Source organism: Sinohyriopsis cumingii, unplaced genomic scaffold (genome assembly GCF_028554795.1).
Source record: "Sinohyriopsis cumingii isolate HCF-2022 unplaced genomic scaffold, ASM2855479v2 utg000646l, whole genome shotgun sequence".
Lineage (NCBI taxonomy): Eukaryota > Metazoa > Mollusca > Bivalvia > Unionida > Unionidae > Sinohyriopsis > Sinohyriopsis cumingii.
This window is the reverse complement of record NW_028315921.1, coordinates 1217908-1352364: the sequence shown is the minus strand read 5'-3', so window position 1 is coordinate 1352364 and position 134457 is coordinate 1217908. Positions and strand designations below refer to the sequence as shown.

General features: G+C 36.2%; 33 non-coding genes across 33 annotated transcripts; 16 read left to right on the top strand and 17 right to left on the bottom strand.

Annotated features, from left to right (window-relative positions):
* The first annotated feature begins 25152 nt into the window (after positions 1 to 25152).
* Positions 25153 to 25224, top strand: Trnam-cau (transfer RNA methionine (anticodon CAU)). Its single transcript has one exon. It is a non-coding gene; the product is annotated as a tRNA-Met (tRNA).
* Positions 25225 to 31215: 5991 nt separating this feature from the next.
* On the bottom strand, positions 31216 to 31297 carry Trnas-gcu (transfer RNA serine (anticodon GCU)). The gene has a single exon. It is a non-coding gene; the product is annotated as a tRNA-Ser (tRNA).
* Positions 31298 to 33146: 1849 nt separating this feature from the next.
* Trnam-cau (transfer RNA methionine (anticodon CAU)) lies at positions 33147 to 33218 on the top strand. The gene has a single exon. It is a non-coding gene; the product is annotated as a tRNA-Met (tRNA).
* Positions 33219 to 33910: 692 nt separating this feature from the next.
* On the bottom strand, positions 33911 to 33992 carry Trnas-gcu (transfer RNA serine (anticodon GCU)). Its single transcript has one exon. It is a non-coding gene; the product is annotated as a tRNA-Ser (tRNA).
* Positions 33993 to 35744: 1752 nt separating this feature from the next.
* On the bottom strand, positions 35745 to 35826 carry Trnas-gcu (transfer RNA serine (anticodon GCU)). The gene has a single exon. It is a non-coding gene; the product is annotated as a tRNA-Ser (tRNA).
* A 1849-nt stretch (positions 35827 to 37675) lies between these two features.
* On the top strand, positions 37676 to 37747 carry Trnam-cau (transfer RNA methionine (anticodon CAU)). Its single transcript has one exon. It is a non-coding gene; the product is annotated as a tRNA-Met (tRNA).
* Positions 37748 to 38439: 692 nt separating this feature from the next.
* Trnas-gcu (transfer RNA serine (anticodon GCU)) lies at positions 38440 to 38521 on the bottom strand. Its single transcript has one exon. It is a non-coding gene; the product is annotated as a tRNA-Ser (tRNA).
* Positions 38522 to 40273: 1752 nt separating this feature from the next.
* Trnas-gcu (transfer RNA serine (anticodon GCU)) lies at positions 40274 to 40355 on the bottom strand. The gene has a single exon. It is a non-coding gene; the product is annotated as a tRNA-Ser (tRNA).
* A 1846-nt stretch (positions 40356 to 42201) lies between these two features.
* Trnam-cau (transfer RNA methionine (anticodon CAU)) lies at positions 42202 to 42273 on the top strand. Its single transcript has one exon. It is a non-coding gene; the product is annotated as a tRNA-Met (tRNA).
* A 694-nt stretch (positions 42274 to 42967) lies between these two features.
* Positions 42968 to 43049, bottom strand: Trnas-gcu (transfer RNA serine (anticodon GCU)). The gene has a single exon. It is a non-coding gene; the product is annotated as a tRNA-Ser (tRNA).
* Positions 43050 to 44804: 1755 nt separating this feature from the next.
* On the bottom strand, positions 44805 to 44886 carry Trnas-gcu (transfer RNA serine (anticodon GCU)). The gene has a single exon. It is a non-coding gene; the product is annotated as a tRNA-Ser (tRNA).
* Positions 44887 to 46732: 1846 nt separating this feature from the next.
* Positions 46733 to 46804, top strand: Trnam-cau (transfer RNA methionine (anticodon CAU)). The gene has a single exon. It is a non-coding gene; the product is annotated as a tRNA-Met (tRNA).
* An 8246-nt stretch (positions 46805 to 55050) lies between these two features.
* Positions 55051 to 55122, bottom strand: Trnam-cau (transfer RNA methionine (anticodon CAU)). The gene has a single exon. It is a non-coding gene; the product is annotated as a tRNA-Met (tRNA).
* A 1865-nt stretch (positions 55123 to 56987) lies between these two features.
* Trnas-gcu (transfer RNA serine (anticodon GCU)) lies at positions 56988 to 57069 on the top strand. Its single transcript has one exon. It is a non-coding gene; the product is annotated as a tRNA-Ser (tRNA).
* A 1756-nt stretch (positions 57070 to 58825) lies between these two features.
* On the top strand, positions 58826 to 58907 carry Trnas-gcu (transfer RNA serine (anticodon GCU)). The gene has a single exon. It is a non-coding gene; the product is annotated as a tRNA-Ser (tRNA).
* Positions 58908 to 59609: 702 nt separating this feature from the next.
* Positions 59610 to 59681, bottom strand: Trnam-cau (transfer RNA methionine (anticodon CAU)). Its single transcript has one exon. It is a non-coding gene; the product is annotated as a tRNA-Met (tRNA).
* An 11176-nt stretch (positions 59682 to 70857) lies between these two features.
* Positions 70858 to 70929, bottom strand: Trnam-cau (transfer RNA methionine (anticodon CAU)). Its single transcript has one exon. It is a non-coding gene; the product is annotated as a tRNA-Met (tRNA).
* A 722-nt stretch (positions 70930 to 71651) lies between these two features.
* Trnas-gcu (transfer RNA serine (anticodon GCU)) lies at positions 71652 to 71733 on the top strand. Its single transcript has one exon. It is a non-coding gene; the product is annotated as a tRNA-Ser (tRNA).
* A 6659-nt stretch (positions 71734 to 78392) lies between these two features.
* Trnam-cau (transfer RNA methionine (anticodon CAU)) lies at positions 78393 to 78464 on the bottom strand. The gene has a single exon. It is a non-coding gene; the product is annotated as a tRNA-Met (tRNA).
* A 722-nt stretch (positions 78465 to 79186) lies between these two features.
* On the top strand, positions 79187 to 79268 carry Trnas-gcu (transfer RNA serine (anticodon GCU)). Its single transcript has one exon. It is a non-coding gene; the product is annotated as a tRNA-Ser (tRNA).
* Positions 79269 to 86717: 7449 nt separating this feature from the next.
* Trnas-gcu (transfer RNA serine (anticodon GCU)) lies at positions 86718 to 86799 on the top strand. The gene has a single exon. It is a non-coding gene; the product is annotated as a tRNA-Ser (tRNA).
* A 6668-nt stretch (positions 86800 to 93467) lies between these two features.
* Positions 93468 to 93539, bottom strand: Trnam-cau (transfer RNA methionine (anticodon CAU)). The gene has a single exon. It is a non-coding gene; the product is annotated as a tRNA-Met (tRNA).
* Positions 93540 to 94257: 718 nt separating this feature from the next.
* Positions 94258 to 94339, top strand: Trnas-gcu (transfer RNA serine (anticodon GCU)). Its single transcript has one exon. It is a non-coding gene; the product is annotated as a tRNA-Ser (tRNA).
* Positions 94340 to 100991: 6652 nt separating this feature from the next.
* Trnam-cau (transfer RNA methionine (anticodon CAU)) lies at positions 100992 to 101063 on the bottom strand. Its single transcript has one exon. It is a non-coding gene; the product is annotated as a tRNA-Met (tRNA).
* A 718-nt stretch (positions 101064 to 101781) lies between these two features.
* On the top strand, positions 101782 to 101863 carry Trnas-gcu (transfer RNA serine (anticodon GCU)). Its single transcript has one exon. It is a non-coding gene; the product is annotated as a tRNA-Ser (tRNA).
* A 6652-nt stretch (positions 101864 to 108515) lies between these two features.
* On the bottom strand, positions 108516 to 108587 carry Trnam-cau (transfer RNA methionine (anticodon CAU)). The gene has a single exon. It is a non-coding gene; the product is annotated as a tRNA-Met (tRNA).
* A 718-nt stretch (positions 108588 to 109305) lies between these two features.
* Trnas-gcu (transfer RNA serine (anticodon GCU)) lies at positions 109306 to 109387 on the top strand. Its single transcript has one exon. It is a non-coding gene; the product is annotated as a tRNA-Ser (tRNA).
* Positions 109388 to 116039: 6652 nt separating this feature from the next.
* Positions 116040 to 116111, bottom strand: Trnam-cau (transfer RNA methionine (anticodon CAU)). Its single transcript has one exon. It is a non-coding gene; the product is annotated as a tRNA-Met (tRNA).
* Positions 116112 to 116829: 718 nt separating this feature from the next.
* Positions 116830 to 116911, top strand: Trnas-gcu (transfer RNA serine (anticodon GCU)). Its single transcript has one exon. It is a non-coding gene; the product is annotated as a tRNA-Ser (tRNA).
* A 6648-nt stretch (positions 116912 to 123559) lies between these two features.
* Positions 123560 to 123631, bottom strand: Trnam-cau (transfer RNA methionine (anticodon CAU)). Its single transcript has one exon. It is a non-coding gene; the product is annotated as a tRNA-Met (tRNA).
* Positions 123632 to 124349: 718 nt separating this feature from the next.
* Positions 124350 to 124431, top strand: Trnas-gcu (transfer RNA serine (anticodon GCU)). Its single transcript has one exon. It is a non-coding gene; the product is annotated as a tRNA-Ser (tRNA).
* A 6655-nt stretch (positions 124432 to 131086) lies between these two features.
* On the bottom strand, positions 131087 to 131158 carry Trnam-cau (transfer RNA methionine (anticodon CAU)). Its single transcript has one exon. It is a non-coding gene; the product is annotated as a tRNA-Met (tRNA).
* A 718-nt stretch (positions 131159 to 131876) lies between these two features.
* Positions 131877 to 131958, top strand: Trnas-gcu (transfer RNA serine (anticodon GCU)). Its single transcript has one exon. It is a non-coding gene; the product is annotated as a tRNA-Ser (tRNA).
* The last annotated feature ends 2499 nt before the right edge of the window (positions 131959 to 134457 follow it).

Below are 134457 nucleotides of genomic sequence, written 5' to 3'. Positions count from 1 at the left end.
ACTTTGACCAAAATGACATCATGACAAATCATGTGTAAAATGAATGATAAGACTTTTCTGAGCAAGCCTTGACATTATTCCGTCTGTGAGTCATATGGAAGCTGATAAGTGTTTTTCGCATCGTTCTAACTCTTGGCCTTCACCTTTCAGTGTAAACAAATAACAAGTGTTCCGCAAAAAAACAACCAAAGCAGACGATTATGGTTTTAACTCTCGCCGCTGAGAACGGAAAATAATCACAGTGAAGTCGTATAAAGTTTGATGAGTCACAGAAGTTTTTTTTTTTTTTTTTCAGGAACAAGAAATGCTACTATGTAACAACAATTGTACGAAATGATGCGATGCAAGGACGGCTTCGAAATTTTTTGGTAATCTCTCTGGTTCTCTCTCCATCTCCTTCCCTAGTAGACTGAGTAATACGTCTGTTACACCTATATAAGAATCGTCCACAAGAGTTCTGCCCTTGGCATAATTTATGGATCCCACCTGCAGTGTCAGCAGGCGTCATCTTGTTGGATAGGTATCTACCTCCGTACACCTCTCTCTCTCTCTCTCTCTCTCTCTCTCTCTCTCTCTCTCTCTCTCTCTCTCTCTCTCTATATATATATATATATATATATATATATATATATATATATATATATATATATATATATATATATATGCGTGTGTGTGTGTGTTCTTGAACTAAGTAAGAGAAGGTAGAGAAAATCAAACCGTTTTGTACAATTCAACAAATAAATTTATTTCCCTTGAAAACGAAGTGAAACTTTAAAAGGAACATTATCGTGAATTAACTAGCAAACAGTACTGAAAGCTCTCTATCCCATATCCAGATAGAGTTCAAATCAAATTCCAGTTGCATTCCAACTAAATTTCAGTATCGAATGTGTTGATGTGCATGTAGTCTCGAATTTAATATTGCACCAATAGCATGGAATGTAGCGATGTGATAACAATCTTTCGATGTATCACAATAATATAATCCAAAATGTCTTTGTCTGAATCCACTATAACTCCAAATAAATGATTTAGTCCAAGCATTATTAATGAGCACTTTTGTAATTCCGGTGAATAATTTGAATAAATAAATCCACCCAGATTAAAAACTGAACAGAAATAAGACCGATTCCGCTTTGGATTTTGAGGCATGAATGAGTAATGTTTCAAGTAAACAACATTGATATAAAACTAAGACACAATAATTGAGCTAGAACGTAGGTCGGTCTCCTCCCTTAAACATTCATAGGTGTCAACATATTTAGGAATTTCTAAATGAAAAACTAATAAAGTACATTCAGCTACAAGTAAAATTCTTTATCTTCATTAATAATGATCTAAATATTTTAGCTATATTCATAGACAAATATTAACTATGTATGGTGAGGTTGACATTAAATAATAATAATAATAATAATAATAATAATAACAATAATGAGGACTTTGTATAGCGCCTGATCTTTAGAAGCTCTAAGCACTTTACAACATTAGACAACACATATAAGATAAACAATATGTAATGATATGATTACAAAAACAAACAAGGGGCCCCGAGTGGCCGAGTGGTCTAAAGCGCTCACCGTTCCGGATCACTGCCATCTCACCTCTGTCTGCGTGGGTTCGAGTCCAAGGCTCGGCTAGCGTGGGTACGTGGGAAAGCGTGCCAGTAGCTTCTCGTGGGTCGGTGGTTCTTCCCTGGGTTTTCCAGGGTTCTTCCTCCACCAGTTATACTGGCCGCCATGTATAGCCTATCTTGTGCTGAAAAATGGCGTTAAACCCTAGAACAACAACAACAACAACAAAAACAAACACAATGAAATTAGAAAACATTAAAAAAACATGCTGAGAATATTTAAGGTAGGAAACATTAGGTCTTTATGTTTGTTCTTGCAGTTGAAATAAGTGAGTTTTGAGATTACTCTTGAATGTGATCACTGTGTCTTTGTGTCTAAGTTCAGTGGGCAATTCATTCCACGTTGCTGGGCCCTGGTATGCAAAAGAACGCTGTCCATATGACTTCGTTTTCATAGTGGAAATAATGAGTATACGATTGTCAGAAGAGGAGCGTAAGTATATTGCTGGTGTGTACACATGGGTGAGGTCGGATAGGTTATGTTGGACTAGAGTCCGACAGTGAAACGTAGCACAGAGAACAAATTTTGTGTTTGATTCTGGATCGAATGGATAGCCAGTGTAGGGTAAAGATCAGCGGGCAGGTGTGCTCTGATCGTGGTACTCTAAGTATGATCCGATCAGCTGTGTTTTGAACTGTTTTAAGTTTCTAGAGTAGATATTGAGATGAACGAGACATAATCGAGTTACAATAGTCCAGTCTTGAAAGTACTAATGAACACACAAGTGTTTTAGTGGCATCAACTGAAAGATATTTGCGAATTGAGCTGATGCGTCTCAGCTCAAGATATGCAACCTTGCATATGTTCATGACATGTTGGTGTAATATGAGAGTACTATCCTGAGTAACTACTAAGTTTCGTACTGATTGTGTGAACTTAATGTTGGTATTGCTGTTATTTGTTGTTTGAGGTAAAGGATGTGAATAAGAAAGTCTTTGTGTTGTGATCAGAATGGCCTCAGTTTTATCATCATTCATCTGCAGCTTATTACATGTCATCCATGATTTCACATCAGAAATGCACCTCACTACACCTTGGATGGTAGCATCAACTTCAGTTGGGTAGCTAGATTTGTATATTTGGGTGTCATCAGCGTACAATTGGTGAGACACTAGATGATGATCTATGACACTTGAGAGCGACTGAGTGTACAGAATGAAGAGAACACGTCCAAGAACAGACCCACGTGGAACACCACAACATATATCAACTGGGCTGGAGTGTATTACATTTGCAGATACAGTATGTGTCCTGTTGACCAAGTAGGTCACAGAACCACAGAACCAAGACGCTTACTGAATTAACTTTGGACCAACCGCATTTACAAATACGGATGTACATAACATATAATAATTGAGAAAAGTCAACAAACAATACAATTAAATCTACAATCACACACACACACACGGGGGGGGGGGGAGTAATGAAGATGCAGCATCTAAACAATACTTATGCATCCAAAATGGCATTTACATGAATTTCGGGAAGAGGCTAAAGATAATCTATGAACCTCAATCACCAACCCCCTACCGTTGTAGAAGAATCTAACCCATGAACCAGAATCCCCTTCCTCCGAAAGTTGTGGAAGAACCTGTCAGCGAGAGCATTGTGGAAAGTAGATCTTCCACCAGTCTGAAAGATATATCCTTCACTTATTATTCTATCTCTACAGATCTTTCAGTGTATAAATATGTCCAGTTTTCTTTTCGGATTGCGATATATCAGAACTTTTATTTCGCCCCAGTTGCAAATAGCTTCTCAATTATTTTTTTCTCACATTATGATTTTAAAATAGCTGTACTAATTAACAGTTGGCAATGAATTATATCACTGAACATTTTTGTTTTATATCTGAAGAAAATTTTAGGACTTCCTATGTCATATATATATATATATATATATATATATATATATATATATATATATATATATATATATATATATATATATATATATATATATATATATATATGTGTGTGTGTGTGTGTGTGTGTGTATATATGTGTGTGTGTGTATATATATACACACACACACACACACACACACACACACACATATATATATATATATATATATATATATATATATATATATATATATATATATATATATATATATATAGTGTGTGTGTGTGTGTGGTTAATGCCTTTTCCGTGATTGAGGATATAGTTTTTGAATATCTGACTCTTCTCATGATTATATGTAGTAAACAAGATGCTTACCAAAATTTGAGTTCAAGGCCTAACCTTGCCTACCAGTTAGTAGGATTTTCTTTTGGTTTTCCAGAAATTGTCAATTGCGTCGTAAATCAAGTGGGGGTAAATAAATGGGATTTGATAAACAAATTATTCATTCCTGTTTTTATACTAGCCTGTGGCAATCATGAACAGAGTGTATATTTGTGTTTGTCTGTAATTTGAGAGACGTTATTTATTTAAATAATTCATTGGCTTTACTAAGTGCTTATTAACTTTGAACTAACACACCACTTTGGAATTATTGTGAATTCATGCTTGAACATTCTAGATTGCATCGCTGTGGTCAATCAGGATATTCAAAACTATTGATATATCAGAACAGTCAAGACTATTTATATATCAGAACAGTCAAGACTATTTATATATCAGAACAGTCAAGAATATTGACATATTAAGACATTGAAGACTGTTTGGATTCGTTCGGAACATTCTATACTTTTGAACATGTAATATGACATTTATGATTATTTGGGATTTAATTAACAGTAATACAAGTATCTGTCTCTTCAATTTTACCTTGGTAAAGTAGAGAAGTAAATAGTTCGTTCATTTTACTAAACTTGTAGTGTTGTGTATACCCTACATCGTTCGAGGTGTTGTGTATATCCTAAAGAGTACGAAGTGTTGCAAATTATATCCTAAACCGTCGGAAGTGTAGTGTTTATCCTAGACCGTCTGAATAGTTGTGTATATGTTTAACCGTCCGAAGTGTTGTATATATCCTTAACCGTCCGATATGTTATGTGTATTCTAAGCTGACCCGACAAAACTAAGACAGACTGGACAGAGTGATGAAAAACTAAGAACGTTTGGACGGAGTAAACTTGTGTTGAATTTAAGTATACTTTTATCGAAAAGTACCTTCAGATTTGCTGGAATCTACAACTTTCCGCATATACATTTGTTACATATTTTGGAAGTCACGTGTACCAATCAATTCCTCTGCTGCCATTCAGAATATCAGCAATTTAGATAAACTACACTAGACAAAATAACGTTGAAAAAGAAGGAACACAAGCACATACATGCGTGCACTCATATGCGCACACGGATTACAGGCAACACAGATAAGCTAAGCCTTAACATCTTAATACTTAAAGAAAATAAGGCAGCAATACGAATAACTGATATCTTATGCAGGCCCAGCCCTATGGCAAGGCGAACGAGGCAACCGCCTTGGGCCCTGCGCTTTCAGGCAATGGAGTATTTTTACTTGGGCCCCGCGCTCATTGCTTGTTGCCCTGTGCCCCGCACATCCCAGGGTCGGGCCTGATCATATGGTCAAGTCACGCTGGTAAATTTTCGGTGAATTTGGCCTAACTTGATTTGGTCGCTAGAATCCCACTATTCCTCTCCCCATATTTCCAGTGGAAACACATTCGGTCACACAACAGCTTTGACACACCTTACAGAATTGCCTGAAATTATCAGAATGCTTATTTTACTTTGTTCCCTAGCAAATGAAAACCCAAGTGTACAAATCCTAGAGACATTCAATCTACCTCGTTATATGCCCACGTACAAAAATTAAAGCTTCACGACGATTGATGTACCTTGTGAGAAGGAGATGTACAAAGTGTTTTGAACCCACTGCACATGAAGTGTGAGGATGGGTAATTAGGGCGGAAGTTAATTATTCAATTAAATATGAAAATAATATAAATAAATATAGAAATTAAATCGACATAATAAAATACAATCAATTATGTTCAGTCAGTTCTAACTGCAAAAATGCAAAAACTTTAGCCTGTGTAATTCAGTCGGTTTTGATGACATGGGAAAAAGCCCTTGTACGCCTATTGCAGAAGCCACTGTCATTTGACCGTAGATTTGAAAACAAAATTGAAACGGTTTTATTATAAATAGTGTACGCTACGTTCTGATTAAAGCAATTTTCATTTTTATGATGTCGGAAATCTAAGTCTACAATCACAGTTGTGAATCATTCGAAAAAAATTAATTAAATGTTCAGAAATTAATTTAACGAGTGTTTTATCATTGAATCTCAAGCTATGCAGGGAGCTTTCGGATCTCAATATCAAATGTCTTTTCAGTATCAGTACGGGGTCCAAAAATGTTAGCAATATACTAAATATATTCCCAGTTTGAAATACATATTGAATAACATTAAAAGACTGAATGGCGATTGTAATTCCATGCGGAATCAGCTGACGTTATAACCAAGGCGAATGGACATCACTAACAAAATTATAGGCTGGCCTTTGGCGGTATGCGAGGGCGGAGGTATGACGAGAAAAAAGACATCATTCGAGAAGATGGGTTTACATAACACACGACGTATTCATGGTCTCCATCACTGGTTCAGTAGAACGGCTGCCTTATAGAAAATAATGTCAATGCAGCGTTACTAAATGCAATGCTTACATAACGTAAATGCTTTATGAAAAAATGGAATATAAATGATACAGAATGTACACAATCTTAGCAGAACCAGATTAATTTACTGCGGCTGGGATAAAACGGTAAAGTTGAGAAATGTGGGAAAATAGACAGGACGGTGTCATTTACAAACGTAATGGGACAGGAATTCTTTTTCTTGCAAACCATTTTTTGGTGTAAAGACAACCATTTCTAATATTAAACAAAATATATTAAATTATTCAATGTTCATACCATATTATATGTATTATCCGATAATCCTTACCAGTAATGTAAGTCAACTTGCATGTATGTAGTTGAATGTGCTTAATGAAGTTATTTCCATAACGATCTGGGTTTTAATTTGAAAATAAAATTTGTTCGTTTCAGTATATAAGATACCTACGAAAGTTATAATTCTACTTATATATTTTTATAAGCATTCTTTAGTGTCATGTTCGGGGTCAATCTTTAACCTTTGTTTTCTTGTGGAAATTATTTTGGTAGGAGGAGAGGGATTTTCTTGCTTTACAAGCTTAACAATTAATTGCAATTAACTGAAACAACACCCTCCTTTCACATTTGCTTGCAATAACAGGAAATAACTATTTCATCATTTACATTCGAAGTTTTGATTTCAGGTTAATCCTACGGATCTTTCCTCGAATGAATACCGAAAGGTGCATTCTGATCATCTCCGTTCTTTACAAAAGTAGTCTGATCGAGAAGTTGCGAATGCATTGAACTGTTTTCTCTGTCAACCGAGGAAGTCTGTATAAACTGCTGGAAGTGGGGATTGCATAGAAATTTCCCCTCAACAAAATGAGCGTTTTTTTTCTGTAAATTTCTACGCCGACTAACATACGAGGCATATTTTTTTGTATCCTTGCAGAAACAAATCAGAGGACATTCCTTTCGTAATTATTTCCAATCAATGGTGACCATGAAAGTGTTATCAGTCTTTTGAAACCGTGGACAATATAAGGAAATACAAGTATTACGTCATTGATATATTTTCCTACAATTAAGAATTTCGTTTGTTTGACATACCGAATGATAGGAACGATGCATTACTTCCACTTAATGTAAACTAGAATGCTTAATGCGCATGCGCCTTTAAATACCAGAATACTGGCAATACTAATTCCGACAGTAGTACAAAGAGTGCAATTGACAGTTGTTATGCACAAGTTTAATGTTGCATTTGCCTGCCTCATATAAAAATTCAACAACAAAAATAATAATACATAAATGAGATCACAAAGGATCATATTTTTGGATATGTATAATAAAGTAAATTCACTTGACGTGACGAGCCAGTAGAAATAAAATGTTGATGCACCCCACTCCCGAATTTATAATGCATTTTCATGCCCGATGGCCATTTTTGAGAACACGTGAAGCTCATAGTGCAAACACAAGCCCTTTCCCTGGGTGATAATTTTGAAAAACATTGTGTACTTAATAGCTTGATGAAATACAAAATAGTTGTCATCCGGGCAGTTTTTGAGATATTCTACTTGCCTTGAACCAACGTGTCTACTTATACAAGTGGCTAGTTCTGCTTCCTATCCGACTATTGGTATTTTACTGCCTTCATGCTGTACAGTGGCCACAAGAAGTGTACATGCCTCACATCAGTTTCAAGAACAATACAAGCTGGAAAGACCAAAATTCACACATATATCTTTACCTTTAATTTTTACCGAATTATAGTTTTAAAAAGTCACACCATAGCCTTAAGTTAAGAAATTTGCCGGTGGTAAATTTACGAAACTTTGTCTTGCAACCAAAGCAAACATGGTCGCGAGTTATTACGCTCTCCGTTTCGTTTCCAGCACTATCCACGTTTAGGTATTGTGATTTAACCGGAGAATGGCAGTAGACCTTGGTCCTGGACAAGAGGGGGCAGGGGCCAGTTTTAATGTACAAATTTAATACCGCAATCAGCGACCTATTATAATTTTTTTTTAATAAAAAATCAAATTCACAAGTCAGGCCATAAAGGTCCATATTTTTGGATACCTATATTAAAACAAAGCATAATAATATTAACCACTTGACCAAAGAAGTCAATGGCAGTTCATAGCAGGAGAAGTATATGCACCCAACCCCAAATTTTTACCTGCAATTTTCATGTCCGAAGGTCATGTTTGATACCATGTGATGCCTACAGTGCAAACACAAGCCCTTTTCCTAGATGACAGTTCTGCAAAACAGCGTGTACTTAACAGGCTGATGCAACTGAAAATAGTTCTCATCCAAGCCGTTTTTAAGATATTCTACTTTCCCCAAACTCATGTGTTTACTGCTATGGTAGGCTAGCTCTTTTTCCTAGCCGACTATTGGTATTTCACTAACACCATACTGCAGAGTAGCTATGGAAGGTGTAAATGCCTGACATCAATTTCAAGAACAACACATGCCCGAAACACCCAGTTCACAAATATATCCATATCTTTAAATAGTAAACAATAATAGCTGAACAAGTCACACCAGAGCCTTAAGTTAAGAAATTTGCCAGGGGCCAATTTACGAAACTGGACCCTGCCACCAGAACTGAGAAACTGTTCTGTGTGAGTTTCAGTTGCTTCTGAAGCACGAGCGAACGGTTGGGGTGAATCTGGAAACTTTCGAGTCCGTACCAGATCAATTTCAGTGACATAGAATATTAGGCCTACACCAAAAAAATTTCAACAACGGGGATTTCGTAAGTGACAGTTAATTCCAATAACAAGAGGGTTAAAGTAGCGGAATTGACACTTATGTCACTGAATTCAATGAAGACCTCAGCTATGTCTGACACATTGTAATTGTCTTGGCGCAAAAATTCCAGTTTCACAATCAAAGGCATAGTTCCAGTCTCGATGTCATATGTCTTTGCAAGAATGATATACTCGTATTCCAAATCGTAGTAAAAGAAAGCCTTCACCTGAAAGTGAGTTATTATCCCAACGACACGTTTATCATGTTTCATTCCCCTGCAATAACATTAATACAGGCAAAACTGTTGTTTACCAGCTTCTTTTCGGCCTGCAAAAATATGTTCAAGGGAAGCATCCCACTGACATAGATTTTCTTGGTCAGACTGCTACTGCATCTTTATATTAGGAATATGACAACTAGGTAAGCAATCACAGGATCACTTCGGCATCTTGTTCTAAATGGGCTTATTATGTCGTTCGTGGTGATTGAAAGTGAGAAGACAGATGACTGTTTTCGATGATGAATCGTTCTTTAGGCAACATCCAACAAAATATATGTTATTTTGCTTTTAACGGGTAGTCATTTCTTGATACATTACATATTCGGCTATTTCAAACCTGAATCGTGAAAAATGTATTCGATATTTACGGTGTATAATGATTACCGCCTATTTCTCTTTTAGTAGAGTCCAATTGCGAATATAATAGACCCAATCCGCTTTTGCGTAATGCTAGCAGATTAGGGTTTATGTTCTTTGATCTGCCGAGTACTCTTAACAAGCTGCATAGACCCAGATATGCCGGTACATTATGCGAAGGCAGATCTTGGTCTGTGCCATTTGCAGTTTGACTCGACTTATAAGTCAGTAATGATGGAGACTGAAGTTTACAAATCTGTGCCTGGTGTCAGGATAATGTGACTGGGTGGGACATCATGCTACATGTCTGCGGCATGATGCGCATGTGCTAGACATCACTATGAATTGCCACACTGCAGACATCGTACCGATATGACTGAAAAATTGTTAAAGCTACGTTAAAAATCCAAATCACACATACACACACTTCCGTAAAGAACAAGTTCTACGATTCGGGGTAGGATGTTTGGCAGTTAATTAATTTAATGTCAACAGTCCTGATCATTAGGTGGCAGGGTACAGTTTGGTAAACTGGCCCCTGGCAAAATTCTTAAATTAAGGCTCTGATGTGACATTTTAGGCTATTATTGTTTACTTTTTAAAGACATTGATATATTGGTAAACTAGGTGTTCGGGCTTGTGTTTTTCTTGAAATTGATGTCAGGCATGTACACCTTGCATATTTACTCTGCAGTATGTTGATAGTGAAGTACCAATAGTCGACTAGGAAGAAGAGCTAGCCTCCCATAGCAGTGAACACATGAGTTTGGGGCAAGTAGAATATCTCACAAACGGCTTGGATGAGAACTATTTTTAATTGCATCAGCCTGTTTAGTACACACTGTTTTTCAGACTTGTCATCTAGCAAAAGGGATTGGGTTTGCACTGTGAGCATCACATGTTGTCAAAAATGACCTTCGTTCATGAAAATTGCAGGTAGATATTTGGGGTTGGGGTGCATAAACTTCCTCTGCTGTGAACTGCCATTGACTTCTCTGGTCAAGTGGTTAATATTTTTATGCTTTGTTTTAATATAGGTATCCAAAAATATGGTTCTTTTGATCTCACTTGTGTATTTGATTTTTTATGATTTTTTTTTTATACTAGGTCGCTGATTGCGGCATTAAATTTGTACATAAAGACTGGCCCCTGCCCCCATAAGGAAAATTGATAATGTTTTGATGGTGCAGTCAGCCACATCGATTGTACGTTTATGTTGCTATGTGTATATTGAAATTATTTTTATGCATTAGCTTCTTTATATTTTTCCTTCCTTTTTCCATATATCACTTAGTGTTTGTATGCAATGCTCTTTGGAGAGGGAGGTAACTGTTTTGTACCTCATTGTGAGAACTGTTAAGATATAACAAAGTAGCTTATTTAGGACTTTACTTACTTATAATGGAAACAAAATGGTGACCTGAATGTATTGTCTTGCACTTTCTGTACTATTTGTATGAACATTATTCGCATTTCAATACAGACACACATAAACAATTGCATAGCATGTCAGCATGCATACTTAAAAAGAAATTTAACTCCACAGGAGCAGACAGAATTCAGAGGAATCATACATAAACATAGAGTTGTAAATGTTGAATGTCACCAGTGGAACGCTCTTAGAAATAGTGATGCATATGGCATATTGCTGGTTATATTTTTGTGAGAAGAATGAACGTTTTAGCACACCGACATAATTTCTACCTTCATTACCCAACTGTGAAGTTGACATAAGAGATTCATATCACACACCTGGGTGATACTAGGAAATGTTTCAATGTTATGTTTATATCTTAAAATTTCTAGGTTCAGTTACCAAAGAGGGAAAAGCTTAAAATTATGTAGCAGTTTCATGCATTTGAAAATACACATACAGTTTCTCCTCTGAAATTCTTATGTTTTCACTGAATGTTAAAAGTACACAAGTATCACGTGTTTCTTTTCTTTTTGCAGGTCTCAGTTTGCATGGTAAAAGATTAGAATTAATAGGTTAGTCATGCTGAAAAAAACCCAACAATAGCTTGAATCTCATCCAGATACTCATTCTGATCTAAGTGCACAAGAGAGTGACTTTGACAGATTTAGCTTCTGCAGGAGTTGTTTTATGGTACGTGCTTATTAAAGCCAAGCAGGTGAAATGCTTTTTACCTTGAACTGAATTTTCCACTGTAAATATTTGTTCTATACCTTATCTTATTATTTACTTTTTTTAAACTCCAGAAATCATTAAATTTGGTTGTAAGTGAATTGGTATCTGAGAAGAAATATCTCTGTTAAAATGTATTGAGTAATTGTATATGTGTGGTCAATTTCAATGGCTATGAATCAATGCATTTATTTGATATGTCACTTTGTAAGTTTAACAGGGTCCCACACAGCAATATATCAATATTCCAGCATGGTCTAATGTTAATTGATTAAATTTTGATCTCTTCAGATTAGCTAGACTGCTACTGCAACGAAACCTCCACCCTAACACACACCCATCCAACATGATTGCTGCTATTAGCATCTCCAGAATGACAATGAAAGGTTAGGAACTGCATGCTTTATATCTGTCTAACGGTACTTCTGAAGCACAGTGTTTACTTAAATGTGTAATTTCTTTAAGTTTGCTAGAAGAGTTTATAGAAACCGTTCACTTCTGTCACTGGCAACTAACACAGCATTTCTGTTATTCCCTCTTAAAATTGTTAACTTCAAAATCTCTTCTTGACATCCATGAAACATTGTAAAGAAATTTTGATTCTGTACTGATGTTACGTTGGTAAACAAAGACCAAAAGCATTGTAGGTTGCAAACAGTTTGAAATTTTTCAATAAATGCAGCCAGTCTTAACTCACAGTGCAAATATGGCAGTGTTTTTTGTTGCAAAGTAGTAGCTTTTCTAAAGGCGTAATAAATTGTTTAATCGTGCGCACAAAAAGGTTTCCTTTAATACTTTTTTAATAGATAATGTCCAAATACGTGATATGTACGCAACGTTTGACACACACCATTTTCAGCCTAATTCTTAAGGTGTCAGGGTACCGTTTGGTAAACTGGCCCCTGGCAATTTTCTTAACTGAAGGCTCTGGTGTGACTTTTTCATCTATTATTGTTTACTATTTAAATATATGAATATATTTGTGAACTAGGTGTTTCGGGCTTGTGTTTTTTTCTTGAAATTGATGCAAGTCATGTACGAATTCCATAGTTACTCTGCAGTATGTTTGATGCAAGTCATGTACGACTTCCATAGTTACTCTGCAGTATGTTGATAGTGAAATACAAATAGTCGGCTAGGAAGAAGAGCTAGCCTCCCAAATGAGTAAACATATGGGTTTGGGGCAAGTAGAATATTTAAAAAACGGCTTGGATGAGAACTATTTTCAGTTGCCTCAGCCTGTTTAGTACACACCGTTTTTCAGAACTGTCATCAAGGAAGAGAGCTTGTGTTTGCACTGTGAGCATCACATGGTGTCAAAAATGTTCTTCGGACATGAACATTGCAGGTAGATATTTGGGTTTGGGGGTGCATAAACTTCTTCTGCTATGAACTGCTATTGACTTGTTTGGTCAAGTGGATAATATTCTTATGCTTTGTTTTAATATAGATATCCACAAATATGGACCTTTTTGATCTCACTTGTGTATTTGATTTTCTATTGTTTTTTTGTATAGTAGGTCGCTGATTGCGGCATTAAATTTGTACATAAAAACTTGCCCCTGCCTCCTTAGTGCCCCATCCCTCTTTGCCCGATCCACGCTAGTAAAAACAAAGAATGATGTCAGCCAGAATTTCACACAGATTTCGTAAGTCAGTCTTTTTCCGTCTGCAAACTTGATTTCACCACCTAATGGAAAACAGGTTTGCAAGATAGTGAAACATTGTGCTATATATTCTCTACATTTGTTTCTCAATACTGAACTTTCCTTTGTATCCAAATGATAATAAATCATATCTTATTCTAAAGTGCCTTCAACGATGAATTCACGGTGAAGATCTTGTTATAGGTTATCGGACGTTGTTTCTTTGTTCAGAGGCCAGACTATAGACAATTGGGTAACCCATTTAGAAACAAAATCATCGACTCATTACTCATTACTTTTGGAGCATTAGAAAAACTCCCCAATTAACCAATTATTCATGCGAACAATGAAAAATAGTTCTTGTCGGATTAGTTTTGTACATTGATTACCCTTACCTGCGGTGAACATGCAAAAGTATACCTTTACAAACAAAAAAAAACAGTTTTGTTAAAATCCCAGCAACTTTCTTCAGTTTTATTAAGGCGTTTTGACATTTCAAGATATATTGCAGTAGACAAGTTATCACTGTACAGTTGTACAATAATGTAACCTAAAATAAATAGAAACACGAACGTGTGTGTGTGTATGTTTGTGTGTTTTCGGTAGATTTGTCCGCTGACATCAGTACGTATCTTATTCTTCTTCTTACTGAAGACATTTATAGGCGTCGACATTGACTAACGACAGTCACCATTTAATTTTGTTCTGAACTCACAAAAGTAAAGATAGAAGGAAAAACAAACAAATTATGCAGGCACAATATCATAATATCTGATCTCTCTATCTCTCTCGTGTATATTGTTAGCTAGTTTGTGCGTTGGTTTAGCGATGCAAATGAAAGTAATGATTTTGATGAAGAAAAAAATTAATCTTGCGATGCTTTCAACTCTCGCTCACACACACACAGATACACGGACAGACACACACACACACACACACACACAGACAGAATATGCGTTTAGGTTCCTGTAGTACCACCCTTACAAACCGGCATTCTTAAGTAACAATCTTAAACGCTAACCCATAGTCAGCTGTTTCTCCACATTTTTTGTTTTTAGCATAATGTAGATTGAATATCCATACTGGTTAAGTGGCAATATAATATTTACGTAAATGTGTCATGTTAACCCATTTTTCACTCTCCAGTGAAAACACAAGATTTGTAGCTACTGATAAGAAGCGATAAAATCGTTAGCACTTGAATATGTTAACATTCCCTGTCACCACTTCTGAATAGATTACTCTCTAATCCTCTCTCTCTCTCTCTCTCTCTCTCTCTCTCTCTCTCGTGTAAACGTTTAGGAAAATCGACAGGTGGTAAGTCTGTAATGAGGTATCCTATAAATAAATTCCAGGCGGTGCCTGCATAAAGCCAAAATCAAAGGTGCTGTTTATATAGTGCACAATTGATTTTGTCCGTCCCCCACCCCCGCGGAAGTCCATTTACCTATGATATTGATCTAGCTGATTACCTGTAATAAAGATGACTGAAGTACGGTAGGTGATAATTTCAGGGCAGATTACCTGTTATATGGATGACTAAAGGACAGTAGGTGCTAATTTCAGGACTGTAGCCTCAGTGGTACAGTTGTACTTTAAAACTGTCTCCAGAAGAATGTCTCTCGAAATCTCAATATCGTCTACAGTAAAATATGCTAATCTTACTTTTAATTATTCGTGTTTCTATTTATTTTAGGTTACATTATTATACAAGTGTACGTCAATTAAGACCTGGAAGAACTTTTCAATGTTGAAAAAGATGCTCTTAAATATACGTAATGCTCTTTGAAATTTGTTCTATGTGTTGCATACATATATAAATTGGAATCGCAAACAACTTTAAATACCGTATTTGCAGGCTTAGCGTTTACGCGATTGTAGTACCTTTGAGTACCTTAACGTTTCCGTGATGTAATAACTTTGAATACGGATTCGCAGGCTTAGCGTTTACGCGATTGTAGCACCTTTGAGTACCTTAACGTTTCCGTGATGTAATAACTTTTAATACGGATTCGCAGGCTTAGCGTTTACGCGACTGTAGTACCTTTGAGCACCTTAACGTTTCCGTGATGTAATAACTTTGAATACGGTTTCGCAAGTTTAGCGTTGACGCGATGTAATAACTTTCAGGTCATGCATCACATATTGTCAGCAACATAAGAGGAAACTTCTTAAATGAAAATTTCTAATCCATATTAATATTAAGACCATATGAAATTAGTGCATGCTATGTTTAGCATTTGATCTCAACTGATCTCAGATTAACTTTCAAAACAGATGTTTTTGAAAACAAAATATGCTGACCCGTCAGAGCATGATCAGGATATCTCTACCATTAATGTAATGATATAGGTTGTTATATGCATATGCATATACGATCGAAATATCATCATGACCACAAAGTCTAATTACCACAAATATATATTTTTGCACACCAAATTATGATACAGTCTTTATATTTTAAGCGATGGATTTCTTTTAAGCGACGGCATCTTTAAATCTTTTATTTGGAAGGCTGTTTTTATTTTCAGGAACTAGCAAAAATATATCAGCTACTTTTTTCAAATATTTGATAAAATTTTGTATGAAATGGAAATAGACGAGATGCATAATTTTACCATTTCTCAAAAGGAAAGGTCCTGATGGCAGATTGCAATTACACAGAAGCTTGATGGTGTCACCGTCGGGATCGGTGGTTTTGACTGATAAGATGATGTCATTTTTAAAACTTTTGCTGACAGTCAGGTTATCTGCATGATGCAATTTAGAATGACATTTAGCGTCGGCGTGCCTGAACACATGCATTTCTCCATGACATTAAGCTTTAAAAGTACATCCTAATACATTGCTTAAATCTCATATTGGATTATTAATTTGAAGGATATGTGGTTTCATAGGGTGTTTTTTTTTGTTGGACACACTTATCATTTAACTTAAGGAACCCATCACACTTGTCTGTCACTAGACGGTGAGCTGCCTTATTCGATTTCTAGACTGGTGTTCTGTTTCTCAACGTTATACTTATGAGTAAAATATTTTACTCTGGAAACCAAATGTATTAATTGCACTGTTTGTGAGTGAGTACCATTACAGAAAGTTGATACGTTTCGTATGTATGTAAGAGAGTGTATAGTATTTAGCAGATACAACAATCAGTGTAAGTGCGCATACATTACTTTAATTCAGCCATAATATCGCCATCCCTTTTAATTTATATACGTTTTTTCCGAAAAATGGATTTCAAACTGACACGTAACTTAAAACAGACATCTTTTCCTTGTAATAAAGACAAGATTCATTATAATGAATGAACACGTATCAGTGTAGCATATTAATGCCAACCATATACATCTCACACCTCTAAAAATAAAAGTGTACACATCTACCATATCAAGGAAGAACAGTGCACTTGTAGATTTACTAAAAGGGGTGCCTGGATTGTTGAGGTAGACGTGACTAAAGACAGAAGTGTAGGTTTCAGTTTGGTTTACACCAGTTTCAAAATATAACATGCACTAAACTTCATACATTTACCTAGTTCAGTTCATGTATTTCAAATCTACCAACCTACGTTGGGGACGTCCATTAATTATGTCAACAATTTTTAGGCAATTTTTTACCACCCCACTCCCCCCTTGTCAACAACTGTCAAACTTTCCGTGACCCCCTAATAAAATTTTACCCCCCTACAAACTAACAATATTTTATGCGGCTGGCTTTTATGCTAAAAATAGAACTAAGGAAATTAAAAGGTCTACAAATAAATTTTAATACGTTGGTTTTACTTGTTTAACAGATTTCAAATTGACTATAACACTTTGAATTCATGAAAAAATCGAGAGTATATATTCTAGCTTCTGTCATCTTCCCATGGGGAAGCCAAATGTTCCTCAATTGTTATAATGGGCATAGTGGCTGATTCATTAATTTCTTGTGGAACCGATACACCCGACAAGTCAAAATCATCTTCATCTAACCATTCTGCGCTTAACATCTTTCCATGAGCAATAATTGCCATCAGCTCTCTCTGTCTTTTGGCAGCCACTCGTACTGGCCGAATTCTTTGCGGCTGAGGAGCATGTGGTAATTGCCTAGGCCCAAGATCGCGTTGTCGGTGCTGTTGAACATGCTTCTTCAACATGACTTGTGAAGCAACATAGAGGTGACAGATTCTGCAGATCCGTTCAAGCAACGACAGCTGAATGGAATGACAATATAGATCATATGGAAGAATTTTGAATGCCTTTGCCGATCGAGGTAGAAAGTTATTAACTTTCAAAGACTGATTGAAGAAAAGAGATGGAAATCTGTGCAAGTCGCTCTCAGATACATCTGGTGCTTTAAGGACTGTCTACAGTCAACAATCTACATTGAATAAAAACAAAATATGATGATGCAAGACTATGACTTCCTTGGCAAGAGCTCAACCGGTTTAGTATTAAACTGGTGGGCTCTTGACGGGCGAGCGTGTGCCATACCAACGCACCGACTAATTTCCTATTTTTTTGATTTATTAAATTTATTGTAAAAAATAACATTGTTGACGTCAATTTATCTTGAACTCCCCCCTCCCCCATGTCAACAATTGTCAAACTTCTTCAAACCCCCTCCCCCCCCATTTTGTTGACATAATTAATGGACGACCCCTTTCATAAATACCGTATAATGCTATGTATAAAGAACCCACAAATTGAAGACATTAAAAGCTACCATGGTCAAAGTTTTCCATTAGAATCATACGTTGGCCATCTAATGATGGAAACTGGGATGCTTCGGAACCTTCTGATATGAAGAGGATAGCGGTGATCAAGACCACCCCCCCCCCCCGCCCCCCGTGTGTCATCACTGAATTCGACAAATAGGCCAGATAAGTTAGTTAATGGTGGAGTTTACAGTGTATGATAATAGAAAGTTACCCACTGTGTCCAGTAGCTTTAGGGCGAAGTGGAGTGGGGGCTTTCAGCTAATTCTTGAATCAATTATCCCAAATCACGACGCTTGATGCTACCCGTCAAAGCTACATGCACTATAAATATTATGTTGAATTATGAACCTAAAACACGATCACTCTAGCTGGAACAATGGTGAAAAGCAGTGGTTCCCAAAGTGGGCGATGGGATTACCGTGGTGGTGCGCTAATACCAAATAATGCTTATGACAGGGTAAGGTAGGGGGCGCTGAGGATAACCAAGGGGGCGGTGGCCCGAGAAAGTTTGGGAACCACTGGTGTAGAGGAAATCTTAAGTACTTAACTATCCTTATCGTGTGAAATGTTAGTCACCGTGACCAACTTTTACTTGGTGTAGTTCGATGCCCAAGTGGCTTCATACACTTTTGTGGCATGGTATTAGGTTGTACGGCTTATTGACCCTAGTTTGTCATTTTAAAATGCATTTTAACCAAATGACCTCACATGATCACAACGGAAAACAGATTGTGATTAATTCTAACTGACACGAGTACTTAGATCAACGTTACTTAGATTAAAGTTAAGTATAAATAGTTAATCAGCGGTCACTGTAACAAACATTAGACCCACATTCAATAATGAGGCGCAATTAGACGTATAAAAAGGGAAGAAAAAAATGATATCGCAACAACTACTGTATTCGCCTATTTATCAGAGAAATATGTTGTAAAAATTTTAACGGCACCAATTGATCCATATTTTACTTATGTTTACTCACAAATATGGTCTCAAAACCTTAATTCTCGTATATGAAAGTATTTTTTAAAATGATTTACAAATAAAATTATACCGAGAAAATGCTTGAAAATTGTATAATTAGGTATTTTGCAATAATTTAACATAAATTTAATTCAAAACATTATTGTGTTTTGCTATTATGAGTTTTGAAAAAAGACCGATAAATGTGCGTAAAGTAACATGCATCTTTACCAAAATTACTCGTATCTTAAATTTCATTTAAATTGATAATACTGAATATTCAAACATCAAAAACTTTTTCAGTTATCAAGTTAATACCATTCTAACCATAACAGTTTCTGACACAACATATAATCATGAAAGTTTAAAGTGTGTATGCCTTTCCAGTTACTCCAAAAATATAACGTATTTATCAGGTAAACACGACAAGAGACTGTTCATTAAAGTTATAACTGTTTTCACTCAGTTTTCTTGCTTTCCTTTTGATCATAAAAATATGGCACGAAATTATTACAAATATGTTTGATTAACCACATTAAACACGTACATTGGTCATTTTAGTATTTTCTCCTGTATGTGACAGTTGAACATCATCGTTATTCACATGATCATTGATCTGATATAATCATTATGACTTATTTTATATTTTATAGGAAGATAAAATGAATAAAATTTGTATGCCTAATTAAAGAATTCTCGAAATGTTAAAATAAAACAAAATAACTAATGTATTTTATAAAATGTTTTTGTAACGTAGAATGGTAACGTATGTGTCGTAGTGTAAAACACGGAAATTCAAACAACTATTTTGACGCTTTTATTTTAGACAAACTCCATTGCATACAAGGAGTTTTCTTCTTACAAGATTCCGCCTTGTTGGGGTCAGACATAACTTTTCAACATCTGCAACGGCTCCTTTACTTGGTGTAATTCCTTGGGTGCTGTCAACAGTTTTGAGTTTTTTTACTTAGTCGCTCAATTTTCTAATTTTTGTCTTTATCACACATCTCAGGTTTGAAACATCGGATTTCAGAATATCTACATTTTTGTGGGAACGCACAAGAGCCCTACGCCTGATCATCTGCAAACCTTTTCCTTTGTTAATTTTAGTAATAAATAGTATCCTTACTATCAGGTGATCATTCTGCTCTTCATTACTTGGTACAATATCACTGTCATATCCACTGGTCTGTTCACTTATGGTTTTGTTGTTTTCTTCTCTTTCTTTTTTTTCAGCCATGAAAGTCTGTTTCTTAATTTATTTTTCATGTTTCTCTCCTCCCTTTTCTTCTTACCTGTGACGATTGCACGTAATATTGCCTTTGCCTAGCTCTCACTTTTTGGAGGAACACAGGACCTTTAGCCGTCTGGCGTTCCCTGTTGGCCTTTTGTATTTCCTTTCTTGTTTTGGACATTCTAAAATAAACAAGTGTTATGTATATTTGATTTAATTTATATTTGCTTTAATTGAATCGTCTGTAAGTTTTTAAAAAAAATTGTATTATATGTTAAAGTAATATATTTTTTTAAAATACTGAATTTGGCATTTTCCAGAAATTAGTTTGACCTGAATGCTTTGTCGTTAACACCTAAAGCTGACCTAATTCCCGACCTTGTTTCGGAAACCAGTGAGTCAAGTAAACAACTTTCTATTTTTATCTTATTCTAGGAGTAAATTGATTGGTTTTTGTCAAGGTCGTACATCTACGTGACTTTAGATGTAAATAACCTCTATTTCGAAATATTGGTTTTACCAGAATTGCACAGTAGTCATGCTTAATATCGATGTTTATGGAGAATTTAGTCAATTTGGGCTTTAAAACACTTTATGTCAAGGAGTTCGTTTTGTTGTGACCAGTTTGGAGTTACATTTTACATTTTAGTCCAATTATTTGGATTCTAAAAGATTAATTCGTTTTCCTGGAAATAGTTTAGTGCTAATACAAAATTCTTGGACAAAGACAATTCTTTGAATTTTATTCGGAATTCAAACACCGGTATATTATTGTCTGTGGAATAACAAAGAACTGTAGACATAACAGCACACTATACTAGCTGTAGTATACGTCATCACCTTCTATTTCGGATTTTCGTTGGGTCTTGAACTCAAATTTCTTTACAACATTATATTATTAGGACTTCTAATTTGTAATTCTTGGATTATTTTTGGATTGGATTCTTAAAACCCTAAGTTCCACTTTTTCCTTGTTACATTATTTTTTTCCAAGGAAATAACTCATTTTTTTGTTAAATTTTACAAAGCTTGGTGTCTTCACTTTTTTCTAGTTATTGCTTATTAGAGCCTAAACACGTAACATAAGACAAGAACGAGTCAAATGCAAACCTAGATTCCCCACGGTTTCACTGGTAAGGACTAATAATGTAAGTATCGATAATACGTTAAGAAATTATCGCATGAAGTATTGAGGATAGCTGAAGTTTTTTTTTTTTTATTTTTATAAATATTTACACTTATGGTTTGTTTCTAATTTACCTTTGCATTGATTTGTTTCCCTAGATTTGTTCTTTTGTATGCTAGTCTATCAACCATTAGTTACCGAATATACTCATGTCATTCAGTCACTTTTAAAACTTGTTAAAATTGTATCCATTTTTGTGTTTTTAAGAATATCTGTATAGTAGAGCTTAACTGAAGATCTAAATTGTACTCATATTTTACACTCATAATCACTTTTGTTCTGGATTAAGTCTTAATGCATACGTTACGCTCTGTAACGTATGTATCAGTACTTTATACACAGTGATTACATCGCTTGTAAACAAAGAGGTCACTATATTTTAATGTATGATATATTCTCTTTTTTACTGATTCCTGTCCAATAAAAACTTTAGTGTCAATCAAAAGTTCTAATTGGAACCACTTACCTATAGTTGGGCTTTAGTACATAGAGTTTAACACAATTTTACTGGCCTGTCCTCGTTGTACTTGGTGTTTTTTTATACTGAGAATTGAAAGATAGCCACATGACACCTTTCAGCATGCAAAGTTGGCCGGCTATCATCACATGTCCCGTTGTTTAGTGTATCTTTGTCACGTATGTATCGGTAACGTACGTATTAATAAGCATTATTTATGATCAAATTTGTCAAAATATTACTTAATAGATTTATCAATATTTTATTTTCAGACATATATGAAACATGAGTTTATTAAATACTTTGATGTTGATTTCATATTATTTGGACCAAGTAACGTAAGTATCCCAATGTTTTATAACCAATGAACATCAGAACATATAGCACGTAAAGGTTTTATGTATCATCAATAATCATTTATTTGGTTGCTTTTTTTAAAAAAATAATAAAACGTACGAGTGAATTTTGAGCGCCTTTTATACTCCCCAAAACCCTCGTTTTACACACAAAAATTTCGTGCGTAAATAAGGGTTACGTATGTATCATGACCATCGTGACCTATATTCTGAAGTCTCGTAAATGAACGTTCAATGTATAATTATTCAGAATTTGCTTTTAGATTTCTCAAAGATTGATTCAGAGACTTTTTAATTCGATCTTCAGTTTTATTTTTCATCTTTATCTGACAAAATTGGCTCCTAATAACACTAGCGACAGTAACGTAGGTATTGATATACACCATTTAGGTTGCAATATTTTCAGATCCAAGCTTTATTTATTGTTTACATTTATTTTTTTGAAATGATAGACGCATATTGATACAGCAAAAAGGTATGCATTAAGGAAAGAAACGTATATAATGAGTTAACCTGTCAGAGACATTGATTTGTGCCTCATTAGTGAATTTGGGTCCTTATAAAAAAAACACAAACTGGTGCCTTTAGCTGCCTCGCTTGTCGCACAGCATTCAGAGGTTAGTGTTAGGACTGGTAAGCCAGTTGTTAGGATAATGCGACTGGACAGGATGCCACATGTCTGCGGCATGTTGCCCCTGGACTTAGCTATGAAGTGTCACCTTGTAGACATCGTAGCGATGTGACTCAGACTGTAAAAGCTACGTCAAACACACACACACACACACACACACACACACACACACTATAGTAAGCAATTTATTATTTTTATAGTTTTCAAAACATCACCATGGACAAGACCGTATAATCCTTCTGCTGCTTTGAATCAACCCCTAAATATGTAGTTGCAAAGTGGCGGTTACCCATCCGTAACATCAGTGACAATTAATAGCCTAATAAGATGAACGACGTGTGCACACATCAGTTAGGGGTTGTTTCAAACAGCTTTTAAATGTTTTTGAAATTGTCATTTTCCGCTGATGCTGTAGACCCCACCCAAGGGATTGCTTTTTACGTGCAAGTTTATTAATTATTTTTACCTATTGTAATAATCAATAAGGGCTCATAAACCTGAATGATAATTGATGAAGGGCACCTAAATCTCATCAAAAATATCGTAAAGAGACATAAACCTTTCTCTCTCTCTGTGTGTGTGTGTGTGTGTGTGTGTGTGATTTAAATTTTTAACGTAGCTTTACCAAATTTCCAGTCATATCGTTACGATGTCTGCAGTGTGACAGTTTATAGTGATGTCTAGCACTGGGGCATCATGCCGCAGACATGTATCATCATGTCCCACCCAGTCACATTATCCTGACACCAGTCCGACTAGTCCTAACACTAACCTCTTTATGCTGAGCGCCAAGCTAGGCAACTGTTAGTAACATTTTTACAAGTCTTTGGTATTACTCGGCCGAGTTTGGAACCCACGACCTCCCGCATCCAGGGCGGACGCTCTAACCACTAGGCCACCGGAGTCTGTAGGACACACGGTACTAATGAAATGGAAAACTGCAAACCATCATGGAAATGGGTGAACGTAAAATAAGGGTATATATGTGTTTGGCTGACCAGCATTGGTTAATAACGTAAGTTATGTTTTAGGAAAAATAATATTTTGAGAGCTTATCTTAGTTGTAATTTAAAAAAATAGAGACATTGTTTTATTGATGGAATTTCGGTCCTTTTACAGTTTTGAGTTTCGAACACTCATTACTAAAATTAGCGCCTGACTGTTTGGTGTGGAATTGAAAGCACATGTTTCAAACACCACGCAGGTCCGGAAATGCCGCGGCTCATATCCTTTCCTCTACACAGAAGCTGACAGCAAGGGTTCATCTAAACTAATAAGTATAGGTTTGATCATGAGCACAAAAAACTTTTAAGTTATTGAATTTTTAATAGCATGGTGTTTGCATAGGTTTACTATGGGAACTGAATTAATACCGTGAGTCCTGTACCTTCATTGTTGCAAGCCACGGGCGACAATCCGCAACACAAGCATCACCCCTGGCTGCTTACGAGACGAGTCTCAAGCATTACAGTGAAAGTATAGGTTTTATAGATATACATACACACGTATAAGCATGACCGCGTGCTGGAAGAGAAACGTTGATTGGCTCATTTACAAGTGGGAAAGGTCATATGAGGTCAAGATTGTGAGACCTTTTTACTGGCGGTCGCAATTATTGGTTAAACAGGTTTTGCTGATTCATAAGAAATACTCTCAGTACACACAGCCATGGTTGATTAATGAGCATAGCGAATTTTAGCCCCGGGCTTGCAACGATGGTGAACCCATGTAAGATTATAGTTATTGAAATTCTGGAATAGTTTTAGTTTTTATAAAGGGTCTAATGTAAATCTCAGTATATTTTATGACGCTACAAAATGGGATTTTGTGCGTAATATTTCTATCCTACGCGTAGTCTTCCTCCCCCACGTGCATACCACCCACGTTCTATCCACTACCCTCACCAAGGTAAAAGTCCAGAAAATATCGTAATACCGTATAATAAGCTTAAAGTTAGCGCAATTTCAAAACCAATATCATTGTGCAGACGGATGTATAATAATAATACTAATAATAATAATAATAATAAGAATGATTGGACCTCCTTGAAGGCCAGTGTATTACTTAGTCTAACATATGTTTTAACTTTAAGTTCAAAAGATAAACAGGGGAAGCAACTTGCACAACCAGTTCTTCCTTAATCAAATTTACCGAACTATTGCATCAGAAAGGTGAATTTGAATATAGTAAATTGAAGGCCTTCTAGGTTCCAACAGCAGAGTGGCGCAGTGGAAGCGTGCTGGGCCCATAACCCAGAGGTCCGTGGATCGAAACCACGCTCTGCTAATTATATTTTTAGTTCTCAAATTTTCTGTAAAGAGAGCAGGAATTTCTGCCATTGACGTATCATCAACATCTAAGGTATGGGAGAGATAAAAAAAAATTAGAAAAAACAATAACATTGGCACACAATTTTATACTTTTAGCTAGTGTGAGGAAATAAGTAAAAGGATAAAAGTAGATGTGATCGAGGAGAAAATTAATAAAGAACGAGATGCAAACAGAACAGTTACAATCCCTGGTAAAATAGATGACGTGATTACGTATTTATGGAATCCACTAAATTGGATGCCCAAAAGTGTGGTAGAGCGTAACTCTGAAATATGAAACAGCCACTATTTGTGTGTGTGTGTATGTGTGTGAGAGAGAGAGAGAGAGAGAGAGATAGACAGACAGATAGACAGAGAACGAGAGAGTATTATTGCTACATCGACTGCAAATATGCATTCTAATTGAATGTCTGACAATCAAAAGATGGATATTCAAAAGATAAAAATCTGATTTCTGTGTATTAATCCGACCATTCATGTTATCCTATACAACATTCTCATTTATGTGCATGAATTTGACCTTTTAGTGTCAGCCTTATATCGATTTCTGGCAAATACCCGCTAATGGCATAACGAATGATAAATTCATTACTCTTAAGTCACATTAAGACACACGAAGATGGGATTCGAACCCACGCGGAGAGACCGCAATGGATTAGCCGTCCATTGCCTTAACCTCTCGGCCACCTCGTCATATTAGGTAAGTAGCTATACTATTTGCTATATAGACGGTAATATTCCCAGTCCCCGGCTTAGATAATCGAATTATTTTAGCAGCAGAGAGGGTGAACAACCTCTAATAGACTCACTCGTTATTCGCAAAAACAAGCCTTCCTGGAAGTTGCAAAACAATCTTAAAAAAAGGGAATGCAAACTGAGTGCCGAGAATGAGACTTCGACCTCGTTGCTGCTATTAATTAAAAACTGTTATATCAAATAATGGTTCATCCGGAATCTTATAGGGGGTTTCATGTTGCGACGGATTTACTGGTCGTAGCGCCTAAAATTACCTCCCTTAGCTCCAATGCGTATGCGCACAAAAATTTCTAGTTCCGGATAGTTCACAGTTCTACACTTGGTTAGCGAAACATAGTCAACAAAGGAAGGTATCTTAGCTGTACTACAGATCATTATGGTTAAACCAATGAATCAATTATATATGTCAAACATCTTTTGTTCATACTAGGAGAATAATTATAGACATTAAATCAGATAATTAGAGTCAGTATCCATACTTATGTTATATCAGAAAATTAAATAATATTTACTTTCCATACTTAAATATCAAATAATTAAATTAAATACTTTGTCCATACTTGATAATATAAATTCATTATCCATAATTTCAGATACATTTGTAGGAACATTTCACTCTGCTCTCCGATTTTAAACATTTATTTAACATTTTTGGTTATATAACATAACTTTAACGAAAACAATCTCAACAATTGGCATTTTTCATATGTTGATATATCCTTCTTTCTCAGTTACTTTCGCAAGGCTAATAGTTCGTTTATAACACGAGTTAAGAAAGTTATAACACAAGTTCGATAAGAAAATTATAACACGAAGTCGATACGTCAGCTGATTTGTAATGCTGAATATTTTAAACCAGAATTTTTAAAAAGAAATTTAAAAATAAAAATGGAACACAGCATTTTAATGTATTCAGAGGAACTTAACAAAGCAATAATTACATTAGCTATCATAACGCTAAATGAGTGTAAGTAATGCAGACGGAATATTTATTCATATTTGGGTGTAAATATCGTACAATATTCAGATTAATTAACATGCCCAATGGCTTTTTTTTTAATATTTTTTTTTTGACTTTTAAAACATCAAGTATCGGGCGGTACATGCAATAACTTTCACCATGATTTTTCATTGCCTATGCTGACAGTACACGAAGCCACGGGTGATTAATGAGCATAGCGAATTTTAGCAACGGGCTTGCAACGATGGTGAACCCATATAAGATTATAATTAATGAAATTCTGGACTAGTTTTAGTTTTTTTAAGGGTCTAATGTAAATCTCAGTATATTTTATGACGCTACAAAATGGGCGCGCATAGGTCACACGGTATTAATGGTATGGAAAAATGCGAACCAGTCTGGAAATATATGAACTTAAAATATAATATATATGGGTTTGGCTGACCAGGATTGGTTAATAATGTAAGTTATGTTTTAAAAAAAAAGAAAATTTTGAGAACTTATCTTAGTTGTAATTAAAAAGATAGACAAATTGTTTTATTGATGGAATTTCGGTCCTTTAACAGTCTTCAGTTTTCAACACTCATTACTAAAATTAGCACCTGAGTCTTTGGTGCGGAATTGAATTCACCTGTTTCAAACACTGTGCTGGTCCAGAAACGGCCGCGGCTCATATCCTTTCCTCTACACAGAAGCTGACAGCAAGGGTTCATCGATACTGATAAGAATAGGTTTGATCATGAGCACTAAAATCTTTGCAGTCATTGAAGTTTTAGTATGATGTTGTTTTCATAGGTTTACTAGCATCATTGTTGCATGCTACGGACGATAATCCGCATCACTTGTATCAGCCCTGGCTGCTTATGAGAAGAGCCTCATGCATTACAGTGAAAGTACCAGTTATATCGACAGAAAAGCATGACCGTGTGAAGTAAGTGAAACTTTGATTGGCTCATTCACAAGGGGGAAAGGTCATATGATGTCAAGATTGCGAGACCTTTTTACTGGCGGTCGCAAGTATTGGTTAAACAGGTTTTGCTGATTCATAAGAAATAAACTCTCAGTACACGCAGCCACGGGTGATTAATGAGCATAGCGAATTTTAGCCCCGGGCTTTCAACGATGGTGAACCCATGTAAGGTTATAATTATTTAAAATCTGGAACAGTTTTAGTTTTTATAAAGGGTGTAATGTAAATGACAGTAGATTTCATGACGCTACAAAATGGGATATTGTGCGTAATATTTCTACCCTACGCATAGTCTTCCTCCCCCACGTGCTTACCACCCACAGCCCACCCACTACCCTCACCAAGGTAAAAGTCCAGAAAATATCGTAATCCCTGTATAATAAGCTTAAAGTTAGCGCAATTTCAAAACCAATATCATTGTGCAGACGGATATATAATAATAATAATAATAATAATAATAATGCTGATTGGACCTCCTTGAAGGCCATTGTATTAATTAGTCGGATATATGTTTTAACTTTTAAGTTTGAAAGCTAAACAGGGGAAGCAACTTGCACAACCAAACCTTCCTTAATCAAATTTACCTGACTATTGCATCAGAAAAGTGAATATGAATATACTAAATTGAAGGCCTTGTTGGTTCCAACAGCAGAGTGGCGCAGTGGAAGCGTGCTGGGCCCATAACCCAGAGGTCCGTGGATCGAAACCATGCTCTGCTAAATGTATTTTTAGTTCACAAATGTTCCGCAAAGGATATTACTTTGACGTATCATCAACATCCAAGGTATTGGAAAGAAAGAAAAACATTGGCATACAACGTTATACTTTTATCTAGTGTGAGGAAATTAAATCAGTATAAGGATAAAAGTAGATGTGATCAAGAAGAAAATTAATAAAGAACGAGATGCAAACAGACCAGTTAGAATCCCAGGTAAAATAGATGACGTGATTACATATTAAGGAATCCACTACAATGAATTCGATCCAGATGCTCAAAATTGTGGTAGAGCGTAACTCTGAAATATGAAACAGCGACTATTAACATGTGGTCTTTCGATTTTCACAGGGTAGATTATGTTACGCGAAGAGAGTGTGTGTGTGTGTCAGTGTGTGTGTGTGTGTGTGTGTGTGTGTGTGTGTGAGAGAGAGAGAGAGAGTATCATTGATACATCGACTGCAAATATACATTCTAATTGAATGTCTGCCATCAAAAGGTAGGTATTGAACAGATGAAAATCTGATTTCTGTGCATTAATCCGACCTTTCATGTCATCTTATACAACATTCTCATTTATGTGCATGAATTTGACCTTTTAGTGTCATCCTTGTGTCAATCTCTGGCAAATTCCCTCTAATGACATAACGAATGATAAATATGTTTTGATATCATTACTCCTAAGTCACATCGAACAAAAACTGATCGACGAAGATGGGATTCGAACCCACGCGGGGAAACCCCAATGGATTAGCAGTCCATCGCCTTAACCTCTCGGCCACCGCGACATATTAGGTAAGCTGTTTTTCCATCTGCTATATAGACGGCAATAATCACAATCCCCGGATTAAATAATCGAACTATTTTCTTCTCATTTATTATGCATTGGTATCAGTGAATTTTATTAAAGTGTTATCTAGAAAGACGCTTAGCGCAACAAGACATTGCATCCAACCAAAATTGAAGTATTGGGAAGAATGAGTTTCGCGCTCGCCCAAACGTGTGTGCATGTGTCTGTGTGTGATACTACTATCACATTACGTGTGTCCTATTTAAGAATTAACAGCAAATTACGTAAATTTGCTTACGATACTTACCTCAGGCATTTCAATCGGTATGCCATTTGAAAGTTTGGCATGCTGTCATATCTTTATGGAATGCCATGCCTTTTTCCCCATGCTACCGCTGGACGTGGCCATCATCGCGCCCTATTCGTATGCAAATGTAACTCGCCTAATGTAATACTATCCTGACACTGGCCAAACGAAAATGAAGTTCTGCACCTATTTATAACTTATTTTCATTTCGCCAGTGAGACGCCAGTATTCTATTCAGTGCGTGTGTATTAGCGCGCATAGGTCACACGGTATTCATGGTATGGAAAAATGCGAACCACCCTGGAAATGTATGAACTTAAAAGAGAATATATATGGGTTTGGCTAACCAGGATTGGTTAATAATGTACGTTATGTTTTAGAAGAAAGACTATTTTGAGAACTTATCTTAGTTGTAATTAAAAAATAGACAAATTGTTTTATTGATGGAATTTCGGTTCTTTAACAGTGTTCAGTTTTCAATACTCATTACTAAAATTAGCACCTGACTCTTTGGTGCGGAATCGAATGCACGTGTTTCAAACTCTATGCAGGTCCAGAAATGGCCGCGGCTCATATCCTTTCCTCTACACAGAAGCTGACAGCAAGGGTTCATCTATACTGATAAGAATAGGTTTGATCATGAGCACTAAGATCTTTGAAGTCATTGAAGTTTTAGTATGATGTTGTTTTCATAGGTTTACTAGCATCATTGTTGCATGCCACGGGCGATAATCCGCATCACTTGTATCAGCCCTGGCTGCTTATGAGAAGAGCCTCATGCATTACAGTGAAATTACCAGTTATATCGACAGAAAAGTATAACCGTGTGATGTAAGTGAAACGTTGATTGGCTCATTCACAAGTGGGACAGGTCATATGAGGTCAAGATTGCGAGACCTTTCTACTAGCGGTCGCAATTATTGGTTAAACAGGATTTGCTGATTCATAAGAAATAAACTCTCAGTACACGCAGCCACGGGTGATTAATGAGCATAGCGAATTTTAGCCCCGGGCTTGCAACGATGGTGAACCCATGTAAGATTATAATTATTGAAATTCTGGAATAGTTTTAGTTTTTTTAAGGGTGTAATGTAAATCTCAGTATATTTTATGACGCTACAAAATGGGATACTGTGCGTACAATTTCTACCCTACGCATGGTCTTCCTCCCCCACGTGCTTACCACCCACAGCCCACCCACTACCCTCACCAAGGTAAAAGTCCAGAAAATATCGTAACACTGGTATAATAAGTTTAAAGTTAGCGCAATTTCAAAACCAATATCATTGTGCAGACGGATATATAACAGTAATAATAATCATAAGACTGATTGGACCTCCTTGAAGGCCATTGTATTACTTAGTCGGATATCTGTTTTAACTTGTATTACTTAATTGGAAATACGTTTTAAAATCATTACTCCTAAGTCACATCGAACAAAAGCTGATCGACGAAGATGGGATTCGAACCCACGCGGGGAAACCCCAATGGATTAGCAGTCCATCGCCTTAACCTCTCGGCCACCTCGTCATATTAGATAAGTTGTTATACAATCTGATATGTAGATGGTGATATTCACAATTCCGGCTTAGATAATCGAATTATTTTCTTCTCATTTGTTATGCATTGGTATCAGTGAATTTTATTAAAGTGTTATCTAGAAAGACGCTTAGCGCAACAAGATATTGCATACAACCAAAATTGAAGTATTGGGAAGAATGAGTTTCGGGGTCGCCCAAACGTGTGTGCATGTGTGTGTGTGTGTGATACTGTTATCACATTAGGTGCGTACTATTTAAGAATAAACTGCAAATTACGTAAATTTGCTACCGATATTTAGCTCAGGCATTTCAATCGGTATGCCATTCGAAAGTCTGGCATGCTGTCATATCTTTAAGGAATGCCATACCTTTTTCCTATGCTACCGCTGGACGTGGCCATCATCGCGCCCGGTTCGTATTCAAATGAAACTCGCCTAATGTAATACTATCCTGTCACTGGCCAAACGAAAATGAAGTTCTGCACCTATTTATAACTTATTTTCATTTCGCCAATGAGACGCCAGTATTATATTCAGTGCGTGTGTATTAGCGCGCATAGGTCACACGGTATTAATGGTATGGAAAAATGCGAACCACCCTGGAAATGTATGAACTTAAAATAGAATATATATGGGTTTGGCTGACCAGGATTGGTTAATAATGTAAGCTATGTTTCAAAAGAAAGAAAATTTTGAGAACTTATGTTAGTTGTAATTAAAAAAATAGACAAATTGTTTTATTGATGCAATTTCGGTCTTTTAACAGTCTTCAGCTTTCAGCACCCATTACTAAAATTAGCACCTGAGTCTTTGGTGCGGAATTGAATGGACGTGCTCCAAACACTATGCTGGTCCAGAAATGGCCGCGGATCATATCCTTTCCTCTACACAGAAGCTGACAGCAAGGGTTCATCTATACTGATAAGAATAGGTTTGATCATGAGCACTAAAATCTTTGAAGTCATTGAAGTTTTGGTATGAGGTTGTTTTCATAGGTTTACTAGCATGATTGTTGCATGCCACGGGTGATAATCCGCATCACTTGTATCAGCCCTGGCTGCTTATGAGAATGCCCCATGGATTAGAGTGAAAGTACCAGTTATATCGACAGAAAAGTTTGACCGTGTGATGTAAGTGAAACGTTGATTGGCTCATTCACAAGTGGGAAAGGTCATATGAGGTCAAGATTGCGAGACCTTTTTACTGGCGGCCGCAATTATTGGTTAAACAGGTTTTGCTGATTCATAAGAAATAAACTCTCAGTACACGCAGCCACGTGTGATTAATGAGCATAGCGAATTTTAGCCCCGGGCTTTCAACGATGGTGAACCCATGTAAGGTTATAATTATTTAAAATCTGGAACAGTTTTAGTTTTGATAAAGGGTGTAATGTAAATGACAGTAGATTTCATGACGCTACAAAATGGGATATTGTGCGTAATATTTCTACCCTACGCATAGTCTTCCTCCCCCACGTGCTTACCACCCACAGCCCACCCACTACCCTCACCAAGGTAAAAGTCCAGAAAATATCGTAATCCCTGTATAATAAGCTTAAAGTTAGCGCAATTTCAAACCAATATCATTGTGCAGACGGATGTATAATAATAATAATAATAATAATAATAATCATAATAATAATAATAATAATAAGACTGACTAGACCTCCTTGAAGGCCATTGTATTAATTAGTCGGATACATGTTTTAACTTTTAAGTTCAAAAGCTAAACAGGGGAAGCAACTTGCACAACCAAATCTTCCTTAATCAAATTTACCTGACTATTGCATCAGAAAGGTGAATATGAATATACTAAATTGAAGGCCTTGTTGGTTCCAACAGCAGAGTGGCGCAGTGGAAGCGTGCTGGGCCCATAACCCAGAGGTCCGTGGATCGAAACCACGCTCTGCTAAATGTATTTTTAGTTCACAAATGTTCCGCAAAGGATATAACTTTGACGTATCAGCAACATCCAAGGTATTGGAAAGAAAGAAAAACATTGGTATACAACGTTATACTTTTATCTAGTGTGAGGAAATTAAATCAGTATAAGGATAAAAGTAGATGTGATCAAGAAGAAAATTAATAAAGAACGAGATGCAAACAGACCAGTTAGAATCCCAGGTAAAATAGATGACGTGATTACATATTAAGGAATCCACTACATTGGATGCGATCCAGATGCCCAAAATTGTGGTAGAGCGTAACCCTGAAATATGAAACAGCGACTATTAACATGTGGTTTTTCGATTTTCACAGGGTAGATTATGTTACGCGTCGCGCGTGTGTGTGTGTGTGTGTGTGTGTGTGTGTGTGAGAGAGAGAGAGAGAGAGAGAATTATTGATACATCGACTGCAAATATACATTCTAATTGGATGTCTGGCAATCAAGAAAAGGTAGATATTGAACAGATGAAAATCTGATTTCTGTGCATTAATCCGACCTATCATGTCATCTTATACAACATTCTCATTTATGTGCATGAATTTGAACTTTTAGTGTCATCCTTGTGTCAATTTCTGGCAAATTCCCTCTAATGACATAACGAATGATAAATATGTTTTGATATCATTACTCCTAAGTCACATCGAACAAAAACTGATCGACGAAGATGGGATTCGAACCCACGCGGAGAAACCCCAATGGATTAGCAGTCCATCGCCTTAACCTCTCGGCCACCTCGTCATATTAGAAAAGTTGTTATACAATCTGCTATATAGACGGCAATAATCACAATCCCCGGCTTAGATAATCGACCTATTTTCTTCTCATCTATTATGCATTGGTATCAGTGAATTTTATTAAAGTATTATCTAGAAAGACGCCTAGCGGAACAAGACATTGCATACAACCAAAATTGAAGTATTGGGAAGAATGAGTTTCGCGCTCGCCCAAACGTGTGTGCATGTGTCTGTGTGTGATACTACTATCACATTACGTGCATCCTATTTAAGAATAAACTGCAAATTACGTAAATTTGCTACCGATATTTAGCTCAGGCATTTCAATCTGTATGCCATTTGAAACTCTGGCATGCTGTCATATCTTTAAGGAATGCCATACCTTTTTCCCATGCTACCGCTGGACGTGGCCATCATCGCGCCCTATTCGTATGCAAATGTAACTCGCCTAATGTAATACTATCCTGTCACTGGCCAAACGAAAATGAAGTTCTGCACCTATTTATAACTTATCTTCATTTCGCCAATGAGACGCCAGTATTCTATTCAGTGCGTGTGTATTAGCGCGCATAGGTCACACGGTATTAATGGTATGGAAAAATGCGAACCACCCTGGAAATGTATGAACTTAAAAGAGAATATATATGGGTTTGGCTGACCAGGATTGGTTAATAATGTAAGTTATGTTTTAGAAGAAAGACTATTTTGAGAACTTATCTTAGTTGTAATGAAAAAATAGACAAATTGTTTTATTGATGGAATTTCGGTTCTTTAACAGTGTTCAGTTTTCAATACTCATTACTAAAATTAGCGACTCTTTGGTGCGGAATTGAATGCACGTGTTTCAAACTCTATGCAGGTCCAGAAATGGCCGCGGCTCATATCCTTTCCTCTACACAGAAGCTGACAGCAAGGGTTCATCTATACTGATAAGAATAGGTTTGATCATGAGCACTAAGATCTTTGAAGTCATTGAAGTTTTAGTATGATGTTGTTTTCATAGGTTTACTAGCATCATTGTTGCATGCCACGGGCGATAATCCGCATCACTTGTATCAGCCCTGGCTGCTTATGAGAAGAGCCTCATGCATTACAGTGAAATTACCAGTTATATCGACAGAAAAGTATAACCGTGTGATGTAAGTGAAACGTTGATTGGCTCATTCACAAGTGGGACAGGTCATATGAGGTCAAGATTGCGAGACCTTTCTACTAGCGGTCGCAATTATTGGTTAAACAGGATTTGCTGATTCATAAGAAATAAACTCTCAGTACACGCAGCCACGGGTGATTAATGAGCATAGCGAATTTTAGCCCCGGGCTTGCAACGATGGTGAACCCATGTAAGATTATAATTATTGAAATTCTGGAATAGTTTTAGTTTTTTTAAGGGTGTAATGTAAATCTCAGTATATTTTATGACGCTACAAAATGGGATACTGTGCGTACAATTTCTACCCTACGCATGGTCTTCCTCCCCCACGTGCTTACCACCCACAGCCCACCCACTACCCTCACCAAGGTAAAAGTCCAGAAAATATCGTAACACTGGTATAATAAGTTTAAAGTTAGCGCAATTTCAAAACCAATATCATTGTGCAGACGGATATATAACAGTAATAATAATCATAAGACTGATTGGACCTCCTTGAAGGCCATTGTATTACTTAGTCGGATATCTGTTTTAACTTGTATTACTTAATTGGAAATACGTTTTAAAATCATTACTCCTAAGTCACATCGAACAAAAGCTGATCGACGAAGATGGGATTCGAACCCACGCGGGGAAACCCCAATGGATTAGCAGTCCATCGCCTTAACCTCTCGGCCACCTCGTCATATTAGATAAGTTGTTATACAATCTGATATGTAGATGGTGATATTCACAATTCCGGCTTAGATAATCGAATTATTTTCTTCTCATTTGTTATGCATTGGTATCAGTGAATTTTATTAAAGTGTTATCTAGAAAGACGCTTAGCGCAACAAGATATTGCATACAACCAAAATTGAAGTATTGGGAAGAATGAGTTTCGGGGTCGCCCAAACGTGTGTGCATGTGTGTGTGTGTGTGATACTGTTATCACATTAGGTGCGTACTATTTAAGAATAAACTGCAAATTACGTAAATTTGCTACCGATATTTAGCTCAGGCATTTCAATCGGTATGCCATTCGAAAGTCTGGCATGCTGTCATATCTTTAAGGAATGCCATACCTTTTTCCTATGCTACCGCTGGACGTGGCCATCATCGCGCCCGGTTCGTATTCAAATGAAACTCGCCTAATGTAATACTATCCTGTCACTGGCCAAACGAAAATGAAGTTCTGCACCTATTTATAACTTATTTTCATTTCGCCAATGAGACGCCAGTATTATATTCAGTGCGTGTGTATTAGCGCGCATAGGTCACACGGTATTAATGGTATGGAAAAATGCGAACCACCCTGGAAATGTATGAACTTAAAATAGAATACATATGGGTTTGGCTGACCAGGATTGGTTAATAATGTAAGCTATGTTTCAAAAGAAAGAAAATTTTGAGAACTTATGTTAGTTGTAATTAAAAAAATAGACAAATTGTTTTATTGATGCAATTTCGGTCTTTTAACAGTCTTCAGCTTTCAGCACCCATTACTAAAATTAGCACCTGAGTCTTTGGTGCGGAATTGAATGGACGTGCTCCAAACACTATGCTGGTCCAGAAATGGCCGCGGATCATATCCTTTCCTCTACACAGAAGCTGACAGCAAGGGTTCATCTATACTGATAAGAATAGGTTTGATCATGAGCACTAAAATCTTTGAAGTCATTGAAGTTTTGGTATGAGGTTGTTTTCATAGGTTTACTAGCATGATTGTTGCATGCCACGGGTGATAATCCGCATCACTTGTATCAGCCCTGGCTGCTTATGAGAATGCCCCATGGATTAGAGTGAAAGTACCAGTTATATCGACAGAAAAGTTTGACCGTGTGATGTAAGTGAAACGTTGATTGGCTCATTCACAAGTGGGAAAGGTCATATGAGGTCAAGATTGCGAGACCTTTTTACTGGCGGCCGCAATTATTGGTTAAACAGGTTTTGCTGATTCATAAGAAATAAACTCTCAGTACACGCAGCCACGGGTGATTAATGAGCATAGCGAATTTTAGCCCCGGGCTTTCAACGATGGTGAACCCATGTAAGGTTATAATTATTTAAAATCTGGAACAGTTTTAGTTTTGATAAAGGGTGTAATGTAAATGACAGTAGATTTCATGACGCTACAAAATGGGATATTGTGCGTAATATTTCTACCCTACGCATAGTCTTCCTCCCCCACGTGCTTACCACCCACAGCCCACCCACTACCCTCACCAAGGTAAAAGTCCAGAAAATATCGTAATCCCTGTATAATAAGCTTAAAGTTAGCGCAATTTCAAACCAATATCATTGTGCAGACGGATGTATAATAATAATAATAATAATAATAATAATCATAATAATAATAATAATAATAAGACTGACTAGACCTCCTTGAAGGCCATTGTATTAATTAGTCGGATACATGTTTTAACTTTTAAGTTCAAAAGCTAAACAGGGGAAGCAACTTGCACAACCAAATCTTCCTTAATCAAATTTACCTGACTATTGCATCAGAAAGGTGAATATGAATATACTAAATTGAAGGCCTTGTTGGTTCCAACAGCAGAGTGGCGCAGTGGAAGCGTGCTGGGCCCATAACCCAGAGGTCCGTGGATCGAAACCACGCTCTGCTAAATGTATTTTTAGTTCACAAATGTTCCGCAAAGGATATAACTTTGACGTATCAGCAACATCCAAGGTATTGGAAAGAAAGAAAAACATTGGTATACAACGTTATACTTTTATCTAGTGTGAGGAAATTAAATCAGTATAAGGATAAAAGTAGATGTGATCAAGAAGAAAATTAATAAAGAACGAGATGCAAACAGACCAGTTACAATCCCAGGTAAAATAGATGACGTGATTACATATTAAGGAATCCACTACATTGGATGCGATCCAGATGCCCAAAATTGTGGTAGAGCGTAACCCTGAAATATGAAACAGCGACTATTAACATGTGGTTTTTCGATTTTCACAGGGTAGATTATGTTACGCGTCGCGCGTGTGTGTGTGTGTGTGTGTGTGTGTGTGTGTGAGAGAGAGAGAGAGAGAGAGAATTATTGATACATCGACTGCAAATATACATTCTAATTGGATGTCTGGCAATCAAGAAAAGGTAGATATTGAACAGATGAAAATCTGATTTCTGTGCATTAATCCGACCTATCATGTCATCTTATACAACATTCTCATTTATGTGCATGAATTTGAACTTTTAGTGTCATCCTTGTGTCAATTTCTGGCAAATTCCCTCTAATGACATAACGAATGATAAATATGTTTTGATATCATTACTCCTAAGTCACATCGAACAAAAACTGATCGACGAAGATGGGATTCGAACCCACGCGGAGAAACCCCAATGGATTAGCAGTCCATCGCCTTAACCTCTCGGCCACCTCGTCATATTAGAAAAGTTGTTATACAATCTGCTATATAGACGGCAATAATCACAATCCCCGGCTTAGATAATCGACCTATTTTCTTCTCATCTATTATGCATTGGTATCAGTGAATTTTATTAAAGTATTATCTAGAAAGACGCCTAGCGGAACAAGACATTGCATACAACCAAAATTGAAGTATTGGGAAGAATGAGTTTCGCGCTCGCCCAAACGTGTGTGCATGTGTCTGTGTGTGATACTACTATCACATTACGTGCATCCTATTTAAGAATAAACTGCAAATTACGTAAATTTGCTACCGATATTTAGCTCAGGCATTTCAATCTGTATGCCATTTGAAACTCTGGCATGCTGTCATATCTTTAAGGAATGCCATACCTTTTTCCCATGCTACCGCTGGACGTGGCCATCATCGCGCCCTATTCGTATGCAAATGTAACTCGCCTAATGTAATACTATCCTGTCACTGGCCAAACGAAAATGAAGTTCTGCACCTATTTATAACTTATCTTCATTTCGCCAATGAGACGCCAGTATTCTATTCAGTGCGTGTGTATTAGCGCGCATAGGTCACACGGTATTAATGGTATGGAAAAATGCGAACCACCCTGGAAATGTATGAACTTAAAAGAGAATATATATGGGTTTGGCTGACCAGGATTGGTTAATAATGTAAGTTATGTTTTAGAAGAAAGACTATTTTGAGAACTTATCTTAGTTGTAATGAAAAAATAGACAAATTGTTTTATTGATGGAATTTCGGTTCTTTAACAGTGTTCAGTTTTCAATACTCATTACTAAAATTAGCGACTCTTTGGTGCGGAATTGAATGCACGTGTTTCAAACTCTATGCAGGTCCAGAAATGGCCGCGGCTCATATCCTTTCCTCTACACAGAAGCTGACAGCAAGGGTTCATCTATACTGATAAGAATAGGTTTGATCATGAGCACTAAGATCTTTGAAGTCATTGAAGTTTTAGTATGATGTTGTTTTCATAGGTTTACTAGCATCATTGTTGCATGCCACGGGCGATAATCCGCATCACTTGTATCAGCCCTGGCTGCTTATGAGAAGAGCCTCATGCATTACAGTGAAATTACCAGTTATATCGACAGAAAAGTATAACCGTGTGATGTAAGTGAAACGTTGATTGGCTCATTCACAAGTGGGACAGGTCATATGAGGTCAAGATTGCGAGACCTTTCTACTAGCGGTCGCAATTATTGGTTAAACAGGATTTGCTGATTCATAAGAAATAAACTCTCAGTACACGCAGCCACGGGTGATTAATGAGCATAGCGAATTTTAGCCCCGGGCTTGCAACGATGGTGAACCCATGTAAGATTATAATTATTGAAATTCTGGAATAGTTTTAGTTTTTTTAAGGGTGTAATGTAAATCTCAGTATATTTTATGACGCTACAAAATGGGATACTGTGCGTACAATTTCTACCCTACGCATGGTCTTCCTCCCCCACGTGCTTACCACCCACAGCCCACCCACTACCCTCACCAAGGTAAAAGTCCAGAAAATATCGTAACACTGGTATAATAAGTTTAAAGTTAGCGCAATTTCAAAACCAATATCATTGTGCAGACGGATATATAACAGTAATAATAATCATAAGACTGATTGGACCTCCTTGAAGGCCATTGTATTACTTAGTCGGATATCTGTTTTAACTTGTATTACTTAATTGGAAATACGTTTTAAAATCATTACTCCTAAGTCACATCGAACAAAAGCTGATCGACGAAGATGGGATTCGAACCCACGCGGGGAAACCCCAATGGATTAGCAGTCCATCGCCTTAACCTCTCGGCCACCTCGTCATATTAGATAAGTTGTTATACAATCTGATATGTAGATGGTGATATTCACAATTCCGGCTTAGATAATCGAATTATTTTCTTCTCATTTGTTATGCATTGGTATCAGTGAATTTTATTAAAGTGTTATCTAGAAAGACGCTTAGCGCAACAAGATATTGCATACAACCAAAATTGAAGTATTGGGAAGAATGAGTTTCGGGGTCGCCCAAACGTGTGTGCATGTGTGTGTGTGTGTGATACTGTTATCACATTAGGTGCGTACTATTTAAGAATAAACTGCAAATTACGTAAATTTGCTACCGATATTTAGCTCAGGCATTTCAATCGGTATGCCATTCGAAAGTCTGGCATGCTGTCATATCTTTAAGGAATGCCATACCTTTTTCCTATGCTACCGCTGGACGTGGCCATCATCGCGCCCGGTTCGTATTCAAATGAAACTCGCCTAATGTAATACTATCCTGTCACTGGCCAAACGAAAATGAAGTTCTGCACCTATTTATAACTTATTTTCATTTCGCCAATGAGACGCCAGTATTATATTCAGTGCGTGTGTATTAGCGCGCATAGGTCACACGGTATTAATGGTATGGAAAAATGCGAACCACCCTGGAAATGTATGAACTTAAAATAGAATACATATGGGTTTGGCTGACCAGGATTGGTTAATAATGTAAGCTATGTTTCAAAAGAAAGAAAATTTTGAGAACTTATGTTAGTTGTAATTAAAAAAATAGACAAATTGTTTTATTGATGCAATTTCGGTCTTTTAACAGTCTTCAGCTTTCAGCACCCATTACTAAAATTAGCACCTGAGTCTTTGGTGCGGAATTGAATGGACGTGCTCCAAACACTATGCTGGTCCAGAAATGGCCGCGGATCATATCCTTTCCTCTACACAGAAGCTGACAGCAAGGGTTCATCTATACTGATAAGAATAGGTTTGATCATGAGCACTAAAATCTTTGAAGTCATTGAAGTTTTGGTATGAGGTTGTTTTCATAGGTTTACTAGCATCATTGTTGCATGCCACGGGTGATAATCCGCATCACTTGTATCAGCCCTGGCTGCTTATGAGAATGCCCCATGGATTAGAGTGAAAGTACCAGTTATATCGACAGAAAAGTTTGACCGTGTGATGTAAGTGAAACGTTGATTGGCTCATTCACAAGTGGGAAAGGTCATATGAGGTCAAGATTGCGAGACCTTTTTACTGGCGGCCGCAATTATTGGTTAAACAGGTTTTGCTGATTCATAAGAAATAAACTCTCAGTACACGCAGCCACGGGTGATTAATGAGCATAGCGAATTTTAGCCCCGGGCTTTCAACGATGGTGAACCCATGTAAGGTTATAATTATTTAAAATCTGGAACAGTTTTAGTTTTGATAAAGGGTGTAATGTAAATGACAGTAGATTTCATGACGCTACAAAATGGGATATTGTGCGTAATATTTCTACCCTACGCATAGTCTTCCTCCCCCACGTGCTTACCACCCACAGCCCACCCACTACCCTCACCAAGGTTAAAGTCCAGAAAATATCGTAATCCCTGTATAATAAGCTTAAAGTTAGCGCAATTTCAAACCAATATCATTGTGCAGACGGATGTATAATAATAATAATAATAATAATAATCATAATAATAATAATAATAATAAGACTGACTAGACCTCCTTGAAGGCCATTGTATTAATTAGTCGGATACATGTTTTAACTTTTAAGTTCAAAAGCTAAACAGGGGAAGCAACTTGCACAACCAAATCTTCCTTAATCAAATTTACCTGACTATTGCATCAGAAAGGTGAATATGAATATACTAAATTGAAGGCCTTGTTGGTTCCAACAGCAGAGTGGCGCAGTGGAAGCGTGCTGGGCCCATAACCCAGAGGTCCGTGGATCGAAACCACGCTCTGCTAAATGTATTTTTAGTTCACAAATGTTCCGCAAAGGATATAACTTTGACGTATCAGCAACATCCAAGGTATTGGAAAGAAAGAAAAACATTGGTATACAACGTTATACTTTTATCTAGTGTGAGGAAATTAAATCAGTATAAGGATAAAAGTAGATGTGATCAAGAAGAAAATTAATAAAGAACGAGATGCAAACAGACCAGTTACAATCCCAGGTAAAATAGATGACGTGATTACATATTAAGGAATCCACTACATTGGATGCGATCCAGATGCCCAAAATTGTGGTAGAGCGTAACCCTGAAATATGAAACAGCGACTATTAACATGTGGTTTTTCGATTTTCACAGGGTAGATTATGTTACGCGTCGCGTGTGTGTGTGTGTGTGTGTGTGTGTGTGTGTGTGAGAGAGAGAGAGAGAGAGAGAGAATTATTGATACATCGACTGCAAATATACATTCTAATTGGATGTCTGGCAATCAAGAAAAGGTAGATATTGAACAGATGAAAATCTGATTTCTGTGCATTAATCCGACCTATCATGTCATCTTATACAACATTCTCATTTATGTGCATGAATTTGACCTTTTAGTGTCATCCTTGTGTCAATTTCTGGCAAATTCCCTCTAATGACATAACGAATGATAAATATGTTTTGATATCATTACTCCTAAGTCACATCGAACAAAAACTGATCGACGAAGATGGGATTCGAACCCATGCGGGGAAACCCCAATAGATTAGCAGTCCATCGCCTTAACCTCTCGGCCACCTCGTCATATTAGAAAAGTTGTTATACAATCTGCTATATAGACGGCAAAAATCACAATCCCCGGCTTAGATAATCGACCTATTTTCTTCTCATCTATTATGCATTGGTATCAGTGAATTTTATTAAAGTATTATCTAGAAAGACGCCTAGCGGAACAAGACAATGCATACAACCAAAATTGAAGTATTGGGAAGAATGAGTTTCGCGCTCGCCCAAACGTGTGTGCATGTGTCTGTGTGTGATACTACTATCACATTACGTGCATCCTATTTAAGAATAAACTGCAAATTACGTAAATTTGCTACCGATATTTAGCTCAGGCATTTCAATCTGTATGCCATTTGAAACTCTGGCATGCTGTCATATCTTTAAGGAATGCCATACCTTTTTCCCATGCTACCGCTGGACGTGGCCATCATCGCGCCCTATTCGTATGCAAATGTAACTCGCCTAATGTAATACTATCCTGTCACTGGCCAAACGAAAATGAAGTTCTGCACCTATTTATAACTTATTTTCATTTCGCCAATGAGACGCCAGTATTCTATTCAGTGCGTGTGTATTAGCGCGCATAGGTCACACGGTATTAATGGTATGGAAAAATGCGAACCACCCTGGAAATGTATGAACTTAAAAGAGAATATATATGGGTTTGGCTGACCAGGATTGGTTAATAATGTAAGTTATGTTTTAGAAGAAAGACTATTTTGAGAACTTATCTTAGTTGTAATGAAAAAATAGACAAATTGTTTTATTGATGGAATTTCGGTTCTTTAACAGTGTTCAGTTTTCAATACTCATTACTAAAATTAGCACCTGACTCTTTGGTGCGGAATTGAATGCACGTGTTTCAAACTCTATGCAGGTCCAGAAATGGCCGCGGCTCATATCCTTTCCTCTACACAGAAGCTGACAGCAAGGGTTCATCTATACTGATAAGAATAGGTTTGATCATGAGCACTAAGATCTTTGAAGTCATTGAAGTTTTAGTATGATGTTGTTTTCATAGGTTTACTAGCATCATTGTTGCATGCCACGGGCGATAATCCGCATCACTTGTATCAGCCCTGGCTGCTTATGAGAAGAGCCTCATGCATTACAGTGAAATTACCAGTTATATCGACAGAAAAGCATAACCGTGTGATGTAAGTGAAACGTTGATTGGCTCATTCACAAGTGGGACAGGTCATATGAGGTGAAGATTGCGAGACCTTTCTACTGGCGGTTGCAATTATTGGTTAAACAGGAGTTTCTGATTCATAAGAAATAAACTCTCAGTACACGCAGCCACGGGTGATTAATGAGCATAGCGAATTTTAGCCCCGGGCTTGCAACGATGGTGAACCCATGTAAGATTATAATTATTGAAATTCTGGAATAGTTTTAGTTTTTTTAAGGGTGTAATGTAAATCTCAGTGTATTTTATGACGCTACAAAATGGGATACTGTGCGTACAATTTCTACCCTACGCTTGGTCTTCCTCCCCCACGTGCTTACCACCCACAGCCCACCCACTACCCTCACCAAGGTAAAAGTCCAGAAAATATCTAACACTGGTATAATAAGTTTAAAGTTAGCGCAATTTCAAAACCAATATCATTGTGCAGACGGATATATAACAGTAATAATAATCATAAGACTGATTGGACCTCCTTGAAGGCCATTGTATTACTTAGTCGGATATCTGTTTTAACTTGTATTACTTAATTGGAAATACGTTTTAAAATCATTACTCCTAAGTCACATCGAACAAAAGCTGATCGACGAAGATGGGATTCGAACCCACGCGGGGAAACCCCAATGGATTAGCAGTCCATCGCCTTAACCTCTCGGCCACCTCGTCATATTAGATAAGTTGTTATACAATCTGATATGTAGATGGTGATATTCACAATTCCGGCTTAGATAATCGAATTATTTTTTTCTCATTTGTTATGCATTGGTATCAGTGAATTTTATTAAAGTGTTATCTAGAAAGACGCTTAGCGCAACAAGATATTGCATACAACCAAAATTGAAGTATTGGGAAGAATGAGTTTCGGGGTCGCCCAAACGTGTGTGCATGTGTGTGTGTGTGTGATACTGTTATCACATTAGGTGCGTACTATTTAAGAATAAACTGCAAATTACGTAAATTTGCTACCGATATTTAGCTCAGGCATTTCAATCGGTATGCCATTCGAAAGTCTGGCATGCTGTCATATCTTTAAGGAATGCCATACCTTTTTCCTATGCTACCGCTGGACGTGGCCATCATCGCGCCCGGTTCGTATTCAAATGAAACTCGCCTAATGTAATACTATCCTGTCACTGGCCAAACGAAAATGAAGTTCTGCACCTATTTATAACTTATTTTCATTTCGCCAATGAGACGCCAGCATTATATTCAGTGCGTGTGTATTAGCGCGCATAGGTCACACGGTATTAATGGTATGGAAAAATGCGAACCACCCTGGAAATGTATGAACTTAAAATAGAATATATATGGGTTTGGCTGACCAGGATTGGTTAATAATGTAAGCTATGTTTCAAAAGAAAGAAAATTTTGAGAACTTATGTTAGTTGTAATTAAAAAAATAGACAAATTGTTTTATTGATGCAATTTCGGTCTTTTAACAGTCTTCAGCTTTCAACACCCATTACTAAAATTAGCACCTGAGTCTTTGGTGCGGAATTGAATGGACGTGCTCCAAACACTATGCTGGTCCAGAAATGGCCGCGGATCATATCCTTTCCTCTACACAGAAGCTGACAGCAAGGGTTCATCTATACTGATAAGAATAGGTTTGATCATGAGCACTAAAATCTTTGAAGTCATTGAAGTTTTGGTATGAGGTTGTTTTCATAGGTTTACTAGCATGATTGTTGCATGCCACGGGTGATAATCCGCATCACTTGTATCAGCCCTGGCTGCTTATGAGAATGCCCCATGGATTAGAGTGAAAGTACCAGTTATATCGACAGAAAAGTTTGACCGTGTGATGTAAGTGAAACGTTGATTGGCTCATTCACAAGTGGGAAAGGTCATATGAGGTCAAGATTGCGAGACCTTTTTACTGGCGGTTGCAATTATTGGTTAAACAGGTTTTGCTGATTCATAAGAAATAAACTCTCAGTACACGCAGCCACGGGTGATTAATGAGCATAGCGAATTTTAGCCCCGGGCTTTCAACGATGGTGAACCCATGTAAGGTTATAATTATTTAAAATCTGGAACAGTTTTAGTTTTGATAAAGGGTGTAATGTAAATGACAGTAGATTTCATGACGCTACAAAATGGGATATTGTGCGTAATATTTCTACCCTACGCATAGTCTTCCTCCCCCACGTGCTTACCACCCACAGCCCACCCACTACCCTCACCAAGGTAAAAGTCCAGAAAATATCGTAATCCCTGTATAATAAGCTTAAAGTTAGCGCAATTTCAAACCAATATCATTGTGCAGACGGATGTATAATAATAATAATAATAATAATAATCATAATAATAATAATAATAATAAGACTGACTAGACCTCCTTGAAGGCCATTGTATTAATTAGTCGGATACATGTTTTAACTTTTAAGTTCAAAAGCTAAACAGGGGAAGCAACTTGCACAACCAAATCTTCCTTAATCAAATTTACCTGACTATTGCATCAGAAAGGTGAATATGAATATACTAAATTGAAGGCCTTGTTGGTTCCAACAGCAGAGTGGCGCAGTGGAAGCGTGCTGGGCCCATAACCCAGAGGTCCGTGGATCGAAACCACGCTCTGCTAAATGTATTTTTAGTTCACAAATGTTCCGCAAAGGATATAACTTTGACGTATCATCAACATCCAAGGTATTGGAAAGAAAGAAAAACATTGGCATACAACGTTATACTTTTATCTAGTGTGAGGAAATTAAATCAGTATAAGGATAAAAGTAGATGTGATCAAGAAGAAAATTAATAAAGAACGAGATGCAAACAGACCAGTTAGAATCCCAGGTAAAATAGATGACGTGATTGCATATTAAGGAATCCACTACATTGGATGCGATCCAGATGCCCAATATTGTTGTAGATCGTAACCCTGAAATATGAAACAGCGACTATTAACATGTGGTTTTCGATTTTCACAGGGTAGATTATGTTACGCGTCGCGCGTGTGTGTGTGTGTGTAAGAGAGAGAGAGAGAGAGAGAAAGAGAGAGAGAGAGAGAGAGAGAGGGAGAGAGAATTATTGATACATCGACTGCAAATATACATTCTAATTGGATGTCTGGCAATCAAGAAAAGGTAGATATTGAACAGATGAAAATCTGATTTCTGTGCATTAATCCGACCTTTCATGTCATCTTATACAACATTCTCATTTATGTACATGAATTTGACCTTTTAGTGTCATCCTTGTGTCAATTTCTGGCAAATTCCCTCTAATGACATAACGAATGATAAATATGTTTTGATATCATTACTCCTAAGTCACATCGAACAAAAACTGATCGACGAAGATGGGATTCGAACCCACGCGGGGAAACCCCAATTTATTAGCAGTCCATCGCTAAAACCTCTCGGCCACCTCGTCATATTAGAAAAGTTGTTATACAATCTGCTATATAGACGGCAATAATCACAATCCCCGGCTTAGATAATCGAACTATTTTCTTCTCACCTATTACGCATTGGTATCAGTGAATTTTATTAAACTATTATCTAGAAAGACGCCTAGCGGAACAAGACACTGCATACAACCAAAATTGAAGTATTGGGAAGAATGAGTTTCGCGCTCGCCCAAACGTGTGTGCATGTGTCTGTGTGTGATACTACTATCACATTACGTGCGTCCTATTTAAGAATAAACTGCAAATTACGTAAATTTGCTACCGATATTTAGCTCAGGCATTTCAATCTGTATGCCATTTGAAACTCTGGCATGCTGTCATATCTTTAAGGAATGCCATACCTTTTTCCCATGCTACCGCTGGACGTGGCCATCATCGCGCCCTATTCGTATGCAAATGTAACTCGCCTAATGTAATACTATCCTGTCACTGGCCAAACGAAAATGAAGTTCTGCACCTATTTATAACTTATCTTCATTTCGCCAATGAGACGCCAGTATTCTATTCAGTGCGTGTGTATTAGCGCGCATAGGTCACACGGTATTAATGGTATGGAAAAATGCGAACCACCCTGGAAATGTATGAACTTAAAAGAGAATATATATGGGTTTGGCTAACCAGGATTGGTTAATAATGTAAGTTATGTTTTAGAAGAAAGACTATTTTGAGAACTTATCTTAGTTGTAATGAAAAAATAGACAAATTGTTTTATTGATGGAATTTCGGTTCTTTAACAGTGTTCAGTTTTCAATACTCATTACTAAAATTAGCACCTGACTCTTTGGTGCGGAATTGAATGCACGTGTTTCAAACTCTATGCAGGTCCAGAAATGGCCGCGGCTCATATCCTTTCCTCTACACAGAAGCTGACAGCAAGGGTTCATCTATACTGATAAGAATAGGTTTGATCATGAGCACTAAGATCTTTGAAGTCATTGAAGTTTTAGTATGATGTTGTTTTCATAGGTTTACTAGCATCATTGTTGCATGCCACGGGCGATAATCCGCATCACTTGTATCAGCCCTGGCTGCTTATGAGAAGAGCCTCATGCATTACAGTGAAATTACCAGTTATATCGACAGAAAAGCATAACCGTGTGATGTAAGTGAAACGTTGATTGGCTCATTCACAAGTGGGACAGGTCATATGAGGTGAAGATTGCGAGACCTTTCTACTGGCGGTTGCAATTATTGGTTAAACAGGAGTTGCTGATTCATAAGAAATAAACTCTCAGTACACGCAGCCACGGGTGATTAATGAGCATAGCGAATTTTAGCCCCGGGCTTTCAACGATGGTGAACCCATGTAAGATTATAATTATTGAAATTCTGGAATAGTTTTAGTTTTTTTAAGGGTGTAATGTAAATCTCAGTGTATTTTATGACGCTACAAAATGGGATACTGTGCGTACAATTTCTACCCTACGCTTGGTCTTCCTCCCCCACGTGCTTACCACCCACAGCCCACCCACTACCCTCACCAAGGTAAAAGTCCAGAAAATATCTAACACTGGTATAATAAGTTTAAAGTTAGATCAATTTCAAAACCAATATCATTGTGCAGACGGATATATAACAGTAATAATAATCATAAGACTGATTGGACCTCCTTGAAGGCCATTGTATTACTTAGTCGGATATCTGTTTTAACTTGTATTACTTAATTGGAAATATGTTTTAAAATCATTACTCCTAAGTCACATCGAACAAAAGCTGATCGACGAAGATGGGATTCGAACCCACGCGGGGAAACCCCAATGGATTAGCAGTCCATCGCCTTTTTTTTTTTTCTTTCTTTATTTAAAAAACGCTTTGTACAGTATATAAGTTAAAAATATACAGTCAGTATGTACATAGTAGTTTGTAATGCTATATTACAAAATAATGGTTCTACAATAGTATTTTGTAATGCTATATTACAAAACAATGATTCTACAATAGTATTTTGTTAAGCTATATTACAGAACAATGATTCTAAAATTTTATTTTGTAATGCTATAGTACAAAACAATGATTCTACAAAGTAATAAACACTTTATCCTCTTCTATTCTCATTAAAGGATTATCTTTTACAAAATACTTCGTAATCAAAGTCTGATTTTTGTCTTTGTAATGTTGATACGCATATAATATATATTTTCTAGTCAAATATTGGAACAATCTTTCTATGTCTATTTGTTTCCCTAATAAAGACATAATGTTTCTTCTTTTGTAAATGCACAATCGAGCAATGCTCAGAATGTAGTTCAAAAAATAACTATTTACTGATTTTGTTTCTTTGTTATATCCTATCATTAGCATTTGTTCAAAAGAAGTGCTATTGAGAACATCAACTCTACAATTTTTAAAAAGAATCTCAACTATATATACAATATAATTCTTAAAAGAGCTTAATTCAGGACATTTCAAAAACATGTGAAATAAATCTTCTGTTTCCAACTGGCACACTGGACATAAGTCATTATCAATTTTGCCATAGTATTTTAGTCTCTCTTTTGTAAATATTCGATTGTGCATTATTCTGTAATCCAAATCTATACAATCTGGGGTCTTGAAAGGTAGGTGTATCAATTTCCAGTATTTATGCTTTTCCAAACTAAATATCTTACTCCAAAAGGAAACAGAAGCTGGTTCTTGAAAAATCAACGTACATAAAAGCTTGTAAAATAGTTGTGTTGTACATAAACAGAGGTCATATAATTTTGTATCAACTCTGAGAAACATATTATTTCTCCCATTGGTTACAGTGGGTTTTGACTCTGTTGCAACAATATTTCTCCAGCCTAATGGTATACTTTCTATTATGCAATTATAGTCTTTTTTTATCTTATCTGTTTTGATCTCAGAATTTGATTTGTATATCATTTCTTGAATAGCTCTATAAGGTAGTATTCCAGGTACAAATTCATATGTAATATCCTGAACACGAACAATTCCTGCTTCTATAAATTCTGCGAAAAACAACGTTTTACCAGCACATGTAATATTAGGATTTAAAAAGAGAGGTTGTTCAAAAACATTCCTCACATCAATATTTGTATCGATATTATTTCTAAGTTTTTCCCATGCATGAAACATTTCTCTGTAAAATATAGGTAGGGTATTCAATTGTTGCTTATTTAAAGACATGAGAAACAACTCTTTGGTCAACCTCATGTTCAGGACAGTAGATAAAAAGTGATCAAAGGTATTTTTCCACATAGCATGGCAATTCACATCAAAGTATCTTTTTAAAAATTTTAGTCTGAATGCATACATTTTCATCTTTATATCAGTTAACTGTAGTCCGCCATTTCGCTTATCACCAATTATTGTATAATAGTGAACCAAATGGGACTTTCCTGACCAGATAAATCTGAGAAATAATTGCTTCAATTCATCAGCAATCATATCAGGAAGAGGCTGAACTGACACTATGTACAATACTCTAGAAACTAATAAGTTATTAACAACTGTTACTTTTCCTTGTATTGTCAAAAATCTCTGTGACCACAGTTGCAATAAGTTTTTAATTTTAGACAATCTATCATTCCAGTTCAGTTGCTCACATAACTTTGCACATTTTCCAACATAAGCTCCCAAAATTAAGATGACTTGATCACACATTTGAATTTGTAATTGTTTGCAATAATCATCAGTAAGTTTACCAGATCCAATACACAGAAGTTCTGTCTTTTCCTTGTTCACCTTTGCACCAGATCCTTTACAATACAAGTCAAGTACATTAAAAGATTGATTAATGGATTGTGTGTCCGCTAATGTCAAGGTTGTATCATCTGCATGTTGAAAAACTTTACTTGTATTACTAGACAGTGGGAGTGGAATACCTTTGATAGTGGAATTTGCTTTGATAGCGAGTCCTAAGGGTTCTGCTGCTAATACATATAACATTGCTGATATAGGACAACCTTGTCTGACTGAATTTTTAATTAAAAAGGGTTTCGTTAGATGACCATTGCATTTAACACTACTTTTAATTTCATTATAAAATATCTTTATCCACTGAATAAAATTGTCACCAAAACCGAACTTTCGTAAAACAGAAATCAGATATGAGTGGCAAACTCTGTCAAACGCTTTTTCTTGATCAATTTTTAAGATATATCCCTCAAGATTGTCTCTCTCAACCATATCTATAATATCTCTTACAGTGACTATAGTATCAGCAATATCTCTCCCAACTATACAACATGTCTGAGTTTGAGAAATAATTTTGGGTAATACCATTTTTAAACGTGTAGACAAAATCCTTGCCAAAATTTTATAATCTACATTAAGTAAACTGATAGGACGCCAATTTTGCAATCTTCTATTATCCCCCTTATTTTTATAAATAAGTGATATAACCCCAAATCTCATTGATCTCGACATAATATTGTCATTCTTAACACTCTGAAAGATGTGCAACAGAATATCATATATACAATCATAAAATTTACAATACCACTCTACTGTCAATCCGTCCGGGCCGGGGCTTTTATTTTTAGCCATCCCTTTTATAGCTGTATGTATTTCATCAACTGTTATTATGGCATCACACATATCTTTATCCTCATCAGATACAGAACAGTTTACAAAATTTAAAAATGAATCAGTACAATTATCATCAACAGTTACTGAAGAATATAAATGACTATAAAACTGATGTATTTCATCTAAGATTCCGGTTGTATTTGAAATAATTACACCATCATCATCAATCAATTCATTGATTACATTTTTGTTGTGTCGATATTTCTCAAGATTTAGAAAGTATTTAGTGTTTCTATCGCTTTCAATTGCCCATTTCGCCTTAGATCTCAATATAGCATCCCGACAAAAATCAGTTTCATAGTCACTTAGCTGATGTTTTAGTTCTTCATATTTGTTAATGTCATATGATTCTTTATTTGCGACTTTTTCTGAAAATGATTTTAATTTATTTTGCAATGTAAAGTATTCTTGTAATCTTTCCTTATTTCTTCTTGTACAGTATACTTGGGAAAATTTTTTAATTTTGTATTTTACATTATCCCACCAAATGAGTGGTTCACTGAAATACATTTCGTCAGTTTTTCCCTCGGTAAGAATTGATTTCACTCTTTGTACATATTTTTCCTCAAAAAGAACATTGTTATTTAGTATCCATAATCCGGGCCCTGTTTCCACTTTGCAGGTATTTAGTTTAAGGTATACAAAAGAATGATCACTAAAGGATGTATCTGCATAATAAATATTTTGCACATTGGAATGCAATTTTGAGGAAATCAAAAAATAATCTATTCTACTCTGCTTCATTTCGCCTAGTACAACTTGTTTTCTGGAGAAACTACGAGTACTAGGATTTCGTGATCTCCATAAATCGGTAATATTCCTATCATGAATAATTTTATAAAGTTCACGCACTGCTACATCATCAATATGTAAGGCTTTGTTATGTCGATCAATACCTGCTAAAGTTGTATTAAAATCACCAGCCAGGATAGTGCTATCACTAGTACTGTTATGTAAATATGTATTTAGCTTCATGAAAAAGTTAAACCTTTCCTTCACAACATTTGGAGCATAAATATTGATTAAATCAATCACTTTATCATCAATAGCTATTTTAAGATGTAAAATCCTACCCTTTTCAATCATTTCTTGTGTCACCTGATTTCTCAATTCTCTCACTACTAAAACAGCAACACCTGCTGGTAAATGAAGAATTGACACAATAATAGTGTCTGAATATAAGAGAGTACAATCAAAGTGTTCACTTCCAATATCAATTCCACACAAGGTATTATATGCTACTTCCTTGCTCGGTAGTGTGACCTCATACAAATTTGCACCTTTGGGCACAACAGCATAGACCGACATATCTCCGGTTAATTCTTCTACACTTCTAATAATATCACTTGCCTTTATTTTCTTCACATCCTTTACATCAATCACCACGGTACATTCTTTCCCAAAACGACGAGAAGCTCCTGTCTGTCTATCGATGTTACTCGACATGCCATTCTTATTGTTAGCTATTCCACTGGTGTCATTAGAGTGTGAGTCAGCTCCTTGTGCTGCACGTGCAGCACGACCAGGCTTTGCATTCATTGTCACAGAAAATAGTATTTTGCGTGGTGGATAAAGTTATCCACACACTCAAAATATATCTCACTTATATATGAATGCGATCACACAAATCTTATAAACGTACCTGTAACAAATTAAAACAGCAAAAATGTCTATTAAAGGAAAAAAACTTGAAAATTCACGGAGCGATCATCAAACGTGTTTTCCTTCTGATGTCATAACCGGAAGTCCATATGCATATCAACATTACAAAGACAAAAATCAGACTTTGATTACAAAGTATTTTGTAAAAGATAATCCGTTAATGAGAATAGAAGAGGAGAAATTGTTTATTATATTGTAGAATCATTGTTTTTGTAACATAGCATTACAAAATATTATTTTAGAATCATTGTTCTGTAATACAGCATTACAAAATACTATTGAAGAATCATTGTTTTGTAATATAGCATTACAAAATGCTATTGTAGAATCATTTTGTAATATAGCATTACAAACCACCATGTACATACTGACTGTATACTTTTAACTTATATACTGTACAAAACGTTTTTTTAAATAAAGAAAGAAACAAAAAAAAAAAGGCGATGGACTGCTAATCCATTGGGGTCTCCGAGCGTGGGTTCGAATCCCATCTTCGTCGATCAGTTTTTGTTCGATGTGACTTAGGAGTAATGATATCAAAACATATTTATCATTCGTTATGTCATTAGAGGGAATTTGCCAGAAATTGACACAAGGATGACACTAAAAGGTCAAATTCATGCACATAAATGAGAATGTTGTATAAGATGACATGAAAGGTCGGATTAATGCACAGAAATCAGATTTTCATCTGTTCAATATCTACCTTTTCTTGATTGCCAGACATCCAATTAGAATGTATATTTGCAGTCGATGTATCAATAATTCTCTCTCTCTCTCTCTCTCTCTCTCTCTCTCTCCCTCTTACACACACACACACACACACACACACACACACACACACACACACACACACGACGCGTAACATAATCTACCCTGTGAAAATCGAAAAACCACATGTTAATAGTCGCTGTTTCATATTTCAGGGTTACGCTCTACAACAATTTTGGGCATCTGGATCGCATCCAATGTAGTGGATTCCTTAATATGTAATCACGTCATCTATTTTACCTGGGATTCTAACTGGTCTGTTTGCATCTCGTTCTTTATTAATTTTCTTCTTGATCACATCTACTTTTATCCTTATACTGATTTAATTTCCTCACACTAGATAAAAGTATGACGTTGGATGCCAATGTTTTTCTTTCTTTCCAATACCTTGGATGTTGCTGATACGTCAAAGTTATATCCTTTGCGGAACATTTGTGAACTAAAAATACATTTAGCAGAGCGTGGTTTCGATCCACGGACCTCTGGGTTATGGGCCCAGCACGCTTCCACTGCGCCACTCTGCTGTTGGAACCAACAAGGCCTTCAATTTAGTATATTCATATTCACCTTTCTGATGCAATAGTCAGGTAAATTTGATTAAGGAAGATTTGGTTGTGCAAGTTGCTTCCCCGTTTAGCTTTTGAACTTAAAAGTTAAAACATGTATCCGACAAATTAATACAATGGCCTTCAAGGAGGTCTAGTCAGTCTTATTATTATTATAATTATTATTATTATTATTATTATGATTATTATTATTATTATTATTATTATTATTATACATCCGTCTGCACAATGATATTGGTTTGAGATTGCGCTAACTTTAAGCTTATTATACAGGGATTAAGATATTTTCTGGACTTTTACCTTGGTGAGGGTAGTGGGTGGGCTGTGGGTGGTAAGCACGTGGGGGAGGAAGACTATGCGTAGGGTAGAAATATTACGCACAATATCCCATTTTGTAGCGTCATGAAATCTACTGTCATTTACATTACACCCTTTATCAAAACTAAAACTGTTCCAGATTTTAAATAATTATAACCTTACATGGGTTCACCATCGTTGAAAGCCCGGGGCTAAAATTCGCTATGCTCATTAATCACCCGTGGCTGCGTGTACTGAGAGTTTATTTTTTATGAATCAGCAAAACCTGTTTAACCAATAATTGCGGCCGCCAGTAAAAAGGTCTCGCAATCTTGACCTCATATGACCTTTCCCACTTGTGAATGAGCCAATCAACGTTTCACTTACATCACACGGTCAAACTTTTCTGTCGATATAACTGGTACTTTCACTCTAATCCATGGGGCATTCTCATAAGCAGCCAGGGCTGATACAAGTGATGCGGATTATCACCCGTGGCATGCAACAATCATGCTAGTAAACCTATGAAAACAACCTCATACCAAAACTTCAATGACTTCAAAGATTTTAGTGCTCATGATCAAACCTATTCTTATCAGTATAGATGAACCCTTGCTGTCAGCTTCTGTGTAGAGGAAAGGATATGAGCCGCGGCCATTCTGGACCAGCATAGTGTTTGGAGCACGTCCATTCAATTCCGCACCAAAGACTCAGGTGCTAATTTTAGTAATGAGTGTTGAAAGCTGAAGACTGTTAAAAGACCGAAATTGCATCAATAAAACAATTTGTCTATTTTTTTAATTACAACTCAGATAACTTCTCAAAATTTTCTTTCTTTTGAAACATAGCTTACATTATTAACCCATCCTGGTCAGCCAAACCCATATATATTCTATTTTAAGTTCATACATTTCCAGGGTGGTTCGCATTTTTCCATACCATTAATACCGTGTGACCTATGCGCGCTAATACACACGCACTGAATATAATACTGGCGTCTCATTGGCGAAATGAAAATAAGTTATAAATAGGTGCAGAACTTCATTTTCGTTTGGCCAGTGACAGGATAGTATTACATTAGGCGAGTTTCATTTGAATACGAACCGGGCGCGATGATGGCCACGTCCAGCGGTAGCATGGGAAAAAGGTATGGCATTCTTTAAAGATATGACAGCATGCCAGACTTTCGAATGGCATACCGATTGAGATGCCTGAGCTAAATATCGGTAGCAAATTTACGTAATTTGCAGTTTATTCTTAAATAGTACGCACCTAATGTGATAACAGTATCACACACACACACACATACACACACGTTTGGGCGACCCCGAAACTCATTCTTCCCAATACTTAAATTTTGGTTGTATGCAATATCTTGTTGCGCTAAGCGTCTTTCTAGATAACACTTTAATAAAATTCACTGATACCAATGCATAACAAATGAGAAGAAAATAATTCGATTATCTAAGCCGGAATTGTGAATATTACCGTCTACATATCAGATTGTATAACAACTTATCTAATATGACGAGGTGGCCGAGAGGTTAAGGCGATGGACTGCTAATCCATTGGGGTTTCCCCGCGTGGGTTCGAATCCCATCTTCGTCGATCAGCTTTTGTTCGATGTGACTTAGGAGTAATGATTTTAAAACATATTTCCAATTAAGTAATACAAGTTAAAACAGATATCCGACTAAGTAATACAATGGCCTTCAAGGAGGTCCAATCAGTCTTACGATTATTATTACTGTTATATATCCGTCTGCACAATGATATTGGTTTTGAAATTGATCTAACTTTAAACTTATTATACCAGTGTTACAATATTTTCTGGACTTTTACCTTGGTGAGGGTAGTGGGTGGGCTGTGGGTGGTAAGCACGTGGGGGAGGAAGACCAAGCGTAGGGTAGAAATTGTACGCACAGTATCCCATTTTGTAGCGTCATAAAATATACTGAGATTTACATTACACCCTTAAAAAAACTAAAACTATTCCAGAATTTCAATAATTATAATCTTACATGGGTTCACCATCGTTGCAAGCCCGGGGCTAAAATTCGCTATGCTCATTAATCACCCGTGGCTGCGTGTACTGAGAGTTTATTTCTTATGAATCAGCAAATCCTGTTTAACCAATAATTGCGACCGCCAGTAGAAAGGTCTCGCAATCTTGGCCTCATATGACCTGTCCCACTTGTGAATGAGCCAATCAACGTTTCACTTACATCACACGGTTATGCTTTTCTGTCGATATAACTGGTAATTTCACTGTAATGCATGAGGCTCTTCTCATAAACAGCCAGGGCTGATACAAGTGATGCGGATTAACGCCCGTGGCACGCAACAATGATGCTCGTAAACCTATGAAAACAACATCATACTAAAACTTCAATGACTTCAAAGATCTTAGTGCTCATGATCAAACCTATTCTTATCAGTACAGATGAACCCTTGCTGTCAGCTTCTGTGTAGAGGAAAGGATATGAGCCGCGGCCATTTCTGGACCTGCATAGAGTTTGAAACACGTGCATTCAATTCCGCACCAAAGAGTCAGGTGCTAATTTTAGTAATGAGTATTGAAAACTGAACACTGTTAAAGAACCGAAATTCCATCAATAAAACAATTTGTCTATTTTTTCATTACAACTAAGATAAGTTCTCAAAATAGTCTTTCTTCTAAAACATAACGTACATTATTAACCAATCCTGGTTAGCCAAACCCAAATATATTCTCTTTTAAGTTCATACATTTCCAGGGTGGTTCGCATTTTTCCATACCATTAATACCGTGTGACCTATGCGCGCTAATACACACGCACTGAATAGAATACTGGCGTCTCATTGGCGAAATGAAGATAAGTTATAAATAGGTGCAGAACTTCAGTTTCGTTTGGCCAGTGACAGGATAGTATTACATTAGGCGAGTTACATTTGCATACGAATAGGGCGCGATGATGGCCACGTCCAGCGGTAGCATGGGAAAAAGGTATGGCATTCCTTAAAGATATGACAGCATGCCAGAGTTTCAAATGGCATACAGATTGAAATGCCTGAGCTAAATATCGGTAGCAAATTTACGTAATTTGCAGTTTATTCTTAAATAGGACGCACGTAATGTGATAGTAGTATCACCCACAGACACATGCACACACGTTTGGGCGAGCGCGAAACTCATTCTTCCCAATACTTCAATTTTGGTTGTATGCAATGTCTTGTTCCGCTAGGCGTCTTTCTAGATAACACTTTAATAAAATTCACTGATACCAATGCATAATAGATGAGAAGAAAATAGTTCGATTATCTAAGCCGGGGATTGTGATTATTGCCGTCTATATAGCAGATTGTATAACAACTTTTCTAATATGACGAGGTGGCCGAGAGGTTAAGGCGATGGACTGCTAATCCATTGGGGTTTCCCCGCGTGGGTTCGAATCCCATCTTCGTCGATCAGTTTTTGTTCGATGTGACTTAGGAGTAATGATATCAAAACATATTTATCATTCGTTATGTCATTAGAGGGAATTTGCCAGAAATTGACACAAGGATGACACTAAAAGGTCAAATTCATGCACATAAATGAGAATGTTGTATAAGATGACATGAAAGGTCGGATTAATGCACAGAAATCAGATTTTCATCTGTTCAATATCTACCTTTTCTTCATTGCCAGACATCCAATTAGAATGTATATTTGTAGTCGATGTATCAATAATTCTCTCTCCCTCTCTCTCTCTCTCTCTCTCTCTCTCTCTCTTACACACACACACACACGCGCGCGCGCCACGCGTAACATAATCTACCCTGTGAAAATCGAAAAACCACATGTTAATAGTCGCTGTTTCATATTTCAGGGTTACGCTCTACCACAATTTTGGGCATCTGGATCGCATCCAATGTAGTGGATTCCTTAATATGTAATCACGTCATCTATTTTACCTGGGATTCTAACTGGTCTGTTTGCATCTCGTTCTTTATTAATTTTCTTCTTGATCACATCTACTTTTATCCTTATACTGATTTAATTTCCTCACACTAGATAAAAGTATGACGTTGGATGCCAATGTTTTTCTTTCTTTCCAATACCTTGGATGTTGCTGATACGTCAAAGTTATATCCTTTGCGGAACATTTGTGAACTAAAAATACATTTAGCAGAGCGTGGTTTCGATCCACGGACCTCTGGGTTATGGGCCCAGCACGCTTCCACTGCGCCACTCTGCTGTTGGAACCAACAAGGCCTTCAATTTAGTATATTCATATTCACCTTTCTGATGCAATAGTCAGGTAAATTTGATTAAGGAAGATTTGGTTGTGCAAGTTGCTTCCCCTGTTTAGCTTTTGAACTTAAAAGTTAAAACATGTATCCGACTAATTAATACAATGGCCTTCAAGGAGGTCTAGTCAGTCTTATTATTATTATTATTATGATTATTACTATTATTATTATCATTATTATACATCCGTCTGCACAATGATATTGGTTTGAAATTGCGCTAACTTTAAGCTTATTATACAGGGATTAAGATATTTTCTGGACTTTTACCTTGGTGAGGGTAGTGGGTGGGCTGTGGGTGGTAAGCACGTGGGGGAGGAAGACTATGCGTAGGGTAGAAATATTACGCACAATATCCCATTTTGTAGCGTCATGAAATCTACTGTCATTTACATTACACCCTTTATCAAAACTAAAACTGTTCCAGATTTTAAATAATTATAACCTTACATGGGTTCACCATCGTTGAAAGCCCGGGGCTAAAATTCGCTATGCTCATTAATCACACGTGGCTGCGTGTACTGAGAGTTTATTTCTTATGAATCAGCAAAACCTGTTTAACCAATAATTGCGGCCGCCAGTAAAAAGGTCTCGCAATCTTGACCTCATATGACCTTTCCCACTTGTGAATGAGCCAATCAACGTTTCACTTACATCACACGGTCAAACTTTTCTGTCGATATAACTGGTACTTTCACTCTAATCCATGGGGCATTCTCATAAGCAGCCAGGGCTGATACAAGTGATGCGGATTATCACCCGTGGCATGCAACAATCATGCTAGTAAACCTATGAAAACAACCTCATACCAAAACTTCAATGACTTCAAAGATTTTAGTGCTCATGATCAAACCTATTCTTATCAGTATAGATGAACCCTTGCTGTCAGCTTCTGTGTAGAGGAAAGGATATGAGCCGCGGCCATTTCTGGACCAGCATAGTGTTTGGAGCACGTCCATTCAATTCCGCACCAAAGACTCAGGTGCTAATTTTAGTAATGGGTGCTGAAAGCTGAAGACTGTTAAAAGACCGAAATTGCATCAATAAAACAATTTGTCTATTTTTTTAATTACAACTAACATAAGTTCTCAAAATTTTCTTTCTTTTGAAATATAGCTTACATTATTAACCAATCCTGGTCAGCCAAACCCATATATATTCTATTTTAAGTTCATACATTTCCAGGGTGGTTCGCATTTTTCCATACCATTAATACCGTGTGACCTATGCGCGCTAATACACACGCACTGAATATAATACTGGCGTCTCATTGGCGAAATGAAAATAAGTTATAAATAGGTGCAGAACTTCATTTTCGTTTGGCCAGTGACAGGATAGTATTACATTAGGCGAGTTTCATTTGAATACGAACCGGGCGCGATGATGGCCACGTCCAGCGGTAGCATGGGAAAAAGGTATGGCATTCCTTAAAGATATGACAGCATGCCAGACTTTCGAATGGCATACCGATTGAAATGCCTGAGCTAAATATCGGTAGCAAATTTACGTAATTTGCAGTTTATTCTTAAATAGGACGCACCTAATGTGATAACAGTATCACACACACACACACACACATGCACGCACGTTTGGGCGACCCCGAAACTCATTCTTCCCAATACTTCAATTTTGGTTGTATGCAATATCTTGTTGCGCTAAGCGTCTTTCTAGATAGGACTTCCGGTTATGACATCAGAAGGTAAACACGTTTGATGATCGCTCCGTGAATTTTCCAGTTTTTTTCCTTTAATAGACATTTTTGCTGTTTTAATTTGTTACAGGTACGTTGATAAGATTTGTGTGATCGCATTCATATATAAGTGAGATATATTTTGAGTGTGTGGATAACTTTATCCACCACACAATATATTATTTTCTGTGACAATGAATACAAAGCCTGGTCGTGCTGCACGTGCAGCACAAGGAGCTGACTCACACTCTAATGACACCAGTGGAATAGCTAACAATAAGAATGGCATGTCGAGTAACATTGATAGACAGACAGGAGCTTCTCGTCGTTTTGGGAAAGAATGTACCGTGGTGATTGATGTAAAGGATGTGAAGAAAATAAAGGCAAGTGATATTGTTAGAAGTGTAGAAGAATTAACCGGAGATATGTCGGTCTATGCAGTTGTGCCCAAAGGTGCAAATTTGTATGAGGTCACGCTACCGAGCAAGGAAGTAGCATATAATACCTTGTGTGGAATTGATATTGGAAGTGAACACTTTGATTGTACTCTATTATATTCAGACACTATTATAGTGTCAATTCTTCATTTACCAGCATACATCAATGATGATGATATAAGTATGAAGCACGGTGAATACGGAGTAGAACTTCTTTCTCCCATTCAACGCAGATATTATCCTGGAACTAGTGTGGCTGATGGGACTCGTTATGTCAAATGTAAATTTCCACAGCAGGTAAAATCCTTGCCTTACAGTCTGAAATTTCAGACTGTTAATGGTCAACAATACTTTAGAGTATTACATGATAATCAAGTTAAGGTATGTTCTAGATGTCTAGATCCGGGACATGTTATAAAAGACTGCCCTGATTTTGTATGCTACAAGTGTGGGGAGCAAGGCCATGTAGCAAAAAATTGCACAAGGCAAAGATGTGATAGTTGTGGAAGTTTTCCTCTTATGTGTACATGCAGGATATGCGACAAATGCCACAAAGAGGCGCAAACATGTATGTGTTACAGAGAGGCCATTGCAGGCACTCATTCGCAAGTTGATGATGATACGAGGGAAGACATATTGGAGTTACCGAGTGTCGAAGATGATAAAGAAAAAATTGAGAATGCAAAAAAAGATAATGAGAGTGGAGAAAGTGGGGAAGAAAAAGAAAGAAGTGGAGTTGATATGACCAATGTAGAAATAGAATCTGAGGAGTAAGTAAACAACAATCATACAATTGGAGATGGATCGGGGACAGATTCAGATGATGACAGGAAGATGGCTGCAGACGTTGTTGAAAGATCAAACGAATCACGTACATGTCAAGAAAACGGTACTAATATCGAAAATTTCAAAGTAGTACAAAGGAGAAGGAGAAGGTTTAATCCAGTACCTAACATGAAATTGAATAACATGGGACGAACACCTATTAAGAAATGATCAAACACTCAACATTTTTTAATACTTTCAATACACTCATCATAATCATGGCTTTAAATATTGTATCTCTAAATGTAAATGGCTTGCGTAATTTGAATAAACTAAAGTCTGTTTTAGAAATATTTAAAGAGAAAAGAGGCCATATTTTATTATTGCAAGAAACCTTTTGGGATGATGAGTTTGTTGAAAGTGTTAGAGAAAATGAGATTTGGAATGGTGACATATTTTATAGTAATGCAGACAATAGGAGGGCAGGTGTTGCTGTTGGGAGAAATAATGTTTCTCAGAGTTGATACAAAATTATATGACCTCTGTTTATGTACAACACAACTATTTTACAAGCTTTTATGTACGTTGATTTTTCAAGAACCAGCTTCTGTTTCTTTTTGGAGTAAGATATTTAGTTTGGAAAAACATAAATACTGGAAATTGATACACCTACCTTTCAAGACCCCAGATTGTGTAGATTTGGATTACAGAATAATGCACAATCGAATATTTACAAAAGAGAGACTAAAATACTATGGCAAAATTGATAATGACTTATGTCCAGTGGAAACAGAGGATTTATTTCACATGTTTTTGAAATGTCCTGTATTAAGCTCTTTTAAGAATTATATTGTATATATAGTTGAGATTCTTTTTAAAAATTGTAGAGTTGGTGTTCTCAATAGCACTTCTGTTGAACAAATGCTCACCATAGGATATAACAAAGAAACAAAATCAGTTAATAGTTATTTTTTGAACTACATTCTGAGCATTGCTCGACTGTGTATTTACAAAAGAAGAAACATTATGTCGTTATTAGGGAAACAAATAGACATCGAAAGATTGTTCCAATATTTGACTAGAAAATATATATTATATGCATATCAACATTACAAAGACAAAAATCAGACTTTGATTACAAACTATTTTGTAAAAGATAATCCGCTAATGAGAATAGAAGAGGAGAAATTGTTTATTACATTGTAGAATCATTGTTTTTGTAATATAACATTACAAAATATTATTTTAGAATCATTGTTCTGTAATATAGCATTACAAAATACTATTGTAGAATTATTGTTTTGTAATATAGCATTACAAAATACTATTGTAGAATCATTTTGTAATATAGCATTGCAAACTACCATGTACATACTGACTGTATACCTTTAACTTATATACTGTACAAAACGTTTTTTTAAATAAAGAAAGAAAAAAAAAGATGGACTGCTAATCCATTGGGGTCTCCCCGCGTGGGTTCGAATCCCATCTTCGTCGATATACATTTTATCTGATGTGTAGAACTTTTAGTTATGACTACAAACCGTGTTCATCAATATTGTAAAGTGATATCGTCACGTCAGAAAGAAAACACGCGTAATGATGTCTCCATGATTTTTTTTTGTGGCTTGTGTCTTGAATGGACTGACGTTTTGTGCATGTTTGTTACAGGTTTGTGTATTGACCTGTTCTGGCTGCATATTTATAATCAAGTTGTATTTTTTGCGCGTGTGGAACATTTTATCTCCCACAGGAGAGAGAAAAACAACAACATTTCTTGGCATTGAAATAAAATCCCAGTAGTGCAAACATGCATGCGGGAAGTGTAGCCAAATATCAATGCCGCGAATCGGCCGATTAGCAGAAACATTTAAGGTTGCGAGGAAGGCAAAAGGGATCAAGCTAAGGTTTGGGAGGGTAAGGGGTGAGGTGTTTCCAAAATTCCAAAACGGCACCAAAGCACACGCGTATGTGTCTGTTTACTAGAAGTGTGTGTAATACCCATTAAAACGATGGTCAAATTTTAAGTAACAGGAGACTGTACGTTTGTATACTCGGATAGTCTTGGACAACAATCTAAAATTGCGGTTAATGTTAAGAAGATCAAATAAACTGATGTTATCAGAAGTGTAGAAGAAATGACGGGGAAAATGTTCGTTTATGTAGCTGTCCTTTCACCTGTTCATACTTTAAGTACCTGTGTACCAAACTGATTAAAATCAGATCTCCGCTGTTACCAAATGAAGATCTGACAGCCATCGCTTAGAAGGCATATTCTGGTACCTATGCTATTACCATAATTGCTAATTTTATCAACCAGTCAGATGAGGTCTAATATCTTTGCGTTTTGAGAAAGAGCACCGTGGGTGAAAAGCATGAATGTGTATCGAACGATTTGATTCACTTTCAGATTTTTTGAAAGTTGTATTTCCATTGGCTAATTTAATGGTCACCTGAATGTCATTCTTCAGTGGTCATCGTCAGGTCTTCACGTAGGACAGCGGAGATCTGATTTTATCAGATTGGTGTCTATGTTGACCGGGGTATATATATTCCTCTTCATATTCTTTCTAATTTCTACTTATTTCTTCTTCTAAAAGGTACACAGGTACATCAAGTATGAACATGTGAACGTAATACCTTCCAGATGTATAGCGCACAAGCAATGGACTCTCTCCAGTTCACTTATATTCTGAGGGCTAGGGTTAAATTAAGTTTCACAATAATACAACGTTCATGGAATCGCAGTAGTTTCATGTAAAATATAATTTGTGAGCCGACTAATTCCATACCTGTGTACTCCAATATTAATAAAACCAATAACGTACTTGCAAGTTTATCTTTAACCTCTTTAAATTCTGTATATAATCTGCTATACTTAGACACGTTAGCACCAAAATGTCTACATAACTGCTGTTTCTGGAGCACTCTCAAAATCAAAGAACCATTTTCACTAGTTTCGTTTGTAGTCAGACGACTTTTCGGTGAACACAGCGATCTTAGGTTTCTAGAAGTTATATCCAAATGCCGACTTTATGGAGTGCACGTTGCATATAAAACAGTATCTGATCCACTAATACCGTGTGCAACAATTGTGGAGACCAATACGAGTTATAGCACTACCTTGGTAGGTGGTTACAATAGCTGCAATTGATCGGCATAAGAAACACATACATATCGATGATATTGCTATTCGAGAGCTTCATAATTACTGTTTGATAGCAATATTTACGATCATTGGAGATCAAGAGAGAATGGTACTAGGCGAACTATGGAAGTGCAGGATGGACTATATCTTAAATTCCTCCAAATTGCAAAATATTTTGTTATGCATGTACATCATTATGAGATCGATCCTAAAATAACTACATGCAACGAAGAAATTAGGCACTTACTTAAATTAGATAACGTTTGTAATGATGAATAGGTATGTAGAGTGAAATCTATTATTATTGAGGGAAAGAGTAAAATATTTTAGTGAACAACTCACTTAGTGGATAATGCAAAATATAAAAGTAAGAATTCTCGCTCCTATACAGTACGAAGAGAAAGAAAGAAAGTTTCCAAGAATTGTATAGATGTCAAGACAAAATGATTTTATTTTCTGTAAAATTTACCGCTAAAGATTCATTTGATATCAATACATATGAAGAACTCGAACAACAATGAAGTGACTAAGAAATAAGATTGTTTTGAGGTGTTATACCGAGATTTTAATCCAGTTTGGTGACTGAAAGTGACGCAAATAGCAAATACTTTCCAAATCCTGAAAAATATCAACAAAAGCGAGATGTTATTAAGGAATCCATTGATGGCTTTGGCTCACTTGTTTCAAATGAAAATCAAATATTAAAATACGTTTATAAGTTTTATTGTATTTTGTAATTATCGAACACAGTTGATGAGAGTTGTAAAGAATCAGTTTTAATCTTGGTAAATTCATCCATACCTGCTGATGATACGTATTTGAGTAGGGTCATACAAGGGTTGATAAAATACATGCAGCTATAAATATAATGTCTAAAATTAGATATTTTGGTCTGGTTAAATCGATAAGGTAGTTGTATTTTACAACGTTTTAAATTATGAATATGATAATCTGTTAGAGATTTTTTTCTTCTTCAGATCGTTAACAAGGAATCAATTACGTCATGGGCAGTGAGATTTGATACAATATCATTTTTTACAACACCAAGAGCGACTAAAGAAGCTGGAAATATTGGCGAAATATAAGACTATTTAATGTAGATGATACAATTTTGGCGAGGGTTATGGCTCATGGTTTGAAATGGGTATTACCCAAAATTATGCCTCTAATTCAGACATGCTCTGTAGTTTGAAGGGATATTGCTGATACAACATTCACTGTAGGAGATGTCATTGCTATGACCTAGAGGGACAACATCGATGGATATACCTTAACAATTGATAAAAGCAAAGATTTTGACAGAGTCAAAAGTTTGTCTCATTCACATAAATTTTGGATTTGGTCAAATTTTTATTCAGCCGCTATTAAAGACAGTGTTAAATGCAGTGTGCATCTAACACCATTCTTTCCGATTAAAACTTCTTTCTGATAAGGCTGTTCTCTATCGGTAATGCTATATATAATACCAGTTGAACGTTAAGGGTGATACTAGAGTGGCAAATGTATTTTTTCTAGTGAGTAAATGTCTCCAAAACAAAATACACTACTCCAAAAGGAAACAGCGGCTGGTTTACGGAGAATCAAGCTACTTGAAAGCGAGTAAAACATTTGTGCTATACATGAACAGAAGTCATACAATTTAGTATCACCTCTGTGTAATAAGTTTCAAATTTAGACAAAGTGTTATTCTAATTGAGCTCCAGCACTAGTTCCCAAAATTAAGATAACGTGATCACAATGTTGAAATTGGAGCTGTCTGCAGAATTCAACAGAGACTGCCTGATGAATTAAATAAAAGTTCCGTTTGTTTTCTTTATTCCCTTTTGAACCATATCCTTTACAATATAAACCATGTACAATAAATGATTGATTAATAGATTCTTTCTTTGCTAATGTCATGGTTGTACCATCGGCATGTTGAAAGACTTTACTTGTACTGCTAGACAATAGAAATAGAGCAACATTGACATAATAATTTATAATTATAGCGAGCCCTAAATGTTCCGCTTCAAATAAATATAGCATAGTTAGTATAGGGCAACTTTGGAAGACTGAATGTTTAATTGAAAAGGCTTTCATTAAATGCATTTAACACTGTTTCTAATTTCAATATAAAATATTTGTATCCATTAAATAAAGCTGTCACCAAACCCGAATTGTCGTAAAAGAGATACCAGTATGAATGGTTGACTCTGTGAAAAGCTTTTTCGTGATCAGTTTCATCACCTCTTTCTTCACCATCTGCACCCTGTATTACTTCATCAACCTCGTGTTCATCATCTTCTACAACTTGAATCCCCAATCTATCTTCCTTTGTGGCAACGTCAGCAATTCGGTAATTAATTTCTTCAATTTAATCATTTAGCATGTAACATCTTTAGGCAGTTGCATTTCTTAAGTCATATTTCCCACATGAACACAAATAAAGAAAATTTCCACAATTGTCAGAGCTTTGCCTTTTGTACTTCCTAGGAACATGACGCTGTTTCCAACAGTTGTGGCACACGAAATGTGTGCAATCTGTCATCATGCGACCCGGGTCAAGACAAAAAGAGTGCACCTTTACTTGATTATCATGCAATAATTAACGAACTAATGGTCACTTACAGTTTGATGCTTCCGACTGTAGGGCTAAGATTTTATCTCTTTTGGAAAACTGTATTTTACATAATATTACAAATCTATGTTCTTAACCTAAGTAATAGAAAAGATGTAAATCCAGCAAGTATTGTGAAATGTAACAAATACTTTCTCTAGAATACGAAATAAAACATGTAATAACAAATAATAAATATTAAAAAAATAACAAACAATCAAAATTAAATATCCAAAACAAAAATGCGTCACGTCTGTCACAAGATCTCTAGGGTAGTATCTATCCTGAATGGGAGATATGAATTCCACTCCGTATTCTCTTATCTTGATACCGATCTCTTCGTCGGAAACGTGTGCAGGTAGGCGAGGTATTTACACAATAATAGTGTCAGAATATGAGGAAGTACAGTCATTGTTATCACTGCCAATTCCACTTTAGATTATACTCTTTATTTGGCAACGTAACCTCATACAAATTTGAAACTTTCGGCACAAGTACATAGAAAGACATTTTGTTTTTTCGTTGATTGATTGGATCGTGACAGTTGTTATGTCCAAAGCATAGGTAGGGCGTATTTCTAAAGCTAGAAAGACATTTTGTTTTTTCGTTGATTGATTGGATCGTGACAGTTGTTATGTCCCAAGCATAGGTAGGGCGTATTTCTAAAGCTAGTCACATGATCACATCTATTCATTCCGCGCTGACGTAGTTTTCTTGTGACCAGAGATTCATACTCCAAAACTCTCTTCAGTCAGTTTGTCTTTCGATGTCAATGCGTCTCACAAATAACTGAATGTCCAATTATAGACAGGGTAGCTTGAATCGAACAACACATTGCAGATAGCTCTCGATCGGATTATGCAAAGTCACATATTGTTTCATTGAGAAAGACACATTTCCTTGTTTAAAATAATCCGATATCGAGTAGTAGAAAATAATTGATACATCTTATTTATGACAATGATATATGGGCGTGTTTGGGATTTAAGGCAGTCATAAAGTCTAGTACACCCCGGTAAAACATTTTATGGAAACAACAACACTAACCTCTTAGCTGCATTAGTTGACTACCTAATCAATTGTTTATAATGAACGTTCTAGTTCCATTAGTTGCCTCCCTTGATTCGACAAAAGAAAAACGATTGACCCCCTCCTGCAACAATTGAATAAATGGCGAATCCGAAAGGAGGATTGCGTTTTACTAAGGAGCATATATCAGATGGGACTTTCACAACCAAATGTGCCATTCTTCTTAATTTATTATTATTATTATTATTATTATTATTATTATTATTATTATTATTATTATTATACCATTGATAACTGTTTATCTACTGTTCTAAATATGAAGTTGAAAGGGACTTATTTTTCATGTCCTTAAATAAGCAGCACTTAAACGTCCTCCATATGTTTCACAGACAAATGTTTTTGTGCATGGGAACAAATTTGATATAATGTCAACATGAATATCGATGTTTCTGGCTGTATTTGAACAACCTCTCATTTTAAATTCTGATAATTCATGTGGTTGGAAAATATTCATGTTCACATAACTTATAAAGGCAGGAATTGTTTGTGTTTAGGACGTTGTTTGTGAATCAAATCCTGAGATCAAAGCGAAAAATACAGAAAACTTACAATTGTATAATAGAAAGTATACCTTTAGAATGACACAAAAGAATCAAACCCCACCGTGACCAATTGAAGAAATACTATGTATCCCAAAATTGATAGCAAATTGTATGACCTCTATTCATATACACCACAATTATTTTACAGGCTCATCTAAAGTTTAATTTTCGAGAACCAGCCTCCGTTTCCTTCCGGAGCAGGATATCAAGTTTGGAAACATGTAATCACTGGAAATGTGTAAATTTGCCTTTTAAGAGCAGATATTGTATGGATTAACGAAAAATTGAAACAAAATAAATTCCATTTTTAATATGGCAATGTCATGTCAGAGGTCAAAACTTTTCGGCACTTTTGGGTGGGATCGCAGGGGTGGTTCAGTATGTATTTTTCACAGGGAGCGCAAAGAAGACCGCAAGCTGACTGTGGGATTTAGCAGCTAGTGAGGGCCAGGGAGACAAACACTCATTTTTGTCTGGGGGTGGGGAAGGGTGATGCCGGCGGTGGGGTGGGAAACACGGGGAGGCTTGTCCACCTGATCACTGTCGAACGTTCCAATGCTATATCATTACATGCCACATTGTTTTTCGTTTGACCTTTTGTTATATTTCACTTTAGCTGCATGTACATTTGACATTTTATTATTGCTAGAACGGTGTAGAAGGTCCAAATTCGCACCAAAAAAGCCGTCATTGAAGCGTGAAAAGTAAATTACATTGACCCACATTTTATATATGAAATCAGATACATATTTACTGAATGTGCCTTTTATTTATATTTTTTTGCCTGAAGATAAATGATAATTTGATGTTATGAATTTAAAATTAAAAACAAAAAACAAAAACCAAATAAAAGTGATTAGCAGAGCGTGGTTTCGATCCACGGACCTCTGGGTTATGGGCCCAGCACGCTTCCACTGCGCCACTCTGCTGTTAGTTGTTATTGTTGTTGTTATAGGGTTTAACGCCATTTTTCAGCACAAGATAGGCTATACATGGCGGCCAGTATTAATGGTGGAGGAAGAACCCGGGAAAACCCCGGAAAGAACCACCGACCCACGAGAAGCTACCGGCAAGCTTTCTCACATGTCCACATTGGCCGAGCCCGAGACTCGAACCCACGCAGACAGAGGTGAGATGGCAGTGATCCGTGACGGAGAGCGCTTTAGACCACTCGGCCACTCGGCTCTGCTGTTAGAAAACATTGATTTTTATAACTTTAAAAAAAAATGGAACTGATATTCACTTATCTGATGTAATACTTACCGAAGTGATGAATACAACGAATGTTCGTACGAGTTTTTTCCCTTGCCTAACAATCCATTGATATGAACATGCTTGCTCACTAAGGGACCGACCATGTATTTGTTTCTGTTTATTGGGTGGGTAGGTGGGTAATGTTGAGTTTTCTCCCAGCCAGGAGAATTGTTTTAATTTACCTGAAGATATATATTTCTTCTTTGAAAGAATATCATGCACTAGGTTCTTTATGTGCACATCAGTTAGAGCTAGGATGGTTCGACGGTTAGAATTTTTTTCTGTCTGAAAAAGACATATATTGAATCGTGAATATCAGACAAAAGTTGTGTGTGGTTTAGGCCAGGTAGCTATAGATCACTCCCTACATAAATAGTGTACTCATCAAAATACACCGGACGAGGTGGCCGAGTGGTTAAGGCGATGGACTGCTAATCCATTGGGGTCTCCCCGCGTGGGTTCGAATCCCATCTTCGTCGATATACATTTTATCTGATGTGTAGAACTTTTAGTTATGACTACAAACCGTATTCATCAATATTGTAATGTGATATCGTCACGTCAGAAAGAAAACACGCCTAATGATGTCTCCATGATTTTTTTTGGTGGTTTGTGTCTTGAATGGACTGACGTTTTGTGCATGTTTGTGACAGGTTTGTGTATTGACCTGTTCCGGCTGCATATTTATAATCGAGTTGTACTTTTTGTGCGTGTGGAACATTTTATCTCCCACAGGAGAAAAAAAAAAAAAAAACACCAACATTTCTTGGCATTGAAATAAAGTCCCAGTAGTGCTAACATGCATGCGGGAAGTGTAGCCAAATATCAATGCCGCGAATCGGCCGATTAGCAGAAACATTTAAGGTTGCGAGCAAGGCAAAAGGGATCAAGCTAAGGTTTGGGAGGGTAAGGGGTGAGGTGTTTCCAAAATTCCAAAACGGCACCAAAGCACACGCGTATGTGTCTGTTTACTAGAAGTGTGTGTAATACCCATTAAAACGATGGTCAAATTTTAAGTAACAGGAGACTGTACGTTTGTATACTCGGATAGTCTTGGACAACAATCTAAAATTGCGGTTAATGTTAAGAAGATCAAATAAACTGATGTTATCAGAAGTGTAGAAGAAATGACGGGGAAAATGTTCGTTTATGTAGCTGTCCTTTCACCTGTTCATACTTTAAGTACCTGTGTACCAAACTGATTAAAATCAGATCTCCGCTGTTACCAAATGAAGATCTGACAGCCATCGCTTAGAAGGCATATTCTGGTACCTATGCTATTACCATAATTGCTAATTTTATCAACCAGTCAGATGAGGTCTAATATCTTTGCGTTTTGAGAAAGAGCACCGTGGGTGAAAAGCATGAATGTGTATCGAACGATTTGATTCACTTTCAGATTTTTTGAAAGTTGTATTTCCATTGGCTAATTTAATGGTCACCTGAATGTCATTCTTCAGTGGTCATCGTCAGATCTTCACGTAGGACAGCGGAGATCTGATTTTATCAGATTGGTGTCTATGTTGACCCGGGTATATATATTCCTCTTCATATTCTTTCTAATTTCTACTTATTTCTTCTTCTGAAAGGTACACAGGTACATCAAGTATGAACATGTGAACGTAATACCTTCCAGATGTATAGCGCACAAGCAATGGACTCTCTCCAGTTCACTTATATTCTGAGGGCTAGGGTTAAATTAAGTTTCACAATAATACAACGTTCATGGAATCGCAGTAGTTTCATGTAAAATATAATTTGTGAGCCGACTAATTCCATACCTGTGTACTCCAATATTAATAAAACCAATAACGTACTTGCAAGTTTATCTTTAACCTCTTTAAATTCTGTATATTATCTGCTATACTTAGACACGTTAACACCAAAATGTCTACATAACTGCTGTTTCTGGAGCACTCTCAAAATCCAAGAACCATTTTCACTAGTTTCGTTTGTAGTCAGACGACTTTTCGGTGAACACAACGATCTTAGGTTTCTAGAAGTTATATCCAAATGCCGACTTTATGGAGTGCACGTTGCATATAAAACAGTATCTGATCCACTAATACCGTGTGCAACAATTGTGGAGACCAATACGAGTTATAGCACTACCTTGGTAGGTGGTTACAATAGCTGCAATTGATCGGCATAAGAAACACATACATATCGATGATATTGCTATTCGAGAGCTTCATAATTACTGTTTGATAGCAATATTTACGACCACTGGAGATCAAGAGAGAATGGTACTAGGCGAACTATGGAAGTGCAGGATGGACTATATCTTAAATTCCTCCAAATTGCAAAATATTTTGTCATGCATGTACATCATTATGAGATCGATCCTAAAATAACTACATGCAACGAAGAAATTAGGCACTTACTTAAATTAGATAACGTTTGTAATGATGAATAGGTATGTAGAGTGAAATCTATTATTATTGAGGGAAAGAGTAAAATATTTTAGTGAACAACTCACTTAGTGGATAATGCAAAATATAAAAGTAAGAATTCTCGCTCCTATACAGTACGAAGAGAAAGAAAGAAAGTTTCCAAGAATTGTATAGATGTAAAGACAAAATGATTCTATTTTCTGTAAAATTTACCGCTAAAGATTCATTTGATATCAATACATAGGAAGAACTCGAACAACAATGAAGTGACTAAGAAATAAGATTGTTTTGAGGTGTTATACCGAGATTTTAATTCAGTTTGGTGACTGAAAGTGACGCAAATAGCAAATACTTTCCAAATCCTGAAAAATATCAACAAAAACGAGATGTTATTAAGGAATCCATTGATGGCTTTGGCTCACTTGTTTCAAATGAAAATCAAATATTAAAATACGTTTATAAGTTTTATTGTATTTTGTAATTATCGAACACAGTTGATGAGAGTTGTAAAGAATCAGTTTTAATCTTGGTAAATTCATCCATACCTGCTGATGATACGTATTTGAGTAGGGTCATACAAGGGTTGATAAAATACATGCAGCTATAAATATAATGTCTAAAATTAGATATTTTGGTCTGGTTAAATCGATAAGGTAGTTGTATTTTACAACGTTTTAAATTATGAATATGATACTCTGTTAGAGATTTTTTTCTTCTTCAGATCGTTAACAAGGAATCAATTACGTCATGGGCAGTGAGATTTGATACAATATCATTTTTTACAACACCAAGAGCGACTAAAGAAGCTGGAAATATTGGCGAAATATAAGACTATTTAATGTAGATGATACAATTTTGGCGAGGGTTATGGCTCATGGTTTGAAATGGGTATTACCCAAAATTATGCCTCTAATTCAGACATGCTCTGTAGTTTGAAGGGATATTGCTGATACAACATTCACTGTAGGAGATGTCATTGCTATGACCTAGAGGGACAACATCGATGGATATACCTTAACAATTGATAAAAGCAAAGTTTTTGACAGAGTCAAAAGTTTGTCTCATTCACATAAATTTTGGATTTGGTCAAATTTTTATTCAGCCGCTATTAAAGACAGTGTTAAATGCAGTGTGCATCTAACACCATTCTTTCCGATTAAAACTTCTTTCTGATAAGGCTTTTCTCTATCGGTAATGCTATATATAATACCAGTTGAACGTTAAGGGTGATACTAGAGTGGCAAATGTATTTTTTCTAGTGAGTAAATGTCTCCAAAACAAAATACACTACTCCAAAAGGAAACAGCGGCTGGTTTACGGAAAATCAAGCTACTTGAAAGCGAGTAAAACATTTGTGCTATACATGAACAGAAGTCATACAATTTAGTATCACCTCTGTGTAATAAGTTTCAAATTTAGACAAAGTGTTATTCTAACTGAGCTCCAGCACTAGTTCCCAAAATTAAGATAACGTGATCACAATGTTGAAATTGGAGCTGTCTGCAGAATTCAACAGAGACTGCCTGATGAATTAAATAAAAGTTCCGTTTGTTTTCTTTATTCCCTTTTGAACCAGATCCTTTACAATATAAACCAAGTACAATAAATGATTGATTAATAGATTCTTTCTTTGCTAATGTCATGGTTGTACCATCGGCATGTTGAAAGACTTTACTTGTACTGCTAGACAATAGAAATAGAGCAACATTGACATAATAATTTATAATTATAGCGAGCCCTAAATGTTCCGCTTCAAATAAATATAGCATAGTTAGTATAGGGCAACTTTGGAAGACTGAATGTTTAATTGAAAAGGCTTTCATTAAATGCATTTAACACTGTTTCTAATTTCAATATAAAATATTTGTATCCATTAAATAAAGCTGTCACCAAACCCGAATTGTCGTAAAAGAGATACCAGTATGAATGGTTGACTCTGTGAAAAGCTTTTTCGTGATCAGTTTCATCACCTCTTTCTTCACCATCTGCACCCTGTATTACTTCATCAACCTCGTGTTCATCATCTTCTACAACTTGAATCCCCAATCTATCTTCCTTTGTGGCAACGTCAGCAATTCGGTAATTAATTTCTTCAATTTAATCCTTTAGCATGTAACATCTTTATACAGTTGCATTTCTTAAGTCATATTTCCCACATGAACACAAATAAAGAAAATTTCCACAATTGTCAGAGCTTTGCCTTTTGTACTTCCTAGGAACATGACGCTGTTTCCAACAGTTGTGGCACACGAAATGTGTGCAATCTGTCATCATGCGACCCGGGTCAAGACAAAAAGAGTGCACCTTTTCTTGATTATCATGCAATAACTTAACGAACTAATGGTCACTTACAGTTTGATGCTTCCGACTGTAGGGCTAAGATTTTATCTCTTTTGGAAAACTGTATTTTACATAATATTACAAATCTATGTTCTTAACCTAAGTAATAGAAAAGATGTAAATCCAGCAAGTATTGTAAAATGTAACAAATACTTTCTCTAGAATACGAAATAAAACATGTAATAACAAATAATAAATATTAAAAAAATAACAAACAATCAAAATTAAATATCCAAAACAAAAATGCGTCACGTCTGTCACAAGATTTCTAGGGTAGTATCTATCCTGAATGGGAGATAGGAATTCCACTCCGTATTCTCTTATCTTGATACCGATCTCTTCGTCGGAAACGTGTGCAAGTAAGAGAGGTATTGACACAATAATAGTGTCAGAATATGAGGAAGTACAGTCATAGTTATCACTGCCAATTCCACTTTAGATTATACTCTTTATTTGGCAACGTAACCTCATACAAATTTGAAACTTTCGGCACAACTACATAGAAAGACATTTTGTTTTTTCGTTGATTGATTGGATCGTGACAGTTGTTATGTCCCAAGCATAGGTAGGGCGTATTTCTAAAGCTAGTCACATGATCACATCTATTCATTCCGCGCTGACGTAGATTTCTTGTGACCAGAGATTCATACTCCAAAACTCTCTTCAGTCAGTTTGTCTTTCGATGTCAATGCGTCTCACAAATAACTGAATGTCCAATTTGCCGTAGTTATAGACAGGGTAGCTTGAATCGAACAACACATTGCAGATAGCTCTCGATCGGATTATGCAAAGTCACATATTGTTTCATTGAGAAAGACACATTTCCTTGTTTAAAATAATCCGATATCGAGTAGTAGAAAATAATTGATACATCTTATTTATGACAATGATATATGGGCGTGTTTGGGATTTAAGGCAGTCATAAAGTCTAGTACACCCCGGTAAAACATTTTATGGAAACAACAACACTAACCTCTTAGCTGCATTAGTTGACTACCTAATCAATTGTTTATACTGAACGTTCTAGTTCCATTAGCTGCCTCCCTTGGTTCGACAAAAGAAAAACGATTGACCCCCTCCTGCAACAATTGAATAAATGGCGAATCCGAAAGGAGGATTGCGTTTTACTAAGGAGCATATATCAGATGGGACCTTCACAACCAAATGTGCCATTCCTCTTAATTTATTATTATTATTATTATCATTATTATTATTATTATTATTATTATACCCTTGATAACTGTTTATCTACTGTTCTAAATATGAAGTTGAAAGGGACTTATTTTTCATGTCCTTAAATAAGCAGCACTTAAACGTCCTCCATATGTTTCACAGACAAATGTTTTTGTGCATGGGAACAAATTTGATATAATGTCAACATGAATATCGATGTTTCTGGCTGTATTTGAACAACCTCTCTTTTTAAATTCTGATAATTCATGTGGTTGGAAAATATTCATGTTCACATAACTTATAAAGGCAGGAATTGTTTGTGTTTAGGACGTTGTTTGTGAATCAAATCCTGAGATCAAAGCGAAAAATACAGAAAACTTACAATTGTATAATAGAAAGTATACCTTTAGAATGACACAAAAGAATCAAACCCCACCGTGACCAATTGAAGAAATACTATGTATCCCAAAATTGATAGCAAATTGTATGACCTCTATTCATATACACCACAATTATTTTACAGGCTCATCTAAAGTTTAATTTTCGAGAATCAGCCTCCGTTTCCTTCCGGAGCAGGACATCAAGTTTGGAAACATGTAATCATTGGAAATGTGTAAATTTGCCTTTTAAGAGCACATATTGTATGGATTAACGAAAAATTGAAACAAAATAAATTCCATTTTTAATATGGCAATGTCATGTCAGAGGTCAAAACTTTTCGGCACTTTTGGGTGGGATCGCAGGGGTGGTTCAGTATGTATTTTTCACAGGGAGCGCAAAGAAGACCGCAAGCTGACTGTGGGATTTAGCAGCTAGTGAGGGCCAGGGAGACAAACACTCATTTTTGTCTGGGGGTGGGGATGGGTGATGCCGGCGGTGGGGTGGGAAACACGGGGAGGCTTGTCCACCTGATCACTGTCGAACGTTCCAATGCTATATCATTACATGCCACATTGTTTTTCGTTTGACCTTTTGTTATATTTCACTTTAGCTGCATGTACATTTGACATTTTATTATTGCTAGAACGGTGTAGAAGGTCCAAATTCGCACCAAAAAAGCCGTCATTGAAGCGTGAAAAGTAAATTACATTGACCCACATTTTATATATGAAATCAGATACATATTTACTGAATGTGCCTTTTATTTATATTTTTGTGCCTGAAGATAAATGATAATTTGATGTTATGAATTTAAAATTAAAAACAAAAAACAAAAACCAAATAAAAGTGATTAGCAGAGCGTGGTTTCGATCCACGGACCTCTGGGTTATGGGCCCAGCACGCTTCCACTGCGCCACTCTGCTGTTAGTTGTTATTGTTGTTGTTATAGGGTTTAACGCCATTTTTCAGCACAAGATAGGCTATACATGGCGGCCAGTATTAATGGTGGAGGAAGAACCCGGGAAAACCCCGGAAAGAACCACCGACCCACGAGAAGCTACCGGCAAGCTTTCTCACATGTCCACATTGGCCGAGCCCGAGACTCGAACCCACGCAGACAGAGGTGAGATGGCAGTGATCCGTGACGGAGAGCGCTTTAGACCACTCGGCCACTCGGCTCTGCTGTTAGAAAACATTGATTTTTATAACTTTAAAAAAAAATGGAACTGATATTCACTTATCTGATGTAATACTTACCGAAGTGATGAATACAACGAATGTTCGTACGAGTTTTTTCCCTTGCCTAACAATCCATTGATATGAACATGCTTGCTCACTAAGGGACCGACCATGTATTTGTTTCTGTTTATTGGGTGGGTAGGTGGGTAATGTTGAGTTTTCTCCCAGCCAGGAGAATTGTTTTAATTTACCTGAAGATATATATTTCTTCTTTTAAAGAATATCATGCACTAGGTTCTTTATGTGCACATCAGTTAGAGCTAGGATGGTTCGATGGTTAGAATTTTTTTCTGTCTGAAAAAGACATATATTGAATCGTGAATATCAGACAAAAGTTGTGTGTGGTTTAGGCCAGGTAGCTATAGATCACTCCCTACATAAATAGTGTACTCATCAAAATACACCGGACGAGGTGGCCGAGTGGATAAGGCGATGGACTGCTAATCCATTGGGGTCTCCCCGCGTGGGTTCGAATCCCATCTTCGTCGATATACATTTTATCTGATGTGTAGAACTTTTAGTTATGACTACAAACCGTATTCATCAATATTGTAATGTGATATCGTCACGTCAGAAAGAAAACACGCCTAATGATGTCTCCATGATGTTTTTTGGTGGTTTGTGTCTTGAATGGACTGACGTTTTGTGCATGTTTGTGACAGGTTTGTGTATTGACCTGTTCCGGCTGCATATTTATAATCGAGTTGTACTTTTTGTGCGTGTGGAACATTTTATCTCCCACAGGAGAAAAAAAAAAAAAAACACCAACATTTCTTGGCATTGAAATAAACTCCCAGTAGTGCTAACATGCATGCGGGAAGTGTAGCCAAATATCAATGCCGCGAATCGGCCGATTAGCAGAAACATTTAAGGTTGCGAGCAAGGCAAAAGGGATCAAGCTAAGGTTTGGGAGGGTAAGGGGTGAGGTGTTTCCAAAATTCCAAAACGGCACCAAAGCACACGCGTATGTGTCTGTTTACTAGAAGTGTGTGTAATACCCATTAAAACGATGGTCAAATTTTAAGTAACAGGAGACTGTACGTTTGTATACTCGGATAGTCTTGGACAACAATCTAAAATTGCGGTTAATGTTAAGAAGATCAAATAAACTGATGTTATCAGAAGTGTAGAAGAAATGACGGGGAAAATGTTCGTTTATGTAGCTGTCCTTTCACCTGTTCATACTTTAAGTACCTGTGTACCAAACTGATTAAAATCAGATCTCCGCTGTTACCAAATGAAGATCTGACAGCCATCGCTTAGAAGGCATATTCTGGTACCTATGCTATTACCATAATTGCTAATTTTATCAACCAGTCAGATGAGGTCTAATATCTTTGCGTTTTGAGAAAGAGCACCGTGGGTGAAAAGCATGAATGTGTATCGAACGATTTGATTCACTTTCAGATTTTTTGAAAGTTGTATTTCCATTGGCTAATTTAATGGTCACCTGAATGTCATTCTTCAGTGGTCATCGTCAGATCTTCACGTAGGACAGCGGAGATCTGATTTTATCAGATTGGTGTCTATGTTGACCGGGGTATATATATTCCTCTTCATATTCTTTCTAATTTCTACTTATTTCTTCTTCTGAAAGGTACACAGGTACATCAAGTATGAACATGTGAACGTAATACCTTCCAGATGTATAGCGCACAAGCAATGGACTCTCTCCAGTTCACTTATATTCTGAGGGCTAGGGTTAAATTAAGTTTCACAATAATACAACGTTCATGGAATCGCAGTAGTTTCATGTAAAATATAATTTGTGAGCCGACTAATTCCATACTTGTGTACTCCAATATTAATAAAACCAATAACGTACTTGCAAGTTTATCTTTGACCTCTTTAAGTTCTGTATATAATCTGCTATGCTTAGACACGTTAACACCAAAATGTCTACATAACTGCTGTTTCTGGAGCACTCTCAAAATCCAAGAACCATTTTCACTAGTTTCGTTTGTAGTCAGACGACTTTTCGGTGAACACAACGATCTTAGGTTTCTAGAAGTTATATCCAAATGCCGACTTTATGGAGTGCACGTTGCATATAAAACAGTATCTGATCCACTAATACCGTGTGCAACAATTGTGGAGACCAATACGAGTTATAGCACTACCTTGGTAGGTGGTTACAATAGCTGCAATTGATCGGCATAAGAAACACATACATATCGATGATATTGCTATTCGAGAGCTTCATAATTACTGTTTGATAGCAATATTTACGATCACTGGAGATCAAGAGAGAATGGTACTAGGCGAACTATGGAAGTGCAGGATGGACTATATCTTAAATTCCTCCAAATTGCAAAATATTTTGTCATGCATGTACATCATTATGAGATCGATCCTAAAATAACTACATGCAACGAAGAAATTAGGCACTTACTTAAATTAGATAACGTTTGTAATGATGAATAGGTATGTAGAGTGAAATCTATTATTATTGAGGGAAAGAGTAAACTATTTTAGTGAACAACTCACTTAGTGGATAATGCAAAATATAAAAGTAAGAATTCTCGCTCCTATACAGTACGAAGAGAAAGAAAGAAAGTTTCCAAGAATTGTATAGATGTCAAGACAAAATGATTTTATTTTCTGTAAAATTTACCGCTAAAGATTCATTTGATATCAATACATATGAAGAACTCGAACAACAATGAAGTGACTAAGAAATAAGATTGTTTTGAGGTGTTATACCGAGATTTTAATCCAGTTTGGTGACTGAAAGTGACGCAAATAGCAAATACTTTCCAAATCCTGAAAAATATCAACAAAAACGAGATGTTATTAAGGAATCCATTGATGGCTTTGGCTCACTTGTTTCAAATGAAAATCAAATATTAAAATACGTTTATAAGTTTTATTGTATTTTGTAATTATCGAACACAGTTGATGAGAGTTGTAAAGAATCAGTTTTAATCTTGGTAAATTCATCCATACCTGCTGATGATACGTATTTGAGTAGGGTCATACAAGGGTTGATAAAATACATGCAGCTATAAATATAATGTCTAAAATTAGATATTTTGGTCTGGTTAAATCGATAAGGTAGTTGTATTTTACAACGTTTTAAATTATGAATATGATAATCTGTTAGAGATTTTTTTCTTCTTCAGATCGTTAACAAGGAATCAATTACGTCATGGGCAGTGAGATTTGATACAATATCATTTTTTACAACACCAAGAGCGACTAAAGAAGCTGGAAATATTGGCGAAATATAAGACTATTTAATGTAGATGATACAATTTTGGCGAGGGTTATGGCTCATGGTTTGAAATGGGTATTACCCAAAATTATGCCTCTAATTCAGACATGCTCTGTAGTTTGAAGGGATATTGCTGATACAACATTCACTGTAGGAGATGTCATTGCTATGACCTAGAGGGACAACATCGATGGATATACCTTAACAATTGATAAAAGCAAAGTTTTTGACAGAGTCAAAAGTTTGTCTCATTCACATAAATTTTGGATTTGGTCAAATTTTTATTCAGCCGCTATTAAAGACAGTGTTAAATGCAGTGTGCATCTAACACCATTCTTTCCGATTAAAACTTCTTTCTGATAAGGCTTTTCTCTATCGGTAATGCTATATATAATACCAGTTGAACGTTAAGGGTGATACTAGAGTGGCAAATGTATTTTTTCTAGTGAGTAAATGTCTCCAAAACAAAATACACTACTCCAAAAGGAAACAGCGGCTGGTTTACGGAAAATCAAGCTACTTGAAAGCGAGTAAAACATTTGTGCTATACATGAACAGAAGTCATACAATTTAGTATCACCTCTGTGTAATAAGTTTCAAATTTAGACAAAGTCTTATTCTAACTGAGCTCCAGCACTAGTTCCCAAAATTAAGATAACGTGATCACAATGTTGAAATTGGAGCTGTCTGCAGAATTCAACAGAGACTGCCTGATGAATTAAATAAAAGTTCCGTTTGTTTTCTTTATTCCCTTTTGAACCATATCCTTTACAATATAAACCAAGTACAATAAATGATTGATTAATAGATTCTTTCTTTGCTAATGTCATGGTTGTACCATCGGCATGTTGAAAGACTTTACTTGTACTGCTAGACAATAGAAATAGAGCAACATTGACATAATAATTTATAATTATAGCGAGCCCTAAATGTTCCGCTTCAAATAAATATAGCATAGTTAGTATAGGGCAACTTTGGAGGACTGAATGTTTAATTGAAAAGGCTTTCATTAAATGCATTTAACACTGTTTCTAATTTCAATATAAAATATTTGTATCCATTAAATAAAGCTGTCACCAAACCCGAATTGTCGTAAAAGAGATAATACTATGAATGGTTGACTCTGTGAAAAGCTTTCTCGTGATCAGTTTCATCACCTCTTTCTTCACCATCTGCACCCTGTATTACTTCATCAACCTCGTGTTCATCATCTTCTAGAACTTGAATCCCCAATCTATCTTCCTTTGTGGCAACGTCAGCAATTCGGTAATTAATTTCTTCAATTTAATCCTTTAGCATGTAACATCTTTATACAGTTGCATTTCTTAAGTCATATTTCCCACATGAACACAAATAAAGAAAATTTCCACAATTGTCAGAGCTTTGCCTTTTGTACTTCCTAGGAACATGACGCTGTTTCCAACAGTTGTGGCACACGAAATGTGTGCAATCTGTCATCATGCGACCCGGGTCAAGACAAAAAGAGCGCACCTTTACTTGATTATCATGCAATAACTTAACGAACTAATGGTCACTTACAGTTTGATGCTTCCGACTGTAGGGCTAAGATTTTATCTCTTTTGGAAAACTGTATTTTACATAATATTACAAATCTATGTTCTTAACCTAAGTAATAGAAAAGATGTAAATCCAGCAAGTATTGTAAAATGTAACAAATACTTTCTCTAGAATACGAAATAAAACATGTAATAACAAATAATAAATATTAAAAAAATAACAAACAATCAAAATTAAATATCCAAAACAAAAATGCGTCACGTCTGTCACAAGATTTCTAGGGTAGTATCTATCCTGAATGGGAGATATGAATTCCACTCCGTATTCTCTTATCTTGATACCGATCTCTTCGTCGGAAACGTGTGCAAGTAAGAGAGGTATTGACACAATAATAGTGTCAGAATATGAGGAAGTACAGTCATAGTTATCACTGCCAATTCCACTTTAGATTATACTCTTTATTTGGCAACGTAACCTCATACAAATTTGAAACTTTCGGCACAACTACATAGAAAGACATTTTGTTTTTTCGTTGATTGATTGGATCGTGACAGTTGTTATGTCCCAAGCATAGGTAGGGCGTATTTCTAAAGCTAGTCACATGATCACATCTATTCATTCCGCGCTGACGTAGATTTCTTGTGACCAGAGATTCATACTCCAAAACTCTCTTCAGTCAGTTTGTCTTTCGATGTCAATGCGTCTCACAAACAACTGAATATCCAATTTGCCGTAATTATAGACAGGGTAGCTTGAATCGAACAACACATTGCAGATAGCTCTCGATCGGATTATGCAAAGTCACATATTGTTTCATTGAGAAAGACACATTTCCTTGTTTAAAATAATCCGATATCGAGTAGTAGAAAATAATTGATACATCTTATTTATGACAATGATATATGGGCGTGTTTGGGATTTAAGGCAGTCATAAAGTCTAGTACACCCCGGTAAAACATTTTATGGAAACAACAACACTAACCTCTTAGCTGCATTAGTTGACTACCTAATCAATTGTTTATAATGAACGTTCTAGTTCCATTAGTTGCCTCCCTTGATTCGACAAAAGAAAAACGATTGACCCCCTCCTGCAACAATTGAATAAATGGCGAATCCGAAAGGAGGATTGCGTTTTACTAAGGAGCATATATCAGATGGGACTTTCACAACCAAATGTGCCATTCTTCTTAATTTATTATTATTATTATTATTATTATTATTATTATTATTATTATACCCTTGATAACTGTTTATCTACTGTTCTAAATATGAAGTTGAAAGGGACTTATTTTTCATGTCCTTAAATAAGCAGCACTTAAACGTCCTCCATATGTTTCACAGACAAATGTTTTTGTGCATGGGAACAAATTTGATATAATGTCAACATGAATATCGATGTTTCTGGCTGTATTTGAACAACCTCTCTTTTTAAATTCTGATAATTCATGTGGTTGGAAAATATTCATGTTCACATAACTTATAAAGGCAGGAATTGTTTGTGTTTAGGACGTTGTTTGTGAATCAAATCCTGAGATCAAAGCGAAAAATACAGAAAACTTACAATTGTATAATAGAAAGTATACCTTTAGAATGACACAAAAGAATCAAACCCCACCGTGACCAATTGAAGAAATACTATGTATCCCAAAATTGATAGCAAATTGTATGACCTCTATTCATATACACCACAATTATTTTACAGGCTCATCTAAAGTTTAATTTTCGAGAATCAGCCTCCGTTTCCTTCCGGAGCAGGACATCAAGTTTGGAAACATGTAATCATTGGAAATGTGTAAATTTGCCTTTTAAGAGCACATATTGTATGGATTAACGAAAAATTGAAACAAAATAAATTCCATTTTTAATATGGCAATGTCATGTCAGAGGTCAAAACTTTTCGGCACTTTTGGGTGGGATCGCAGGGGTGGTTCAGTATGTATTTTTCACAGGGAGCGCAAAGAAGACCGCAAGCTGACTGTGGGATTTAGCAGCTAGTGAGGGCCAGGGAGACAAACACTCATTTTTGTCTGGGGGTGGGGAAGGGTGATGCCGGCGGTGGGGTGGGAAACACGGGGAGGCTTGTCCACCTGATCACTGTCGAACGTTCCAATGCTATATCATTACATGCCACATTGTTTTTCGTTTGACCTTTTGTTATATTTCACTTTAGCTGCATGTACATTTGACATTTTATTATTGCTAGAACGGTGTAGAAGGTCCAAATTCGCACCAAAAAAGCCGTCATTGAAGCGTGAAAAGTAAATTACATTGACCCACATTTTATATATGAAATCAGATACATATTTACTGAATGTGCCTTTTATTTATATTTTTGTGCCTGAAGATAAATGATAATTTGATGTTATGAATTTAAAATTAAAAACAAAAAACAAAAACCAAATAAAAGTGATTAGCAGAGCGTTGTTTCGATCCACGGACCTCTGGGTTATGGGCCCAGCACGCTTCCACTGCGCCACTCTGCTGTTAGTTGTTATTGTTGTTGTTATAGGGTTTAACGCCATTTTTCAGCACAAGATAGGCTATACATGGCGGCCAGTATTAATGGTGGAGGAAGAACCCGGGAAAACCCCGGAAAGAACCACCGACCCACGAGAAGCTACCGGCAAGCTTTCTCACATGTCCACATTGGCCGAGCCCGAGACTCGAACCCACGCAGACAGAGGTGAGATGGCAGTGATCCGTGACGGAGAGCGCTTTAGACCACTCGGCCACTCGGCTCTGCTGTTAGAAAACATTGATTTTTATAACTTTAAAAAAAAATGGAACTGATATTCACTTATCTGATGTAATACTTACCGAAGTGATGAATACAACGAATGTTCGTACGAGTTTTTTCCCTTGCCTAACAATCCATTGATATGAACATGCTTGCTCACTAAGGGACCGACCATGTATTTGTTTCTGTTTATTGGGTGGGTAGGTGGGTAATGTTGAGTTTTCTCCCAGCCAGGAGAATTGTTTTAATTTACCTGAAGATATATATTTCTTCTTTTAAAGAATATCATGCACTAGGTTCTTTATGTGCACATCAGTTAGAGCTAGGATGGTTCGACGGTTAGAATTTTTTTCTGTCTGAAAAAGACATATATTGAATCGTGAATATCAGACAAAAGTTGTGTGTGGTTTAGGCCAGGTAGCTATAGATCACTCCCTACATAAATAGTGTACTCATCAAAATACACCGGACGAGGTGGCCGAGTGGATAAGGCGATGGACTGCTAATCCATTGGGGTCTCCCCGCGTGGGTTCGAATCCCATCTTCGTCGATATACATTTTATCTGATGTGTAGAACTTTTAGTTATGACTACAAACCGTATTCATCAATATTGTAATGTGATATCGTCACGTCAGAAAGAAAACACGCCTAATGATGTCTCCATGATTTTTTTTGGTGGTTTGTGTCTTGAATGGACTGACGTTTTGTGCATGTTTGTGACAGGTTTGTGTATTGACCTGTTCCGGCTGCATATTTATAATCGAGTTGTACTTTTTGTGCGTGTGGAACATTTTATCTCCCACAGGAGAAAAAAAAAAAAAAAACACCAACATTTCTTGGCATTGAAATAAAGTCCCAGTAGTGCTAACATGCATGCGGGAAGTGTAGCCAAATATCAATGCCGCGAATCGGCCGATTAGCAGAAACATTTAAGGTTGCGAGCAAGGCAAAAGGGATCAAGCTAAGGTTTGGGAGGGTAAGGGGTGAGGTGTTTCCAAAATTCCAAAACGGCACCAAAGCACACGCGTATGTGTCTGTTTACTAGAAGTGTGTGTAATACCCATTAAAACGATGGTCAAATTTTAAGTAACAGGAGACTGTACGTTTGTATACTCGGATAGTCTTGGACAACAATCTAAAATTGCGGTTAATGTTAAGAAGATCAAATAAACTGATGTTATCAGAAGTGTAGAAGAAATGACGGGGAAAATGTTCGTTTATGTAGCTGTCCTTTCACCTGTTCATACTTTAAGTACCTGTGTACCAAACTGATTAAAATCAGATCTCCGCTGTTACCAAATGAAGATCTGACAGCCATCGCTTAGAAGGCATATTCTGGTACCTATGCTATTACCATAATTGCTAATTTTATCAACCAGTCAGATGAGGTCTAATATCTTTGCGTTTTGAGAAAGAGCACCGTGGGTGAAAAGCATGAATGTGTATCGAACGATTTGATTCACTTTCAGATTTTTTGAAAGTTGTATTTCCATTGGCTAATTTAATGGTCACCTGAATGTCATTCTTCAGTGGTCATCGTCAGATCTTCACGTAGGACAGCGGAGATCTGATTTTATCAGATTGGTGTCTATGTTGACCGGGGTATATATATTCCTCTTCATATTCTTTCTAATTTCTACTTATTTCTTCTTCTAAAAGGTACACAGGTACATAAAGTATGAACATGTGAACGTAATACCTTCCAGATGTATAGCGCACAAGCAATGGACTCTCTCCAGTTCACTTATATTCTGAGGGCTAGGGTTAAATTAAGTTTCACAATAATACAACGTTCATGGAATCGCAGTAGTTTTATGTAAAATATAATTTGTGAGCCGACTAATTCCATACTTGTGTACTCCAATATTAATAAAACCAATAACGTACTTGCAAGTTTATCTTTAACCTCTTTAAGTTCTGTGTATAATCTGCTATACTTAGACACGTTAACACCAAAATGTCTACATAACTGCTGTTTCTGGAGCACTCTCAAAATCCAAGAACCATTTTCACTAGTTTCGTTTGTAGTCAGACGACTTTTCGGTGAACACAACGATCTTAGGTTTCTAGAAGTTATATCCAAATGCCGACTTTATGGAGTGCACGTTGCATATAAAACAGTATCTGATCCACTAATACCGTGTGCAACAATTGTGGAGACCAATACGAGTTATAGCACTACCTTGGTAGGTGGTTACAATAGCTGCAATTGATCGGCATAAGAAACACATACATATCGATGATATTGCTATTCGAGAGCTTCATAATTACTGTTTGATAGCAATATTTACGACCACTGGAGATCAAGAGAGAATGGTACTAGGCGAACTATGGAAGTGCAGGATGGACTATATCTTAAATTCCTCCAAATTGCAAAATATTTTGTCATGCATGTACATCATTATGAGATCGATCCTAAAATAACTACATGCAACGAAGAAATTAGGCACTTACTTAAATTAGATAACGTTTGTAATGATGAATAGGTATGTAGAGTGAAATCTATTATTATTGAGGGAAAGAGTAAAATATTTTAGTGAACAACTCACTTAGTGGATAATGCAAAATATAAAAGTAAGAATTCTCGCTCCTATACAGTACGAAGAGAAAGAAAGAAAGTTTCCAAGAATTGTATAGATGTCAAGACAAAATGATTTTATTTTCTGTAAAATTTACCGCTAAAGATTCATTTGATATCAATACATATGAAGAACTCGAACAACAATGAAGTGACTAAGAAATAAGATTGTTTTGAGGTGTTATACCGAGATTTTAATCCAGTTTGGTGACTGAAAGTGACGCAAATAGCAAATACTTTCCAAATCCTGAAAAATATCAACAAAAACGAGATGTTATTAAGGAATCCATTGATGGCTTTGGCTCACTTGTTTCAAATGAAAATCAAATATTAAAATACGTTTATAAGTTTTATTGTATTTTGTAATTATCGAACACAGTTGATGAGAGTTGTAAAGAATCAGTTTTAATCTTGGTAAATTCATCCATACCTGCTGATGATACGTATTTGAGTAGGGTCATACAAGGGTTGATAAAATACATGCAGCTATAAATATAATGTCTAAAATTAGATATTTTGGTCTGGTTAAATCGATAAGGTAGTTGTATTTTACAACGTTTTAAATTATGAATATGATAATCTGTTAGAGATTTTTTTCTTCTTCAGATCGTTAACAAGGAATCAATTACGTCATGGGCAGTGAGATTTGATACAATATCATTTTTTACAACACCAAGAGCGACTAAAGAAGCTGGAAATATTGGCGAAATATAAGACTATTTAATGTAGATGATACAATTTTGGCGAGGGTTATGGCTCATGGTTTGAAATGGGTATTACCCAAAATTATGCCTCTAATTCAGACATGCTCTGTAGTTTGAAGGGATATTGCTGATACAACATTCACTGTAGGAGATGTCATTGCTATGACCTAGAGGGACAACATCGATGGATATACCTTAACAATTGATAAAAGCAAAGTTTTTGACAGAGTCAAAAGTTTGTCTCATTCACATAAATTTTGGATTTGGTCAAATTTTTATTCAGCCGCTATTAAAGACAGTGTTAAATGCAGTGTGCATCTAACACCATTCTTTCCGATTAAAACTTCTTTCTGATAAGGCTTTTCTCTATCGGTAATGCTATATATAATACCAGTTGAACGTTAAGGGTGATACTAGAGTGGCAAATGTATTTTTTCTAGTGAGTAAATGTCTCCAAAACAAAATACACTACTCCAAAAGGAAACAGCGGCTGGTTTACGGAAAACCAAGCTACTTGAAAGCGAGTAAAACATTTGTGCTATACATGAACAGAAGTCATACAATTTAGTATCACCTCTGTGTAATAAGTTTCAAATTTAGACAAAGTGTTATTCTAACTGAGCTCCAGCACTAGTTCCCAAAATTAAGATAACGTGATCACAATGTTGAAATTGGAGCTGTCTGCAGAATTCAACAGAGACTGCCTGATGAATTAAATAAAAGTTCCGTTTGTTTTCTTTATTCCCTTTTGAACCAGATCCTTTACAATATAAACCAAGTACAATAAATGATTGATTAATAGATTCTTTCTTTGCTAATGTCATGGTTGTACCATCGGCATGTTGAAAGACTTTACTTGTACTGCTAGACAATAGAAATAGAGCAACATTGACATAATAATTTATAATTATAGCGAGCCCTAAATGTTCCGCTTCAAATAAATATAGCATAGTTAGTATAGGGCAACTTTGGAAGACTGAATGTTTAATTGAAAAGGCTTTCATTAAATGCATTTAACACTGTTTCTAATTTCAATATAAAATATTTGTATCCATTAAATAAAGCTGTCACCAAACCCGAATTGTCGTAAAAGAGATACCAGTATGAATGGTTGACTCTGTGAAAAGCTTTTTCGTGATCAGTTTCATCACCTCTTTCTTCACCATCTGCACCCTGTATTACTTCATCAACCTCGTGTTCATCATCTTCTAGAACTTGAATCCCCAATCTATCTTCCTTTGTGGCAACGTCAGCAATTCGGTAATTAATTTCTTCAATTTAATCCTTTAGCATGTAACATCTTTATACAGTTGCATTTCTTAAGTCATATTTCCCACATGAACGCAAATAAAGAAAATTTCCACAATTGTCAGAGCTTTGCCTTTTGTACTTCCTAGGAACATGACGCTGTTTCCAACAGTTGTGGCACACGAAATGTGTGCAATCTGTCATCATGCGACCCGGGTCAAGACAAAAAGAGTGCACCTTTACTTGATTATCATGCAATAACTTAACGAACTAATGGTCACTTACAGTTTGATGCTTCCGACTGTAGGGCTAAGATTTTATCTCTTTTGGAAAACTGTATTTTACATAATATTACAAATCTATGTTCTTAACCTAAGTAATAGAAAAGATGTAAATCCAGCAAGTATTGTAAAATGTAACAAATACTTTCTCTAGAATACGAAATAAAACATGTAATAACAAATAATAAATATTAAAAAAATAACAAACAATCAAAATTAAATATCCAAAACAAAAATGCGTCACGTCTGTCACAAGATTTCTAGGGTAGTATCTATCCTGAATGGGAGATAGGAATTCCACTCCGTATTCTCTTATCTTGATACCGATCTCTTCGTCGGAAACGTGTGCAAGTAAGAGAGGTATTGACACAATAATAGTGTCAGAATATGAGGAAGTACAGTCATAGTTATCACTGTCAATTCCACTTTAGATTATACTCTTTATTTGGCAACGTAACCTCATACAAATTTGAAACTTTCGGCACAACTACATAGAAAGACATTTTGTTTTTTCGTTGATTGATTGGATCGTGACAGTTGTTATGTCCCAAGCATAGGTAGGGCGTATTTCTAAAGCTAGTCACATGATCACATCTATTCATTCCGCGCTGACGTAGATTTCTTGTGACCAGAGATTCATACTCCAAAACTCTCTTCAGTCAGTTTGTCTTTCGATGTCAATGCGTCTCACAAACAACTGAATATCCAATTTGCCGTAATTATAGACAGGGTAGCTTGAATCGAACAACACATTGCAGATAGCTCTCGATCGGATTATGCAAAGTCACATATTGTTTCATTGAGAAAGACACATTTCCTTGTTTAAAATAATCCGATATCGAGTAGTAGAAAATAATTGATACATCTTATTTATGACAATGATATATGGGCGTGTTTGGGATTTAAGGCAGTCATAAAGTCTAGTACACCCCGGTAAAACATTTTATGGAAACAACAACACTAACCTCTTAGCTGCATTAGTTGACTACCTAATCAATTGTTTATAATGAACGTTCTAGTTCCATTAGTTGCCTCCCTTGATTCGACAAAAGAAAAACGATTGACCCCCTCCTGCAACAATTGAATAAATGGCGAATCCGAAAGGAGGATTGCGTTTTACTAAGGAGCATATATCAGATGGGACTTTCACAACCAAATGTGCCATTCTTCTTAATTTATTATTATTATTATTATTATTATTATTATTATTATTATTATTATTATTATTATACCCTTGATAACTGTTTATCTACTGTTCTAAATATGAAGTTGAAAGGGACTTATTTTTCATGTCCTTAAATAAGCAGCACTTAAACGTCCTCCATATGTTTCACAGACAAATGTTTTTGTGCATGGGAACAAATTTGATATAATGTCAACATGAATATCGATGTTTCTGGCTGTATTTGAACAACCTCTCATTTTAAATTCTGATAATTCATGTGGTTGGAAAATATTCATGTTCACATAACTTATAAAGGCAGGAATTGTTTGTGTTTAGGACGTTGTTTGTGAATCAAATCCTGAGATCAAAGCGAAAAATACAGAAAACTTACAATTGTATAATAGAAAGTATACCTTTAGAATGACACAAAAGAATCAAACCCCACCGTGACCAATTGAAGAAATACTATGTATCCCAAAATTGATAGCAAATTGTATGACCTCTATTCATATACACCACAATTATTTTACAGGCTCATCTAAAGTTTAATTTTCGAGAACCAGCCTCCGTTTCCTTCCGGAGCAGGATATCAAGTTTGGAAACATGTAATCACTGGAAATGTGTAAATTTGCCTTTTAAGAGCAGATATTGTATGGATTAACGAAAAATTGAAACAAAATAAATTCCATTTTTAATATGGCAATGTCATGTCAGAGGTCAAAACTTTTCGGCACTTTTGGGTGGGATCGCAGGGGTGGTTCAGTATGTATTTTTCACAGGGAGCGCAAAGAAGACCGCAAGCTGACTGTGGGATTTAGCAGCTAGTGAGGGCCAGGGAGACAAACACTCATTTTTGTCTTGGGGTGGGGAAGGGTGATGCCGGCGGTGGGGTGGGAAACACGGGGAGGCTTGTCCACCTGATCACTGTCGAACGTTCCAATGCTATATCATTACATGCCACATTGTTTTTCGTTTGACCTTTTGTTATATTTCACTTTAGCTGCATGTACATTTGACATTTTATTATTGCTAGAACGGTGTAGAAGGTCCAAATTCGCACCAAAAAAGCCGTCATTGAAGCGTGAAAAGTAAATTACATTGACCCACATTTTATATATGAAATCAGATACATATTTACTGAATGTGCCTTTTATTTATATTTTTGTGCCTGAAGATAAATGATAATTTGATGTTATGAATTTAAAATTAAAAACAAAAAACAAAAACCAAATAAAAGTGATTAGCAGAGCGTGGTTTCGATCCACGGACCTCTGGGTTATGGGCCCAGCACGCTTCCACTGCGCCACTCTGCTGTTAGTTGTTATTGTTGTTGTTATAGGGTTTAACGCCATTTTTCAGCACAAGATAGGCTATACATGGCGGCCAGTATTAATGGTGGAGGAAGAACCCGGGAAAACCCCGGAAAGAACCACCGACCCACGAGAAGCTACCGGCAAGCTTTCTCACATGTCCACATTGGCCGAGCCCGAGACTCGAACCCACGCAGACAGAGGTGAGATGGCAGTGATCCGTGACGGAGAGCGCTTTAGACCACTCGGCCACTCGGCTCTGCTGTTAGAAAACATTGATTTTTATAACTTTAAAAAAAAATGGAACTGATATTCACTTATCTGATGTAATACTTACCGAAGTGATGAATACAACGAATGTTCGTACGAGTTTTTTCCCTTGCCTAACAATCCATTGATATGAACATGCTTGCTCACTAAGGGACCGACCATGTATTTGTTTCTGTTTATTGGGTGGGTAGGTGGGTAATGTTGAGTTTTCTCCCAGCCAGGAGAATTGTTTTAATTTACCTGAAGATATATATTTCTTCTTTTAAAGAATATCATGCACTAGGTTCTTTATGTGCACATCAGTTAGAGCTAGGATGGTTCGACGGTTAGAATTTTTTTCTGTCTGAAAAAGACATATATTGAATCGTGAATATCAGACAAAAGTTGTGTGTGGTTTAGGCCAGGTAGCTATAGATCACTCCCTAAATAGTGTACTCATCAAAATACACCGGACGAGGTGGCCGAGTGGTTAAGGCGATGGACTGCTAATCCATTGGGGTCTCCCCGCGTGGGTTCGAATCCCATCTTCGTCGATATACATTTTATCTGATGTGTAGAACTTTTAGTTATGACTACAAACCGTATTCATCAATATTGTAATGTGATATCGTCACGTCAGAAAGAAAACACGCCTAATGATGTCTCCATGATTTCTTTTTGGTGGTTTGTGTCTTGAATAGACTGACGTTTTGTGCATGTTTGTGACAGGTTTGTGTATTGACCTGTTCCGGCTGCATATTTATAATCGAGTTGTACTTTTTGTGCGTGTGGAACATTTTATCTCCCACAGGAGAAAAAAAACAACAACAACATTTCTTGGCATTGAAATAAAGTCCCAGTAGTGCTAACATGCATGCGGGAAGTGTAGCCAAATATCAATGCCGCGAATCGGCCGATTAGCAGAAACATTTAAGGTTGCGAGCAAGGCAAAAGGGATCAAGCTAAGGTTTGGGAGGGTAAGGGGTGATGTGTTTCCAAAATTCCAAAACGGCACCAAAGCACACGCGTATGTGTCTGTTTACTAGAAGTGTGTGTAATACCCATTAAAACGATGGTCAAATTTTAAGTAACAGGAGACTGTACGTTTGTATACTCGGATAGTCTTGGACAACAATCTAAAATTGCGGTTAATGTTAAGAAGATCAAATAAACTGATGTTATCAGAAGTGTAGAAGAAATGACGGGGAAAATGTTCGTTTATGTAGCTGTCCTTTCACCTGTTCATACTTTAAGTACCTGTGTACCAAACTGATTAAAATCAGATCTCCGCTGTTACCAAATGAAGATCTGACAGCCATCGCTTAGAAGGCATATTCTGGTACCTATGCTATTACCATAATTGCTAATTTTATCAACCAGTCAGATGAGGTCTAATATCTTTGCGTTTTGAGAAAGAGCACCGTGGGTGAAAAGCATGAATGTGTATCGAACGATTTGATTCACTTTCAGATTTTTTGAAAGTTGTATTTCCATTGGCTAATTTAATGGTCACCTGAATGTCATTCTTCAGTGGTCATCGTCAGATCTTCACGTAGGACAGCGGAGATCTGATTTTATCAGATTGGTGTCTATGTTGACCGGGGTATATATATTCCTCTTCATATTCTTTCTAATTTCTACTTATTTCTTCTTCTGAAAGGTACACAGGTACATCAAGTATGAACATGTGAACGTAATACCTTCCAGATGTATAGCGCACAAGCAATGGACTCTCTCCAGTTCACTTATATTCTGAGGGCTAGGGTTAAATTAAGTTTCACAATAATACAACGTTCATGGAATCGCAGTAGTTTCATGTAAAATATAATTTGTGAGCCGACTAATTCCATACCTGTGTACTCCAATATTAATAAAACCAATAACGTACTTGCAAGTTTATCTTTAACCTCTTTAAGTTCTGTATATAATCTGCTATACTTAGACACGTTAACACCAAAATGTCTACATAACTGCTGTTTCTGGAGCACTCTCAAAATCCAAGAACCATTTTCACTTGTTTCGTTTGTAGTCAGACGACTTTTCGGTGAACACAACGATCTTAGGTTTCTAGAAGTTATATCCAAATGCCGACTTTATGGAGTGCACGTTGCATATAAAACAGTATCTGATCCACTAATACCGTGTGCAACAATTGTGGAGACCAATACGAGTTATAGCACTACCTTGGTAGGTGGTTACAATAGCTGCAATTGATCGGCATAAGAAACACATACATATCGATGATATTGCTATTCGAGAGCTTCATAATTACTGTTTGATAGCAATATTTACGATCACTGGAGATCAAGAGAGAATGGTACTAGGCGAACTATGGAAGTGCAGGATGGACTATATCTTAAATTCCTCCAAATTGCAAAATATTTTGTCATGCATGTACATCATTATGAGATCGATCCTAAAATAACTACATGCAACGAAGAAATTAGGCACTTACTTAAATTAGATAACGTTTGTAATGATGAATAGGTATGTAGAGTGAAATCTATTATTGTTGAGGGAAAGAGTAAAATATTTTAGTGAACAACTCACTTAGTGGATAATGCAAAATATAAAAGTAAGAATTCTCGCTCCTATACAGTACGAAGAGAAAGAAAGAAAGTTTCCAAGAATTGTATAGATGTCAAGACAAAATGATTTTATTTTCTGTAAAATTTACCGCTAAAGATTCATTTGATATCAATACATATGAAGAACTCGAACAACAATGAAGTGACTAAGAAATAAGATTGTTTTGAGGTGTTATACCGAGATTTTAATCCAGTTTGGTGACTGAAAGTGACGCAAATAGCAAATACTTTCCAAATCCTGAAAAATATCAACAAAAACGAGATGTTATTAAGGAATCCATTGATGGCTTTGGCTCACTTGTTTCAAATGAAAATCAAATATTAAAATACGTTTATAAGTTTTATTGTATTTTGTAATTATCGAACACAGTTGATGAGAGTTGTAAAGAATCAGTTTTAATCTTGGTAAATTCATCCATACCTGCTGATGATACGTATTTGAGTAGGGTCATACAAGGGTTGATAAAATACATGCAGCTATAAATATAATGTCTAAAATTAGATATTTTGGTCTGGTTAAATCGATAAGGTAGTTGTATTTTACAACGTTTTAAATTATGAATATGATAATCTGTTAGAGATTTTTTTCTTCTTCAGATCGTTAACAAGGAATCAATTACGTCATGGGCAGTGAGATTTGATACAATATCATTTTTTACAACACCAAGAGCGACTAAAGAAGCTGGAAATATTGGCGAAATATAAGACTATTTAATGTAGATGATACAATTTTGGCGAGGGTTATGGCTCATGGTTTGAAATGGGTATTACCCAAAATTATGCCTCTAATTCAGACATGCTCTGTAGTTTGAAGGGATATTGCTGATACAACATTCACTGTAGGAGATGTCATTGCTATGACCTAGAGGGACAACATCGATGGATATACCTTAACAATTGATAAAAGCAAAGTTTTTGACAGAGTCAAAAGTTTGTCTCATTCACATAAATTTTGGATTTGGTCAAATTTTTATTCAGCCGTTATTAAAGACAGTGTTAAATGCAGTGTGCATCTAACACCATTCTTTCCGATTAAAACTTCTTTCTGATAAGGCTGTTCTCTATCGGTAATGCTATATATAATGCCAGTTGAACGTTAAGGGTGATACTAGAGTGGCAAATGTATTTTTTCTAGTGAGTAAATGTCTCCAAAACAAAATACACTACTCCAAAAGGAAACAGCGGCTGGTTTACGGAAAATCAAGCTACTTGAAAGCGAGTAAAACATTTGTGCTATACATGAACAGAAGTCATACAATTTAGTATCACCTCTGTGTAATAAGTTTCAAATTTAGACAAAGTCTTATTCTAACTGAGCTCCAGCACTAGTTCCCAAAATTAAGATAACGTGATCACAATGTTGAAATTGGAGCTGTCTGCAGAATTCAACAGAGACTGCCTGATGAATTAAATAAAAGTTCCGTTTGTTTTCTTTATTCCCTTTTGAACCATATCCTTTACAATATAAACCAAGTACAATAAATGATTGATTAATAGATTCTTTCTTTGCTAATGTCATGGTTGTACCATCGGCATGTTGAAAGACTTTACTTGTACTGCTAGACAATAGAAATAGAGCAACATTGACATAATAATTTATAATTATAGCGAGCCCTAAATGTTCCGCTTCAAATAAATATAGCATAGTTAGTATAGGGCAACTTTGGAGGACTGAATGTTTAATTGAAAAGGCTTTCATTAAATGCATTTAACACTGTTTCTAATTTCAATATAAAATATTTGTATCCATTAAATAAAGCTGTCACCAAACCCGAATTGTCGTAAAAGAGATACCAGTATGAATGGTTGACTCTGTGAAAAGCTTTTTCGTGATCAGTTTCATCACCTCTTTCTTCACCATCTGCACCCTGTATTACTTCATCAACCTCGTGTTCATCATCTTCTAGAACTTGAATCCCCAATCTATCTTCCTTTGTGGCAACGTCAGCAATTCGGTAATTAATTTCTTCAATTTAATCATTTAGCATGTAACATCTTTAGGCAGTTGCATTTCTTAAGTCATATTTCCCACATGAACACAAATAAAGAAAATTTCCACAATTGTCAGAGCTTTGCCTTTTGTACTTCCTAGGAACATGACGCTGTTTCCAACAGTTGTGGCACACGAAATGTGTGCAATCTGTCATCATGCGACCCGGGTCAAGACAAAAAGAGCGCACCTTTACTTGATTATCATGCAATAACTTAACGAACTAATGGTCACTTACAGTTTGATGCTTCCGACTGTAGGGCTAAGATTTTATCTCTTTTGGAAAACTGTATTTTACATAATATTACAAATCTATGTTCTTAATCAAAGTAATAGAAAAGATGTAAATCCAGCAAGTATTGTAAAATGTAACAAATACTTTCTCTAGAATACGAAATAAAACATGTAATAACAAATAATAAATATTAAAAAAATAACAAACAATCAAAATTAAATATCCAAAACAAAAATGCGTCACGTCTGTCACAAGATTTCTAGGGTAGTATCTATCCTGAATGGGAGATAGGAATTCCACTCCGTATTCTCTTATCTTGATACCGATCTCTTCGTCGGAAACGTGTGCAAGTAAGAGAGGTATTGACACAATAATAGTGTCAGAATATGAGGAAGTACAGTCATAGTTATCACTGCCAATTCCACTTTAGATTATACTCTTTATTTGGCAACGTAACCTCATACAAATTTGAAACTTTCGGCACAACTACATAGAAAGACATTTTGTTTTTTCGTTGATTGATTGGATCGTGACAGTTGTTATGTCCCAAGCATAGGTAGGGCGTATTTCTAAAGCTAGTCACATGATCACATCTATTCATTCCGCGCTGACGTAGATTTCTTGTGACCAGAGATTCATACTCCAAAACTCTCTTCAGTCAGTTTGTCTTTCGATGTCAATGCGTCTCACAAACAACTGAATATCCAATTTGCCGTAATTATAGACAGGGTAGCTTGAATCGAACAACACATTGCAGATAGCTCTCGATCGGATTATGCAAAGTCACATATTGTTTCATTGAGAAAGACACATTTCCTTGTTTAAAATAATCCGATATCGAGTAGTAGAAAATAATTGATACATCTTATTTATGACAATGATATATGGGCGTGTTTGGGATTTAAGGCAGTCATAAAGTCTAGTACACCCCGGTAAAACATTTTATGGAAACAACAACACTAACCTCTTAGCTGCATTAGTTGACTACCTAATCAATTGTTTATAATGAACGTTCTAGTTCCATTAGTTGCCTCCCTTGATTCGACAAAAGAAAAACGATTGACCCCCTCCTGCAACAATTGAATAAATGGCGAATCCGAAAGGAGGATTGCGTTTTACTAAGGAGCATATATCAGATGGGACTTTCACAACCAAATGTGCCATTCTTCTTAATTTATTATTATTATTATTATTATTATTATTATTATTATTATTATACCCTTGATAACTGTTTATCTACTGTTCTAAATATGAAGTTGAAAGGGACTTATTTTTCATGTCCTTAAATAAGCAGCACTTAAACGTCCTCCATATGTTTCACAAACAAATGTTTTTGTGCATGGGAACAAATTTGATATAATGTCAACATGAATATCGATGTTTCTGGCTGTATTTGAACAACCTCTCATTTTAAATTCTGATAATTCATGTGGTTGGAAAATATTCATGTTCACATAACTTATAAAGGCAGGAATTGTTTGTGTTTAGGACGTTGTTTGTGAATCAAATCCTGAGATCAAAGCGAAAAATACAGAAAACTTACAATTGTATAATAGAAAGTATACCTTTAGAATGACACAAAAGAATCAAACCCCACCGTGACCAATTGAAGAAATACTATGTATCCCAGAATTGATAGCAAATTGTATGACCTCTATTCATATACACCACAATTATTTTACAGGCTCATCTAAAGTTTAATTTTCGAGAACCAGCCTCCGTTTCCTTCCGGAGCAGGATATCAAGTTTGGAAACATGTAATCACTGGAAATGTGTAAATTTGCCTTTTAAGAGCAGATATTGTATGGATTAACGAAAAATTGAAACAAAATAAATTCCATTTTTAATATGGTAATGTCATGTCAGAGGTCAAAACTTTTCGGCACTTTTGGGTGGGATCGCAGGGGTGGTTCAGTATGTATTTTTCACAGGGAGCGCAAAGAAGACCGCAAGCTGACTGTGGGATTTAGCAGCTAGTGAGGGCCAGGGAGACAAACACTCATTTTTGTCTTGGGGTGGGGAAGGGTGATGCCGGCGGTGGGGTGGGAAACACGGGGAGGCTTGTCCACCTGATCACTGTCGAACGTTCCAATGCTATATCATTACATGCCACATTGTTTTTCGTTTGACCTTTTGTTATATTTCACTTTAGCTGCATGTACATTTGACATTTTATTATTGCTAGAACGGTGTAGAAGGTCCAAATTCGCACCAAAAAAGCCGTCATTGAAGCGTGAAAAGTAAATTACATTGACCCACATTTTATATATGAAATCAGATACATATTTACTGAATGTGCCTTTTATTTATATTTTTGTGCCTGAAGATAAATGATAATTTGATGTTATGAATTTAAAATTAAAAACAAAAAACAAAAACCAAATAAAAGTGATTAGCAGAGCGTGGTTTCGATCCACGGACCTCTGGGTTATGGGCCCAGCACGCTTCCACTGCGCCACTCTGCTGTTAGTTGTTATTGTTGTTGTTATAGGGTTTAACGCCATTTTTCAGCACAAGATAGGCTATACATGGCGGCCAGTATTAATGGTGGAGGAAGAACCCGGGAAAACCCCGGAAAGAACCACCGACCCACGAGAAGCTACCGGCAAGCTTTCTCACATGTCCACATTGGCCGAGCCCGAGACTCGAACCCACGCAGACAGAGGTGAGATGGCAGTGATCCGTGACGGAGAGCGCTTTAGACCACTCGGCCACTCGGCTCTGCTGTTAGAAAACATTGATTTTTATAACTTTAAAAAAAAATGGAACTGATATTCACTTATCTGATGTAATACTTACCGAAGTGATGAATACAACGAATGTTCGTACGAGTTTTTTCCCTTGCCTAACAATCCATTGATATGAACATGCTTGCTCACTAAGGGACCGACCATGTATTTGTTTCTGTTTATTGGGTGGGTAGGTGGGTAATGTTGAGTTTTCTCCCAGCCAGGAGAATTGTTTTAATTTACCTGAAGATATATATTTCTTCTTTTAAAGAATATCATGCACTAGGTTCTTTATGTGCACATCAGTTAGAGCTAGGATGGTTCGACGGTTAGAATTTTTTTCTGTCTGAAAAAGACATATATTGAATCGTGAATATCAGACAAAAGTTGTGTGTGGTTTAGGCCAGGTAGCTATAGATCACTCCCTAAATAGTGTACTCATCAAAATACACCGGACGAGGTGGCCGAGTGGTTAAGGCGATGGACTGCTAATCCGTTGGGGTCTCCCCGCGTGGGTTCGAATCCCATCTTCGTCGATATACATTTTATCTGATGTGTAGAACTTTTAGTTATGACTACAAACCGTATTCATCAATATTGTAATGTGATATCGTCACGTCAGAAAGAAAACACGCCTAATGATGTCTCCATGATTTCTTTTTGGTGGTTTGTGTCTTGAATAGACTGACGTTTTGTGCATGTTTGTGACAGGTTTGTGTATTGACCTGTTCCGGCTGCATATTTATAATCGAGTTGTACTTTTTGTGCGTGTGGAACATTTTATCTCCCACAGGAGAAAAAAAACAACAACAACATTTCTTGGCATTGAAATAAAGTCCCAGTAGTGCTAACATGCATGCGGGAAGTGTAGCCAAATATCAATGCCGCGAATCGGCCGATTAGCAGAAACATTTAAGGTTGCGAGCAAGGCAAAAGGGATCAAGCTAAGGTTTGGGAGGGTAAGGGGTGATGTGTTTCCAAAATTCCAAAACGGCACCAAAGCACACGCGTATGTGTCTGTTTACTAGAAGTGTGTGTAATACCCATTAAAACGATGGTCAAATTTTAAGTAACAGGAGACTGTACGTTTGTATACTCGGATAGTCTTGGACAACAATCTAAAATTGCGGTTAATGTTAAGAAGATCAAATAAACTGATGTTATCAGAAGTGTAGAAGAAATGACGGGGAAAATGTTCGTTTATGTAGCTGTCCTTTCACCTGTTCATACTTTAAGTACCTGTGTACCAAACTGATTAAAATCAGATCTCCGCTGTTACCAAATGAAGATCTGACAGCCATCGCTTAGAAGGCATATTCTGGTACCTATGCTATTACCATAATTGCTAATTTTATCAACCAGTCAGATGAGGTCTAATATCTTTGCGTTTTGAGAAAGAGCACCGTGGGTGAAAAGCATGAATGTGTATCGAACGATTTGATTCACTTTCAGATTTTTTGAAAGTTGTATTTCCATTGGCTAATTTAATGGTCACCTGAATGTCATTCTTCAGTGGTCATCGTCAGATCTTCACGTAGGACAGCGGAGATCTGATTTTATCAGATTGGTGTCTATGTTGACCGGGGTATATATATTCCTCTTCATATTCTTTCTAATTTCTACTTATTTCTTCTTCTGAAAGGTACACAGGTACATCAAGTATGAACATGTGAACGTAATACCTTCCAGATGTATAGCGCACAAGCGATGGACTCTCTCCAGTTCACTTATATTCTGAGGGCTAGGGTTAAATTAAGTTTCACAATAATACAACGTTCATGGAATCGCAGTAGTTTCATGTAAAATATAATTTGTGAGCCGACTAATTCCATACCTGTGTACTCCAATATTAATAAAACCAATAACGTACTTGCAAGTTTATCTTTAACCTCTTTAAGTTCTGTATATAATCTGCTATACTTAGACACGTTAACACCAAAATGTCTACATAACTGCTGTTTCTGGAGCACTCTCAAAATCCAAGAACCATTTTCACTTGTTTCGTTTGTAGTCAGACGACTTTTCGGTGAACACAACGATCTTAGGTTTCTAGAAGTTATATCCAAATGCCGACTTTATGGAGTGCACGTTGCATATAAAACAGTATCTGATCCACTAATACCGTGTGCAACAATTGTGGAGACCAATACGAGTTATAGCACTACCTTGGTAGGTGGTTACAATAGCTGCAATTGATCGGCATAAGAAACACATACATATCGATGATATTGCTATTCGAGAGCTTCATAATTACTGTTTGATAGCAATATTTACGATCACTGGAGATCAAGAGAGAATGGTACTAGGCGAACTATGGAAGTGCAGGATGGACTATATCTTAAATTCCTCCAAATTGCAAAATATTTTGTCATGCATGTACATCATTATGAGATCGATCCTAAAATAACTACATGCAACGAAGAAATTAGGCACTTACTTAAATTAGATAACGTTTGTAATGATGAATAGGTATGTAGAGTGAAATCTATTATTGTTGAGGGAAAGAGTAAAATATTTTAGTGAACAACTCACTTAGTGGATAATGCAAAATATAAAAGTAAGAATTCTCGCTCCTATACAGTACGAAGAGAAAGAAAGAAAGTTTCCAAGAATTGTATAGATGTCAAGACAAAATGATTTTATTTTCTGTAAAATTTACCGCTAAAGATTCATTTGATATCAATACATATGAAGAACTCGAACAACAATGAAGTGACTAAGAAATAAGATTGTTTTGAGGTGTTATACCGAGATTTTAATCCAGTTTGGTGACTGAAAGTGACGCAAATAGCAAATACTTTCCAAATCCTGAAAAATATCAACAAAAACGAGATGTTATTAAGGAATCCATTGATGGCTTTGGCTCACTTGTTTCAAATGAAAATCAAATATTAAAATACGTTTATAAGTTTTATTGTATTTTGTAATTATCGAACACAGTTGATGAGAGTTGTAAAGAATCAGTTTTAATCTTGGTAAATTCATCCATACCTGCTGATGATACGTATTTGAGTAGGGTCATACAAGGGTTGATAAAATACATGCAGCTATAAATATAATGTCTAAAATTAGATATTTTGGTCTGGTTAAATCGATAAGGTAGTTGTATTTTACAACGTTTTAAATTATGAATATGATAATCTGTTAGAGATTTTTTTCTTCTTCAGATCGTTAACAAGGAATCAATTACGTCATGGGCAGTGAGATTTGATACAATATCATTTTTTACAACACCAAGAGCGACTAAAGAAGCTGGAAATATTGGCGAAATATAAGACTATTTAATGTAGATGATACAATTTTGGCGAGGGTTATGGCTCATGGTTTGAAATGGGTATTACCCAAAATTATGCCTCTAATTCAGACATGCTCTGTAGTTTGAAGGGATATTGCTGATACAACATTCACTGTAGGAGATGTCATTGCTATGACCTAGAGGGACAACATCGATGGATATACCTTAACAATTGATAAAAGCAAAGTTTTTGACAGAGTCAAAAGTTTGTCTCATTCACATAAATTTTGGATTTGGTCAAATTTTTATTCAGCCGTTATTAAAGACAGTGTTAAATGCAGTGTGCATCTAACACCATTCTTTCCGATTAAAACTTCTTTCTGATAAGGCTGTTCTCTATCGGTAATGCTATATATAATGCCAGTTGAACGTTAAGGGTGATACTAGAGTGGCAAATGTATTTTTTCTAGTGAGTAAATGTCTCCAAAACAAAATACACTACTCCAAAAGGAAACAGCGGCTGGTTTACGGAAAATCAAGCTACTTGAAAGCGAGTAAAACATTTGTGCTATACATGAACAGAAGTCATACAATTTAGTATCACCTCTGTGTAATAAGTTTCAAATTTAGACAAAGTGTTATTCTAACTGAGCTCCAGCACTAGTTCCCAAAATTAAGATAACGTGATCACAATGTTGAAATTGGAGCTGTCTGCAGAATTCAACAGAGACTGCCTGATGAATTAAATAAAAGTTCCGTTTGTTTTCTTTATTCCCTTTTGAACCATATCCTTTACAATATAAACCAAGTACAATAAATGATTGATTAATAGATTCTTTCTTTGCTAATGTCATGGTTGTACCATCGGCATGTTGAAAGACTTTACTTGTACTGCTAGACAATAGAAATAGAGCAACATTGACATAATAATTTATAATTATAGCGAGCCCTAAATGTTCCGCTTCAAATAAATATAGCATAGTTAGTATAGGGCAACTTTGGAGGACTGAATGTTTAATTGAAAAGGCTTTCATTAAATGCATTTAACACTGTTTCTAATTTCAATATAAAATATTTGTATCCATTAAATAAAGCTGTCACCAAACCCGAATTGTCGTAAAAGAGATACCAGTATGAATGGTTGACTCTGTGAAAAGCTTTTTCGTGATCAGTTTCATCACCTCTTTCTTCACCATCTGCACCCTGTATTACTTCATCAACCTCGTGTTCATCATCTTCTAGAACTTGAATCCCCAATCTATCTTCCTTTGTGGCAACGTCAGCAATTCGGTAATTAATTTCTTCAATTTAATCATTTAGCATGTAACATCTTTAGGCAGTTGCATTTCTTAAGTCATATTTCCCACATGAACACAAATAAAGAAAATTTCCACAATTGTCAGAGCTTTGCCTTTTGTACTTCCTAGGAACATGACGCTGTTTCCAACAGTTGTGGCACACGAAATGTGTGCAATCTGTCATCATGCGACCCGGGTCAAGACAAAAAGAGCGCACCTTTACTTGATTATCATGCAATAACTTAACGAACTAATGGTCACTTACAGTTTGATGCTTCCGACTGTAGGGCTAAGATTTTATCTCTTTTGGAAAACTGTATTTTACATAATATTACAAATCTATGTTCTTAATCAAAGTAATAGAAAAGATGTAAATCCAGCAAGTATTGTAAAATGTAACAAATACTTTCTCTAGAATACGAAATAAAACATGTAATAACAAATAATAAATATTAAAAAAATAACAAACAATCAAAATTAAATATCCAAAACAAAAATGCGTCACGTCTGTCACAAGATTTCTAGGGTAGTATCTATCCTGAATGGGAGATAGGAATTCCACTCCGTATTCTCTTATCTTGATACCGATCTCTTCGTCGGAAACGTGTGCAAGTAAGAGAGGTATTGACACAATAATAGTGTCAGAATATGAGGAAGTACAGTCATAGTTATCACTGTCAATTCCACTTTAGATTATACTCTTTATTTGGCAACGTAACCTCATACAAATTTGAAACTTTCGGCACAACTACATAGAAAGACATTTTGTTTTTTCGTTGATTGATTGGATCGTGACAGTTGTTATGTCCCAAGCATAGGTAGGGCGTATTTCTAAAGCTAGTCACATGATCACATCTATTCATTCCGCGCTGACGTAGATTTCTTGTGACCAGAGATTCATACTCCAAAACTCTCTTCAGTCAGTTTGTCTTTCGATGTCAATGCGTCTCACAAACAACTGAATATCCAATTTGCCGTAATTATAGACAGGGTAGCTTGAATCGAACAACACATTGCAGATAGCTCTCGATCGGATTATGCAAAGTCACATATTGTTTCATTGAGAAAGACACATTTCCTTGTTTAAAATAATCCGATATCGAGTAGTAGAAAATAATTGATACATCTTATTTATGACAATGATATATGGGCGTGTTTGGGATTTAAGGCAGTCATAAAGTCTAGTACACCCCGGTAAAACATTTTATGGAAACAACAACACTAACCTCTTAGCTGCATTAGTTGACTACCTAATCAATTGTTTATAATGAACGTTCTAGTTCCATTAGTTGCCTCCCTTGATTCGACAAAAGAAAAACGATTGACCCCCTCCTGCAACAATTGAATAAATGGCGAATCCGAAAGGAGGATTGCGTTTTACTAAGGAGCATATATCAGATGGGACTTTCACAACCAAATGTGCCATTCTTCTTAATTTATTATTATTATTATTATTATTATTATTATTATTATTATTATACCCTTGATAACTGTTTATCTACTGTTCTAAATATGAAGTTGAAAGGGACTTATTTTTCATGTCCTTAAATAAGCAGCACTTAAACGTCCTCCATATGTTTCACAGACAAATGTTTTTGTGCATGGGAACAAATTTGATATAATGTCAACATGAATATCGATGTTTCTGGCTGTATTTGAACAACCTCTCATTTTAAATTCTGATAATTCATGTGGTTGGAAAATATTCATGTTCACATAACTTATAAAGGCAGGAATTGTTTGTGTTTAGGACGTTGTTTGTGAATCAAATCCTGAGATCAAAGCGAAAAATACAGAAAACTTACAATTGTATAATAGAAAGTATACCTTTAGAATGACACAAAAGAATCAAACCCCACCGTGACCAATTGAAGAAATACTATGTATCCCAAAATTGATAGCAAATTGTATGACCTCTATTCATATACACCACAATTATTTTACAGGCTCATCTAAAGTTTAATTTTCGAGAACCAGCCTCCGTTTCCTTCCGGAGCAGGATATCAAGTTTGGAAACATGTAATCACTGGAAATGTGTAAATTTGCCTTTTAAGAGCAGATATTGTATGGATTAACGAAAAATTGAAACAAAATAAATTCCATTTTTAATATGGCAATGTCATGTCAGAGGTCAAAACTTTTCGGCACTTTTGGGTGGGATCGCAGGGGTGGTTCAGTATGTATTTTTCACAGGGAGCGCAAAGAAGACCGCAAGCTGACTGTGGGATTTAGCAGCTAGTGAGGGCCAGGGAGACAAACACTCATTTTTGTCTTGGGGTGGGGAAGGGTGATGCCGGCGGTGGGGTGGGAAACACGGGGAGGCTTGTCCACCTGATCACTGTCGAACGTTCCAATGCTATATCATTACATGCCACATTGTTTTTCGTTTGACCTTTTGTTATATTTCACTTTAGCTGCATGTACATTTGACATTTTATTATTGCTAGAACGGTGTAGAAGGTCCAAATTCGCACCAAAAAAGCCGTCATTGAAGCGTGAAAAGTAAATTACATTGACCCACATTTTATATATGAAATCAGATACATATTTACTGAATGTGCCTTTTATTTATATTTTTGTGCCTGAAGATAAATGATAATTTGATGTTATGAATTTAAAATTAAAAACAAAAAACAAAAACCAAATAAAAGTGATTAGCAGAGCGTGGTTTCGATCCACGGACCTCTGGGTTATGGGCCCAGCACGCTTCCACTGCGCCACTCTGCTGTTAGTTGTTATTGTTGTTGTTATAGGGTTTAACGCCATTTTTCAGCACAAGATAGGCTATACATGGCGGCCAGTATTAATGGTGGAGGAAGAACCCGGGAAAACCCCGGAAAGAACCACCGACCCACGAGAAGCTACCGGCAAGCTTTCTCACATGTCCACATTGGCCGAGCCCGAGACTCGAACCCACGCAGACAGAGGTGAGATGGCAGTGATCCGTGACGGAGAGCGCTTTAGACCACTCGGCCACTCGGCTCTGCTGTTAGAAAACATTGATTTTTATAACTTTAAAAAAAAATGGAACTGATATTCACTTATCTGATGTAATACTTACCGAAGTGATGAATACAACGAATGTTCGTACGAGTTTTTTCCCTTGCCTAACAATCCATTGATATGAACATGCTTGCTCACTAAGGGACCGACCATGTATTTGTTTCTGTTTATTGGGTGGGTAGGTGGGTAATGTTGAGTTTTCTCCCAGCCAGGAGAATTGTTTTAATTTACCTGAAGATATATATTTCTTCTTTTAAAGAATATCATGCACTAGGTTCTTTATGTGCACATCAGTTAGAGCTAGGATGGTTCGACGGTTAGAATTTTTTTCTGTCTGAAAAAGACATATATTGAATCGTGAATATCAGACAAAAGTTGTGTGTGGTTTAGGCCAGGTAGCTATAGATCACTCCCTAAATAGTGTACTCATCAAAATACACCGGACGAGGTGGCCGAGTGGTTAAGGCGATGGACTGCTAATCCGTTGGGGTCTCCCCGCGTGGGTTCGAATCCCATCTTCGTCGATATACATTTTATCTGATGTGTAGAACTTTTAGTTATGACTACAAACCGTATTCATCAATATTGTAATGTGATATCGTCACGTCAGAAAGAAAACACGCCTAATGATGTCTCCATGATTTCTTTTTGGTGGTTTGTGTCTTGAATAGACTGACGTTTTGTGCATGTTTGTGACAGGTTTGTGTATTGACCTGTTCCGGCTGCATATTTATAATCGAGTTGTACTTTTTGTGCGTGTGGAACATTTTATCTCCCACAGGAGAAAAAAAACAACAACAACATTTCTTGGCATTGAAATAAAGTCCCAGTAGTGCTAACATGCATGCGGGAAGTGTAGCCAAATATCAATGCCGCGAATCGGCCGATTAGCAGAAACATTTAAGGTTGCGAGCAAGGCAAAAGGGATCAAGCTAAGGTTTGGGAGGGTAAGGGGTGATGTGTTTCCAAAATTCCAAAACGGCACCAAAGCACACGCGTATGTGTCTGTTTACTAGAAGTGTGTGTAATACCCATTAAAACGATGGTCAAATTTTAAGTAACAGGAGACTGTACGTTTGTATACTCGGATAGTCTTGGACAACAATCTAAAATTGCGGTTAATGTTAAGAAGATCAAATAAACTGATGTTATCAGAAGTGTAGAAGAAATGACGGGGAAAATGTTCGTTTATGTAGCTGTCCTTTCACCTGTTCATACTTTAAGTACCTGTGTACCAAACTGATTAAAATCAGATCTCCGCTGTTACCAAATGAAGATCTGACAGCCATCGCTTAGAAGGCATATTCTGGTACCTATGCTATTACCATAATTGCTAATTTTATCAACCAGTCAGATGAGGTCTAATATCTTTGCGTTTTGAGAAAGAGCACCGTGGGTGAAAAGCATGAATGTGTATCGAACGATTTGATTCACTTTCAGATTTTTTGAAAGTTGTATTTCCATTGGCTAATTTAATGGTCACCTGAATGTCATTCTTCAGTGGTCATCGTCAGATCTTCACGTAGGACAGCGGAGATCTGATTTTATCAGATTGGTGTCTATGTTGACTGGGGTATATATATTCCTCTTCATATTCTTTCTAATTTCTACTTATTTCTTCTTCTGAAAGGTACACAGGTACATCAAGTATGAACATGTGAACGTAATACCTTCCAGATGTATAGCGCACAAGCAATGGACTCTCTCCAGTTCACTTATATTCTGAGGGCTAGGGTTAAATTAAGTTTCACAATAATACAACGTTCATGGAATCGCAGTAGTTTCATGTAAAATATAATTTGTGAGCCGACTAATTCCATACCTGTGTACTCCAATATTAATAAAACCAATAACGTACTTGCAAGTTTATCTTTAACCTCTTTAAGTTCTGTATATAATCTGCTATACTTAGACACGTTAACACCAAAATGTCTACATAACTGCTGTTTCTGGAGCACTCTCAAAATCCAAGAACCATTTTCACTTGTTTCGTTTGTAGTCAGACGACTTTTCGGTGAACACAACGATCTTAGGTTTCTAGAAGTTATATCCAAATGCCGACTTTATGGAGTGCACGTTGCATATAAAACAGTATCTGATCCACTAATACCGTGTGCAACAATTGTGGAGACCAATACGAGTTATAGCACTACCTTGGTAGGTGGTTACAATAGCTGCAATTGATCGGCATAAGAAACACATACATATCGATGATATTGCTATTCGAGAGCTTCATAATTACTGTTTGATAGCAATATTTACGATCACTGGAGATCAAGAGAGAATGGTACTAGGCGAACTATGGAAGTGCAGGATGGACTATATCTTAAATTCCTCCAAATTGCAAAATATTTTGTCATGCATGTACATCATTATGAGATCGATCCTAAAATAACTACATGCAACGAAGAAATTAGGCACTTACTTAAATTAGATAACGTTTGTAATGATGAATAGGTATGTAGAGTGAAATCTATTATTGTTGAGGGAAAGAGTAAAATATTTTAGTGAACAACTCACTTAGTGGATAATGCAAAATATAAAAGTAAGAATTCTCGCTCCTATACAGTACGAAGAGAAAGAAAGAAAGTTTCCAAGAATTGTATAGATGTCAAGACAAAATGATTTTATTTTCTGTAAAATTTACCGCTAAAGATTCATTTGATATCAATACATATGAAGAACTCGAACAACAATGAAGTGACTAAGAAATAAGATTGTTTTGAGGTGTTATACCGAGATTTTAATCCAGTTTGGTGACTGAAAGTGACGCAAATAGCAAATACTTTCCAAATCCTGAAAAATATCAACAAAAACGAGATGTTATTAAGGAATCCATTGATGGCTTTGGCTCACTTGTTTCAAATGAAAATCAAATATTAAAATACGTTTATAAGTTTTATTGTATTTTGTAATTATCGAACACAGTTGATGAGAGTTGTAAAGAATCAGTTTTAATCTTGGTAAATTCATCCATACCTGCTGATGATACGTATTTGAGTAGGGTCATACAAGGGTTGATAAAATACATGCAGCTATAAATATAATGTCTAAAATTAGATATTTTGGTCTGGTTAAATCGATAAGGTAGTTGTATTTTACAACGTTTTAAATTATGAATATGATAATCTGTTAGAGATTTTTTTCTTCTTCAGATCGTTAACAAGGAATCAATTACGTCATGGGCAGTGAGATTTGATACAATATCATTTTTTACAACACCAAGAGCGACTAAAGAAGCTGGAAATATTGGCGAAATATAAGACTATTTAATGTAGATGATACAATTTTGGCGAGGGTTATGGCTCATGGTTTGAAATGGGTATTACCCAAAATTATGCCTCTAATTCAGACATGCTCTGTAGTTTGAAGGGATATTGCTGATACAACATTCACTGTAGGAGATGTCATTGCTATGACCTAGAGGGACAACATCGATGGATATACCTTAACAATTGATAAAAGCAAAGTTTTTGACAGAGTCAAAAGTTTGTCTCATTCACATAAATTTTGGATTTGGTCAAATTTTTATTCAGCCGTTATTAAAGACAGTGTTAAATGCAGTGTGCATCTAACACCATTCTTTCCGATTAAAACTTCTTTCTGATAAGGCTGTTCTCTATCGGTAATGCTATATATAATGCCAGTTGAACGTTAAGGGTGATACTAGAGTGGCAAATGTATTTTTTCTAGTGAGTAAATGTCTCCAAAACAAAATACACTACTCCAAAAGGAAACAGCGGCTGGTTTACGGAAAATCAAGCTACTTGAAAGCGAGTAAAACATTTGTGCTATACATGAACAGAAGTCATACAATTTAGTATCACCTCTGTGTAATAAGTTTCAAATTTAGACAAAGTGTTATTCTAACTGAGCTCCAGCACTAGTTCCCAAAATTAAGATAACGTGATCACAATGTTGAAATTGGAGCTGTCTGCAGAATTCAACAGAGACTGCCTGATGAATTAAATAAAAGTTCCGTTTGTTTTCTTTATTCCCTTTTGAACCATATCCTTTACAATATAAACCAAGTACAATAAATGATTGATTAATAGATTCTTTCTTTGCTAATGTCATGGTTGTACCATCGGCATGTTGAAAGACTTTACTTGTACTGCTAGACAATAGAAATAGAGCAACATTGACATAATAATTTATAATTATAGCGAGCCCTAAATGTTCCGCTTCAAATAAATATAGCATAGTTAGTATAGGGCAACTTTGGAGGACTGAATGTTTAATTGAAAAGGCTTTCATTAAATGCATTTAACACTGTTTCTAATTTCAATATAAAATATTTGTATCCATTAAATAAAGCTGTCACCAAACCCGAATTGTCGTAAAAGAGATACCAGTATGAATGGTTGACTCTGTGAAAAGCTTTTTCGTGATCAGTTTCATCACCTCTTTCTTCACCATCTGCACCCTGTATTACTTCATCAACCTCGTGTTCATCATCTTCTAGAACTTGAATCCCCAATCTATCTTCCTTTGTGGCAACGTCAGCAATTCGGTAATTAATTTCTTCAATTTAATCATTTAGCATGTAACATCTTTAGGCAGTTGCATTTCTTAAGTCATATTTCCCACATGAACACAAATAAAGAAAATTTCCACAATTGTCAGAGCTTTGCCTTTTGTACTTCCTAGGAACATGACGCTGTTTCCAACAGTTGTGGCACACGAAATGTGTGCAATCTGTCATCATGCGACCCGGGTCAAGACAAAAAGAGCGCACCTTTACTTGATTATCATGCAATAACTTAACGAACTAATGGTCACTTACAGTTTGATGCTTCCGACTGTAGGGCTAAGATTTTATCTCTTTTGGAAAACTGTATTTTACATAATATTACAAATCTATGTTCTTAATCAAAGTAATAGAAAAGATGTAAATCCAGCAAGTATTGTAAAATGTAACAAATACTTTCTCTAGAATACGAAATAAAACATGTAATAACAAATAATAAATATTAAAAAAATAACAAACAATCAAAATTAAATATCCAAAACAAAAATGCGTCACGTCTGTCACAAGATTTCTAGGGTAGTATCTATCCTGAATGGGAGATAGGAATTCCACTCCGTATTCTCTTATCTTGATACCGATCTCTTCGTCGGAAACGTGTGCAAGTAAGAGAGGTATTGACACAATAATAGTGTCAGAATATGAGGAAGTACAGTCATAGTTATCACTGTCAATTCCACTTTAGATTATACTCTTTATTTGGCAACGTAACCTCATACAAATTTGAAACTTTCGGCACAACTACATAGAAAGACATTTTGTTTTTTCGTTGATTGATTGGATCGTGACAGTTGTTATGTCCCAAGCATAGGTAGGGCGTATTTCTAAAGCTAGTCACATGATCACATCTATTCATTCCGCGCTGACGTAGATTTCTTGTGACCAGAGATTCATACTCCAAAACTCTCTTCAGTCAGTTTGTCTTTCGATGTCAATGCGTCTCACAAACAACTGAATATCCAATTTGCCGTAATTATAGACAGGGTAGCTTGAATCGAACAACACATTGCAGATAGCTCTCGATCGGATTATGCAAAGTCACATATTGTTTCATTGAGAAAGACACATTTCCTTGTTTAAAATAATCCGATATCGAGTAGTAGAAAATAATTGATACATCTTATTTATGACAATGATATATGGGCGTGTTTGGGATTTAAGGCAGTCATAAAGTCTAGTACACCCCGGTAAAACATTTTATGGAAACAACAACACTAACCTCTTAGCTGCATTAGTTGACTACCTAATCAATTGTTTATAATGAACGTTCTAGTTCCATTAGTTGCCTCCCTTGATTCGACAAAAGAAAAACGATTGACCCCCTCCTGCAACAATTGAATAAATGGCGAATCCGAAAGGAGGATTGCGTTTTACTAAGGAGCATATATCAGATGGGACTTTCACAACCAAATGTGCCATTCTTCTTAATTTATTATTATTATTATTATTATTATTATTATTATTATTATTATACCCTTGATAACTGTTTATCTACTGTTCTAAATATGAAGTTGAAAGGGACTTATTTTTCATGTCCTTAAATAAGCAGCACTTAAACGTCCTCCATATGTTTCACAGACAAATGTTTTTGTGCATGGGAACAAATTTGATATAATGTCAACATGAATATCGATGTTTCTGGCTGTATTTGAACAACCTCTCATTTTAAATTCTGATAATTCATGTGGTTGGAAAATATTCATGTTCACATAACTTATAAAGGCAGGAATTGTTTGTGTTTAGGACGTTGTTTGTGAATCAAATCCTGAGATCAAAGCGAAAAATACAGAAAACTTACAATTGTATAATAGAAAGTATACCTTTAGAATGACACAAAAGAATCAAACCCCACCGTGACCAATTGAAGAAATACTATGTATCCCAAAATTGATAGCAAATTGTATGACCTCTATTCATATACACCACAATTATTTTACAGGCTCATCTAAAGTTTAATTTTCGAGAACCAGCCTCCGTTTCCTTCCGGAGCAGGATATCAAGTTTGGAAACATGTAATCACTGGAAATGTGTAAATTTGCCTTTTAAGAGCAGATATTGTATGGATTAACGAAAAATTGAAACAAAATAAATTCCATTTTTAATATGGCAATGTCATGTCAGAGGTCAAAACTTTTCGGCACTTTTGGGTGGGATCGCAGGGGTGGTTCAGTATGTATTTTTCACAGGGAGCGCAAAGAAGACCGCAAGCTGACTGTGGGATTTAGCAGCTAGTGAGGGCCAGGGAGACAAACACTCATTTTTGTCTTGGGGTGGGGAAGGGTGATGCCGGCGGTGGGGTGGGAAACACGGGGAGGCTTGTCCACCTGATCACTGTCGAACGTTCCAATGCTATATCATTACATGCCACATTGTTTTTCGTTTGACCTTTTGTTATATTTCACTTTAGCTGCATGTACATTTGACATTTTATTATTGCTAGAACGGTGTAGAAGGTCCAAATTCGCACCAAAAAAGCCGTCATTGAAGCGTGAAAAGTAAATTACATTGACCCACATTTTATATATGAAATCAGATACATATTTACTGAATGTGCCTTTTATTTATATTTTTGTGCCTGAAGATAAATGATAATTTGATGTTATGAATTTAAAATTAAAAACAAAAAACAAAAACCAAATAAAAGTGATTAGCAGAGCGTGGTTTCGATCCACGGACCTCTGGGTTATGGGCCCAGCACGCTTCCACTGCGCCACTCTGCTGTTAGTTGTTATTGTTGTTGTTATAGGGTTTAACGCCATTTTTCAGCACAAGATAGGCTATACATGGCGGCCAGTATTAATGGTGGAGGAAGAACCCGGGAAAACCCCGGAAAGAACCACCGACCCACGAGAAGCTACCGGCAAGCTTTCTCACATGTCCACATTGGCCGAGCCCGAGACTCGAACCCACGCAGACAGAGGTGAGATGGCAGTGATCCGTGACGGAGAGCGCTTTAGACCACTCGGCCACTCGGCTCTGCTGTTAGAAAACATTGATTTTTATAACTTTAAAAAAAAATGGAACTGATATTCACTTATCTGATGTAATACTTACCGAAGTGATGAATACAACGAATGTTCGTACGAGTTTTTTCCCTTGCCTAACAATCCATTGATATGAACATGCTTGCTCACTAAGGGACCGACCATGTATTTGTTTCTGTTTATTGGGTGGGTAGGTGGGTAATGTTGAGTTTTCTCCCAGCCAGGAGAATTGTTTTAATTTACCTGAAGATATATATTTCTTCTTTTAAAGAATATCATGCACTAGGTTCTTTATGTGCACATCAGTTAGAGCTAGGATGGTTCGACGGTTAGAATTTTTTTCTGTCTGAAAAAGACATATATTGAATCGTGAATATCAGACAAAAGTTGTGTGTGGTTTAGGCCAGGTAGCTATAGATCACTCCCTAAATAGTGTACTCATCAAAATACACCGGACGAGGTGGCCGAGTGGTTAAGGCGATGGACTGCTAATCCGTTGGGGTCTCCCCGCGTGGGTTCGAATCCCATCTTCGTCGATATACATTTTATCTGATGTGTAGAACTTTTAGTTATGACTACAAACCGTATTCATCAATATTGTAATGTGATATCGTCACGTCAGAAAGAAAACACGCCTAATGATGTCTCCATGATTTCTTTTTGGTGGTTTGTGTCTTGAATAGACTGACGTTTTGTGCATGTTTGTGACAGGTTTGTGTATTGACCTGTTCCGGCTGCATATTTATAATCGAGTTGTACTTTTTGTGCGTGTGGAACATTTTATCTCCCACAGGAGAAAAAAAACAACAACAACATTTCTTGGCATTGAAATAAAGTCCCAGTAGTGCTAACATGCATGCGGGAAGTGTAGCCAAATATCAATGCCGCGAATCGGCCGATTAGCAGAAACATTTAAGGTTGCGAGCAAGGCAAAAGGGATCAAGCTAAGGTTTGGGAGGGTAAGGGGTGATGTGTTTCCAAAATTCCAAAACGGCACCAAAGCACACGCGTATGTGTCTGTTTACTAGAAGTGTGTGTAATACCCATTAAAACGATGGTCAAATTTTAAGTAACAGGAGACTGTACGTTTGTATACTCGGATAGTCTTGGACAACAATCTAAAATTGCGGTTAATGTTAAGAAGATCAAATAAACTGATGTTATCAGAAGTGTAGAAGAAATGACGGGGAAAATGTTCGTTTATGTAGCTGTCCTTTCACCTGTTCATACTTTAAGTACCTGTGTACCAAACTGATTAAAATCAGATCTCCGCTGTTACCAAATGAAGATCTGACAGCCATCGCTTAGAAGGCATATTCTGGTACTATGCTATTACCATAATTGCTAATTTTATCAACCAGTCAGATGAGGTCTAATATCTTTGCGTTTTGAGAAAGAGCACCGTGGGTGAAAAGCATGAATGTGTATCGAACGATTTGATTCACTTTCAGATTTTTTGAAAGTTGTATTTCCATTGGCTAATTTAATGGTCACCTGAATGTCATTCTTCAGTGGTCATCGTCAGATCTTCACGTAGGACAGCGGAGATCTGATTTTATCAGATTGGTGTCTATGTTGACTGGGGTATATATATTCCTCTTCATATTCTTTCTAATTTCTACTTATTTCTTCTTCTGAAAGGTACACAGGTACATCAAGTATGAACATGTGAACGTAATACCTTCCAGATGTATAGCGCACAAGCAATGGACTCTCTCCAGTTCACTTATATTCTGAGGGCTAGGGTTAAATTAAGTTTCACAATAATACAACGTTCATGGAATCGCAGTAGTTTCATGTAAAATATAATTTGTGAGCCGACTAATTCCATACCTGTGTACTCCAATATTAATAAAACCAATAACGTACTTGCAAGTTTATCTTTAACCTCTTTAAGTTCTGTATATAATCTGCTATACTTAGACACGTTAACACCAAAATGTCTACATAACTGCTGTTTCTGGAGCACTCTCAAAATCCAAGAACCATTTTCACTTGTTTCGTTTGTAGTCAGACGACTTTTCGGTGAACACAACGATCTTAGGTTTCTAGAAGTTATATCCAAATGCCGACTTTATGGAGTGCACGTTGCATATAAAACAGTATCTGATCCACTAATACCGTGTGCAACAATTGTGGAGACCAATACGAGTTATAGCACTACCTTGGTAGGTGGTTACAATAGCTGCAATTGATCGGCATAAGAAACACATACATATCGATGATATTGCTATTCGAGAGCTTCATAATTACTGTTTGATAGCAATATTTACGATCACTGGAGATCAAGAGAGAATGGTACTAGGCGAACTATGGAAGTGCAGGATGGACTATATCTTAAATTCCTCCAAATTGCAAAATATTTTGTCATGCATGTACATCATTATGAGATCGATCCTAAAATAACTACATGCAACGAAGAAATTAGGCACTTACTTAAATTAGATAACGTTTGTAATGATGAATAGGTATGTAGAGTGAAATCTATTATTGTTGAGGGAAAGAGTAAAATATTTTAGTGAACAACTCACTTAGTGGATAATGCAAAATATAAAAGTAAGAATTCTCGCTCCTATACAGTACGAAGAGAAAGAAAGAAAGTTTCCAAGAATTGTATAGATGTCAAGACAAAATGATTTTATTTTCTGTAAAATTTACCGCTAAAGATTCATTTGATATCAATACATATGAAGAACTCGAACAACAATGAAGTGACTAAGAAATAAGATTGTTTTGAGGTGTTATACCGAGATTTTAATCCAGTTTGGTGACTGAAAGTGACGCAAATAGCAAATACTTTCCAAATCCTGAAAAATATCAACAAAAACGAGATGTTATTAAGGAATCCATTGATGGCTTTGGCTCACTTGTTTCAAATGAAAATCAAATATTAAAATACGTTTATAAGTTTTATTGTATTTTGTAATTATCGAACACAGTTGATGAGAGTTGTAAAGAATCAGTTTTAATCTTGGTAAATTCATCCATACCTGCTGATGATACGTATTTGAGTAGGGTCATACAAGGGTTGATAAAATACATGCAGCTATAAATATAATGTCTAAAATTAGATATTTTGGTCTGGTTAAATCGATAAGGTAGTTGTATTTTACAACGTTTTAAATTATGAATATGATAATCTGTTAGAGATTTTTTTCTTCTTCAGATCGTTAACAAGGAATCAATTACGTCATGGGCAGTGAGATTTGATACAATATCATTTTTTACAACACCAAGAGCGACTAAAGAAGCTGGAAATATTGGCGAAATATAAGACTATTTAATGTAGATGATACAATTTTGGCGAGGGTTATGGCTCATGGTTTGAAATGGGTATTACCCAAAATTATGCCTCTAATTCAGACATGCTCTGTAGTTTGAAGGGATATTGCTGATACAACATTCACTGTAGGAGATGTCATTGCTATGACCTAGAGGGACAACATCGATGGATATACCTTAACAATTGATAAAAGCAAAGTTTTTGACAGAGTCAAAAGTTTGTCTCATTCACATAAATTTTGGATTTGGTCAAATTTTTATTCAGCCGTTATTAAAGACAGTGTTAAATGCAGTGTGCATCTAACACCATTCTTTCCGATTAAAACTTCTTTCTGATAAGGCTGTTCTCTATCGGTAATGCTATATATAATGCCAGTTGAACGTTAAGGGTGATACTAGAGTGGCAAATGTATTTTTTCTAGTGAGTAAATGTCTCCAAAACAAAATACACTACTCCAAAAGGAAACAGCGGCTGGTTTACGGAAAATCAAGCTACTTGAAAGCGAGTAAAACATTTGTGCTATACATGAACAGAAGTCATACAATTTAGTATCACCTCTGTGTAATAAGTTTCAAATTTAGACAAAGTCTTATTCTAACTGAGCTCCAGCACTAGTTCCCAAAATTAAGATAACGTGATCACAATGTTGAAATTGGAGCTGTCTGCAGAATTCAACAGAGACTGCCTGATGAATTAAATAAAAGTTCCGTTTGTTTTCTTTATTCCCTTTTGAACCATATCCTTTACAATATAAACCAAGTACAATAAATGATTGATTAATAGATTCTTTCTTTGCTAATGTCATGGTTGTACCATCGGCATGTTGAAAGACTTTACTTGTACTGCTAGACAATAGAAATAGAGCAACATTGACATAATAATTTATAATTATAGCGAGCCCTAAATGTTCCGCTTCAAATAAATATAGCATAGTTAGTATAGGGCAACTTTGGAGGACTGAATGTTTAATTGAAAAGGCTTTCATTAAATGCATTTAACACTGTTTCTAATTTCAATATAAAATATTTGTATCCATTAAATAAAGCTGTCACCAAACCCGAATTGTCGTAAAAGAGATACCAGTATGAATGGTTGACTCTGTGAAAAGCTTTTTCGTGATCAGTTTCATCACCTCTTTCTTCACCATCTGCACCCTGTATTACTTCATCAACCTCGTGTTCATCATCTTCTAGAACTTGAATCCCCAATCTATCTTCCTTTGTGGCAACGTCAGCAATTTGGTAATTAATTTCTTCAATTTAATCATTTAGCATGTAACATCTTTAGGCAGTTGCATTTCTTAAGTCATATTTCCCACATGAACACAAATAAAGAAAATTTCCACAATTGTCAGAGCTTTGCCTTTTGTACTTCCTAGGAACATGACGCTGTTTCCAACAGTTGTGGCACACGAAATGTGTGCAATCTGTCATCATGCGACCCGGGTCAAGACAAAAAGAGCGCACCTTTACTTGATTATCATGCAATAACTTAACGAACTAATGGTCACTTACAGTTTGATGCTTCCGACTGTAGGGCTAAGATTTTATCTCTTTTGGAAAACTGTATTTTACATAATATTACAAATCTATGTTCTTAATCAAAGTAATAGAAAAGATGTAAATCCAGCAAGTATTGTAAAATGTAACAAATACTTTCTCTAGAATACGAAATAAAACATGTAATAACAAATAATAAATATTAAAAAAATAACAAACAATCAAAATTAAATATCCAAAACAAAAATGCGTCACGTCTGTCACAAGATTTCTAGGGTAGTATCTATCCTGAATGGGAGATAGGAATTCCACTCCGTATTCTCTTATCTTGATACCGATCTGTTCGTCGGAAGCGTGTGCAAGTAAGAGAGGTATTGACACAATAATAGTGTCAGAATATGAGGAAGTACAGTCATAGTTATCACTGTCAATTCCACTTTAGATTATACTCTTTATTTGGCAACGTAACCTCATACAAATTTGAAACTTTCGGCACAACTACATAGAAAGACATTTTGTTTTTTCGTTGATTGATTGGATCGTGACAGTTGTTATGTCCCAAGCATAGGTAGGGCGTATTTCTAAAGCTAGTCACATGATCACATCTATTCATTCCGCGCTGACGTAGATTTCTTGTGACCAGAGATTCATACTCCAAAACTCTCTTCAGTCAGTTTGTCTTTCGATGTCAATGCGTCTCACAAACAACTGAATATCCAATTTGCCGTAATTATAGACAGGGTAGCTTGAATCGAACAACACATTGCAGATAGCTCTCGATCGGATTATGCAAAGTCACATATTGTTTCATTGAGAAAGACACATTTCCTTGTTTAAAATAATCCGATATCGAGTAGTAGAAAATAATTGATACATCTTATTTATGACAATGATATATGGGCGTGTTTGGGATTTAAGGCAGTCATAAAGTCTAGTACACCCCGGTAAAACATTTTATGGAAACAACAACACTAACCTCTTAGCTGCATTAGTTGACTACCTAATCAATTGTTTATAATGAACGTTCTAGTTCCATTAGTTGCCTCCCTTGATTCGACAAAAGAAAAACGATTGACCCCCTCCTGCAACAATTGAATAAATGGCGAATCCGAAAGGAGGATTGCGTTTTACTAAGGAGCATATATCAGATGGGACTTTCACAACCAAATGTGCCATTCTTCTTAATTTATTATTATTATTATTATTATTATTATTATTATTATTATACCCTTGATAACTGTTTATCTACTGTTCTAAATATGAAGTTGAAAGGGACTTATTTTTCATGTCCTTAAATAAGCAGCACTTAAACGTCCTCCATATGTTTCACAGACAAATGTTTTTGTGCATGGGAACAAATTTGATATAATGTCAACATGAATATCGATGTTTCTGGCTGTATTTGAACAACCTCTCATTTTAAATTCTGATAATTCATGTGGTTGGAAAATATTCATGTTCACATAACTTATAAAGGCAGGAATTGTTTGTGTTTAGGACGTTGTTTGTGAATCAAATCCTGAGATCAAAGCGAAAAATACAGAAAACTTACAATTGTATAATAGAAAGTATACCTTTAGAATGACACAAAAGAATCAAACCCCACCGTGACCAATTGAAGAAATACTATGTATCCCAAAATTGATAGCAAATTGTATGACCTCTATTCATATACACCACAATTATTTTACAGGCTCATCTAAAGTTTAATTTTCGAGAACCAGCCTCCGTTTCCTTCCGGAGCAGGATATCAAGTTTGGAAACATGTAATCACTGGAAATGTGTAAATTTGCCTTTTAAGAGCAGATATTGTATGGATTAACGAAAAATTGAAACAAAATAAATTCCATTTTTAATATGGCAATGTCATGTCAGAGGTCAAAACTTTTCGGCACTTTTGGGTGGGATCGCAGGGGTGGTTCAGTATGTATTTTTCACAGGGAGCGCAAAGAAGACCGCAAGCTGACTGTGGGATTTAGCAGCTAGTGAGGGCCAGGGAGACAAACACTCATTTTTGTCTTGGGGTGGGGAAGGGTGATGCCGGCGGTGGGGTGGGAAACACGGGGAGGCTTGTCCACCTGATCACTGTCGAACGTTCCAATGCTATATCATTACATGCCACATTGTTTTTCGTTTGACCTTTTGTTATATTTCACTTTAGCTGCATGTACATTTGACATTTTATTATTGCTAGAACGGTGTAGAAGGTCCAAATTCGCACCAAAAAAGCCGTCATTGAAGCGTGAAAAGTAAATTACATTGACCCACATTTTATATATGAAATCAGATACATATTTACTGAATGTGCCTTTTATTTATATTTTTGTGCCTGAAGATAAATGATAATTTGATGTTATGAATTTAAAATTAAAAACAAAAAACAAAAACCAAATAAAAGTGATTAGCAGAGCGTGGTTTCGATCCACGGACCTCTGGGTTATGGGCCCAGCACGCTTCCACTGCGCCACTCTGCTGTTAGTTGTTATTGTTGTTGTTATAGGGTTTAACGCCATTTTTCAGCACAAGATAGGCTATACATGGCGGCCAGTATTAATGGTGGAGGAAGAACCCGGGAAAACCCCGGAAAGAACCACCGACCCACGAGAAGCTACCGGCAAGCTTTCTCACATGTCCACATTGGCCGAGCCCGAGACTCGAACCCACGCAGACAGAGGTGAGATGGCAGTGATCCGTGACGGAGAGCGCTTTAGACCACTCGGCCACTCGGCTCTGCTGTTAGAAAACATTGATTTTTATAACTTTAAAAAAAAATGGAACTGATATTCACTTATCTGATGTAATACTTACCGAAGTGATGAATACAACGAATGTTCGTACGAGTTTTTTCCCTTGCCTAACAATCCATTGATATGAACATGCTTGCTCACTAAGGGACCGACCATGTATTTGTTTCTGTTTATTGGGTGGGTAGGTGGGTAATGTTGAGTTTTCTCCCAGCCAGGAGAATTGTTTTAATTTACCTGAAGATATATATTTCTTCTTTTAAAGAATATCATGCACTAGGTTCTTTATGTGCACATCAGTTAGAGCTAGGATGGTTCGACGGTTAGAATTTTTTTCTGTCTGAAAAAGACATATATTGAATCGTGAATATCAGACAAAAGTTGTGTGTGGTTTAGGCCAGGTAGCTATAGATCACTCCCTAAATAGTGTACTCATCAAAATACACCGGACGAGGTGGCCGAGTGGTTAAGGCGATGGACTGCTAATCCGTTGGGGTCTCCCCGCGTGGGTTCGAATCCCATCTTCGTCGATATACATTTTATCTGATGTGTAGAACTTTTAGTTATGACTACAAACCGTATTCATCAATATTGTAATGTGATATCGTCACGTCAGAAAGAAAACACGCCTAATGATGTCTCCATGATTTCTTTTTGGTGGTTTGTGTCTTGAATAGACTGACGTTTTGTGCATGTTTGTGACAGGTTTGTGTATTGACCTGTTCCGGCTGCATATTTATAATCGAGTTGTACTTTTTGTGCGTGTGGAGCATTTTATCTCCCACAGGAGAAAAAAAACAACAACAACATTTCTTGGCATTGAAATAAAGTCCCAGTAGTGCTAACATGCATGCGGGAAGTGTAGCCAAATATCAATGCCGCGAATCGGCCGATTAGCAGAAACATTTAAGGTTGCGAGCAAGGCAAAAGGGATCAAGCTAAGGTTTGGGAGGGTAAGGGGTGATGTGTTTCCAAAATTCCAAAACGGCACCAAAGCACACGCGTATGTGTCTGTTTACTAGAAGTGTGTGTAATACCCATTAAAACGATGGTCAAATTTTAAGTAACAGGAGACTGTACGTTTGTATACTCGGATAGTCTTGGACAACAATCTAAAATTGCGGTTAATGTTAAGAAGATCAAATAAACTGATGTTATCAGAAGTGTAGAAGAAATGACGGGGAAAATGTTCGTTTATGTAGCTGTCCTTTCACCTGTTCATACTTTAAGTACCTGTGTACCAAACTGATTAAAATCAGATCTCCGCTGTTACCAAATGAAGATCTGACAGCCATCGCTTAGAAGGCATATTCTGGTACCTATGCTATTACCATAATTGCTAATTTTATCAACCAGTCAGATGAGGTCTAATATCTTTGCGTTTTGAGAAAGAGCACCGTGGGTGAAAAGCATGAATGTGTATCGAACGATTTGATTCACTTTCAGATTTTTTGAAAGTTGTATTTCCATTGGCTAATTTAATGGTCACCTGAATGTCATTCTTCAGTGGTCATCGTCAGATCTTCACGTAGGACAGCGGAGATCTGATTTTATCAGATTGGTGTCTATGTTGACCGGGGTATATATATTCCTCTTCATATTCTTTCTAATTTCTACTTATTTCTTCTTCTGAAAGGTACACAGGTACATCAAGTATGAACATGTGAACGTAATACCTTCCAGATGTATAGCGCACAAGCAATGGACTCTCTCCAGTTCACTTATATTCTGAGGGCTAGGGTTAAATTAAGTTTCACAATAATACAACGTTCATGGAATCGCAGTAGTTTCATGTAAAATATAATTTGTGAGCCGACTAATTCCATACCTGTGTACTCCAATATTAATAAAACCAATAACGTACTTGCAAGTTTATCTTTAACCTCTTTAAGTTCTGTATATAATCTGCTATACTTAGACACGTTAACACCAAAATGTCTACATAACTGCTGTTTCTGGAGCACTCTCAAAATCCAAGAACCATTTTCACTTGTTTCGTTTGTAGTCAGACGACTTTTCGGTGAACACAACGATCTTAGGTTTCTAGAAGTTATATCCAAATGCCGACTTTATGGAGTGCACGTTGCATATAAAACAGTATCTGATCCACTAATACCGTGTGCAACAATTGTGGAGACCAATACGAGTTATAGCACTACCTTGGTAGGTGGTTACAATAGCTGCAATTGATCGGCATAAGAAACACATACATATCGATGATATTGCTATTCGAGAGCTTCATAATTACTGTTTGATAGCAATATTTACGATCACTGGAGATCAAGAGAGAATGGTACTAGGCGAACTATGGAAGTGCAGGATGGACTATATCTTAAATTCCTCCAAATTGCAAAATATTTTGTCATGCATGTACATCATTATGAGATCGATCCTAAAATAACTACATGCAACGAAGAAATTAGGCACTTACTTAAATTAGATAACGTTTGTAATGATGAATAGGTATGTAGAGTGAAATCTATTATTGTTGAGGGAAAGAGTAAAATATTTTAGTGAACAACTCACTTAGTGGATAATGCAAAATATAAAAGTAAGAATTCTCGCTCCTATACAGTACGAAGAGAAAGAAAGAAAGTTTCCAAGAATTGTATAGATGTCAAGACAAAATGATTTTATTTTCTGTAAAATTTACCGCTAAAGATTCATTTGATATCAATACATATGAAGAACTCGAACAACAATGAAGTGACTAAGAAATAAGATTGTTTTGAGGTGTTATACCGAGATTTTAATCCAGTTTGGTGACTGAAAGTGACGCAAATAGCAAATACTTTCCAAATCCTGAAAAATATCAACAAAAACGAGATGTTATTAAGGAATCCATTGATGGCTTTGGCTCACTTGTTTCAAATGAAAATCAAATATTAAAATACGTTTATAAGTTTTATTGTATTTTGTAATTATCGAACACAGTTGATGAGAGTTGTAAAGAATCAGTTTTAATCTTGGTAAATTCATCCATACCTGCTGATGATACGTATTTGAGTAGGGTCATACAAGGGTTGATAAAATACATGCAGCTATAAATATAACGTCTAAAATTAGATATTTTGGTCTGGTTAAATCGATAAGGTAGTTGTATTTTACAACGTTTTAAATTATGAATATGATAATCTGTTAGAGATTTTTTTCTTCTTCAGATCGTTAACAAGGAATCAATTACGTCATGGGCAGTGAGATTTGATACAATATCATTTTTTACAACACCAAGAGCGACTAAAGAAGCTGGAAATATTGGCGAAATATAAGACTATTTAATGTAGATGATACAATTTTGGCGAGGGTTATGGCTCATGGTTTGAAATGGGTATTACCCAAAATTATGCCTCTAATTCAGACATGCTCTGTAGTTTGAAGGGATATTGCTGATACAACATTCACTGTAGGAGATGTCATTGCTATGACCTAGAGGGACAACATCGATGGATATACCTTAACAATTGATAAAAGCAAAGTTTTTGACAGAGTCAAAAGTTTGTCTCATTCACATAAATTTTGGATTTGGTCAAATTTTTATTCAGCCGTTATTAAAGACAGTGTTAAATGCAGTGTGCATCTAACACCATTCTTTCCGATTAAAACTTCTTTCTGATAAGGCTGTTCTCTATCGGTAATGCTATATATAATGCCAGTTGAACGTTAAGGGTGATACTAGAGTGGCAAATGTATTTTTTCTAGTGAGTAAATGTCTCCAAAACAAAATACACTACTCCAAAAGGAAACAGCGGCTGGTTTACGGAAAATCAAGCTACTTGAAAGCGAGTAAAACATTTGTGCTATACATGAACAGAAGTCATACAATTTAGTATCACCTCTGTGTAATAAGTTTCAAATTTAGACAAAGTGTTATTCTAACTGAGCTCCAGCACTAGTTCCCAAAATTAAGATAACGTGATCACAATGTTGAAATTGGAGCTGTCTGCAGAATTCAACAGAGACTGCCTGATGAATTAAATAAAAGTTCCGTTTGTTTTCTTTATTCCCTTTTGAACCATATCCTTTACAATATAAACCAAGTACAATAAATGATTGATTAATAGATTCTTTCTTTGCTAATGTCATGGTTGTACCATCGGCATGTTGAAAGACTTTACTTGTACTGCTAGACAATAGAAATAGAGCAACATTGACATAATAATTTATAATTATAGCGAGCCCTAAATGTTCCGCTTCAAATAAATATAGCATAGTTAGTATAGGGCAACTTTGGAGGACTGAATGTTTAATTGAAAAGGCTTTCATTAAATGCATTTAACACTGTTTCTAATTTCAATATAAAATATTTGTATCCATTAAATAAAGCTGTCACCAAACCCGAATTGTCGTAAAAGAGATACCAGTATGAATGGTTGACTCTGTGAAAAGCTTTTTCGTGATCAGTTTCATCACCTCTTTCTTCACCATCTGCACCCTGTATTACTTCATCAACCTCGTGTTCATCATCTTCTAGAACTTGAATCCCCAATCTATCTTCCTTTGTGGCAACGTCAGCAATTCGGTAATTAATTTCTTCAATTTAATCATTTAGCATGTAACATCTTTAGGCAGTTGCATTTCTTAAGTCATATTTCCCACATGAACACAAATAAAGAAAATTTCCACAATTGTCAGAGCTTTGCCTTTTGTACTTCCTAGGAACATGACGCTGTTTCCAACAGTTGTGGCACACGAAATGTGTGCAATCTGTCATCATGCGACCCGGGTCAAGACAAAAAGAGCGCACCTTTACTTGATTATCATGCAATAACTTAACGAACTAATGGTCACTTACAGTTTGATGCTTCCGACTGTAGGGCTAAGATTTTATCTCTTTTGGAAAACTGTATTTTACATAATATTACAAATCTATGTTCTTAATCAAAGTAATAGAAAAGATGTAAATCCAGCAAGTATTGTAAAATGTAACAAATACTTTCTCTAGAATACGAAATAAAACATGTAATAACAAATAATAAATATTAAAAAAATAACAAACAATCAAAATTAAATATCCAAAACAAAAATGCGTCACGTCTGTCACAAGATTTCTAGGGTAGTATCTATCCTGAATGGGAGATAGGAATTCCACTCCGTATTCTCTTATCTTGATACCGATCTCTTCGTCGGAAACGTGTGCAAGTAAGAGAGGTATTGACACAATAATAGTGTCAGAATATGAGGAAGTACAGTCATAGTTATCACTGTCAATTCCACTTTAGATTATACTCTTTATTTGGCAACGTAACCTCATACAAATTTGAAACTTTCGGCACAACTACATAGAAAGACATTTTGTTTTTTCGTTGATTGATTGGATCGTGACAGTTGTTATGTCCCAAGCATAGGTAGGGCGTATTTCTAAAGCTAGTCACATGATCACATCTATTCATTCCGCGCTGACGTAGATTTCTTGTGACCAGAGATTCATACTCCAAAACTCTCTTCAGTCAGTTTGTCTTTCGATGTCAATGCGTCTCACAAACAACTGAATATCCAATTTGCCGTAATTATAGACAGGGTAGCTTGAATCGAACAACACATTGCAGATAGCTCTCGATCGGATTATGCAAAGTCACATATTGTTTCATTGAGAAAGACACATTTCCTTGTTTAAAATAATCCGATATCGAGTAGTAGAAAATAATTGATACATCTTATTTATGACAATGATATATGGGCGTGTTTGGGATTTAAGGCAGTCATAAAGTCTAGTACACCCCGGTAAAACATTTTATGGAAACAACAACACTAACCTCTTAGCTGCATTAGTTGACTACCTAATCAATTGTTTATAATGAACGTTCTAGTTCCATTAGTTGCCTCCCTTGATTCGACAAAAGAAAAACGATTGACCCCCTCCTGCAACAATTGAATAAATGGCGAATCCGAAAGGAGGATTGCGTTTTACTAAGGAGCATATATCAGATGGGACTTTCACAACCAAATGTGCCATTCTTCTTAATTTATTATTATTATTATTATTATTATTATTATTATTATTATTATTATACCCTTGATAACTGTTTATCTACTGTTCTAAATATGAAGTTGAAAGGGACTTATTTTTCATGTCCTTAAATAAGCAGCACTTAAACGTCCTCCATATGTTTCACAGACAAATGTTTTTGTGCATGGGAACAAATTTGATATAATGTCAACATGAATATCGATGTTTCTGGCTGTATTTGAACAACCTCTCATTTTAAATTCTGATAATTCATGTGGTTGGAAAATATTCATGTTCACATAACTTATAAAGGCAGGAATTGTTTGTGTTTAGGACGTTGTTTGTGAATCAAATCCTGAGATCAAAGCGAAAAATACAGAAAACTTACAATTGTATAATAGAAAGTATACCTTTAGAATGACACAAAAGAATCAAACCCCACCGTGACCAATTGAAGAAATACTATGTATCCCAAAATTGATAGCAAATTGTATGACCTCTATTCATATACACCACAATTATTTTACAGGCTCATCTAAAGTTTAATTTTCGAGAACCAGCCTCCGTTTCCTTCCGGAGCAGGATATCAAGTTTGGAAACATGTAATCACTGGAAATGTGTAAATTTGCCTTTTAAGAGCAGATATTGTATGGATTAACGAAAAATTGAAACAAAATAAATTCCATTTTTAATATGGCAATGTCATGTCAGAGGTCAAAACTTTTCGGCACTTTTGGGTGGGATCGCAGGGGTGGTTCAGTATGTATTTTTCACAGGGAGCGCAAAGAAGACCGCAAGCTGACTGTGGGATTTAGCAGCTAGTGAGGGCCAGGGAGACAAACACTCATTTTTGTCTTGGGGTGGGGAAGGGTGATGCCGGCGGTGGGGTGGGAAACACGGGGAGGCTTGTCCACCTGATCACTGTCGAACGTTCCAATGCTATATCATTACATGCCACATTGTTTTTCGTTTGACCTTTTGTTATATTTCACTTTAGCTGCATGTACATTTGACATTTTATTATTGCTAGAACGGTGTAGAAGGTCCAAATTCGCACCAAAAAAGCCGTCATTGAAGCGTGAAAAGTAAATTACATTGACCCACATTTTATATATGAAATCAGATACATATTTACTGAATGTGCCTTTTATTTATATTTTTGTGCCTGAAGATAAATGATAATTTGATGTTATGAATTTAAAATTAAAAACAAAAAACAAAAACCAAATAAAAGTGATTAGCAGAGCGTGGTTTCGATCCACGGACCTCTGGGTTATGGGCCCAGCACGCTTCCACTGCGCCACTCTGCTGTTAGTTGTTATTGTTGTTGTTATAGGGTTTAACGCCATTTTTCAGCACAAGATAGGCTATACATGGCGGCCAGTATTAATGGTGGAGGAAGAACCCGGGAAAACCCCGGAAAGAACCACCGACCCACGAGAAGCTACCGGCAAGCTTTCTCACATGTCCACATTGGCCGAGCCCGAGACTCGAACCCACGCAGACAGAGGTGAGATGGCAGTGATCCGTGACGGAGAGCGCTTTAGACCACTCGGCCACTCGGCTCTGCTGTTAGAAAACATTGATTTTTATAACTTTAAAAAAAAATGGAACTGATATTCACTTATCTGATGTAATACTTACCGAAGTGATGAATACAACGAATGTTCGTACGAGTTTTTTCCCTTGCCTAACAATCCATTGATATGAACATGCTTGCTCACTAAGGGACCGACCATGTATTTGTTTCTGTTTATTGGGTGGGTAGGTGGGTAATGTTGAGTTTTCTCCCAGCCAGGAGAATTGTTTTAATTTACCTGAAGATATATATTTCTTCTTTTAAAGAATATCATGCACTAGGTTCTTTATGTGCACATCAGTTAGAGCTAGGATGGTTCGACGGTTAGAATTTTTTTCTGTCTGAAAAAGACATATATTGAATCGTGAATATCAGACAAAAGTTGTGTGTGGTTTAGGCCAGGTAGCTATAGATCACTCCCTAAATAGTGTACTCATCAAAATACACCGGACGAGGTGGCCGAGTGGTTAAGGCGATGGACTGCTAATCCGTTGGGGTCTCCCCGCGTGGGTTCGAATCCCATCTTCGTCGATATACATTTTATCTGATGTGTAGAACTTTTAGTTATGACTACAAACCGTATTCATCAATATTGTAATGTGATATCGTCACGTCAGAAAGAAAACACGCCTAATGATGTCTCCATGATTTCTTTTTGGTGGTTTGTGTCTTGAATAGACTGACGTTTTGTGCATGTTTGTGACAGGTTTGTGTATTGACCTGTTCCGGCTGCATATTTATAATCGAGTTGTACTTTTTGTGCGTGTGGAGCATTTTATCTCCCACAGGAGAAAAAAAACAACAACAACATTTCTTGGCATTGAAATAAAGTCCCAGTAGTGCTAACATGCATGCGGGAAGTGTAGCCAAATATCAATGCCGCGAATCGGCCGATTAGCAGAAACATTTAAGGTTGCGAGCAAGGCAAAAGGGATCAAGCTAAGGTTTGGGAGGGTAAGGGGTGATGTGTTTCCAAAATTCCAAAACGGCACCAAAGCACACGCGTATGTGTCTGTTTACTAGAAGTGTGTGTAATACCCATTAAAACGATGGTCAAATTTTAAGTAACAGGAGACTGTACGTTTGTATACTCGGATAGTCTTGGACAACAATCTAAAATTGCGGTTAATGTTAAGAAGATCAAATAAACTGATGTTATCAGAAGTGTAGAAGAAATGACGGGGAAAATGTTCGTTTATGTAGCTGTCCTTTCACCTGTTCATACTTTAAGTACCTGTGTACCAAACTGATTAAAATCAGATCTCCGCTGTTACCAAATGAAGATCTGACAGCCATCGCTTAGAAGGCATATTCTGGTACCTATGCTATTACCATAATTGCTAATTTTATCAACCAGTCAGATGAGGTCTAATATCTTTGCGTTTTGAGAAAGAGCACCGTGGGTGAAAAGCATGAATGTGTATCGAACGATTTGATTCACTTTCAGATTTTTTGAAAGTTGTATTTCCATTGGCTAATTTAATGGTCACCTGAATGTCATTCTTCAGTGGTCATCGTCAGATCTTCACGTAGGACAGCGGAGATCTGATTTTATCAGATTGGTGTCTATGTTGACCGGGGTATATATATTCCTCTTCATATTCTTTCTAATTTCTACTTATTTCTTCTTCTGAAAGGTACACAGGTACATCAAGTATGAACATGTGAACGTAATACCTTCCAGATGTATAGCGCACAAGCAATGGACTCTCTCCAGTTCACTTATATTCTGAGGGCTAGGGTTAAATTAAGTTTCACAATAATACAACGTTCATGGAATCGCAGTAGTTTCATGTAAAATATAATTTGTGAGCCGACTAATTCCATACCTGTGTACTCCAATATTAATAAAACCAATAACGTACTTGCAAGTTTATCTTTAACCTCTTTAAGTTCTGTATATAATCTGCTATACTTAGACACGTTAACACCAAAATGTCTACATAACTGCTGTTTCTGGAGCACTCTCAAAATCCAAGAACCATTTTCACTTGTTTCGTTTGTAGTCAGACGACTTTTCGGTGAACACAACGATCTTAGGTTTCTAGAAGTTATATCCAAATGCCGACTTTATGGAGTGCACGTTGCATATAAAACAGTATCTGATCCACTAATACCGTGTGCAACAATTGTGGAGACCAATACGAGTTATAGCACTACCTTGGTAGGTGGTTACAATAGCTGCAATTGATCGGCATAAGAAACACATACATATCGATGATATTGCTATTCGAGAGCTTCATAATTACTGTTTGATAGCAATATTTACGATCACTGGAGATCAAGAGAGAATGGTACTAGGCGAACTATGGAAGTGCAGGATGGACTATATCTTAAATTCCTCCAAATTGCAAAATATTTTGTCATGCATGTACATCATTATGAGATCGATCCTAAAATAACTACATGCAACGAAGAAATTAGGCACTTACTTAAATTAGATAACGTTTGTAATGATGAATAGGTATGTAGAGTGAAATCTATTATTGTTGAGGGAAAGAGTAAAATATTTTAGTGAACAACTCACTTAGTGGATAATGCAAAATATAAAAGTAAGAATTCTCGCTCCTATACAGTACGAAGAGAAAGAAAGAAAGTTTCCAAGAATTGTATAGATGTCAAGACAAAATGATTTTATTTTCTGTAAAATTTACCGCTAAAGATTCATTTGATATCAATACATATGAAGAACTCGAACAACAATGAAGTGACTAAGAAATAAGATTGTTTTGAGGTGTTATACCGAGATTTTAATCCAGTTTGGTGACTGAAAGTGACGCAAATAGCAAATACTTTCCAAATCCTGAAAAATATCAACAAAAACGAGATGTTATTAAGGAATCCATTGATGGCTTTGGCTCACTTGTTTCAAATGAAAATCAAATATTAAAATACGTTTATAAGTTTTATTGTATTTTGTAATTATCGAACACAGTTGATGAGAGTTGTAAAGAATCAGTTTTAATCTTGGTAAATTCATCCATACCTGCTGATGATACGTATTTGAGTAGGGTCATACAAGGGTTGATA